We start from the raw sequence: 144179 nt of genomic DNA on the forward strand, positions 1-144179 counted from the left end.
GACCTTATTATTATTATTTTATGAAGAAGCTTAAAGGAGATCAAATATCTTGCCCAAATTTAGAAACATGTATGTGACAGAGCAAGAAGTTAAATATAAATCGTGAAAATATTCTGCCTTTGAAACAATAAGAATTACTTGTTCTCCTTTATATGATTTATATTGAAGTATAACCTAATATCCACATATTCTCATTTCCTTTCTGTAACAGCAAAACCAAGATGTGAGCCACATTAACCAGATTAGCATAGAACTAGGCTTCCTGTTTAATGTCCTGTGCTCTGGGTGGGAAAGAACCTTAACCCTTCTGTAAATTTACAGCTGCTATTTCCTTTTCATATGGCCTATTTCTTGAAGTTTCTCATAACCTGCTCCACTGCTTCTGTGTCCAGATATACACCTGTCAATGGCGCCACTCAGGAACCTTCCTGTCTTTTAAATGGTTGATTTAAAGAGTCAATTCTACCAATTTCTGATCCACTTAATTTCTCCTAAGCCCGTGTCTGTTGCTTAACTACTCCCACACTAGTCATTTCCCATGCCTGGTAAGAAAAAATATTTTGAAAAACTGTACTTTACTATTTAAAATACAAAGTCAGTGCTCAATAAACACTTGCAGCAGTTATGGATCTGGCAGAGAGTTGCATAATTTTTAATTGGTTACTGGCGTGATGACATAAAACAATTAAAACAAGAATGAGATGTAATAATAATAAGCAAAATAATGTATGTATTTCAGTTCGTTTTAGGCTTCTTTCATGTTAAAGTGCTTTCTTGAGAGTAGATTCTATTCCTTCCACCTCTTAAATTACACCTTTCAAGTCTATCTGCATACTCTTATCTCTTATTGCAAGCCCTGGTCCTGTCACACCACAATAAATGCAATAGACTTCTAATTAGTTGCCTGTCTCAACCTCTCCTCTCCAATATGATAGCAGATTGATTTTATAAAAAGAGAATATTAGCCCGAAACTCTCTTTCTTAAAGTCTTTGAATGACTTCTCATTGTCTGTATGATAAAATGCAATGGCTCACACCTAGCATGTGTGGCCTTTCATGGCTGGAGCTCTCACATCTCACCAGTCTCATCTCACTACTCACTGCTAGGCTAGTCCACTCAAGTCACATGACATTACTGCAAATGCACCATGAACTTTATGGGATTGGACTTGCTCACCTACACGTTCCTCTTCCTGCCTGTGCATCATGTCCTCCTTACTGACACAGGTCCCACTCAAGTCCTTTCATTCATTTGGCTAATTCTTCGCATTGTTGCAAGTTAAATCCACATGGGACCTCTTCACACTATCTTTTTCTGTCTTCCAGTTGTGGCCTGGATGTACACCTGTGTTCCCTCTCAGTCTTGCACTGATGACAACATCACTTTCATCCATCAATATTATATTGGAGAATCAACTATGCACAGGTGCTGTGCCAGTTCTAGAGCGTGCAGGGGATGCACTGGCAAACACACCAGAGTCTAGCTAGAAGGAGTCCTGCATTTGCCTACACTTTCCACTATGCAGGAAACTCCCAAAGAAATGGGGCCTGACTTTCATCCCCATGTTCCTAGTCTTGGCACCTAATTTCTAGCACTCACTGATGAATGAGCTTCCCTGACCCTGTGTGGTTAAGTCTTTTTCATTCTCAGGACTTCACCATCAGTTCAACATATTTGATTTTGAAAGATTACCTCGGGTAAACATTGCAAAACAGAATTATATGCATAGATTCTTGTCTCCTTTGCAATTGCATTGTTTTTGCTTATTTCTAAATTTGTTCCATGTGGTGAACAGAGGCAAAAAATGATAAGAAATTGCTTAAACTCAAATAATTTAATATTTTGGACTATTATTCTCCATGGAAAAAGGATCACTAGAGGATAAAGCTGATAACGATTAAAAGATTTCAGTGAACCTCAATGAAATCTACTAAAAATTCAATGACATTGTATGTCCAATGATAGAAATCGTTTCTTTTTCTATTTGGCCTGTTAACTACATAGCACAAATGTATTCATACAACGTTCAATTTACCTAATGTGCTTGCACAGCTGACTAACAAAACAAACCACTTTAAATAACTTTCCTTTGAGAAGTCGAAGCTACCAAACGAGTAAAATGTTAAGCAAGTTGCCTGGGTATATTTTGTCATTTTTATTCCTCATTTTATATAAATTGACTTAAATATTGACATAATTTTATGAATATTATATATCTAAGGTCAATATTTCAGGCACTGTAATGAGTTTCTCTTCTAACAGACTGCAAATACAAAATGTAAATAGTTGTCTGAAATAATCCTTTTAACTCTTGGTGAATTTCCAAATGATCTTGTGCCTATAGCAATAAAAATTTTACTGCCTACTTACTGACTAGTCCTAATCACCCCAGAGATAATGATTATGTGCCTTCTGACTTCAAGATTCACATAAGTTAATATTCAGGGCCCATTCCTTTTTCTTACCATTATTGCAATCCAAATGTGTATCCACATGGATACACACACACACACTCACATATGTGTAATATCTACACATTATTATCCATTTAGAATTAAATATATAATTTTTATAAATATGTTCACTTTTTTAGTGCAAGAAATTGGGGAAATATCTATGTTTAGATTATTTATTTATTTATATATCTATAGTATGCATTTACAATTACTTATGTTCATAAATAAATCCATGAGCCACACATAAAGACTACTGAGGGAGGAAGCATAGTAAAAATCTATTTAACGAATATTCAATGACATTATTTATAAATGTTGTCAATTGGTTATTTTATCTAGAATGTGCAATAAAATGGGAAAATATTAAGTTAATGGATTCAATAACAAGCCCATTATTACTGGAGCTGTAGCATGACTTCTGCAGCCCTAAAGATTATAGCCGAGCAACAGAAGGGGAAAAAAAGGAGATCATCCATTACATTGAGCAGTTAATGATATTTTATTGCATTATTTATCAAATACTGTGGATGTTATTTGTAGCTGCAAGTTTGACCTTAGCTAATCATAATTTGATGAATGTGTATATCGTAAAGGCACTATGACAAAATGCCCTATTGTTTTATGAAGCAGGAACATGAACTAGTATTATGAAATTCAGTAAGAGTGTAGTTTCAAGATATTAATGTTCAGACACTTATGTGCAAGACAGAATAGATGCTTATAATTCAGACACGGCTGCTGAAATTTCTTTCTCCTTCAGTAATATAAATATTCAAGTCATCTATCTTGAATGATTCCTGCAAAGCATTTTTATAAATGCACAAGGAAAATGGTAATGATAATATATTATTAAAATACCAGAGTTCTCATTCAATCAGGAAGAAAAAAAATCAGAAGCTTTTCACAAGGCTTTATGAGTTTGTATTTAATTAGATTTGAATATATATTTTCGAGAGAAAATAGAAATGTGACAAAAAACCAATACCTGCTGTATAATTTTTAATTTTATCATCCTCCTAGGAAACGAAATGCACTATGATTTCTAAGATGAGAGCAATTACTTCATTTTGTATATATTTTTGTAAAGATTTGGAATGAGAAGTTAGCTCATTAGGACTCTTTCATTTCATATGAAAAGTAATATAGGTGGCAATAAAACAATATTTTAAGGCAAAAATATAATTTTTAAAGCAGTTCTTAGGTATCAAATCATAAAAGTTACTTTACAACAGGCCACCTAGAAAGGGGTGATAGAAATTAAATAAGAAGTGCCTCCCAATTAAGAGATCTTTCCATTAAACCACACTGCCTATCAGTGCAACTTGATGATTAATAAATTCCTTGGCTTAATTCCTAAATACAGATTTATCTTTTCCCTGCAGTATATAGAAAGAAGTTATACTTTATAAGGTCAACCTCTGTGGAGCTACTGAGTCTAAGTATCAAATTATGTTTCAAAACTTGTTATGTCTAGTGCTGAGGAGTTATTTTCTCCTAAAATACAGCTGTCAAAACTTTAGTTTCCAAATGAATGTTTTGTGTAATACATTGAATTATCGCTTAGCAAATGTTTACTTTTTCTCTTCTGTCTCAGTGTATTTCCCCCATAAAGGTGACTTTGGGTATGGTCACGAGACTTGCCTTAGCCATAAGAAAAAACTTGAAAGTATAGAAGCCTTGAATGTGCTTGTGTGGTTTGATTTGGTTTATGTCTTCCTATGATCTTCTGTGAGAGCATTCTGTCCATGAACAGCTTTATTCAGCCTGGCTCAGATTGAGACTCCTGAAGCCGACTTGGACACAATTGAGATTTCAAAACCATGCTCAATTGAACTACAGCCAAAAATGGACTCACTAAACTAATTCCAGTAGAATCCAGCAGAACCACTCATAGATTTGTGAGTTTTATAATCGGCCAGAATTTGCAAGTTATTTTCTTTAATGCAGCATTACTCTATAGCTCACAAATACACATATGGCTTTATGGAATATTATCATTAACAAACTATTATGTTTTTGAAGTAGTATAGTTATGAAAAAAAATATTTTTAAGTTAGATTAAATTCATATGTCTAGGTCTGCTATTTTATATTTTATCATTGGGTAGTGAGTTAGCAATTGTAGTCTAATCTGGGCAAATATTTACAGGAAATAAAAACAATAGCAGAAATACTTCATATTATGATGTATTATGATATATTCATTTAACATTTATAAATAAAATAAGAATTTATGCTTACTTTATCAATTAGGTCTGCAAAGGATAATGCATTTTAGGGCATGCTTAGAATTACATGTATACAGAAACAGCAGACATTTCTGGAATGTCAGTTTCTAACCCAAAATTTGAATCATAGTCTAAAAACATGTCTAAAATGAATTTGGGACCAATATTAACAACCTTTTTTAATATGTGTTTTTTTTAAATTGATAAACAGGTATATGAACCAGTTCTGCACCTTTAAAATCTTAGTTATGAGTAACAAAAACTGGTTCTAGAACAAAGGATTAGAGCTTCCTATGAGAAACTGAGACACAGGAAGACTAACATCAGACCCAGAACACAGAACTTTCATGAGTTAGAACTAAGACTTGATCCCAATTCTTCAGGTTTTGTGACCCCCCCATACTCTCCATGTATTAACAACATGGAACTACTTTTTCCTTTTTTTTAAGTAAACATCCTATTTTCCAGAGAGGATCTAAAAAGCTACAGAATATGGTGTTAGTGAATCACTTACTTTTTTCTTCTTTCTCATTTTATAGGAGAGGATATTCAAAATTTGATTTTTGCTACAAAATCTTTTTCCATTGGGTGACTGTCAGCAAAGGTAGTCCTTCCTTAGTTTTTAGCAGGTTTATTTAAGAGCCTTTGCCTTTTTGGATACTATGAAAGACAGTTGAAGAGAGTGAAATATCTACAGTCTGAAAATGCCTCATTCTGGAGAAAGAAATTCAAATATATGAGAAACCACAAGTAAACTTTGCTTTTTAGACAAAAACATTGTTACTTATCTTATTAGTACTGAGCATGGAACTCAGGACAACAATTGTACCAAGGGTTTCTTGTTGCCATAATAGTAAGAGGATAATCAGATGTGAAAAAATAGTGAATGTACAGAGCAATAATGGGAAAATACATATATAAATATTCTAGTCTTTTTCTTTTCTTTTCTCTTTTTTTTTTTTTTTTTGAGAGAGAGAGAGAGAGAGAGGGCACAAGTGATTGAGGGTCAGAGAGAGACAGAGAAACCCAGGAAGGGCAGGGGAAGGAGAAAGAGAGAGAGAGAGAGAGAGAGAGAGAGAGAGAGAGATGTGGGGTTCACCCAAAGCAGGGCTCATGTTCACCGGACGAGGGGCTTGAACTCACTTGAAGCAGAGCTCAAGCTCACCAGATGTGGGATTAAAACTCACCAACCATGAAATCATGACCTGAACCAAAGTCAGATGTTTAGTGACTCAGCCACCCAGGAACCTGCTAGTCATTTTTAAGAGGAGAAAATATCCTTGGTTTCTCAATGAGGGGAAGTTGTGTGTGTGGCTGATAAGGTCCAGTGGTAATATTTATTGAGCAAGTTCATAGCTTATTTTATTCAATCAAAAAGTTGGTATCTATCCAAAGAGATTAAAGAACTATACTCTGCAAACTATAAAACACTGATGACAGAAATTGAAGACGACACAAACAAATAAAAAGATATTCCATGTTCATGGATTGGAAGAACAAATATTGCTAAAATGTCAATACTACTGAAAGCAATCTACAGATTTAATGTAACCCCTACAAAAATAGCAACACAATTTTTCACAGAACTAGAACAAATAATCCTAAAGTTTATATAGAATCACAAAAGATCCCAGGGGCACCTAGGTGGCTCAGTGAGTTATGCATCCGAATCTTGATTTTGGCTCAGGTGATGATCATAGGTTTGTGGGATGTCCTGAGCCAGGCTCTGCACTGAGCATACAGCCTGCTTGAGATATTCTCTCCCTCTCTCTCTCTCTCTTCCCTTCTCCCCTGCTAACACACTCTCTCTCTCTTTCTCTCTAAATTTACAAAAAAAAATCACAAAATACCCCAAATAGCCAAAGCAATCTTGAAAACAAAACAAAACAAAACAAAAACCTGGAGATATCACAATCACAGATTTCAAGATATACTACATAGCTATAGTTATCAAAACAGTAAGGTACTGGCACAAAAATAGACATAGATAAATAGAACAGAATAGAGAGCTCAGAAGCTCTCAATTATATGGTTAATTAATCTTCAACAAAGGAGGCAAGAATATGCAATGGGAAAAGACTGTCTTTAACAAATGCTGTTGGGAAAACTGGACAGTTCCATGCAAAAGAATGAAATGGAACCACTTTCTTATATTGTACACAAAAACAAACTTAAAATGGATTAAGGGCATAAATGTGAGACTTGAAACCATAAAAATTCTAGAAGAGAGGACAGGTGGTAATTTCTCTCACAATGGCTGTGGCAACATTTTTCTCGATATGTCTCTGAGGCAAGAAAAACAAAGGCAAAAATAAGCTTTTGGGACTACATCAAAAGAAAAATTTCTGCACAGCAAAGGAAATAATCAATAAAACTAAAAGACAACCTACTGAATGGAAGAAAGTATGTGCAAATGACTTATCCAATAAAGGTTTAGTATCCAAAATATATAAAGAACTTATACAACTCATCACCAAAAATACCCCACAAATAATACAACAAAAAGTGTGCAGAATTAAGGAACAGACATTTCTCCAAATACATACAGATGGGCAACAAATACATTAAAAGATGCTCAACATCACTTATCATCAGAAAAATGCAAATCAAAACCACAATGAGATATCACCTCATACCTGTCAAAATGGCTAAAATAAAAAACACAAGAAACAATAAGTGTTGGTGAGGATGCAAAGATAAAAGAACCTTCACCAATTGTTGGTGGGAATACAAACTGATGCAGTCACTGTGGAAGACAGTAGGGAAGTTCCTCAAAAAATTAAAAAATAGAATTTCCATATAATTCAGTAAAACCACTACTGGGTATTTACCCATAAAATACAAAAACGCTAATTCCAAAAGACATATGTACTCCTGTGTTTATTTACAATAGCCATAATTTGGCATATATATATATATATATATATATATATATATATCGTGGAGTACTACCCAGCATAAAAAAGACATGGATGAACCTAGAGAGTATAATGCCAAGGGAAATAAGTCAGTCAGAGAAAGACAAAAACATATGATTTCACTTATATGTGGAATTTAAGAGACAAACAAAGGGAACAAAAAAAAACAGACAAATCAAAAAAAAAAAAAAAAAGACTCTTAACAATTGAAAACCAACAGATGTTTACCAAAGGGCTAGCCAAGGGGGGTGTAATAGGTGAGGGGGATTAAAAGTACACTTTTCATGATGAGTACTGAGTAATATATAGAATTGTTGAATCACTATATTGAACACCTGAAACTGATATAATACTGTATGTTAAAAGTTAAAATTAAAATAAAAGTTAGCGTGTATAAATATCTGTGGATCAAAATTGATTTGGACTCTAACTTCTGATACATAATGGCCATATGTAATGAGTACATTGTTTGTCCTTTTTATATCCAGATTTTCTTCCAATAAAATTCAGATAATATTACCCTGCCTTATGGGATTGTGGTAACAATGCAATAATATCTACATAAATGATAAGCTTATTTTTACGACTACTGAGAAACTTTTACGATGTAACAGGCACAGTGCTGGTGCTGGCAATACCAAAAACAAAAGTTATGGTCTTGTGGATGAAGGCCAAATAATTAGCAGTAAGTGGTAAGTACCCTAAAAGTCTGACAAGGATAGAGTGAAATAGAAATCACAAAGAAAAATATTTGATCAATACAAAGTAGTGAGAAAAGGCTTTTAAAGCAAGTGATACTTCACCTGTGTTTTGAAGGATGTATAGGAGTTAGACATGCAAAACACTGGATGTTGGGAAATCAAATTGTTCACAGTCTTTGACATCAGCATTAATATTAAGTAAATGTTTGTCTCAAAAATAAACATTAAAAAATTTTAAAAAAGCCTCTTACTTAACCTTGTTTTTCTTATAATTACAATTATGTAGTAGGTGTGTTCTAAATTAGTTTGGTACAAATAGATAAATAAATGTTTACTCTTTAGATTGCATTACCAAGTGTCCTTTTGTGGAAAACTACAGAATCTCATAGGAAAACTGTAAAGTAATATATGCATCATCTCTCATTTATCTCATATATCCAATCTGCAATGCCTACAGTTAAACAAAAAACAAAATAAAACAACAGAAACCTTATACACCTTTGGTTTTTTAGGATAGAAAGCAATGCAAGAGACCACGTAGTCCAAAATGATCATTTCAGAGATGAGAAAATTTAAGTTTGGAGAGATGAAACAATTTTTCCAATAAAACACAATTAACAAACAGAAGTTAGGTTTATAGCACTTCTCCTATATTATCTGTAAAAGTGGGAATATATGAGTAAACACGATATAATCAAATCATTATCTTTTCCTTCCAGTAGTGGGGGCAGACACTGTTGGTCATCTACCCACGACCAATCGTCCCTTTTCCTATGCTAAACAAAAACCTGAATTTATTCTCTTGGCAACAGATGCAGCCTGTGAGGATGAATTGTAGATGTTCTAATTACTCGTTCTCAACAGATGGCAGTGCTATTCCTCCAGGAAATATGAAGAGTGATGTTGTCTGTCATGATGATTAGCCACAGGCATTTAGTGCTTAGGGATCATGGGACAGTCCTACACTATAAAGATCTGCCTCATCCAAACCACCAATGTTGCCAACTGGAAACACTGGTTTAACTAATCATGGTGATCTTGTCTCACTCTGCCAGGAATGAGTGTAAGGATGGGCATGTTACCCAGTTCAGGCCAAATAACACATAAAATGAAGTCTGTTGTAGTGATTTTCCTCTCTAAAATAAAGAGGTATTCCTGTGAAGAGAGTTCATCTTTCCTCCAGTACTCCTCCTCATCGTTTTAAACACTCTCCTTATAGAATATGTTAGTTAGAGCTGAGCAGCCACCATGTGATGATCAGGTCACCAACAGGATGAAGAAAGCAACAAGATGGCAGAGAAGAAGGGGAAGTCACTGAATAACTCTGGGAATGCATACCATTATATTTCTCAATTAACAAACAATACAGAGCTACAAAGGTTAAATACAACCTACCAAGATCTCTGTCATTTGTTCTTCAAGGCATGCTGATACAATATTTTGGGTAAATTTGGTGGTTGGAAATAAAATATGTGATTGTTGTTTAGCTATTGTTAAGCCATTCTAAAGTTAATGCTGATTTCAAAGAAGGTACATGCACTATTGGTATTAGGCCACTGAATATTTTCATTGACCTTGAATATTAGTGGGAATCTGATTATAGAATTTGTGTTTTGAGGAATACTGTATGTGAAGACAAAAATTACCATGTCACTAATTAAAGTATATTGTGGGAGTAAATACATGAGTCCTTTCGTCCTCACTTTTTTTTAAGTTTATTTATTTTGACAGAGAGCATGAGAGAGAGAGAGAGAGAGAGAGAGAGAGAGAGAGAGAGCTTGAGCAAGGAAGAGGCAAAGAGGAGGGAGAGGGATAGAGAATCTCAAGCAGGCTTCACACTGTCAGAACAGAGCCCAACGTGGAGCTCGAGCTCACAAACCCAGGAGATCATGACCTGAGCCAAAACCAAGAGTCTGACACTTTACCAACTGAGCCACTCATATGCCCTTCCTCCTCACTTTTGTTAAAGTTCTCTTTCCAGGAAAAAAAAAAAAAAAAAAAAAAAAATATATATATATATATATATATATATATATATATATAACAGGTTTTAAAAAAACAAAAAGGAAAAATATATTCTTTGAATGATAAATAGGTAAATAGGACATTAAATAATTTGGTAAAAGAATGTAAGATTTAAAAAAATGTAACATAATAAATGGCTTCCAGAAAACAAATAACCCAATTAAGTGAGATAACAAAGATTTGCAGGTTGAGTTCCAACCAGTTTCTTTTCCATATATTGAAAAAAATTGCTAAATTTTAGACCTAGGGAAAAGGAGATTTTCCTTTGTATTATACAGAAGTTTTGACTTATCTTTAACAATTTTTTATTACTATAATACTGTCTGTGGTTTATTTATCTTTCCAATTTATTTAAGCGTTCATAAATGTTGGGGGATGTCATTGAGAGTATGTGACACCCCTCAACACCTGACCTATGAGCTGTACCCCAGGCAATCAGAGGCTCTTTACTCTCTCCCTGTCCTTAGACTGTATACTCCGCTTGTCTTACCCACTTCCAGAAGCTGCCCCCAAAGAGTTAGTCTGACGATAATGATGTGGTGTTGAGAATATCTGGAGGTTACACATGACTGAACCCAGTTAAGGTCTCTAAATAAACTCCTAAAATTTGGCAGGTGGACACAGAGATATACTCACCTTGCAGCCACCAAATAAGCCTTATATATAAGTTCCCTTGCTCGTTAAATTTGCCATTTACTAACCTGGAGTAGTTGTCTCTTTTTTCAGTCTCTCCCTGCTCTGTGTGCACAGGCCAACCAACAATTGGCTAGCCAGCCAGGAGACCAAAGAAATGGGCTTTGGAAAAGGGACATCCTTGAAAGAAATCGCAAGTTGTCCATCTACTTCTGTCTAAGGAGGGATTGCCACTATAAGCCTTGGAAGTTCTCTAGCCTTGGGAAAGACGCACACTCAGAGGAAATCTCAAGTTTCCATCAATCTCTGTGTGGGGAGGGGTGGCTGATAAGTCTGATTCTTGTGGACCATCATGTGAGTTTTTGGGATGCCTTGAAAACACTAGCTGCTTTAATGTGCTTGTTTGAGGAACTGAGCATAACACGCTGCAACAGAGAAGGAAAACAAATAGTTCGTGTCGTGGGCTGGTGTCTACTGTGGACAGTTCAACTGGTCATTGATGCCCAACTAGAGGCTGGAGCTCAAGTGAAAACGTTGGAAAAAGAGCCGAAGTTAGCAAAGGGCATGCATTTGTCCACTCTTTTGCTAGATCCAGGGCTAGCAGACAAGGTGGGAGAGTTACAAAATAAATTGGAGACTTAGTGTGCCATTTTGCGAAGCTAGGAGAACACAGCCACCCCCCTCAGATTAAGATCTGAGCAGTTATGACAGAGCTTAATTAGGATGCTAGGAGATAAAATCCCTGAAAAAGTGAGGAGAATGAAGGGCGATGTTATGATCTATAATGAAATGGATGAAATGCCCCATGCTGTCTAACCCCCAGTACTAAAGGAAAAAAAAAAAAAAAGTTAAAGTTCATTTATTTTGAAAGAGATAGAGACAGAGCAGGTAGGGGAGGGTCAGAAAGAGGAGACAGAGAATTCCAAGCAGAGCTAGCAGCACAGAGCGCAACATGGAACTTGAACTCAGGCAACCATGAGGTCATTACCTGAGCTGAAACCATGAGTCAGATGCTTAACCAACTGAGCCACCCAAACACCCTGGAAAATTTTAAAAAGCAATTATCTTAGATTTCTGATAATAGAGAAATACACCCCAAAACTTCTAGGAGAAGACTTGCATTGTTTCCCTTGAAGTTGCAAATCTTATCATGTCTTTGAAATGTAAATCCCCCAGGAGATAATAAAGCACTGTCCACAGAGACTAGAAGCACAGAGGGAAAGGCAGGCTTTTCAAAATATAGATTGCTATGGAAGCTCCCTTGCACTAGAAAACTCCAGTCTTGTGAGTGGTATCTAATTCACGGCTAAAGTTTTGGAATATAAACTATGAGGTCTCTGTTTATGTCTGTCTGTATGTTTCTGTACGTTTATGGATGCATAAACATATATGGGAAGTATTGCCAAAATTATTTTGTAAACAGCTCTATTTAACTGGCCTAAACAAATAAGTGTTAATATCAAAATGTGCTTACATAAAATTGAAACATTTTTCTTTCATCTGCTAAAAGGGCAAAATTTTCCTCACTGTTGGTCTGTTCCTGATGGGGTTATGAAAGAAATGTCTTTATCTTTTATGTAATCTGCCTAGGAAACAAAGATTTTGTGTTTTATCAAAACAATTTCCTGTTCTTCATGTTGTCTTTAGCAGGACTTTTGTTGCATATGGAAACTTAGGCTTCTCTATTAACAGAGCTAAGTTTTTTACAACTATGTAACTTTCTTCATTTGCCTTTGAAGTCTTTAATTGTCACTTTGGTTGATTGGGTAACTAAATATTGTCTCATAGTGACCTATGACCCTATTTAATCAAGTGTTTTAAACTTTTTAATATGTTTGCAAACTGCCCAAATATCAAATTCTAACGAAGTCTTGTTGATTTTGAACTAACTTTAAGATTTTCCAGAGGGGTCCTGGAACACTTTAAAACATCTATTCTCTGTCCTTGTGAAAAAAAGATGTTGAACTAATCAGGCTTGTTTGGAATGGGAAGCATACAATGCTAAATGCTAAATTTTCTGTAGGGTATGTTTGTATGAAATTCCAAAAAATCTAATAAGCCCTTGTATAGTATTATCTGTCATAGTTTTAAAATGTATGCCATGGAAATAACCAAGTTTCCTTGTCAGTTATGTTATAATGAGCTCTCCTCAAATTTTTAACCATGGTCATTTTAAAATCTTTTGTCATTTATAGATAATCATTCTTTTACTCTGATACTTTTTCCAAAAGTTTCCTGTGAAAGTCCGTACTCTTTGTGGAGATTCATGTGAGAGACTCTGGCAAGCATAGTTTCTGATAACTAAGATCAATTTGCCCCTACGTGGGAGGCACAAAATGTCCTTAAATGCATCCCCAAGGTTACCTGCAAAGTCCCACCATATGTCATGGGATGGTAATCCAAGACTGTCCCTGTCCTTCCTTACATCTGTAAAATGGGCCCATAACATTGATGATAATAATGGTAACAAGTAAAGGCTTGCCTCTGATGCTGAACACTGCAGGCTTTGCAGGAACATTTGCAAGGGAGGGAAGAGAACTACGCCCACAGAAAATTCAAGGCTCATACACTACTGCAGAGTTTTGGGGAATCATTTGATCAGGTAAGACACACTTTGTCCCAGAAGTTATGATTATTAAGATATAAGCTTCATCAATCCCTAAAAGCATGAAAAACATCCAAGTCTTTGTAGAGATTTGGGGGTTTTCCCATCGAGCACAGGGTATTCGTCCTTCATACCGTCTGGTAAAGAGAAGGTACTATGAAACTGAGGATCAAAACAGTGAGCTGTCTTTGGGAAAACAAAAATACTGTTGAAGCAAATTAAAGCTCTGAGCATCTTCCAAACATCCGAGTTATATTTATCTGGAAGATAAGGGCCAGGCATTGTGGCAGAGACAATAAAAAGAGAGAGTACCCCTAATATGGTCCCAGCTGAAGAAGGGGACAGAAACCTGATATATCCCTTAGAGTAACAGCTGCTAGCAGTGTATGCAGCTCTTCTCCAGGGAGAGCTTCTCACACAGCAGCCAGTGCAGCAGCTAGTGGGTTAAACTCAGAACAGTTTGGCTGATGATCACTCATGAGCCCTGGCCATTAACCCTTCTCACTGACTGTTGGGTTGTGTTACAGGGATTAACCTATGGCTTGGATCATGGGAAGCCAAAGGGTGGAGGATTATGAATGGACCCTTGTGGGGTCAGGATATGTTGGGGGTGACATTTGGGTTCACCTACAAGAAGTCAAGGCTGTTCTCACTGTCTTCCATGTCCAGCTCATAGACACTGACAATCCCTGGCAATCACAAAACTGATGTCCTAACTCAAGACAAGCCCTAGAAACTGATCCTTCAGTAGATATAGCACACTGGGTACAGAGTGGCCTCCACTGTGCCCAGGGAGGATGGCATGTTGCCAAAGTTGCCAGATTACCCTTAAAATATGGTGACTTGGTTAATGCAGTAGTAGTGAATACTGTGTGTTCTAAACAATGCCCAATGCAACTGCCAAAGAAGTCTGGGGTCATCCACCAGAATTCCAAACTGGTGAGGGATTGGCAAACATTAGCCCTCTACCTCTGAGTGAAGATTCTAAGTTATCCTGGTTTGTGTGCACATTGTAGCTGGCCTAAATGCAGATTTTTCCTGTCACCATGCAAAGCAGGCTACTACCATTAGGAGATTAGAGAAGCTGAATACCATATATAGATAGCCATATTGACCAGATAGTAATCAGAAGTCACATTCCAAAGGTCACAATATTCAAGACTGGGGAGAATAACATGACATTGAGTAGAGGTTCCATCTTTCCTGTAACCTGCTAACAGCTGGGTTAATAGAAAGGGAAAAAAAAATATTAAAGCAGCAGATATTACTAACAGCTAAAACTACCCTGCCCATGTGAGCTAAAGTACTGATCCAGGCTTTAGTACATCTGAGTGATCAACCAGTAGGGCCCACTGCCCCATGAGTCAGACTGTAGACTCTTGTCAAGGCACCCAGTACTGTAAAGATATAGAAATCAGAGAAAAACAGCCATTGCCCTGACTCTCACCATAGATCAATGTGCTATGCAGCTGAGAATACCAAGTCCCATCTGCACCTGGGAAAGAAATTATCTACCAAAATTTTCAATGGAATGTCCTGCCAGGATGGATGAGTTACTTTGCACCACAATCCTCCCTGGGATCCCATTATCCTGCTGCAAGCTGGACTTGTTCAAATGCACTATACCTGGGTTTGAACATGCACCATTGAAAGAGGGGGAAAGGTGAAGTCCTGGTCTAGTGTATCCTGCCCCCAGTCCATCTCACACTTGACAGTGCGGCCTTCCCTAGCCAACATGTATGCTTTGTACAAACAGGTCAAGTTCCCAAAGCTGCCAACCTCCTTCTCCTCAAGCCTAGGTGAGAATGCTCTGTTTCTCATGGTCTGATCATTTGGCCACCATATTTGTTCTTTCCATTGGTCTAGAGGACAATAGCACACATAGAAGCCCTTATTAAATTCACCCAGCAAGCCTTAAACAAAACCTGTCCCTTACTGAACACTGAAATAGCTCTAATGAGAAAAACTATCCTCCAAAGTAGGATGGCCTAGGATATTATTACTGTTTTACAAGGAAACATGTATGCCATCATCTAAACAGAATGTTGTGAGTTTATACCTAATGAGTCCATTAATGTGTTGTTTTCATTAAATCACATAAAGATACAAATGGGTGTCCTAAATGATCTGGCACTCAGCCTAGGGGACTTAACCAATCAATTATAAGGATCATGAGAATCTTGCTGGAAAAATTTGTAGCCAATTTTGAATATCATTGTCTTATCTGTGTTTTCTCTTCCACTTACCTATATTGTTGCTGGCATCTGCCTCCAATGGAGCCAGATAGCCACCAAAGGAGTCACATCCATGCTAGCGAAACCCTTTACTGCCACTCAGGGCACATTGTGGAAGAGCAGGTGCAGCATGTGAGATTGTAAGAGCCAGTCACAAGGGGTGAGATGTTGGGGGAAGTTACTGAGAGCTATGAGCTGGACCCAGGCAACCAGAGGCTTTTCACCCCCTCCCCTTTCTAGGTTGTGTGTTCTGCTTGTCTCCCCTACTCTGAGAAGCTTTCTCAAGGACATAGTCTTGAAATAATGATGTGGTGTTCAGAATATCTGGACTGTACACATAAGTGAACCACGTTAAGATCTTGATATACACTTTTAAGATCTGGCAGGTCGATACAGACATCCACTCATCTTTTGGCCACCCAAGATGAGCCTCATATATAAGTTACCTTAGTTATTAAAACTGCAATGCACCAATCTGAAGTGGCCTGTCTCTTCAGTCTCTCTCTGCCCTACATATACAGAGGCCAGTTTATAAACCAACAGTGAGGAAAATGTTTTAATACATAAACCAGTGCACATTCAGCACATTTTAAAATCATGCTTTTAAATAAGCACAGCAAAATGGAAACTACTCTATGCACCTATGAATTGTATACTGTCCAATAAGTAAAAGAAAATTGAGCTGAATTATTAAGCTTAGGTTACATTTCCAAAACTACATTCAAGGGAAACTCCTCCAGTAAAATTTGTGCTTTGTTATGCATAGTCAACTAAAGTTGATTTTTGATGTGTAGCACTGAGCTCTTATATTTTAAAAGTGCAGTGGGCTTTCACATTTGCAATTCAGTGCACAGTAACTATAATACCACAATAAGTTCTTGATTTTCTTTCCCTTGAAATGCACAGCATAGTTTAAAATGAGTGCCTTCACAACACAGACCCATCTGTTTTGTGTGTGTGTGCTTGGTGGTAGCGATCTGTATTACATGCTTGTGGACATGTTAATATGTCTCAGAGTCACATCAAAATAATTAAATTAGTGTTATGAGTATATAGATAAAAATGCTATAGAAAAATATTATGCTGAAATATGGTCTAATCATAATTTTACATTTTCTAGGCTGGAATTTTTTTTTTACTTAGTATAATCTCTTCTCTACCAATTTTCTTAGCCCACATTTAAATATAAAGTGAATATTATTGGGTTGTGTGTATTTGTTTTGTTTGCTATTTTTTTTTCCTATAGAACATTTCCTCCAGATGATAACTAGTATTAAACACTAATACTGTGGATTCTATGAAGATCTTATAAAGTAAAATGGAGAGTAAAATGTAAAATGAATTCAAAAGTAATACTGAAATTTAAACTTATATTCAGCTCATGGACCTAAAATGTGGATGCATGTTACAATCATTTCAGACATAAGTTAATATTCTGATTCCTAGGTCACATTTTAAAAATTTAACTTATTGTTCTGGAGAGAAGTATGTCTATCATTACTTTTTAGAATCATTACAGAAGATTCTTATGCATTGGCAAACTGAGAAACTTGACATAAGAGACTCAAAGATGATCAAGTTCCACACATTCTTTTTTTGATGTTTATTTACTTTTGAGAGATGAGAGAGAGAGAGAGAGAGAGAGAGAGGAGGGGCAGAGAGAAAGAGGGAGACACAGAATATGAAGCAGGCTCCAGGCTCTGCACTGTCAGCACCGAGTCCTGATGCAGGGCTTGAGCTCATGAACGGTGAGTCAGACGCTCAACTGACTGAGCCACCCAGGTGCCCCAAATTCCACACATTCTTAAAAGACTTTTGTTCCCATCACATCTTTAGGTTAAAGGGAAATATTGCATTTGACCACCAGCAGGAAATTAACTCTATTGGCAATTATCTGGATGCCCACTGATCATTTGGCTACTCACATTTCCACTGGAATAATTTAAGTACTGTATATGTTTTATCTGCACCTTGTCTTTAGCAATAATAACAAAAAAGAAAAACAACAACAACAACAAAGGTGTGGGTTTCAGAGCAGTGAGGTAGAATGTAGAAAAGCAGGAGGTGACAGATGGGGCAGAGAGACCAAGTTTACTGTCTACAATATAGTGCTACATATTTTATATAATTCATTATCCTTTTAGAGTAAATGAAACTAGAATTAATTGGCTCCATTCATGAAAAAGATTAAAATACATCTGTAGTGATTTCTACCAGCCTAAACTGTTAAAATAAAAATAGCTCTGTGACACTTTATTCTGTACGTTTCCAGCAATATCTTTGCCTACTAATTTGGTGTTGTTTCTGGCTAGTTTTCCTTTTCCTCCTTTTTTCTTTAATGCAGATGTTCCTTAGCATATACTCATCAACCTGTTCTACAGAAGCATTTTTCAAAGTGCCATTTGAAAACTACTTGTATTAAAACCACCAAAATCTATGCATTTCAGAGCCTCATTCAAAAATAGTGAATGATCCTCAAGAATTGACAGCTATATTTTTATTATTACATTTATTATTGTATGCATTAATCTTTTAATACACTATTTGCCTCAATAGTGTCAAAACTTCCTCTACTTTTGTTTTACTCCTTATAGCATATGCCATATTCTATTGAAATATTTAAAAATACAGAGGAATTTCATGAAGAGCAAGGAATGAGTCCTTCTCTCTACAACCCCAGCTACTGGCACAGTACTTAACACATTTCATATATTGATATCTATGTGTGGAATAAAGAAATGGCTCAATAAAATGAAAAGATAACTCAATGACTTTACCCCCAAAGTTCTGTTTTAAACCATCTTGATCTTCACTGCTTTCTCCAATTGTTGTTGCCTCATAACCACATCCCACTAGGGTTTTTTTTCCCCTTAATGATGAGTCACCGATTAAAAGCTCATAAAACAGCACATGGACCAAGTTCAACCCATCCCTATATCTGATTTCTACCTTATTTTTATTAGCAAGAAAATAAAAGATGACATAAATCTATCCTTATTTGCAGATGATGTTATTATCTATATAGAAAATCCTAAGAATATATAAAATCTTAGAACTAAAGGTAAGTTCAAAATGGTCACATGATACATAACAAGCACACAGAAATCACTTGTATGTTTATGTACTAGCAATGAACATACAGAAACTAAAATTAAAGATACAATGCCATTGATCACAGAGGAGGCTATGCATGTGTGAAGGCAGTACATTTATAGAAAGTCTTCGTACCTGACACCTAATTCTGTTGTGAACTTTAAACTTCTCTAAAACAACAGCAAAGTAAGTCTTTAGTAAAAAGAGTAATATCCCTTATAATTGTTCAAAAAAGGGAAATATTTAGGCATAAATGTAGAAGAGTATGCACAGAACTTATACAATGAAAAATACACAACACTATTTAAATAAATAAAAGCATATGTAAAAAATGGAGAGACCTGTGGTTTCATTGGCTCAAAATAGTAAAGATGTTGCTTCTCCCACATAGATGAACAGATTTAACTGAATTTTTATTGAGATCTCAGAAATATTTACATATATATGTTGACAACATTATTCTAAAATTTATATGGAAAAGCAAGAGCCAGAATGCCTAAAACAGTTTTGAAAAAGAAAAATTAGGTGGGCAAAATCAGTTCACTGATTTCAAGATTTAACACATAGCTACAGTAATCAAAGCTGTGGTATTGGCAGAGGGATAGATACATAAATTGATGGAACAGAACACAGAGCCCAGAAATAATCCATATAAATGTATCCAACTGGGTTTTGACAAGGTTGCATAAACAATTCAATGGAGGAATAGTTTGTTTTCAACAAATGGTGCTGGAACAATTGTACTATGTGGGCCGAGAGAGAGAGAGAGAGAGAGAGAGAGAGAGAGATTATGGACTTAAATATGAAATAGAAAACTAAAACCTTTATTTTTTTTATTTTAATTTTTTAATGTTTTTATTTTTTATTTTTGAGAAAGAGACAGAGCATCAGAAGGAGAGGGCAGAGAGAGGAAGACACAGAATCTGAAGCTGGCTCCAGGCTCTGAGCTGTCAGCATAGAGCCCGACACCAGGCTCGAACCCACAAACCATGAGATCATGACCCGAGCTAAAGAGAGACACTCAAATGACTGACCCACCCAGGTGCCCCTGAAACTAAAACTTTTAGAAAAATAAAATATAGGTGACAATATTTGGGATCTAGGGCCAGGTAGAAAGTTTTGATATCAAAAGGATAATCCATAAAATAAATTATTGATAAATTGGACTTCACTCAAATTAAAATTTTTTCTCTATAATATTACCTATTAAGAGGAGAAGGCAAATCTGAAAGTGAGAGAAAACACTTGTAAACCACATATCTGACATAGAGATTGTATCTAAAATATATAAAGAACTTTGAAAACTCAGTAAAAAACAAACAAAACAATCACATTAGAACGTGAGTCAAAGACAGGAAGAGACATTTTACTGAGGATAATATACATACAAATGGTAAATAAACACATGAAAAGATGTTCAACATCATCAGTAATTAGAGAAATGCAAATTAAATTACTACACACCTATCCAAATGGCTAAAATAAAAATTAGTGACAGAATCAAATGTTAGTGAGAATACCAAAAAACTGGTCATTCATACGTTGTTGGTGGGAATATAAAAAGATACAGTTACTCTAGACATCAGTTGGGCAATTTCTTTAGAAACTAGAGATGCAACTACTATACAACAACCCAGCAAGAAAATTCTTAGACTCAGGGAAATACAGTCCTAGGTTTACAAAAAGCAAACAGAAAGAAAGAAAGAAAGAAAGAAAGAAAGAAAGAAAGAAAGACAACAAAAAACTGTACATGAATGTTTATATCAACTTTATTCGTAACATTTTAACCAGATATCTATAAATGAGCAAATAAACTGTGGAATATTACTCAGCAGTTAAAAGGAATGAATACTGACACATGAATAACCTTGCTGAATCTTGAGGGAGTTAAATACTAAGTGAAAAAAAGAATCCAAAGCCAAATGGATACATTCTGTATTATTCAATTTATATAACATTCTTGAGATGACAAAATTATAGGAAAGAGAAGAGATGAATGGCGGTCAGACATTAGAGGAAGAGTAAGGCTAGGAAGGATGTGGATTTGGCTCTAAGGGGCAACATGAAGGACTCTTGAGGTGATGGACATGGTCAGTATCTTCACTCCATCAATGTCAATATTCTGGTTGTGATATTGTACCATTATTTCACTAGATATTACCATTTGGTAAATAGTACATAGTATCTCAATTACTGTGTAACTCCATGTGAATCTACAATTTTCTCAAAATAAAATGTTTAATGTTAAAAAAGGTGCATCAGAGTCTTAGAAAATAGAACTTTAGAGTCTTTGAAAAAGTAGTTCACTGGAGAGTGTAATGCTAAGTGAAATAAGCCATACAGAGAAAGACAGATACCATATGGTTTCACTCTTATGTGGATCCTGAGAAACTTGACAGGAACCCATGGGGGAGGGGAAGGAAAAAAAAAAAAAAAGAGGTTAGAGTGGGAGAGAGCCAAAGCATAAGAGACTGTTAAAAACTGAGAACAAACTGAGGGTTGATGGGGGGTGGGAGGGAGGGGAGGGTGGGTGATGGGTATTGAGGAGGGCACCTTTTGGGATGAGCACTGGGTGTTGTATGGAAACCAATTTGTCAATAAATTTCATATATAAAAAAAAAAAAAAAAAAGAAAAAGTAGTTCACTATAAAGCCTGACACAGTTGAAGGGACCCCAGCTGAACTTAGACTTTGACAAAACTTTCAGCAGAGACTGGTCAGAATTTCTTAATATGAGGTAACTTTTAGAAAGAACAACCAACATCTTATCCAGAAGAGTAGAAACTGAAAAATAAAATCAGAGAGCTTTTAGCACAAGTTTGTTTTTTGGTTTTTGGGTTTTTGTGTGTGTGTGTGTTTTGTTTTGTTTAGTTTTGTTTTCTTTTGTTTTGTTCTCCACAAAAAGAGCAGTGTAGCCCAGGCCAATTTCACAGGCTTTTAAAAACCCACCATGCTGTGTTTACATATCTCTGTGACTCATTAATCAAATACTATTCCTCTATCTCTAAGATGAGTTAATGTTGTCAGCTACTTAGCATCAGCAAAATATTAAATGCTTCAGTGCATTTCAAGGGCCCAATATGGCATCATATTCACAATAGTCATTTAATAAATGCTGGTTCTCAATCATCTCCACTTTGCCAAACTCCAAACAGTAATATCAAGAATGTCACAGAACGAACCAAAGTAGTGAAACATTTCTTGCAGTTATAGTTTAGGTAAATAGAATTAAGGATTATGTCAGTTAAACCATTAACAAGACTCTACCTACTCTAATATCTCAGGAATTCATACACTCCCATGCAACTGCATGAAATCTCAAGGTTTCCTAGGCTTCACAAATTATCTCACTTTAATTATAATACAAAGGAAATATGTTTTCCACACATAAATGTCTAATTTTAGGCTGCATGTTTAAATCACACTGGAAAATGACTAAAAACTTTACTACTATATTTCTTGGTAAAAATATTGCCTTCCCTTACATAACAAAACAAGTTCCTTATGAAAAAGCAGTAACTGATATTTAATGGACAGCAAAATAAATATCTTATTTACTGTTATCTGAGAAGAGGCAAGAAAATGTATATGTCAGCATATGCTCTTATTTCTCCTTCTTAATTAAAAACTCAAACAAAAAATAGTCTACATCATATTTTTTGTGAGAAAAATATTCCTGGAAGCATTTTTGTAAAATTTAATGGGGCTTATTCCAAAGCAAAATAAGTTTCCCAATTTATTATCATTATTGTGAAAAGTCACTTATCATAACATACTTTTGACATTTTATAATTCAGTGTTGACCAGTGACATCAGTGTTTAAATCTCCAGATGAATGCTATGTATTTTCATTGAGTGTAAAACAAAAATTATATCCATTATTATGCAAAATTAGGAAAGTGTTTAAGTAAAAATAATTGCCTTTGTCTTTGTTTGATATATTCAACTTACAAACATTGTTAAAAATAAGATTTGCATGGGGGTTCCTGGGTGGCTCAGTCGTTTGAGTGTCCGACTTCAGCTCAGGTCATGATCTCCCAGTTGGTGAGTTCAAAGCCCGCATGGGGCTCTGCGCTGACAGCTCAGAGCCTGGAGCCTCCTTCAGATTCTGTGTGTCCCTCTCTCTGCCCCATCTCCACTCATGCTCTGTCTCTCTCTCTGTCTCTCAAAAATGAATAAATATTAAAAAAAATAAGATTTGCATTTTATTTGCCATTTTATTCATATATTTCATAATTATATTGTCTTTAAGAACATGTGATATATAAAAAACAAATTTAGTTCTCACTCAATATTCTTTTTTTTTTTTTTTAATTTTTTTTTTCAACGTTTATTTATTTTTGGGACAGAGAGAGACAGAGCATGAACGGGGGAGGGTCAGAGAGAGAGGGAGACACAGAATCGGAAACAGGCTCCAGGCTCTGAGCCATCAGCCCAGAGCCCGACGCGGGGCTCGAACTCCCAGACCGCGAGATCGTGACCTGGCTGAAGTCGGTCGCCCAACCGACTGCGCCACCCAGGCGCCCCTCAATATTCTTTTTAAAACTACTTGGCAAAAGTTGATATCTTCATTGAAAATATTCTCATAGGGTATATAATAAAATAGTTTTCCTCAGTATTATAATATTTGGTATTGTATATCAAATTATAATGGAAGATGCTATTTAATATTCTACATGCTCTCAGGATGTAACCATAGGGTACAAAGAGGAAATAATTATAGCAGATTTGACCATTCTCATCTATTCTGAAACCACTTTTATGAGAATATTGGACATGGAGAGTTCAGTATTTATGAGAAAGAAAAGAAAGTTTAGGTGAAGTTTGTATTTGCTTAAAAATGTATACTTCACTGTGGTTCAGTAGGATTAATGTCATTTTAAAGTGGAGGTTACTAGAGTTGGATATTGCTTTTTTTTTTTTTTAAGTTTAATCAGTTTGCTGTTTGGTTCAACAATCCCCTTAGGTGCAATTTGATTCAGTGTCATAAAACTGTTTATCCCGTATGAATCCGTGAATAAATCATATCCCTCACTACTCTGTAAGGTCCATTTAGTACACACTTGGTAGAAAGACAATGTTTTTCCAAGAAGATGAAGACATATTGTAGCCTTATGTCTGCCATAAGGTTTAAACCCATCACAGAAATTTATAGCTGCTTTTTTTCTTTTTGGAAGCTCAGTCTAGTCAAGCATTAAATGTATAGTTAACAGATATCCAATAGTCACAAGAGAGTTGACAACTTAAATTACTTGGTTATAATGAAGATAAATAGCAATCTAAACATGGGCATATATTGCACCCTGAAATACAATTGACTCTAATGCTGTTGCCAGGCAACTTCCCAGGACAGATTAAAAATATTTCTGGTTATTTGATGGCATCAGAACACACACACACACACACACACACACACACACACACACTCTTACTTGCAGGAATGACCGAAGCTCTTGCAGTTTAGAAAATAGTGTGACCATAAAATGTATTTGAATGCACACGTGGGAGATATCAAAATGAAATTTTGTTTTATAAAATGTATGCCTCCTGGTGTGAGCCTTTAATAACAATATGACCTATCATACACTTTCCATCACTCACAATATATTTAAGGAGTGGAGCCATTTATTTTCTGAGATAAATTGAGGGTTCCCAGGGTATTTTTACTACTGTTTGAGGAGATTTTTGTGAAACAAAATTAACTGGAACAGAATAAAACAACTTCTTTTTCCTTGTCATTCATATAACTGGGATAAAGATGGCATTACTCAGCAAATGGTGTACACGTGTCTTCTTGGATACAGAAGATTTTTAACTTTTTCTTGTTTTATTTTATATATTTTTATTTATTGTTTGCTTTCCTAATTGGTCTATCACAGCTAGATTCTCTCTCTGAAATTCACATACATAGTCTATTATCAAAGGAAGAATTATAGCAGTGTTTGTTAGTCAGGAATGTATTAAAAATAAATTCTGTAATATTTGTCACTCAGCTAATCAAGCATGCTAAACCTTTTTTTTCTTCCGTCCTCTTTGAAGAAGCAACCGGGTTGAACTCACTACTCAATTTCGTATTCAAATTGAAAGAACTCCAGTTCCCATCTTTCCAGAACAAAATATCCATATATTTCCTTGGTCCTGTTTACTGTCCTCTAAATAGTATCTAGCTAATTTTTTCCCCCAAAGTTTCAGAAATTTCTTCCAGAATGGTTTGTGGCTCTCTAGTTTCAGTCAATGATTTTTGGTTAAAATAAAGAAAAAAAAAGATTTCAGACATTTCCATTCTGACTTATTTCCTGTGATGCCCACAGGTTATATGCTGGTTGGGTTATAGCAGCTCAGCAGGGAAAGAACTAAGCCTATGAATAGATACACTAAACATCTAAGAAAGCAAGTGATTTTAGGGAGAGCAAAGGGTTCCACTTCATTACACTGCTCTGCAATAAACTCTAAATTCTGCAGTAGTCATTGCATTAAGTGACTCTATTTCTAGAAATTGGTGAATGGAAATATTAATAAAAGGTAAGTACAAGTTTATCCATTGGGCCAACTGAGTTTTATCCAAGAAACAGGATGTTCTCAGCATTGTGCTAATGATACAACAATAACAACAATAACAATAACAACAATAAGAAGAATATGCCATGACTGAAGTGCCTAAAGAATTACAAGTAAATAGAGTAATAATGATAATGCAAAGTGGCATTTATAAAATAGTGATGTGTTCTGAGCACTTAAGATCTTTATATGCATATCATTTTATCACTAAAATAAACCTTTAAAGGTTACCATTGTCATTCCTAATTTACAGACAAGGGAACTAGGGCATAAAAACTTACAGAATTAAGCAAAACCCCAGAATGGCAGAGCTGTCACTTAAATGCAAGTTATTTTACTTCAGAGTATTTCCTGTTAACCAATAAATTATTACAATGCACTGGTATAATGCATTTTAGCCATGAAATGTGCATATTTACATTTGTATTTAGGTTGATTACTGTTTGTAATAATGTGCAAGATATATTGAAGATTTAGATTCGAGGCAAAGAGATAAGCTATAAAGATATTCTAATAGCCCAGATACAAGTTTGAGAATATACACATACAAAATACTTGAACCAAGAATGGAGGGATTGTGGACCAGCTATACACATAAAACTGAAATTCATGTGGGTGGTGCTGTTGAGGAAGAGGAAAGAATGAAAGATCACTTCACTAGTCTAGGTTTTGGCTAAAACACCAAATGAGAAAGCACTAAGATGCAAAGAAAATTTTTCAGAAGAAAATTAATGAAATGAAATGTTGAGCCTGAAGGTAAGATGACGAATAAACTAAACACAGGACTTTGGAACTCCAGAGAGTATACACAGCCAAAACATGTTTGCATGTGACCTATTAATGGGATTATGATCTGAATTAGGTGCTAAGGTATAAGACCGATCTATTGACCTGGATGTGTGGATGGTAAATCACAAGGGTGTGGAAATTCTCTTCTGAGAGCTTTTGTCAGTAAAATTGAGAAGAGGCAGCTGAAAGGAGACAGAGGAGGTGTAAGACAGTTGAGCAGAGCTGAGATGTTATAAAATAGGATTCATGACAGTAATATTTCAAAGGAAATGCAGTAGGGCTGTGATGTCACCACAAGGGGTTCACCTAAATTAGTATTTATGACTTTCTATGAAACTGTTCAGCAAAGGTATATTGTCTTCTTCCAACATCTTCAGCTTCCTAGGAACAGACAGGAGGGTTGGATCTAATCTGCTTGTAGTTTGGCCAAGTTAATATAATGGAAGGGATTGGGAGAGGAAGGGAAAAATGGAAGAGGAAGAGCAGGAGGAAAAGAGGGAGAGAAAGTAGGATAAAGAGAGAATGAGAGGCATGAGAGGCATGAAGGGAGGGAGGGAAAGAGGTAGGTAGAGAAACAAACTGCTTTGTTTAGTAGCTATTTTGCTACTAACCACAACTGTCTGTGCACAATATATAATTAATAGCAAGCTTTGAATGTCTAGAACAAGGAAACATTTCAAAAAAGAAAATGATCAAGTAAACTCACAGAAGTTTTTCATTTGTTAATTTGTTTAATTTCCTTTACAAGTATTTAAGTAATGATGTGAATAAACTGTTGAGAGGAGAGATAGAAAAAGATAAAATGAATAATTTGATAGTTTCTATGCATCTAAATTAATTAAGAATCAAGACCTTGTACTAAATTGACTATTGTAAAAAAAAACTAACATGAAGATTCTAAGAATGGATTTTAATTAGTGTTGAACAAATTCTCAGACCAGGAAATCATATGCATTAATCGATATACTGTACAGAAAAATAGATTCTTGCTTTTTTATTATTCCCCTCACGAATATAGTGTTTACAATATCATACTTGTTCAGCAAAATGTAGCAAGTTAATCCTATTCTCATAAGAATAATTTCAAACCCAAGAGCCTCTTTTATAAAATGCTGAGCACATATTAGCTACTTTTATTGATTCAGACAATATAGGAGTTGTCAGAAAGGCCCCAATTTTTTAGAGCTATAACAAGATTTTTTTGACTACGGATACTTTAGAACAATCATTAGTTACTCCCCGCCCCCCCCCCCCGCAATGAAAATACATTTAGTTCATGTTGAGATCTATAATACTAATCATTGTGTCTTTTCTGTTTGTGTTTTTTTATTTTTTTTATTTCTTGGGTTTTGTTTTTAACTATGTAACTTAATGGCTGACTGCTCAATAGGAGATTGGATGTTCTGTTACAAGTGTAGTTGTTACAGGGCTCTTTCACTTTGAACCAGATGGAGAGAACTACTTAACTAATTCAAGCCACTTTTCCCAAACTGACATTTCCCTAATTTCATCAGAAGTAGTAGCTATTTGAAGCTGCTGGATCCATTTTTTAAATGATTGTTCATTTTATAGGCCAAATGCCCCTTCTCCCAAAAAGCAAATTTAACCCATAATGAGACTGAGCCCTATTTGGACTGCAACACATAAGAATTTATAACAATGATCAATGCAAGGTGCACCCTGAGTTTCAGTTGGTGATGCTCGACAAAGCTCTCCTTTCTTTACTTTCCACCCGTGTCCTAGCAGCACTAATGGACTGGTAATCTTTGGGAAAACTGTGGGGAGAGAAAGGAATGGATGAGAGGTAAGAAGACACCGGGGCCCCAATGACTTATTCTTTATAACTAGCAAAAGAGAATTATAGCACTACATCAGCAACCTGAAATACAGAAGAGAGTTTAGTTACTGTTAGGTTGTCTAATTGGGGCATCATTGGAATAGCTTCTTGAATGACATGGATATCAGACTCCCTTTCCTCACTATCATTCATTCCACATTCATCAACACCCATGGTATACTAGACATTATGCTAATAATTACACATACAAAGGTGACCACAGCACTGTGCCCTGTGAATGGAAGAGGTAAGAATGGAGAGAGGTGATGACTGGGTAGAGGGCATGTGAACACATAGGAATGTAGTGTTATTTCTCAAGAAGTAATGAAACATGAGTTGGGAGGCATAGACTATGCCCATAATATGAAGGACCTTGTGGCAATCTAAATTTGGATTTTTTCCCCCAATAGACTATGGAGACCATGAATGAATAAAGATTCTTAAGGTCAGGGAATAATACCCTAACATTTGAGTGTTATAAATATCATTCTGGCAAGACTGTGGATAGGATTTAGTGGTATATATATATATATATATATATATATATATATATATATATATATTTGAGTCAGGGGACCTTTTATAATAGTTAATGAAGAATTAAAGGAAAGAAGAGAGGGAGGGATGAAGATTGGATCCAATTTTGAGGATAGAGAAAAGAGTATGAATTTAAGAGATAGTTGGAAGAATAAAAATGTGTAAGAGGGACTGAAACAAAGAATATGGTGTTAGGAGGACTGTTTGGGGCTGGAGAAGACTCTTGAGATTGGATATGATTATTTAAGCAAACTATATAGAACAATGTAGAAGAGGAATAATGATTATAACTTCAATGTACCCTAACATTTAAACAGAATTCAGAGGAATTTCATAGGATTCTTGGAAAGAAAAACAAAAGGGAATCAAAGAATGGAGGTGTCAGCATGATGAATGACCAAAATCCTATTCAAATGTGTCTTGAAATGTAGCAAATAATAATCATTAGTGTTCTTTGTCATAATAATTTCAGTGAGGTACTGGAGATGAAACCACAATTGCACAAATAGAATTTGAGGAAATACAGTCAGGCGAGGATCCTCCTTAAAAAAATAAAATAATATTAATACAAGGCCTAGGAAGAGAATGAGATGGAACTCCATTTATAGGGTGAAAAATAGGCTCATGATTTTTACTTTTTCACTGGTTTTGTTGTTTGATTTATATTTATATTGAGGTATGCTAAGTGCAAAGACTCCAATGGAACAGATATTGAAAAAGAACTAAAAGGGGAAATATTAACCAAATCAAGATTTGTAGTCAAGTCAAGGATGTAAGACCAGCTGTAAGTATATCTTATTCAGGAGAAGGAAACTGAGGTGGAAAGGGAGGTGCTATAATTGTCAAGATAAATTACTTATGAGGTGGAAAATTTTTCTTCTAAGAGTCAAAAATTTTCCCCTTGTGAATCTGAAATTAATTTAATTATGCAATTAATTTAGTTAATTTAAATCTGCAATTTATGTTGAGGTGGTAGAGAACTTAGAAGGCTGAAGGTTTTTAAATAACTGGCATAGAGAGCAGAAGACGGGCTAGCTAAGATATCCAGTGGCACTGATTTCCCAGTGTATTTAGCAGCACTCTTATCAGTTTCAAAATTGCTTCAGAACTATACGGTCACCTTTTGTGCAGATGAAGAGAAAGTATTTTTCCCAGGTCTGGAGGTAGGAAGGTTTTCAGGCTGGACCTTGTAGAATAGCAAGAACAAAGTATATGGGTGTTATAAATACGGTGCTTGATGAATAGACAAAAAAGTGCAGACAGGAGGAGGCTATGAAAGACTGGGAAAATAAAAGAATAAAAGACATGTTAAATGTTATGGGGTGAATTGTGCCATCCAGAAATATGCATTGAAAGCCCAACCTCTAGTATGTATGAATGTGACCTTAGTTGGAATTAGGGTTTTGTAGATGGAATCACATTAAGATAAAGAATGCTAGGGTGGGCTCTAATTCAAGATGACCAGTGTCATTATAGGAAGGGGAAATTTGGCCACAGACACAAACATTTACACTGGGAAGACCATGTGTAGGTGGAGACACATGTGGAAAAGATGGCTATGTGACAAGGGAGGCAGAAATTGGACCAATATATCTACAAGCCAAGGACTGCCAAGAATGGCTGGCAAACATCAGAAACCAGAAGAGGCAAGGAAGGATTCTCCTGTATAGGTTTCAGAGAAGGTGTGGCCTTAGCCAACATCTTGATTTCAGACTTTCTAGCCCTCAGAACTGTGAGACAATAATTTCTCATTATTTTGAACTACCTGATTTGTGGTATTTTGTTATGGCAGCCTTACGAAACAAATACACCAAATAAGAGTTATCATCAATGATCTGCACAGATTAATCAGTTTTTAGAATGTGGAGAAAACTGGGGCACCTGGATGGTTCAGTTGGTTAAGCGTCTAACTCTTGATTTGGGCTCAGGTAATGATCTCACAGTCCTGGGCTCAAGCTTCACATAAGCTCTGTGCTACAGCATAGAGCCTGCTTGGGACTCTCTCTCTTTCTCTCTCTACCTGTCCCCTTTTCATGTGTGCTTGCTCTCTTTCTCTCTCTCAAAATAAATAAACTTAAGAGCTTTTAAAAAATAAGACTTTGGAGAAGACTAATTAGTTATATATCCATAAAATGCATTTCATTTTGTTTTTCAAAAGTGATTAGTTTATGAAATATATGTCAAAAATATGCATAAGTAAATTGGAAAACCATTTAAACAGCTCAATCTTGAAAAAAAAACACAAATCTTGGGGTGCCTGGGTGGCTCAACTGGTTAAGTACCCGACTCTTGATTTCAGCTCAGGTCCTGATCTCATGGTTTGTGAGATAGATCCCTGTGTCAGGCTCTGTGCTGATAGCATGGAGGCTGCTTGAGATTCTCTCTCTTCCTCTCTCTCTCTGCAACCCCCACTCTCTCTTTCTCAAAATAAACTTTAAAAAACAAACACCCACAAATCTTTTAACACGTTTTATTATTCAATGACCATAGTGTTTCTCAGTGTTGAAAGAACCTGATTTTTTCATGTTCTTTCAGGTTAAAATATGCTTTGTTAAATAAGATATAGGAGTGCTGGGTGCCTTAGTTGGTTAAACATCCAACTCGTGGTTTTGGCTCAGGTCATGATATCATGGTTCATGAGATCGAGCCCCATGTCAGGCTCTGTGCTGACACTGTGGAGCCTGCTTGGGATTCTCTCTCTCCCTCTCTTTCTGCCCCTCCCCTGCTTATACACCTACCCTCTCTCAAAGTAAATAGGATAAACTTAAAAAAATAAAGTAAAACATTAATGTAAACATGTTATATATTTAAATGTTGTAAAATCTATTGATGGAACTCCCTTACTTGCATTTTCTATCCCACACAAAGTACATATAAATAGTGATTCTGTTTACCTGCTTGTATATAACACTTATTTAGTTTAATTAAGTTGTAATTTATATAAATTAAACAAAAAAAATTCATTGTAATTAAGCATTGGCCCTAACTGTAAATGTGGGTGCCTGTATATATTTTTTAACTAATAAATGTTTGTGAAAAATATTTATTTGTACATATAAATTATTTGAATGGGAAAGTATAGGCAGTATTTACAATTGAGAATTCCATTGTCACTTTAGATATGTATATGCAGGGAAGAACAAAGATTTTGTTTTCTGTAACACTAACAATGGTGATGATGATGATAATAATGATAGTTAGGCTTTAAGGAATGCTTACTGTATCACAGACTTTACAGAGGCTATCCCATTTGTTTCTCAAGAACAAAAACAAACAAAGCAATGAAGTAGCTACAATTATGCCAAGAAAACTGATGCTTAATGAGCGTGAGTATCGTGTCCAAGATCACACAACTAAGAAATAGTTGGGGACAGGGCTGGAGCCCAGTCACATCCCAGAATCTTTATGGTTAATCGCTATCATTCTTGAGTACAATTCATAACTATGTATTTAAGGAACATCCAATCATTTCATTTTCTTTTCTTATTTTTTAACAGTACAAACAATATCAAAATACTACTGATAAAATATTCTGATATTAATATGCTCATTTCAACCCTACTTATGAAATAATTGGAGATACAGTGAATCTCCATTATAGAGCATATAATTTGTAAATAACACATATTTAAATATAAGTCTAGGTTATGCCAGAGTGGTTGATGGATTACTGAGTATTTCTCATAAAACAGGCAATGAATAATTACTCTTGTACAAAAAAATTCAGAGTTAATTATGAATTAGTGTTAGAGAATACTGAATAAAACTGAGCTCATCAGCAATAGATTATAGAAAGAAGAGCTAGTAAAAGGAAACAAAGTTTAAAAAAAAACAGTAAAGTTTCAGGTAAGATAAAGTAGAAAACAATATTAGAAACATTGTAAATACAACTGGGAAAAGGAAGAAAATTGAAGAAGTTGATTGGATTTTGCCAAGAAACCATTTATGACTCTGTAAAATAACGCTGGTAGAAGGTTGAGGTCAAATATTCTGCTGAAATAACTTCCTAGAAAAATCCTGTTCTTGTTTTTTTTTTTTCACCCAGAACAATTTTAAGAACTTTCTCTAGTTTGGGGAGTTATTATGGTTATTGAAAAAATGGTTTATATTAGAGAACTGTAAAACAAAGCATTTTCAAAATATTTCACCTACTATAGTATGTTTCAATCAAATAGATTCATAGGAATTACTAGGAAAACAAAATAACATTACTTTTCTCTCCATACCTCATGACTTCATGATTAGATAATTATTTTGTAAATATGGAGGAATAAATGTAAGATTTATTGTACCTAAATTAAGAGGATTTCTTAAACTTCACAGGTCTAGTAAAAAATTCCTGCTGAAAGTCCTACCTTTCAAATCTTAAACTCCAAGATTTTGAACCCAGTAATATTAAAAAGAAACAAAAGAAATCTGATTTTCTTCCAGCTTCTGCATAATATATAGAGAGATGCAAAATATATAAATATATTATATAAATATGTAACTGTAAAATTATAAATATAAATTCATATCAATACTTGCTCAGCTTAGCCAGTTTTCCTCAAGCCATCAGCACGGTTGTGATAATGTGAGGGGTGTTTGTGGTGGTATTGAGAGAAGGAGGGTGAATTTTGACTTACTGAGTTCTATGGTAGCACAGAAAAAAAGAGAGTGGAGACCATTTTGTGTGTACTTGTTGGGTAGAGAGGCAAATGTGAGGAGAAAAAGGATAGAAAAGAAGTTATCTACACTGAGGATAAATATGACTGTGTTCAATGTTCCCTTTAGTGAAGGACTTGCCAATAAACTTCCCTTCCCCACTTTTTAAAAAGTTAACTATTTTAAGTCTGGTTACAAAACTCTGTATTATTCAAGTAGATTTTGACAAACATATCTTTTACAAGGATTTACTGTTTAAGCTAATTCATAGGTAGCAAGCCTATTCATAAATCCTCTAAATCTGAGCAAAATTTATACTACTACAAAATAGGCTGAGCCACATTTTAGCAGGTTATAATATAAAGTCACTATCTAGGTAAATTCCATACATGACCAGTCTCTATGCTTAGAAATAAATCATGTAAAAATGGGCAATATTCTACAAACCACATTGTGCTTTAGGGTGTATAACAACTTGCATTTTAAATCCCTCTAGTTTAGGAATATGATCTAATCCCATATGGCCTACCACTTGAATAATTTGACTATAAAAAAGCCCATGTATAGATCTTCACTTGGTAATTTTTTTCTGGTAAAATCGGAATGACAGCCAACTCATATTTAGGTTGAAGCTCTGAATATCCTTTCAAATTGGAACACATTTCAAAAATTTTTTTCACAGTGAGAAAACCAAACAGAATGTAATTTGGGTCAGAACCTAAAGAGCTCTTTTGGATACAACATATCTTAAACTTGGGTCTTCTTTACCCTTCTTTTGAGAGTATCTACATGGTAGAAGTAAAAGAAAGCATATTTATGTGTTAGTATTAATGACAAGATGCTCAATTATATTAAAAAGAAATGAAAACATGTCTATGTTTAACATAATTACTCTAAACATGGCTGGTATAGTGACTTCAACATTTAGATTTCCAGAAATTAGGCCCTCAATACATTTATCATACCTATCATTAATCTTTAAGTACGGACTTCAACTGAGGCTCATTTATTTGGTTCTCAAAATCTATCCACTATAGATAGCAATTTATCCTGAATAACCTTCCAGAAAGATATTATTCCACAAATCCATATTTTATAATTCACCAAGAAAACTTGTATTTTTTCAAATCCTTTAGGATCAAGACCAAATCTAAAATGTAAGGAGAAAAATATAAATGCCATATAACATCTGTAAATATATCTGGCATAGATTCAAGAAAATATAAAATGTATAAATATGAAACATGAGTAGGAGTCACAAATCTTAATGTGTAAATGATTCATGAGTCACTATTAATAAGCGCAGAAAGAGAAACCAAGTTACTTACTAATGACTTAGTATAAAATATGATTTTGATTTTTCTTGAATCAAGGCTTAGAATCAGGATTTCTTTCAAAGAGGTAGTATGGTACAAAATGACAGAAAGCCAGGAGTCAAGGACCCACAAACAACACTTGGATAAATGGAGATAGAGTTTATATTAAACACTTTACCACCCAAACACACTTCTACACAAATGTGCATTTCCACCATCTCTATCCCTCTTTTATTCCACTCTCATGCTGGCTTAAACACAGTTAACCGAAGCACAACAATTCTATCAGCAGATATACAGCTAATGTTCAGCCCCTTGGAATTGTAAGGATCCCTAGCTAGCTGCCTTAACCATTAAAAATGGAACTTAAGAGAAACCAATTTCTTTTCAAAACTTACAGCTCAGTTAAAAGAATATCAACACACATTTGGAAAAATATTTTTCAACTCTCGACAATCTTAAAAATTGCTATAGCATATGAAAACACAAACATACCAATCCCAATAGCTCTGGTCATAAGGCTGCAATGAAGTTTAAATCTCCTGGCCAACAAGCAACTTACGTGTCAAAGAGGTAGTATTTTAAAATCAATATTTATGCCCATAGTAATTCTCAATTGAAATGTAACATAAAATCCGTACTTTCTCTTTATAAAGTGATATGGGTCAATGTTTTGGCTAATGTTACAAAACTAAATGAGGTATTGCAAAATAATTTAAAATTTAGATGTGCAGGCAATTAGGTTCCATTTTAATACACTATCATGAAAAGTGTTTATTTGTTTTTGGAAAAAAAATAAACAGCATCTTGGCTATAATGACAAACCAGATTTTCTGCAGTAGGTCCCTCCAGCAAAGGCTTAATATATCTGATTTGTCAAAGTCAACATTCCTGCTAATCTTTCCCACCAGTGTCAAATGCTGAGAGCTATCACCTATTCATTTTGTTGGGCAGTGTAGGGAGAAAAATGGACAACAGGCAGAAAGTAATCTGCAAAAACATCAGAATAAAGTGGTCTCTTTGCACACAGCTGTAAGAAAGATGCAGGAAGAATTAGAAAATCTTTGAGATTTCCTTTGCAATTCTTTGCCTATACAAAGTTTGTTTGAATGTAAATTATTCCTACCTTCACTACATTGGTTAATAAATGTTTTAAGGCCATAAAAATTTTCTATTAGTGCCAAAATATTATGTTTTACTGCATTGTATAGGCAGGGTGAAGCAAATAATATTAAATTTGAAATGCTTTAAAAGCTTTAAAGAAATATTACTGGAATTTAACCTAAAATAAAAAAAATATTTAAGTGAGAATTTTAATATTATATCTGCCTGTAAATATTGTTTAAATTAAAAAAAAAGTCTTGGAAGTTTCAGAAAACATATGGCTACCATATTTTTTCTTTCAGTTCTACCGACATGAATGGAATTTTCTGTAATGGAACAACTAAGAATTTGGCTATCAATTATATGATATCTTCCACTACTGAGTACATGTGTGCATATGTGTGTGCATGTATGTATACTTGCATGCATAGATTGGGAATGGCATGCTGTAATTGAATTGCATTATAATAGAAATACAAGTTTAATGAGTCTGAAAATGCCTCAAATTAGAAAGGATTGAGAGTAAAAAGTAGGGAAATGCAAGTCATTATGTATTAAAATATCCATCCCTAAATGTACTGAAACTTATCAGCATGATTCTTCGCCTTAGGATTAGCACTCTCTCCCTCCTCAATATTGGGAGAGTCAATATGAGGACCTTCATTGTAAGTATGTGTCCACGTAGAATCATTCATTAAGCAAGACAGATAGTTGCAAGACAGATACTTAGAAAAATGTCAAAGATTTAGGGCAAAAGGAAAATAAGTAGACCTATGCTTTCTGGAAATAAACCTTTTACTTCCACTCAAATTATATCAAAATCAAAATTCAAGGCATCTGGGTGACTCAGTTGGTGAAGTGTCCAATTTTGGCTCAGGTCATGATCTCATGGTTTGGGAGTTTGAGCCCGGCATTGGGCTCTGTGCTGACAACTCAGAGCCTGGAGCCTGCTTAGGATTCTGTGTCTCCCTCTCTCTCTGCCCCTCCCCCTCTCATGCTCTGTCTCTGTCTCAAAAAATAAACATTAAAAATTAAAAAAATAAAATTATTAGTATAGATTAGCAAATTATGAAAAATTGATCTGGATATTTGTGTTAGCATTAAGACATGACAAGTAAAGGTTTTCTTATCACAGCTCAGATATTTTGGTTAATTGACATATATAATAAAACACAGAAGTAATAAGTGTTAGGACACTGGATTTAAGTCAGAAAAATGTGGGTCCCAGACCATCTCTACTAAGTTAACATCCTTAAAATCTTTATTTTTTCATCTGTAAAAGGGGAATAAAAATAGTGCTTCTTATAGTAACCCTTATCATTAGCTTCTGCCCACATTTTCCTGAGGCAATCACAGGAGGTATACTATTCTTTCTCCGGTTGGTTAGAACTTCTCTTAGGTTGTGCATAGCATTCTGTCTTACTCTGGGGTAAAATTCAGTACATACTTTTCCTTTATATGTAAAGAGAGTTTGGGACTATAGTGTTGTATATAGTGTTGTTGCTGCTGCTGTTGTTGTTATATTAAATGGTTAGTTTTTCAGCATACCTCTTCTCTGATTGATTTACCAAAGTAATTTGACCACGCTGAGAAATGCATGAGTGTTCTAGGCAATATCTGCTCAGTCTCTGAAGCCTTGATGAGTGAGGATTGGCTGGGCATGAATGTTATCATCATCATCATTAAAAACACCTATAGAGAGCTTAATGTCTTTATGCCAGGCACTAAGAACACGTTTCTTAATCTTTTCATTATTATAACAACTCAGTGAAGTAGGTACTATTATAATATCTTTTTTATACATGAAAAGTCTGAGGCACAGAGAACTAAAGTAACTTGTTCAAAGATACATAAATCATTAGTGATAGAACCTGAATTTAAGCCAAGGCAGCAAAGTAGTGGCTCCAAATCTTTTGGTGTACACATTATGCATATTTTCATCATAATTTAAGATGAATGAGAAATACATATACTGGCTTGATATTTTCAAATCTAAGATTTACATATTACACTTGCGTTTGACAATGTGCATACTGACAGTGACAAGTGTTAGCACTGGGTCCATTCTCTCACCTTTCTGCTCCAAGGTGTAGAGTGTCTTGCAACAACAAACAAATTACATAATGATTCCTTTTCCAATGAAAATATTGAGGATCACATACATATAGTTTCACTAATAAATTGGGTTTTTTTCCAAATGGATTGGTATCAGACTTGCTTTTGTGTAACAAAGCTTCCTTCTGATTATAGGGAGACCTTACAAAATGCCTTTCTGTCTCTGCTTAAAGAGTGTTGATTAAGGGCAACCGGATGGCTCAGTCGGTTAAGCGTCCAACTTCGGCTCAGGTCATGATCTCACGGTTTGTGAGTTCAAGCCCCGTGTTGGGCTCTGTGCTGACAGCTCTGAGCCTGGAGCTTGCACAGATTCTGTGTCTCCTCCTTTCTCTGCCCCTCCCCACTCATGAGTTCTCTTTCTCAAAAGTAAATAAACATTAAAAATAATTTTTAAAAGTGTTGATTAAATTAATAATAGCAATAATAATAATCAACACTTATATCAATAACTATATACTTTGTTCCATGGTATACTCAGTACATATTTTATCTTAAAGAAATAAAAATGTAACATTTTTCCTCTTTCCATAATAGAATCTATGTAAATGCAATATAAATATTTAAATATCTTGAGGACATTTCATTTTAAAACTATTTCATCAGTATTAGAGAGACACCACCTATTATTAGATAGTCACCTAGATAAGCAATATCTTATGGCATCTGCCCCTGACAATTCTAAATATGTAGTCCATCACAGTCAATGACTTTCTGGGTATTTTCTATTTCAGCACTGTCCTCAGATCATTAGTGAATGTTTTTATTTAAAAAAAAGGAAAATCTTATGTTGCCATTCCTTCACCCACTGGCTCATAAGCCTGCTGCTTTATTGTTAGAACATTAGGAGAAGAAATACATCATCATAATAACATGCTAATAATTATCATGTATTGATCATTTGTAAGGTATAAGACACTATACTAAATAAATATGCCATCTCAGTTAAATTTCACATATAAAGTATAAAATCTTATGTAGAATTAATAAGTATTACTGACCTTGTACAGATAAGGAAACAAAGTCCTAGGAATGTTAGGCAACTTTCCAAGGGTTATATGGCTAACCTATGGCAGAAATGGTTCTGGAACCAAGCCCCTGCTCCTAATTAACCCCTGTGGTACTATATGGAGGCATGCCTACTTCTCAAAGCTATAATGAGAAACCACATGTAAGTATGTTTCTCTGACTTTCCTACATTGTACTTCTATTCAAGTGTCCACACTTTATTTTTAAAAATAGCTTTATTGAGGAATAATTGATATACAAAGAACTGTCCATATGTAATGAGTCTATGCCTTGCTAATTAATGTCGGCTAACAGGTGCAAGAGCACTGAAGAAAGGCATTCACAGGTTTAGGATACTATTCTTATAGCTTTATTCTATAAACTTTTGGAAAAAAGAGGGTTGTATTTTGTAAAGAGAGGCCACCCTCTTCCTTTAGAGTACAATTCTGATGTTCCCATTCTACATTTCTTTGTGGTAGGATATAGACCATTAATGGATATATTTAATACAGAAAGTCCTGACTTTGATTATCTAGTTACTGGAGAGGTATGGAGTACTCTCTACACTATCATTATAATGCTACATTAATACAGTTATAAATGTTTTAACATTTTAAAACATATATTGTCTGCTTTTCACTTTCTGTCCCCTCAAAAATAAAGTTTTTAGTATCACAGAACCTGTATTTGACTGACTCAAGCATTCTTTTCAATTATGGAAATATTTTTGTTGTTTTCCTAACCCCTTGCACACACACATACACGCATGCCCTTGTACATTTTCAGGCCCTCCTATACATTCAGGAAGGGAAGTTTTCATATTCTTACTAGTCATATTTGTAGTTGTCCAATAGTAGATAATTCTGTTCCATTTATATTAGTGGAAGTAAAATATCTGATCACCATATGTTTTCTGAAATGTCACAAAAGGTGAGCCTTTTCATTCACATAGAATATTTAAAAGCTAATATAGTATAAAATCTCTGTGACAAATTACTTTATATTAGGTTATAGAAATGTGAAATGCATGTATTATATATAATTCAAGACTGAATTATTTATCTAGATTATCTCATTTAATACTATAAAATAGATGTTATTATCTCCATGTTAGAGATAAGGAAATGAAGATGTATAGAGGTTAGATTAATTGCTCAAGTTTTTACAACTGGTGGGTGATGGAACTTGCTTTTGAACTATGGTTGTCTCATTCTAATGTCCTTGTTCTTAGACATGCATCTGCAGAGAGTAGGCCCAGGGTACATAACAGAAAAGAATCTCTGAAGGTTAGGGCTCACTTTCATTGCTGGGTTATTCACAAAAGTGCTGTGAAGTCGCATTAGCTTGGCGCAGTAAAGAACTAGGCATCAAGATCCTGATACTAAAAAATTCTGAATCTTTTCATTTATCAGCAAATCTAATCTGAGGAACAATAAAGGAGGTGATATTCTTCATATAGTCATTTACTTTTCAGGGTATAAAATCAGTGACATTTTATCAAAAGTATATCTAATGTAAAATATCTTTATCTATCTATCTATCATTTGTCTATCTAATATATCCATCCATCATCTACCTATCATCTATTTACCTACCAATCTGTTAATTTATTATATATGTATGTGTGCAAGTATTATTTCAAGTTGACAGCAATCTTAAATTCTGTTGTATACTAAGTACATCAAATTATTTATTTTTCTACCAAGTATAACCTGAAAAACCACTCATAAATATATGAATTAGAGTTTGAGGTAACCAAGATAAATTGGTCCAAATGCTTTACACTTAAAAGAGATATAAACATAGATCATTGCATTAGATTACCATTAGATTCAACAAAAAACGACCATCAACAAGGCATATCATAGTCAAATTCACAAAATACTCAGGCAAGGAGAGAATCATGAAAACAGGAAGAGAAAAAAAGTCCCTAACCTAAAAGGGAAGACAGATCAGGTTTGCAGCAGACCTATCCACAGAAATTTGGCAGGCCAGAAAGGAGTGGCAGGATATATTTAGTGTTCTGAATCAGAAAAATATGCAGTCAATAATTCTTTATCCAGCAAGGCTGTCATTTAAAATAGAAGGAGAGATAAAAAGTTTCCCAAACAAACAAAAATTAAAGGAGTTTGTGACCACTAAACCAGCCCTGTAAGAAATTTTAAGGGGGACTCTCTGAGAGGAGAAAAGATGGGGGAAATATATATCTATATCTATATCTATATCTATATCTATATCTATATCTATATCTATATCTATCTATATCTATATCTATCTATATCTATAGATAGATATAGATATATCTATATCTATATCTATCTATATCTATAGATATATATCTATATCTATATCTATCTATATCTATAGATAGATATAGATATATCTATAGATAGATAGATATAGATATAGATATAGATATCTCAAAATCAACAAAGATTAGGAAGGACCAGAGAATACCACCAGAAACTCCAGCTCTACAAGTATCATAATGGCAATAAATTCATATCTTTCAGTACTCACTCTAAATGTCAATGGACTCAATGCTCCAATCAAAAGACATAGGGTAGCAGAATGGATAAGAAAATAAGATCCATCTATATGATGTTTACAAGAGACGCACTTTAGACCGAAAGACACCTTCAGATTGAAAATAAGGGGATGGAGAACCATCTATCATGCTAATGGTCAACAAAAGAAAGCCAGAGTAGCCATACTTATATCAGACAATCTAGACTTTACAATAAAGACTGTACCAAGAAATGCAGAGGGCATTATATCATTTATTTTTCAATAATATGTTTTTCAAATTCTAAATCTAGCTTGGTCATGAATTGAATTATATATTCCATGAATTGGAGCAAAATACATGTTATGTTATATTTCAGTTTTTTAATTTTATTATTTGCTATTACTTTTTAAAATTTGAAATAAAATGTGCCAGTATTAAAACATATATGCTTAGAAAAACATAAATAAATTAATTACAAATCACAGTAAATATTACTTTGTCAGTAGGAAAAGTCATAGGTTAACTTTGTGATAAAGTTAAAAATTTTGTATACCCAGGTATGCAACTCCCTGCATACATGAATCATCTTACAAATTGTGCTGTGTTTTAATAATATTCTATCTTTTCTAAAGAATTGTTTCTCAATTAATTATATTCTGTGCTTAATATCTGGGAAGTGAAATATTCACAGAAGATATATGTTTAAAATATGAGGAAAAATTAAGTCTTTGGAAAATGAATTACTCTTCACTTCAAAAAGTTCAGCAAAGTAATTGAAAGTAACTTAAAGTGTTACAGGAAAATCACAAAATGATGCAAACACCCTGAAGGAGCTGACTGGAGTTAAGAAAGTCCTTTCCAATGAGGTCCGGTAGGAAAAAAAAAAAAAGAAAAAAAAAAAAAAAGAGGTTAGAGTGGGAGAGAGCCAAAGCATAAGAGACTTTTAAAAACTGAGAACAAACTGAGGGTTGATGGGGGGTGGGAGGGAGGGGAGGGTGGGTGATGGGTATTGAGGAGGGCACTTTTTGGGATGAGCACTGGGTGTTGTATGGAAACCAATTTGTCAATAAATTTCATATACCGAAAAAAATAATAAAAAAACAAATAAATAAAAAAACAAAAAAACTTAAAACAAAAAAATTGATTTTAAGATATAATTATATTACTATAATTGGAGAAAACATGTAATTTTCTATACTTCAAAACGAACTTCATGTGAATTAAAAGTATACTGAAAATATATGTGTAACATTTATTGACAACATATTTTCACTAAATAAGTGATTATTACTATAATATATAACTTGAAAATTTCAGTCTAGCTAATATAGTAATAGTGGCTCTTTTAATTTTTTCACATAAGATTTTCAGATTGTTATATACTTGCTATCATTGATACACAATCTCTTTTATAACAATAAAATAATAATAATAGAATCTCTGAGCATTTCTTTAGATAGCAGGCATAAATTAGATTATTATTTGAAAACACAGATCTTCTCCTTCTCTCATATCCACAGACGGAAGATACTTTCTCTCCTCTTGACTTTAGGCTTAGTCACGTGACTTGCTTTGGCCAATGCAAGGCTAGTGGCTATTGTTGCAGCTTGAGAAGGCTAGAGAAGCTTTTGGGCTTACTCAGTCACACTTCTACCATAAGAAGAAAAGGGTAGATTCTGGCTAGCTTGCTGGTACTGAAAGTAGGTTGAGATATGTGGAGCAGAGATGACAAATTCTAACATGACACTGACTGTAGGAATCAATTACAAATAATTTGATAGAAACCAGAGATATTAAAATTAAGATTTTCACCCACCTACTGCATTTAAATTACTGCAAAATGGAGGTTTAGTGAAATTCCTTTGAGGAAGTGCATGTGGTCGGATAGTGCTTAAGTTGAATGACTTGATGGGGGCAAACACGTAAAAATAGATTAGTGACTTTTCAACAATTTAGATGAGAAATATTTGCAAAATTACTTATCAGGGTAAATCAATGTACATGGAAAAGATGAATCAGGAGATACTTTGAGAACAAGAAATTCTAGAACTCAGTATTGATTATATAGCATGGCGTCAGTCATATGTGACAGAGAAAAGGAATATATCAATATTTAGGGACAGATTGAAGAGGGAATGATGCCTGTTAAAATCAGAGTGCAAACCTGTTAGTGCAATGGTGACCTAACAGAAGTACCAGAAGTGGAAGAAAGTGTGGCTGACTTCTGAGCATTTTCACATAAAGATAATTGTCAGGGGATACCTGAAGTCTAAAAATATCTCAAAATAATAATGACATGGGGTGCCTGGGTTGCTCAGTCAGTTAAACATCTGACTCTTAATTTTGGCTGAGGTCATGATCTCACGGTTTTTGAGATTGAACCCTACATGGGTTCTGCACTGACAGTGCAGATCCTGCTTGGAATTCTCTCTGCCCCTCCCTTGCTTATATGCACACGTGCATGTTCTCTCTCTCTCTCTCTCTCTCTCCCTGTCAGAATAAATAAACATTAAAAAAAAGTAACAACTAACCTGTTCATAGTAATGTGTGCTAGGCATTCTATAAGTGTCATATATATTTTTTCATATTTAATCTGAATCATTTTATAGTGATAGAAATGTTATTTTTATTGTCTTGATGGAAAGCTTATATTTTTTGTCTAAATTCACAAACAATAAGGAGGAGTGGTGGCAGAATTAAAACAACAATTGTCAAACATAAGACCTCATGGTCTTATTCACTAGCTTTGTTTGAGTAATAGAAAGGAACGAATGAGAACAGATCCCCTAAGGAAATTTCATAGGGATCAAGTTTAATCATTCTTGTCATGTACAGAGTATTTTCTCACAAAAAGGCATGTGAATTGGTGAAGAAAAAACAAATCTCAATTTTTGTATCTTTATAAGTAAATGTCATATTGTGCGTGTGTGTGTGTGTGTGTGTGTGTGCGCGTGCGCACGCGTGCTGGCCATACGGTGTTACATGCTCCTCACATTGCAATAATTACATAACAGACAATTCCAAAAATGAATAGCGAGGGTAATCAAGCTAGTATAATCATAATGGTTTTCTAGAAGATACCACGCACTTCCCACACAGTGTTAAACTTAGTCTCTCTTAGTCTAGGAGAGAAAAATAAAGCAAGTAAGTAAATAAAATATCAAGTAGTTGTATACTATATGAAGGAGAAGGGGAGTCTCAGTATACAGAGTGTCCACAGGAGGGGAAAGATGCACCAGGCTTTCTGAGGAGGTGATATTTGAACTGAATATATACAACGGGAGAGTAATCCATGAGGCTATCTGGAGGAATGATGTTCCTGGTAGAGGAAATAGCAAAGTAAATATCCTATGGCAAGCTCATTCTTGGTGTACTCTAGGATTAGCAAAGATACCCATGTGGCTGGAGCACAGCAAGCATGAAGAAATGCTGTAGATGGGATGGCAGAGATGACCATAGCAAGATCAAGCAGAATTGAGAATTTATAGTAAGAAATTTTGATTTCATTCCAAGAGTGATGAGAAATAATTTGTGTTTTTAAACAAGGAAATGACATGATCAGATATATTAATTATATGTAATCTTACTATCTTTTGAGTTAGGGTAAATATTCACATATGTACATTTTCAGAAGTTAATGCCATTAAATCATAGATTTAAGCCTATTTTCTGAAGTCTCAGTGATTGATACATGCTTATTTCCCAAAGTGTGTTACCTAGAGTACTGTTCTTATGATATACTCTGGAATAAAGCAGGGTGGGGTGAATGGACTAAGTAAGTTTAGAAAGAAATGGTGGGAAGCCAAGATGAGAACTGAAAAGTGTCCAGTGGATTTATTAACAAGAGAGTCAAGGGGATACCTGAGAAAGTTTGGAAGACACATGAAGATGGAGGAACATTGGAGAGAACTGAAGATAAAGTCATGAAAATGGTGCCTGGGGGGAGAAAAGTCTTTGGGCAGAAATAAGGACGACCTCTAGAGGGGAATGTGGTATCTCAGACATAAAGGGTAAATATGTGTAGTGAACACAGAGAATTCCAATGGGACAGAGTTTACAAAGAAAACAGAATGGAAGATCATAAATGAAAATTTTATGGACTGAAGTAGATACCTGAGAAGTCAGAAGTAAAGAAAAGACTGAAGGGGCGCCTGGGTGGCTCAGTGGGTTGAGTGTCCAACTTCGGCTCAGGTCATGATCTCATGTTCATGTGTTCGAGCCCCACGTTGGGCTCTGTGCTGACAGCTCAGAGCATGGAGCCTGCTTCAGATTCTGTATCCCCCTCTCTCTCCGCCCCACCCCTGCTTGTGCTCTGTCTCTGTCTTTCAAAAAGAATAAACATAAAAAAAAATTTTAATTTAAAAAAAATAAAAAATAAAAGTCTGAACATTGTAAAAGTTCAGGTGCTTCCTCCCACTACCAAAGGTGGAAAGAAGAGAGAAATGGATACAGATTGAGGTAAGCTTTTTAGATTTAGAAGCAAAAGAATGTGGGAGAACCTGCCAGACGATTCTATTTTCTCAATGAAATGAAGTACAAGATTATCAGCTGTAAAAAAAAAAAAAAAAAAAAAAAAAACAAACCCAGGAGAGCAAAGAAAGCAAAGACAATTTAAAAAGCAATAAAATATAGTCTTCTAAAAATATAACTTTCTAAAAAGCAGACTTCTCAAACAGTGTGGGGAAGGAGAGAATATGTAACAAAGGTGTCTCATAGTCTTTGAGATTATGAAGCACTGAATCTGCATGCTATTCATACACTTCGGTCTTTCCCGCAATGATAAAGATAAGAATGTTCCAGGATGGAATGATTTCACCTGGAGTGTGCACGAGGCTTGTGGGGCAGATATGGTGATGTAAAGTGGCCTTTACTCTGAGCCATGAAGGGCACATGGAACCTACATAGGAGACAATAGAAACAGCGGTGTTCTTGGGCATGAACACTAAAAGGAAAGGCTTCAAAGAAGAAAATTCTAGGAGATCCTACTGTGCCATACTCATCAGAGGGTGGAGGTGCTATCTATACTTCCCTCTCTTTCCTGTCTTCTGAATAGGGTGTGTGCACATGTGTGTGTGTGTGTGTGTGTGTGTGTGTGTGTGTGTAAGTGTGATAACAATTGCAGTGTCTAACAGCAAAGGTAGTAATGAAAATGGTTATATGTGCCATTAAATGTGGTTGTTGTCTTAGAAGGATTTTGTACATCTGCAATTTACTTCAAGATTGGGAAAGATACAAAGTAAGAGAATTGGGGAACTTTGCTGTTTTGCTGGCTGCATGCACCTACAGGCAAAAGACACTCTTTTTTTTTTAATTTTTTTAACGTTTATTTATTTTTGAGACAGAGAGAGACAGAGCATGAACGAGGGAGGGTCAGAGAGAGGGAGACACAGAATCTGAAACAGGCTCCAGGCTCTGAGCTGTCAGCACAGAGCCCGACGCGGGGCTCGAACTCACGGACCGCGAGATCATGACCTGAGCCGAAGTCGGCCGCTTAACCGACTGAGCCACCCAGGCGCCCCAAAAGACACTCTTTAAGAGGGCAAAAACCATGGAATACTGCCTGACCTTTTCTTTTCTTTTCTTTTCTTTTTTTTTATTTTACTCTATGGACTCTTGGTGATATAATTGTTCTTTATTTATTACTATTATTATTTTCTTGCCTCAGTTCCCCTTAAATAAGAATCTCTTTCAGGGGCAGGGCTGTCTATATTGCTTTCAGTATAATGTACATAGCTCAAGTACTTGAAATGAGTTGTATTAAATGCACACATAGTTTAAAAGAAGGGAAAAATGGCATTGCGACAGTTGTTTAGGAGCATACATTAAAAGTTGAACTATTTTTAAATCTGAAAAAAACTAATTCTCTTCGCATTTATTGTTGTCCCTGGTTTTTCCTGACTATATAAAGTACTCACCTATTTGTCCTTAGCCAAAACTATAATATAAATTAGTTATTTTCAAGCACATTTACTGAATCATCATTAAATCTTCACAGATATCCTATGTTCCATTTCTTTTATAAATTACAGTTTTCCTCTCACTGAAACATTTAACAAGATAGATTGTCAACAAATACTTATTAAAATGATCAAACGAGAATGAATATTTATTAGTGACCCATTTGACTGACATTGCCAGCTGCTTGTATCTTTGAATCTGGGAATACTACTCTGAGGTAAATCCCTAAAAATGTTTAGATTAAAATCTCATGGTTATATATTAAATTGCAAATGTAATTGAATTACTCAAAAAAAGAAGAAACTACAGACAAGTACACTTAAAAATCAGATATAGCTTTAAATGTGGCTGATTAGTTGTAGTCCTTTCAATATTTATATCATTGTTTTCTGAACAAATGCTTACCAAGAGGATGAGGAGTTATACAAATGCAACTTCCAGTTAGAAACTGCTATAATGTATAAATCTGCTATTATCTCAAATGAATTGTGTACATGTGAAATATTTGTGTATAGTTATGCGTGTGTATGTATCTATTAATATCTATATATCTACACAACTATTTCTTGCTATTTTAGACAGATACGAATTCAGATGGAGTTTGTAACATGTAGAGATTTTTGTGGAAATATTGAGGCACATTACAGGTCAAAGAAATTTATGTGACAAACAAAATCGTGTATTTTGTATATATGTGTACAGTTACATTGTTTAGAGCTAAAGTGACAAAAGCAGTGTGCAGACAAACTCACCCAGAATACTATCTCCAGATTTTCCAGTTTTTAAAATGAAAGATTAGGGTGATCAGAAATATCTGCAAGTAAACCCAAAAGCCAGATCTTGTTGGGCTCTTGAAGCTTTATGGTGGTGAGCTGCTGGACACTAACAATATCATTGGTCAGGGGAAACTTAAAAACATGGATTCACTCTCAGCCGTGGTATCAGAAAAATCCTGATACTTTTACCCCTTTGTCCTGACCAGCGGCATAAAACATGAAATAACACCACATTTCACTCAGCAGAAGAATACCTTAAGACTCTTCTACCTCAAATACAAACTTAACATGTACAATATGACTCAGTGTTTGTTTTATTTTGCTATAACATACAGACAAAAAGCATTCTGAAAAAGTAGTTCAAAAGAAAACATTTTATGACTTGTAACATAGAACAGCGTCTCTTCTCCGTGACCACATTATGATGTAAAAGGATTTCTTATCAAACTTTCACCATAGCAAAGAAAAAGAAAGCTTCTCTTACCAGAGTGGAATAAAGCGTCAACCTTGCTCTAACGTTTTCTGCAGCTCTTGTTTGAAAAGACAGATCCAAAGCGGCTTTGTGCATATAACTGATCTGGCTGATCTCCAGTCTCTGCACAAAAAAAAAAAAAAAAAAAAAAAAAAAAAAAACAGTATAATTGGCTCTCAAAAAAGTGTTGTAAACATTCATCATGATGGCACTTGCATGTTGAATCTAGTCACTGTTACCCTGGTGGACTTTTTCCAAACAGACCAATTATGTTTCTACTTTCAATATTTGCTACTTGGTTTTCTCTATTGAATGCTGAGATTAATATCCTTAAAGAAACTATGAATTTGTGAGTGTCAACTTGATGACTATGTCAAGACCCTTGGGTCTGAAGGTACAGCTCAGACTTAAAAATCTAAATCAATCAAGATGACATTGTCTGATAAATAAATTGACTTGGCATCTGTATGTCTTTATTTCTAAATTTGACAATATTCAGCTCATTATTTACATGTGAATGAGATATCAGTGTTTCTAAGTGTCTTTCATTCACTATTTGATAAAAGTCAAGTGAATATTCCACACCTCTACTTTGCACAAAAGCCACATCAATAATGCCTACAAAATACCCTAGAGTCTGAGACCAACTGTGCTGCATTTCTAAATCACGTTAAATATTCCACTGTTCCTTTGCCCAAACCTTCAAAGGGGTCCAGATTCAGTCACATCCTTTAATTTTTATGGGACCAATGAAGGCGTCACACAACCTGGGCTTTTTTTCTTATTTTTAATTTTTTTAATGTTTATTTATTTTTTGAGAGAGAGACTGACAGAGTATGAGCAGGGGAGGGACAGAGAGAGAGAGAGAGGAAGACACAGAATCTGAAGCAGGCTCCATCCAGGCTCTGAGCTGTCAGCACATAGCCTGACGCAGGGCTTGAACCCACAAACGGTGAGATCACGACCTGAGCTGAAGACAGGTGTTCAACCGACTGAGCCACCAAGGCGCCCCTTTCTTATTTTTAAACATTCAATTTAATGGGAGCATTGAATGATTATAACTATGAGTGGCATATTCCTATTACCAAGAAAAATGTGAACACTAGATCAAAATGATAAGCCTCAATGAAAAATGCAGCCTCAAATTGTACTACTTACAACAATCTCAGCAATATTTTGATCTTACAACTACATGAGAATGTAATCTTTGTCTTGCTTCCCATGTGCATAAAGCCTGGCTAACAGTTATCGGCAATGCCACCATTTAAAAAAAGATGACATGATTGCATCAGAGGGTTTTCTTTTTTATATTTGATAGTTTATTTTTCATCATACAAATTAAACAACTACCACAAAACAGTTTATGAATGTAGAAATTATGATTTTATCAATTTCTAAAAGTGACAAATTATGATAATTTTTAACTGTTTCCAGAAGCAAGTAAAAATTTAGATACACTACAAGGATAAAATTCTATGTATTCCTGAGTCTTATTAAGTAACATCTTTAAATTAAAAGAACCTAAAAGTTTGGATGCTGAACACTTCTTATTCATATTTGTAAATTTCAGAGCCATTTAAAGACTTTTATTATAATTCAGATTACTACAGATATGTGTATATATATACACGTGTATATATATGTATATATATATATGTGTATATATACACGTGTATATATATGTATATATATGTGTATATTTATGTATATATATATTATTCTTCTATGAACACAGATGACTAATCTCATCATGCTACTTATAGAGGTAGGGTGTGGAGGAAGAAGCCCCTAAATACTGTTTTCTTAAAGGTTTTTATCACTGAACTATTAGCTTGCTTATTATATAACATTTGCTTTCATAAAATTTTCCATTAACATTTCTTTATTCAATTCTTTCATCAGAATAGTGAAGAGGGCATTACTATTCTCCATTTTACACATGAGAAAAATAAGGCTCAGAAAGGAGTAATTTGAAAATTACAACAGTAAATTCTTAAGGTAGTACCCACTGATGCTGTTCAACTATGTCCTAAAACCATTGCTTCCAAAACAGTATATCTAAGATTTAAAAAAAAAAAAAAAAAGAAAAGAAAAAGAAAAACGTTTGTGTGATTTAGCTTGCTGATTGGAAATTGGAACAAACATTTAGAGAATTATTATCATATATTTGCAGCTGTGATACATTGAGGAACTTAAAATCATTATGGGCATGATGACTTTAGAAGTGATTTGCAAATGAACTTCAAAAAGATAATTTTTTATGATTTTCTTTTAAACATTTTTTTGTTAATTTAGGAATTACCTATTAAGTATCTTTAGATGATACACCCTTTGTTAAGGTCTTAGGATACAGTAGTGAACCAGATAAATATCTTCTCTTTCTTCATGTTATATTCAGTCTTCCTAATTACAATAGATAGAATAGCCTTACATTTTCTTCACTGAGAAAACAGTAATTACCATAGGGGTCTCCAACTCACCCAATCTGCCCCAACTATCTACCAAACTCCTTTGAACTTTACGGCTGAACCTTTTCAGATAGTCAAGGAACTTTCTTATGCTGATTCCTCTCATTTACATCAGATGACTCTGCACTGAATCATTCTCAACAGTTTAAAATCCTGCTTTAATATTTCCCTGCATTTAAGACCTTCCCACCACCCCCACTTCTCCCTCTTGCTGCTGTGTTTCTGTATTGAAAACTATTTCAAAAGTTCTACTTTTGAATTCCTTTCCAATTCCTTCCCAACTGAGTCTCACAGAGGGTCCATCAAGCCATTAAAATAGATCCCATCTTACCTGATCTCATGTGAACTCATTTAACTAATTCCTTCTTGAAACATTTTCTTCTCTTGGCTCTAGTGATGCCACCTTATGTTTCTCCTAACCTGCAGATCTTTCAGTCCCAGGTTCATTTGATAGCTTCTCCTCCTCTGCCCAAATGATGATTGGACAACTCCTTGATTGTTCCTGGACTCCTTTCTATTCTCAAATTCACACTTTCCCCATAGATGTTCTCATTCAGGTCTTTGGCTTTAAATAATATCTATCCTTTTCACTACCAAATATACATCTGCAGCCTGACCTCTCCTCTGTTCTCCAAGTGGGATACTCCATCTGCTTACTGATCTCAATTCTTGGCTCTATAACAGGCATTTTAAAATTCAAACATGACAAAAGCAGAGCAATTGATTCTGCCATGTCTTTGTAAATTTCATCTTTTTTCCATTCTTCCTTATTTTAGTAAAAATTCACCAATCGTTTAAGCTAAAAAACAAAGATTTTTTAATATTTTTTTGTGTTAAAAATGTATAACATAAAATTTACCATCTTAACTATTTATAAATGTACAGTTCTGCAGTGTTAAGTTTATTCACACTATTCTGTACCCGTCTTCAAAACGTTTTCATCTTGCAAACCTTAAACTATATACCCACAAAACAACTCCCCAATACCAATGATCTATTGATACATACAATGATACAGATGAATCTCTAAGTAATTATGCTTAGTGAAAGAAACTAAACAACATGAGTATATACTGTATGATCTCATTCATATCTAAAATTCCAAAAATGCAAACTAATTTATAGTGACAGAAAGCAGATCACTTGTTGCCTGGAGACTAGAAAAGAGGGTGGTGGAACTGGTGTGAGGGACAGCCAAGGATAATGAGGCAACTTTTGTGGGTAACAGATGAATTCATTATCCTGATTGTCTTGATCATTTCATGAATGTATGTATATGTCAAAAGTAATCAAACTGCATACTTTAAATATGTACAGTTCAATTCATGTCAATTATCCTGAGATAATAACATTTTTAATAAACACAAATAAAACTCTTTAATAAGCACATGAAAATCTATCTAATATTTAAAGGAAAAATATTTGTAAACACTTCACAAAAGAGGATATCCAAATTGTCAATACCATATGAGAGAGTCCTCAACATTATTTCTTACCAGAGAAATGCATGCTCATCATATAGAGTAGAATATCTAAAACGTTATTTCAATATTTGGGGAGAATGGAAAGCAAGTGGAACTCTTACACACTGCTTAAAGTTTAGCAAATTGGCACCCACCAGCACTTTGAAAAACTGGTAGTATATACTGAAGCCGAAAATATTCTTACCCTGTGATCCAACAACTACATTTCTGGTGCTAGTTTACTGATTAATTATTACTATTGGAGTAAACTGAGGAGAGTGACTAGGAAGAGGTACAAAATAAAATCCTGAGATTTGGGTAATATTTTACTTCCTGTTAAGATTATACTTACATATGGAGGTATGTTCACTGTGAAAATTCACTAAGTTCTTCACATAAGAACTCTTCACATAAGAGTTTGCACTATTTTGGATATGTTTCAATAGAACTTGTTATGTATATATGTATGTATGTATTTATAGTCATATACATGCATATGTATATATATATATATGTATATATATATAAAGACATAATAATTACAGTATGTGTTCTAAAGAACAGATTTGAAATGTTTGTGGAAACACATTGCTAGGGCAATATTACATTTTGTCCTGATAATGAAAATAAATCACACAGAAGATAAGGTTAAAATGTTCCAGTAGGAAAATAGCCATTTGTATAATTACTTATCCCAGGAAGGCTGCTTCAGATGACATTGTCAAGAAAAATATTTAGTATTTTATTAGTATACTAAATACTAATAAATAAATACTAAAATACTAGTATTTTAGTATTTATTTCCTAAAAATAATATATCATTATAGTACAGATATTACTCAGTATTTATTCTTCATCTTTTTTTTTTTAAGTTTATTTTTGAGAGAGACCAGAGAGAGACAGAGAGAGTGAGCAGGGGAGGGGCAGAGAGAGAGGGAGAGAATGTCCGCACTATCCAAATGGAGCCCAACATGGGGCTTGAACTCACAAACTATGAGATCATGACCTGAGCCAAAACCAATAGTTGGTCGCTTAACCTACTGAGCCACCCAGGCGCCCCTTATTTTACATTTTTATTTATGAAATTTCTTGAGGTTCTGATTTAGAAATATAAACTTGTTTTTTTCTAATAGATTTACAAAATCAGTGTCTTAACAGAGAAAAGGTGAAACAAAAAATAGTATCTTATTTATATTATCTCATTGCTTGGGGCACCTGGGAGTCTGACTTCAGCTCAGGAGTCATGATCTCACAGTTTGTGCGTTCGAGCCCCACCTTGGACTCTGTGCTCCCAGCTCAGAACCCGAAACCTGCTTCAGATTCTGTGTCTCCCTCTCTCTGCCCCTCCCCTGTTCATGCTCTGTCACTCTCTCTCTCAAAAATAAATAATAAACATTAAAAAAGAGTGTATGTTTTCTCATTTTTTTTTCTCATACTAATATGAGTCTTATGCATTGCTATATTATCTACAGTTCACATAATAAGATGAAAATTGCAATCAGGGCTTAGAGCTAATCATATAACCCATTCTTCTGATATTTATGGATATGATTAGTCATGGCTGGGTAAAGTGTGGGTATCACAGTGATAGAGAAACAGGCTTCAATATATGTCAATTTTTTCAGGTTGTGTTTTAGAGTCATGCCTTCTTTTCCTCATCTATGAAAGGGGATGGTAATACTCAACTTCCTAACTGTGAGGAGGCAATAAGATACTGAAGGTGAAGTGCCTAGAATGGACCTTTACACATTGTAAACGGAAGCATTATATGTGAACACATAAAATATGGTATAATCTATATACTTATTATCACATGAAGCACTAATAATAACAAGATGACTTCTTTGTCCATACATCACTAGTGTTTTACACAATAGATAATTTGGGAACATGATATAAAATGAATAACAGGTGAATAATACCAAGGAGAGAAGGTATTGTACAATACTGGTCCTATAGCAAAAACGGTATTCCAAAGGGTGCCCTTTTCCTGAATGAACAGAATTCTGTTTATATAACTGTGATGAACACCTTGGTCTCAGTGAAAAAGAATGATTGGAAACACCTTGGCTAAGTAAAGTAAACAGAAGTATGTCAATAAACTTATAAAAGTTTAAAGATTATTATTTACTACTAAATAAAATTATTACATTGCATACACACCATTTATATTGAAAAAAAAAGAAACATGTTTAACAGAATTGCTTTCAATAAGAAGCATGTGGATTGACCAGAGTCTGAGCTCATTGTAACTTTTACTGCTTTTAAGTAGACTTTGTTTATAGTATCCCTCAATGTTTCCTTAGGGAAAAAAAAAGAGAGAGAGAGAGAGAGACCTCTAAATAATCAGGACAGCAAACATAAACCCAAGAGAGGGAGGACATAAGAAAAATAAAAGCAATGAAGAGCAAGTAAGAAAATACAAAAATAAACAAAATTCCATTGAGAATCCTATCTTTACTCATGTTTTTTGCCATTACAAGCATATGCCATGACATTTTGTCAACTAACCTAGTATTTCAGAGTATGATTCCATGTGTATGATTAATTTTTTTCAAATGTAAGAGCCATTAACATTTTTGCCTCTTCCTAAGAGCAAAATGACTTCTGTGATTTTTCTTTGAGTATTTTTAAATGGTTGGATTCTGTCAGAAAGTAGGTCAATGACTTGCTGGAGGTGGAGGCAGGGAGTGAGTTGAGAGATGCTGACTAAAAAGAACACTGTTTAAGAGGAGGAAACTCTCCCATATGATGATGTGGTAGTACTTACATGGTTGCATACATTTCTCAAAATGTATGGCATGTATTGAAATACGTTTTTGAAATGGATGTATTTTATTGTTTGTTAAGTATATCTCAATAAAACATATTAATACTAAGAAAAAATGAAAAGGGCCCGTCTCCCCAAACAGTAAGAGAAGTTGAACTTTAGATAGGCTACAGCAGCGCACAACTCCAAGAGATTACTATTCACAAACGTAATGGTTGGGCAGTGGAGAGGGTCTTTCGCGCCACGTCTTAGTCTTCCATATATCATCTAGAGCTTCACCTTCTCTGTGAGATGTTTATCAAATGCACACTCTCTCCTCTTTTTCTCATCTGCACAGATTTTACAACTTAATAAAATTAAACATGCACAAAACTGTACTTATATAAAAAGCTTATGATAATGATCTTTTAATAGAGTATAATAAACTTCTCCATAGTAAATAAGCTGGTCTTCATATTCGTTTTTAAACATTTTAAACAAATGCATAAAAATAGGATATAACAACATTGACTATCGCTATAAAACATTCAACATAAAACATTAAAAAGTGGCATGCAACATAATAAATGATGGTTAGATGAAAATTGAATTTAAATGGCAAGACTCACAGTTAATACAATTTTTTGCTTTTTCTTGTTCTTTTTTATCTTCTTATGTTTTCCCTTCTCAATCCTGCCCCTCCTCACCTCATTCTCTTCTTTCTTATGTTTAATTTTCTCATTATTACAGCAGCTAGTATTTATTGAATACTTTCTATATGCCAGGTGCTAGTTTGAATGGTTCATATACTGCATAAGTTACTTTCTTTCTTTTATCTGCCACATCTTTCTCTTTATTAGGTCCTTCAGCTTCCACTTTCAAAGTAATTTGTCTCCTTTATTTTTAGTCCCAGCTTGAGGTACCAACTACTATTCACAATATTCACCTTTTTTCATTTACAAATAAACTCTTTAGAGGATTATCAGGCATTGTTGTTTTCTTCTTTCCTATGAACTAATCGACATATCTTAGCACATGGATTCTGTCCTCAGCATTTCTATTAAAAATTTCTATTTTATATTCTATAAAAATAAATCTCCTGTTTAGGCTGTATTGCAGTATTATTTATTCTCAAACTCTGAGTCATTTGACATTTAAAAAAATAATTTCCATTTAAACTTATGACAGTTCTCCAAATTAAGCACTTATTGAAGTATTTCTTCCTTGTTGAATCCTAGCTTCCTTACTCAAATCTCAAACTGTTGATATAACCACTCTGTGACTCAGACTCTGATTTAGAATCTTCCCTTCCGGTGTTAACAGTTTTCAAATTGATCACCCACCATCTTAAGCCACTCTGTTTAATGCTGTGGTATTCTTAACTAATATTTTGGAGATATTGTGCTATATGAAGAAAGGTAAACCCAGAAAAGCTAACCCAATATTGAGAAGAACAAAGTTGAAAGGCAGATACTATCTGAAATCAAGACTACTATAAATCTATGGTAATTAAGACAGTGCGGTATTGGTGAAAGAGTAGACAAATAGACCAATGGAACAGAACAGCAATCTCAGAAATAAATGAACTTAATGTAGTCAAGTGATCTTTGATGAAGGATAAAAGGCAATCCAATGAATCAAGGATAATCTCTTAAGCAAATGGTCCTAGAACAACTGGACACCCACATTCAAAAAATGAATCTAGATACAGACTTTACACTCTTCTCAAATTTTAACTGAAAATGGATGACAGACAATGTAAAACACAAAATTATGAAAGTCCCAAAAAATAATTTAGGAGAAAACCTGGATGATATTGGGTATAGTGATGACTTTTTATATACAGCACCAAGGAAGGATCCATGAAAGAAATAATGGACAAGATGGATTTCATTAAAGTTAAAATTTCTGCTCTGTAAAAGAAAATGGCAGGACAATGAGAAGACAAGCCACAGATTAAGATTTTTAAATTAAATATTTGCAAAAGACACATCTGATACAGGACCGTTATCCAAAATATGTGTAGAACTCTTACAATGCAACAATAAGAAAGGACCAATCCAACTAAAAAATGGGCTTATTGTTGTTTCTTCTAGGTTTTTATTTAAATTCCAGTTAGTAGAATTTAGTGATTCATCAATTATACACAATACCCCGTGCTCATCACAACATGGGGAAAATGGGCCAAAGACCTTAATAGACACTTCGTCAGAGAAGATAGACAGATGGCAAATCAACAAAGGAAAAGATACTCCATATCATATGTCATCAAGAAAATGCCAACTAAAACAATGAGACCCCATACACACTTGTTAGAGGGGCCGAAATCCAGAATACTGACACCACCAAATGCTGGCAAGGATGTGGAGCAACAGGAACTCACACATTGCTGAGGGGAATACAAAATGACACAGCCACTTTGGAAGAAGGTGTTTTGTTTTGTTTTTTTTTTTTTTTTGTACAAAACTACATATACACTGACAATATGATCCAGCCATTATGTTTTCTGGTATTTATGTAGAGGAGTTGAAAACTTATGTCCGCACAAAAACCTGCACACAAATATTTATATCAGCTTTATTTACAGTGCTAAACCTTAGAAACAAACAAGATATCCTTCAGTAGATAAATGGGAAAATAAAGTGTGGCACATCTAAACAATGGAATAGAATTCAATTAGGAAGAAATTAACTATCAAGCCATGAAAAGATACAGAGAAATTTTGTATGTTACTAAGTGAAAAAAGTCATTCTGAAAGGACTATGTACTGTGGGACTCCAACTATACGACATTCTGGAAAATTCATGAAGATAGCCGACTTATAGATAGTAAAAAGAAAAGTGGATGGGGGAAGGGAGGAAGGATGAATAGGCAACACACAGAATTTTTAGGGCAGTGAAAATACTCTGTGCAATACTATAATGATGGCTACATACCATTATATGTTTGTCCAAACCCATCAAATGAACAACATCAAGAGTGCACCATAATATGAACTATAGACTTTGGGTGATAATATGTTGATGTAGTTTTAGCAATTGTAACAAATGTCTGACTCTCCTGGGGGAGTTGATAATAGAAGAGGCTATGCATGTGTGGGGACACAGAGTATATGGGAAATCTCAGTATCTTCATCCCAATTTTGCTGTGAACATAAAACTTCTGTTAAAAAATCTTAATTTATAAACCTAATAAAACAACAGCAGAATATATCCACATAATATACTATGCACAACTCTAAAGAGCTTGATGAATTTTTACCAAGTTAACACATTAATTGAGCCAGTCTTTTAATAAATTGAATTACAGAATATTTCTAGGAGCATGGAAGCCTTCCTAATGGTCCCTACAGGCATCACTCTGCCCCACCATCCTGTAGTAACCACTCTTTTCACTTCTGTCACCATGAGACTAATTTGGGTGGCTATTTAAATTTTTAATAATGGAACAACACTGCATATTATTTTAGACCTGACCTCTTTTGCAGAACATTTTAAATAGAATATTTAGTACTATTGTTCTACACAGCATCTGTAGCAGTGCTTAACCATTCCATTTTTGTATATTATTATACTGAATGATTAAGAAATATCGAATTTATCCATTCCAAATTTGATGGAAATTTGAGACATTTTGGCTATTAATAATTATTTTTCTTTGATTGCTTAAAGGGTATGTGGGTAATGAAAATGATCTGGAGCTATATGAAAATGGTGTTTGTACAACTTTTTGAATGTGCAAAGTGACACTGAATTGTACATTTTAAAATAGTTAATTGATGTTATGTGAATTTTGCCTCAATAAAAAGCATTGTGCTGCTTTGGCCTTCTATCACATTTTTAACCGACATGTATTATAGGATATTCATATGTTCAGCTTTAATAGGCATTGCCAAGTTTTCAAGGTGGCAATGCTAATTTACTACATTCACTGTAAGTGAGTTGCTAGTTCTACATCCTTGCCAACATTGTTTTTTTCTTCCCCCTGAATTTACTGTGGTTTTAATCTACTCTCCTTGAACCTGAATAATGCTGGGCACCTGTACATAAGCAGATAGGCTATTTGGATATTTAAGTAAGGCACCTAATTTTTCATTAGACAGCCTTATTTTATTAAGTTGCCTTTTCTTGCTGATTTGTAGGAATTCTTTATTCATTTTGGACAAAAATTCTTCATCATATAAAAATGTTTCTTGCCATTTATTCAAATTTTCAAAATATCCTCTCATTCTATGACTTGATTTGTTTTTTACTCTCCTAATAGTGAACAGTTCTGTTAATGTAGTTTAATTTCTCATTTTTTCCTAACTATAAGTTAGTGCTTTTGAGTCTTGCTAAAATTTATTTGCCTACCAGGAAGTCATGAATATCTTTTATCTTATCTTCTAGAAGTTTCATTGTATTACCTTTTACATTTGGGTATAAGATCCCTTTCATTAATTATTCTGCACTATGTGAGGTATTTATCATGCTTGTTTTTCTATCTTTTTCTTTCCAGTTTTGGTGTGTATGTATATACACACATTTACTAATGTATAAATATATATGTATACACATGTATATACATGCATTTATATCCATATTCACACACATACATATATATTGGCAAATATTGAAAATACTGTCCTTTTTTTTTACTACACTTAGTGTTATATTTGATATGTACATATAATGTATACCTGATGATCATCTAATGAAGAAGGGTCATCTATCAGTCTCATTTAGTTCCTTTCAAGGCAGTAAGCCTTTCCATTGGGCTCCTTTTAAAGATCCTTTCTTATGTTTGGTTTTCAGGAATTTTACTATCAAGTACCCAGATTTTTATTGCATTTGATATTCTTACAGTCTCTTCAATCTTTGGTATCATATCTTTTGTCAGATTAGAAAATTTATTGGTCAGTATCTCTTTGGATCTTGCTTCTGCCTATCCTTTTCTCTTGTTCTAGGGCTTTAATTAAATGTACCTCTCATTTTTTTTTCTGTTCAAGATATTACTTGCTTAATTCAATAGATTTGTTTTAAAAGAAGATTAGACAGTAATCTTCTCTTCTTCAATGTCAATCTTCTTTTATACCTACCTATTGAATTACTTATTCAGTTATCAAAAATTTTCAGCTCTAGGAATTTTTTCACATTACACACACACACACACACACACACACACACACACACACACTTAGCTCCAGTTCTTTGTTGAGTTTCTATATTCTATTAATTTCTGGATATAGTATATGATCATTTTAAAGTCTGTGTCTGGGGGTACCTGGATGGCTCAGTCAGTTAAGCGTCTGACTCTGGATTTCAGCTCAGGTCATGATCTCACAGTTCATGAGTTTGAGGGCTGAATTGGGCTCCACGCTGATGGTGCAGAGCCTGCTTGGGTTTCTCTCTCTCTCTCTCTCTCTCTCTTTTTCTCTCTCACTCTCACTCTTTCTTTGCCCTCCCCTTGCAGTCTCTCTCAAAATAAATAAATAAACAAAGATTATAAAGTCTGTGTCTGAAAATTCTTTTTTTTTTTTTAATTTTTTTTTCAACGTTTTTTATTTATTTTTGGGACAGAGAGACAAAGCATGAACGGGGGAGGGGCAGAGAGAGAGGGAGACACAGAATCGGAAACAGGCTCCAGGCTCTGAGCCATCAGCCCAGAGCCTGACGCGGGGCTCGAACTCACGGACCACGGACCGCAAGATCGTGACCTGGCTGAAGTCGGACGCTTAACCGACTGCGCCACCCAGGCGCCCCTGAAAATTCTAATATCTACATAACATGTGGGTCGAGTCTGCTTAATTTTCTCTTGGTTTTCAATAATTCAGGTCCTATTTTCTAATGGGATCAATTATTTTTCATTGATAGCAGACAGAAATTCATGGATAAATTCTCTAATTCACTTGAGGCTGATTTATTTCTTGTTTGCTTTTATGCTAGGTGGAGCTTTCTCTGTGGGTCTCCACTGAAGGTGTAGGGGCACTAACCAGTCACTCTTCTTACTGGTTCCTGAATGCCAGTTGTTGCTTCCTAATGCTTGTGTCACTGCCAGGTTCTTGGTTTTGTTTGTAAGCCCTGAGCAGCTGTTTTCTACTTGTTTTCTCTTAAGTCAGCTCAAGTTCTTATTGTGATTATATGAGAAATTAAGAAGACTGATATCTGTATATTTTTCTGGCCTGAAATGAAAGTTTGGACAAGTTATTTCAACTCTTTAAATGTTGGCTTCCTAGGGTGCCTGGGAGGCTCAGTTGGTTAAGCGTCCAACTCTTGGTTTCAGCTCAGGTCATGATCTCACAGTTTGAGTTTGAGTTTGAGCCCTATTGAGCTCTGTGCTGACAGTGCAGAGACTGCTTGAGATTCTCTCTCCCTCTCTCTCTCTGCCCCTCCCTCGCTCACTCTCTCTCTCAAAAATAAATAAATAAACTTAAAAAGTTTTATTTTGTTTTTAATGTTGGCTTCCTATTCTTTACATGGGAATAAAAACAAAAGAGGGTAGTAAATGTGCTTGAATGAAAAGTGATTAATTTCCTCCATATTCCAGTATCAAAGAAACCAGCCATATAAAGAGGACTTCCTTCAAAGTCATGCCCCAACTATTCAACACAATTCCCTGTCTGTCCAAAAGCCCAGTGGTATATATACTAATATAGTAATTGAATCACTCTTTGTGTGAGGAATGTCTATTTGAGGAAAGTTTTTGTTCCTCTGGATTGAGGTTGACCTTCGTTCAATTCCTATTACCAAATATGACTCCTTGTTAAATAACTGAAAGTTTTATTTCTTTCATGTTATTTTACTGGGAAAATGGGATTTTTTAAACCTCTTACTCTTTCTGAAAATACAAAATGAAAAATAATACACAAAAGAAGGATCTTCCTTCATAGGGACAATGAAGTATTTCTAAACATAATTCTCTGAAAATCATATTTTAGGAAAAGAACTTAATGACAAGCATCACACAGAGGTTCTCACTCATACCTCTGAAACGACTCTGAATGTGCTTCCAAATAAAATTGCAGAAACAATATAATTTTAAAATTGGAAAATATGCAACTAAAGTCACATATCCATGCTTACAGGCAAAAATAGAGGGCAACTTTACAAATTCCAATTAGTTTGTTAGTGGTGTTTTAATTCCTAAAATTAAATATATCTAATTTTCAAATATCCAGGTATGCTCCTATTCTTATGGGTTAGGTCTGATATTGTTCATTTATTCCGCATTCTACCAGAAAGGACATTTTTTTAGACATGAATAAATTATAACAATTTGATTTCTAGATGTTAGGAAAGGCTTTGATTATTGAATATATCCTGATAAATTAGGAGATTCACAAAACAGGGGTAAAGTTTAATCTGTTGTAAAAATTTCAGGATATGTCCATTTTAGTCAACTTCTCTTCAATCCTTTTAATAAGGAAAGTCTGAGGATGAGGAAAATGTCATATACTGGTATGACACAAGGAAAGTTAGGGGGACCGAGCTAAACATGCACATTTTTAAAAATTCATAATATAAAATCTTATAGGGATTTGTATTGTCTTAGCTCTTCTGTCCATCAGGAACGTCCATTAGAAACTTCACCACCGTCTGGTAGAATAGTGGTTTCTGAATCAGCTATGTGTACAATAGATATATATCTAGAATATGTCTGTCTAGTGATATATACTGAACCATCTTCATGGAAACACCTGGGGAGAAGTTTCAAAATCTACATTCCTGGATACCATTGCAGAGTAATTGAGCTGGACTCTCGGGTAGGCAAAATGTCCAGGAAGTGCCTATTTCAATCAACTGAGGTGATAATGATTCACAACTGAAGTTAAGTCAACAATTTTAGACTCTGCTGCTCTGGGATACATATAATGGATAAACTATGACAAGATTATTATTTTAAAAGATATTCAATTCTTTCATTTTTTTCCTTGAATTATTGAGTTTAATACATCATCATTTCATTTGAATAGAATTAAACAATTTCATAACTGGTATGGAGTTATAAGGCGGTGGTACTTTTTGCCCAATTCAGACATGTCAATTTTCATTACTTAACTTTCATCGCTTTCTTTTGCAAAGCACATAACACAGAGAATTAATGGAAGGCAACATGCAAATTAATACTTAATCCTATTGACCTGTCAGAAAAAAATGCATAAAAGCCAGGATTAAAATAATTTAAAATAATAGATTTTTCTCATTGTCTCAATAAGAGTGCTTGATTTTACTTATGAATAGATACATTTCAGCTAAGCCATGCCATAACCTGGTGGAAAAATAATGTTGTTTCTGGTTTATTGCTATTTGCTCTTAGCTCCTAATGGAAAGAATATATATGCTGGAGATTTTTGATTTGGGAAATTATATTCAATATAGTTTAGCTGAAATACCATCTTTTTCAAGGAAAAGAAAATAGCATGTTAATTTATTCAGCAAAAGAGACTTCTGGTCACAGATTTTAGACTCTAGAGGCTATGGCTGATGATGAAGCTGTCAGCAATTGCTGCTATTTTCATCCACTAAAAGAATAATGGTATCTCTAGGAAAATCAAAATATAGTGCTTTGGCAGCACCTTGCTAAAAACCAAAAATGCAATAATTATAAATAAAATCACAGACTTTTCTCTTTCCTCCTCATATCATGTAGGTAGTGTGCAATAACCCATGCAAATATCTTTTGTCATGGAATACAAATAATGTTTTAAAGTGAAATATTTTTAAATATCAGTATTTAAAGTCAGAAAATCGTAGACTAGAATTTTAATTGTCAACGTAAAACAAAAAAAAAAATTAAAAGAAAAACCTACTACCAACAGCTAAAAAGAAAGTAACTCATAAACTGAACATTATCTTTAGAGGTGAATAATGTGTGATTAGCTACCTGAAATATTTTAGCAGCCTCCTTAAGTTCATTTTAGAAGAACAGGTATGAATACCTTTACAAATACAGATTGTAAAACTAATATATCCGTAATTGTAAGTGTTTATTTTACTCCATATCCTCTCCAGAGTTTTACAGCCTTCAATAACTCCACTGCCAAGTGGTCCTTGTAATCCTGTCTATCCCTTCTCTGAAAACTGTCGGAAGTGCAACTGACCATCAGGAATGTCCTTGGTAGTTTCTGACTCCCAGTCCCCCATTTCACAATAAAGTATCATACTGAGACTCTCTTAACCATTCTATGAGGCTGTATTTGTATTTAATGTTTATATACACAGGAACAGTCATAAATCTCCATTTGGAAGTAAGAAACAGGAAGAAAGAAAACAGTTATCCATTGGGTATACAATGTGTGTTCATTACTACATCATATGATGACACACACATTTACTCTACTCCTCACAATTATAGAAAGCCATAGTTAAGAGTGTGGAAAAGCCATAAATAGGCATGATCTACACAAGGAATGAATATCACAAAGTCCTTTCTGATAGGGTAAAACGCAAACAGTGGTAAATTTATGATAATGTCACAATATCGTTAATTCCAACAGGCAATTTTTCTTCTCTTTTTTTGTAACAAGTCATTTACAAAAACATTTAACATAATGTGTAGAATACTTTTGGAATGTATGCACACCCAAGTCAGGCTATTTGACTTTGACTCCAGTTTTAGAGATAGTAATGCAGGGAGTGAGCTAAGTTGTCAGATGTTATTTCCAATTACTTTATTTTTGTTTTTTTTAAAAAATAATATTTTCATATGCCACTACAACCACTGCACTACATTCACTTCTTAGAAAAGAGGCCTAATATGAAGACATGTTGAAAACCTATCCCAAAATATTCATATATTTATGAATCATAAAAATATTACTAAGTTTTTGTAAGTGCAAGGTGATGGATGTTATTTAGTTATGTTATGTTATGTTAAAACTAAATTAGTTATGAAGATCATTTTGCAACATATACATATATTAAGTCATTATGTGCACACTTTAAATTAATAACAATGTTATATGTCAATTATATCTCAATTGTACTGGAAAAAATAAAGTAGAATCCAACCCTGATTACCTTAAAAAAAGTGTTACTAAGTTAATAGAATATGTATATTATAATATATACCTAGAATAGAACTTTTCAAAGGAGAGATAAAGATTTAAGAAAAAACACTGAGTGATGTCTTTATCCTATCATTAGTATGATAGGCAAGTTTTTAAAATAGCTCCTAAGACTCCTGTACCTGATGTGACATACTATATAATTGCCTTCCCTTGAGTGTGGGCAGAATCTATGACTATGTTGGGAATATCACTCCTGTTTTAGGTTACAAATCAGTTGATCTTTGACTGAGTCAAAAGGGAGGCTATACTAGGTGAGCCTGGCTTAATCAGATGATCTTTTAAAGAAGTAAAGTGTCAGAGAGACTCCCTCTTGGTTTTCTGGAGAAAGCAAATAACCATGTTGTAAACTTCCCTAGAGAGGAACCAAAAGCAACCTCTAGAAGCTGAAAGAATCTCTGGGAAACAGCTGGCAAGAAAATGAGGACCTCACTCACATAGTCACAGAAAGTGAAATCTGCCAACAACCAGTTATGTTTAAAGAAAACACCAAGCCTCCACATGAAAATTGTACCTGTACACTTCAATGTCAACCTGAGCAAATGAGCCAGTGTGTGTGTGTGTGTGTGTGTGTGTGCGTGTTTCCACATGGATCCTGGGTCTGAGTAAATCTAACCAGAGTTAAGAAGTATCCACAAGCTCACCCACAGAAATAAATCTCCTTTCTTTCTCTTCCTTCCTCTACACTCACCCCAGGAAAAAAAGGAAACCGAGACTTAGATTAACAATTTATCTGAATAAAGAATACATTATACCCATTACTGTATTACTTGAAGAACCTATTCTTCAGGAGCTTTCTATTTTAAAATGTATATTCCCTGTATTTATTGGTATTCAGACATCTTTCTTCAGTGAGATATTGAGTCTATGCTGCCTAATCCAATATATCATCATTTTTAGGGTCATGATAATGGAGCCTGGAAAGAGCAAAAACACACTGACACTGTAGTAGGTAAGGAAATTGTCCTACTTAAAACCTAAATAGAGGATAATACCTTGTGAATACACATTTAGACTTAATATTCTGCAGTTCTTCAGTAGAATCTCTATGGCTTTTTTCTGAACTACTTCTGTGGTCTTATATTTTTATCACATTGCAACATTGTGTGTGTGTGTGTGTGTGTGTGTGTGTGTGTGTGTGTGAACACATGGTTGTATGAACAGGCTTTATTTTTAATAATAGATAAAAGCATGTTAAAGATAGTCTAGAAATCTGACACTAACTCAGGAGTAAGTAAAAATATAGCCTGTAGGTTTTACTTTCCTGAGAAATGTATTTTGTAGAAAGAGAGTTCAAGAGTCACTTGTCTAATTCACAGCAGTTAAACTGTTAAAATTTTCAAAAAAATTACTAAATATCAATATGAAAACAGGCCAGGGCAGCAACAACATACATTCTTAATTATACCCCAATGAAAATTATGTCTTATTGAGTTTTAAAGACTTGGCACATTTTTCCTGTTAATTCTCACTTTTTACAGACCTTAAAATGTAAAATATAAATATTTATTATGCTTCAAATTCTTTCCAGGAATAAAGCTCTCTGGAAAATAGTAGGTCTGAAAGCCATTCACATGTTTATCTTGATGAATGGATGTAGATATGACAAACAGTACTAAAATACACATTTTATTTTTCTTTTTGATTACTTTTGTAGTAAGTTCCACAATGTAGGTAGGCCAAATTAATCATGTTTGTTAAATTTTAAAATGTCCTCTTGCCAGTGATTATATGGATGACTATACTTTAATTGGTCTTAGTAAACCATTATTTTGGTGGACCTTTGTGTCTCAATGCAAAGAATCCACAGCAAAATCAATAAAGCCTCATGAGGCACACTCAAAATTACAATAGGGACACCCATGTTCATTATTTCAGGACTTCACAGAATTTTGTAAATTTCTTAGAGAAATTAAAATGCACTCATGAGCAGATGGTTTAACAAAATAGGGATGGGAGGAATTATAATTTATAAATGAAATCCATTATTGAGAAAATCAATTTTGTGCTATGGTAAAGACTTGACCTTACAGTGCCATTATAAAAAAGTCATACAGCATGAAACTCCATATCAGGGATAAGCAAGCATTCTCCTTTAGTGTTTCTATTGTAACATAAGGGAGCCCCATACCAGCTGCATGAAGCATTACTTCATGAGTATATAACTGTATTTAAATCATTTATATATTACATTTTACAAATGTAATAAGGAAATGTGTTCTTTTGCATTCACAGTTAAGAGTTGGAACAGATGGGGAAAGGCTCAGTTTAAACTAATATGGGCATTAAAATAACTGATATTGCATGCATTCCTTGATATAACAGAAGTTTAGTTCACTATAAAATGGGCTTGTGACTTTCTGGAATATATTAAACATAATGTGTCTTTAGCAATAGTTTTTCTACATGAGGAAATTTGCTGGTAGAATTTACTCATAAGAATTTTTCAAACTTAAAAAAATGAAGTCGTTCATTCAACAAATATTTACTGAGCACCTGTTATTTCAGACAATGTGCTTAGTATAGAGTTGCTTATGAAGATGAATGAGACATGGTCCCTGCCTTCAAGATAAGATCATGATTTGGTAGAGAAAATGGAGATGATAGAAAATAGTAACATATGGAACATTTGGAGCACCTCTATTTGCAGTGACTGGGTCTGTGGTATTTTCATACATTCTAGGATCTAAGTCTGCAATGCTGGTATTTCCAAAAAGTTAGCAACAGAGCTCAGGTCTAGAGTCCAGCTGAGACACTCTGCCCTTTTTGTAGGCATGAACAACTAAGAAGGAATTAACTTGTTATTCATACATTCAGTATATATTTTCCATCAAAATAGCTAAAAAAAGAAGTCAATTAATTAAAAAATTACAATAGTGAGCAATCATTTGTAAAAATAAGAAGACCTTCTCACATAATGAAATTCTACATCAGTCTTAGTATTTTGCTTGGGATCTTATCTTGTACGTTATCTTGCCAGGTGTTGATAATTTCCACAATATTTTTGAATAATTTTGCATGAAGTCCAAGTTCTATTCAATTTTCTATGGTTCCTGGCATGCATCTGAAATTTCCTTTGCCTCAAGGCTTTTATATATACTATTTCTCTTACTATGAACACTCCATCTTTTTTGGCCTTTCTCTTTGCAAGTTCCTGTTCATCCATCAGCACCTGACTTAAAGATCAATTTTTAAGAATATCTTCCCTGAAATATAAATTATGTTGGATTCACCTGAAATATCTTCATTAGAAATTCTGATCTTTTAAGAACATTCATCTTACTTTATTTTAATTTCTTGCTTAATATTCACCATGTGCTGCAAGAATACAAACAATAATTAGGTGCTTAATGAATATAGTAAAAAAGAAAACTATCCTATACTTTCTCTGTGTGTGAAGTAAAATCCTCCTTAATTGGCTAAATTTTTTCTGTACCGATATCTACTGGGAATAAGGTCTGTAGACAGGGATAGGTAGAAAAGAATGCGAACTTCAAGTTTTAAAATGCATACTAAAAATGTTTTATTTAAATCAATACATTATAATCTTTCTTGTGATTTACTAGTTATATCCAGTTCTTTATGCTATTTCCGAAATGTTGTTGTTACTTAAGAAAGCAGCACCACAGAGTTAATGAGTTTTTAATTTAGCCAGCCTTCTCTCTGGGCAGTTTTTAAGTATGTTCATCATCTCATTTCTTCACAGGTGTTGCCATACTGTTAGGCAGCACGACTTGGGAAGTAGCTTTACATATATTTTTCCTTGACACCTCATTGATGATTTCAGGCAAAGTTTACTAGGTGATTTGGAGAATATGGGGCACTTTAACCACATAGAATATTATATAGGTCTGCCATTCAGTCTTCTGCTAATCTAATGAAACTCTCTAAAGTTACAGGAAAATTGTTTACTTAAAACATTAAAGGATCATTTTGCAGTATTTAAGTGAGAAAGAATAAGCAATGGGAATAGAGAAAACTGCATCTGTACTTCTTAAAATGATTTTATATCAAAATTACTGAATATGGAAGTCATGATCATTCAGACATGTGCACCTGCTTATATTTGATTGTAACATCAGTCTTTCAAGTAACCATCTATACTCTCAATATATACCTAATTCATCTGCACTAAAATTTTACTTTGATGATTGTACATTCAAATTTCTGCAGATGTTCTTGGAGAAAATGTTTATGAAAATAAGCTCCTCAAGATCTGATCTTTCAAAATTTATAAGAGCAAAATAACCCTATCCATCTAAATATATTCAGCTTTTTTCCAAATAAGTACTTACTTGTTTATTCAATTCAATTCTCTACAAAAAAAGTGTATCTATAAAAATATTAAAACTAAACTAACATTCGCATAAATATCATTCCTCTGTTATCTAAAGTATATATTATTAATCAATTATTTATTGAATACTAATATTTCACTTACTTTTGGCAAACAAATTTATGACTGATGTAAGACTCAGCTTACTAGTCAGATATGAATGATACATTTTATTTATATGATTCATTGCACTATACAGAATGCTTTCATATTCACAATATTTTGTTGGATCACCTAGCAGTTTGTTGAGAGCCTCAGTAGAATTACCATCAGCTCTATATGGCAGGTGAGAAATTGGGCTAACAACAGTTAAGTAATCTACCATAAATCAAATAGATAGTAAATGATGAAGATGAGAACTATTAACTCTGGGTTTTCTGCTCCTTCTACTGAAAAATAATTTTATTTCTGCATGATGCTAAATATTTTGAAACTCACATAATTTCTGTTTATTTCTATATATTTCCAAGTTGTGCAATTTTCACTAACCTGCAGATATTTATATTAATTTGCTACATGACATATATCAATATATTTAATATATTTTATTTACATTAAAAAATACCCAACAAGGCTTTGCTATGGCTAGTGCTTTTCAAGCTGATATGGAAGCATAGTAATTCTCTCTAAATTTGTTCATGAAATTACATATGATATTTCCCATCATTCTTTGAAGTCCCATGTGACCTAGCTATGCTAACTTCTATATTCTAGCTATATCAAATGCATATGCACAGTTAAAAATTATTTCCTCAACCTAAAATTCATAGACCCTACTGTCTACCTGGCATTTCCACTATATACGTACATGAAACTAAATCCTGAATCCCTCCACCCCAAAATAAAACCTACTAGAAACACAACTTTCTTCATGACAACTGATGATTAATTCATCTGGGTAATTTTTCTGTCCAAGAATCTTCCAGGCCAAAAACTTTGAAATCATCTTTGATCCTCTCTTTTCCTCATACTTCACATTTTACCTATCATAAAATCCTCTTGACTACATTTAAAAAGTTTTTCCAGAATACAGCCAGACTTAGCCTTTTCATTGCTATCATTGTGCCCAATAAACAATCATACCTGCCTAGAATTCTACAGACTCTTAATTTATCTCCTTGCTCCAACCATTTCCACCCTAATAATATATATAAATTCAGGTGTCTTAGGGGTCTTTTAAAAATATTAGTTGTATCATATTAATCCTCTGTTCAAAACCCTATGATAGCTTCCCCTTTCATTTAAAACAAAAGTGCAAGTCCTTTGAATTGCCTACAATGTCTTATACAAACATACCTTTGTTATTTCTCCAGTTTCCTCAAACTTTCCCCCTTCTTCAGTTCTGCAACACTGGTTTTCTTGATGTTTCATAGACAGACCAGATACATTCCTATCTTAGTGCCTTTACCCCAGCTTTCTCTCTGTCTGGTGTACTTTCCTCCCAGACATTCATTTTATTAGCTTCTTCCTCTCCCTCAAGTCTTTGCTTGAATCTTACACTCTCAATAAATAACATTTTTAATATCATGACTTATCTCTAGCTCCCCATCTGCCCTTCAGACTCCTCAAACTTCTTTAGTTTCTTCTAGTGTTCTTGTTTCCATAACATATGCCATCTTCTTATATATTACCTGATTTAATTATTTATTTTGTCATTCATTATCTCTCTCCTTTCTCTTCCTTGTGGGTGGGGAATTTGTTTAGTTTTTTCCCTGATGCATCCCAAGTGCCTAGAACATATGGTATTTGCCAAAAATATACTTACTGAAATACTACATACCTGATGTTTTCATAGTACTATACATTTTAAGTATATATAAGTAAGTATATAGTATCAGCTAATCCTGTGGTAAGCACCTTCTGAGACGGGGTCCAATGATACTTGTTTTCTGACATTCAGACACCTGTGTAATCCTTCTTCTTGGGTGTATGCTGGACCTAGAGATTCGTTTCTAACGAATAGAATATAGTCAAAGTGATGGGCTGTCACATCTATGATTAAGTTACATAAGATGGTGCCTCATGGTCCTGCAACCATTCTCTACCTTGTTGGCACTCTCTCCTGTTCTCTAGCTTGCTTTCTCTGATATATTAAGCTGCCATGTTATGTAATGCTCCATGGAGAGGCACACATGGCAGGCAACTGAAAGGGCCCCCTAGATGACAATCAGCACCTGAAGCCTCAGGACAGCTGGAAAGGAACTGAACCCTGCTAATAGCCATGTGAATGATCTAAGAAGCTAATTTCACCAGTTGAGACTTGAAATGACTGCAATGTTATGAGAGCTTGAAGACTAGTTAAGAAGCATTGTGACTCACAGAAACTGGAAAATAATAAATGTGACTGTTTTGAATCACTAATCTTTGAGGTTGTTACACAGGAGATTGCTAAAATATATCTCAACATGAAACCATCTGTATACCTGATAACCAAATTCCATAGGAAGGGTGGAACCAAGAATATTTAGTTTTTTCTAGTGTAAAGTTTATATTTCATAAAGACATAACTGGGCTTTTATCCCACAAGGTATAATGCCAGCTTACATCCACCATCTTATGTTATAGTTTTTTACTAATCAGTCCTAAGCAGAAATCTTAAGTTAAACATAGGATTTTAGTTTTTAGTGTTCTATTAATTTGTTTATACATGACCACATGTATAAAATACAAAAAAAAAATAAAATATTACTTAAAACATAAGTGCAAAGTTATCTTATTTCCCCCATTTTCATAGCCCTTTAAAAATTCTAATGATGCCTTCCATTAGTGACAAAATATCTAAGATATATAACCATATGATATACAAGCATGCCCCACAGTCCCGCCTTTGAAATTAAATTATCTGTTTATATATGCCATTCAGACCAATTAATCAACTTTTAGTGTTCCTTTATTATATAACAAAAAGAAATAAAGTAAGACTTCAGAAAAAACTGGACAATGTGATAAGAACAACACTATCTAAATTACCCCTTACCTCAAAAAGCATATTTATATTCTAAGACAGGAAAGGCACTGATTGTTCAATTAAAGTATGATCTCGGGAAATACCACTAGACTTGGATAAGGAGATGATATTCTTTTCCCACCTCTGACTCTGAGAGGTTGGCTGATCCAAAGTCTTTGTGGGCCTCCATTCCTACATCTAATCAATGAGCATTTGGTTTTCATATCTCTGAAGTCCTTTCCAATACCAGTCTTAGGATTTATGAAAACATGAAACTAGGTTTAGAAGTAACATTTCTACAAGTTGTGAAAATCTGGAGCACGTCGATTATTTCTCAATACTTAACATATCTCAATTATTTTTAAAAAAAGGCTAGTTGAAAATGAATACCAGTTACTTTCCCCATATCCATTTTGCCCTTTCTTACTAACCAAACTCTAATTGTATTTCTCCAAAAATTTTATATTTATGTTTACTTTTACAATCATAATTGTATTATTCTTAACTTCCCAGGAAAGATAAAATTATTTCATTGACCATAGATTTCTTACCAGACACTAAGACAGTGGGAAGACAATGGAACAGTATCTTTAAAACACTGAAGGCAAATAACCATCAGGCCAGAATTCTATATCCAAAAAATATTTTTCAGAAACAAAGGAAAAATAAAAACATTGTTAGATGAAGGAAAACCAAACGTATTTATTTTAAGTTGACCTAATTTAGAAAAGACGCCAAGGAAATTTCCCAGGCTAAAGGGAAATAATACCAGAGGGAAATTTTAATATTTAAGGATGAAGGAAGAGCAACAAAAATGATAAATCATCTGGAGAGACATAAAAAATATTTTTCTATTTTTAAGTGCTTTAAAATATATATAACTGTTGAAAGAAAAAACTCTTATCTGGCATATTCACTGTACATACACAAAATATACATGACTACTATAACATGGAAGTCAATAAAGGAGGTTAAGTGGCCAATATTTGTGCAGGTCTTCTACGCTTTACTTGAAAGAGTAAATTATTAACTCTAAGTAACCTGTGATAATTTAAGCAAGTGTATTGTAACCCCTAGAGGAAACACTGAAAAAAAAACAAAGATCCACACCTAGAAAGGCAATAAATTAATTAAAATAGTAGAGGGAGGAGTCAAAATGGCAGAACAGCATGGAAGTTTTTTGTGTGTCTCCCATCCATGAAATAACTGCCAGACCAACACTAAACCATCCTACACACCTAGAAAACTGATTGGAGGATTAATAGAACAATCTGTACAACCTGAATCACAGAATTCAGCAGGTATGCGGCGCAGAGAGGTAAATTTGGGGAGCGAGAAAGCCGTGGAGAGTAGGGAACCACTTTTACAGATGCAGAGAGGAAGGAGATTGGAGAGGGGGGAAGAATATGGGAAAAGCACCCCTCCCCAAAAGCAGCTGGAGAGAAAGTGAAAAATTGGAAACAGCCGCAGGGACTAAACTAAAAAGGGAGAAAGGAGATGGTTTAAATTCCATTAAAACTGTAAACAAGGGGAGCACAAAGGCTGCAACTGCAGCTCGATACCTGTCGGTGCTCTGGTGGGAAGGGTGAATCCCCAGGAACAGAGTGGGGTCCGGAACATTCTCAGGCCACATGGAGAAAAGCGGTTTCACTGCTGGAAGGACATTTGATAGACTGTTGAAGCCACCTGGTCCCAGCAGACCCTAGAAAACAGCCACATTCTCTGGTGATGGACCAAGGTCGTTAAGGATGAAGCCTGGTGCCAGATGTGTGTTATGATTTTCCATAATCCCTGAAATGCTGCTGCTACACTATCTTGCAAATTTTTTCTGGGGTGGGCTGGCTCCTGGCCGCAGTCTCATGGCACCGGCAGCAGCAGGGTCCAGCAAGCGTTCCTGGGTGCAGCCGACATTTGGCCATTGCTCATTCGGCCATTGCTCGGTGAGACCCTCCCGCAGACGGGCGGAATGGGTCAAAGCTGCAGTCCTTCAGAAGTAAGGGGCCGGGGAAAACAGGCGTATCTGAGACAAAATTCAGGGCAGAGGTACTGCCTGGGGCCTGGTCACGGAGAGTGAAAAAACGGGGAGTGGACGAGAGCTGAAGACAGAGGACAGGTGCAAGATTGCTGATCCTGGAGAACAGACTGGGTAACTCTGTGACTCCATTTTCACCCCTCCCGCGCATGCGCATACACATCTACCAGTGCCGCAACACTCCACCTCAGTAGGCTAGCAGCGTCATCCAGTGGAGAGCGGAGCTGTTACACCCAGCCCTGCCCAACTGGGCCAACTTCACTCTTCAAGAACACAAGTTTCACCGCCGACTTAGTTTATGGACTATAAAACGCTACATAGACTGACTTCTAGGGGAAAACAAAGTAATTTCAGTCCTACTTCAATCTGTTATCAGGTTCATCTATTTAATTTTCTTTCTTTTTTTTTCTCTTTCTCTTTTACACTTTTTTTATTTTTCTTGAATACAAAAAAAGAAAAAAATATTTTTATTTTCAATTTTTAATAAAAATATTTTTCTTTAATTTTTATTACTATATTTTTTACTTTTGTGTAAATTTTTTCAAATTCTATTTTACTTCCATCATTTTATTAGTCTACTTCAGTGTATTCACCTTTTCAAATCATTTCCTTTTTTCTCCTTTCTTTTTCTTTTTTCCCTTTTTCGTTTCTTTTCTTCTCTTGAATGCAGAAGGAGAAAAATCTCATTTTTACTTTCAATTTCTATTAAAAAATCTTTATTTAAGTTTTTACTATATTTTTTACTTTTATGTAATTTTTTTCAAATTCTAATTTACTTCCATCATTTTATTTTAGTCTACTACAGTGTATTCACTTTTTCAAATTTTCAAACGATTTTTTTCTTAAAAAATTTTTTTCTCTTTTTCGATTCTTTTCTTTTTTCTTGAATACAGAAAAAGAAAAAAATCATATTTATTTTTAATTTTCATTAAAAATGTTTTCCTTTAATGTTTTCACTATATTCTTTACTTTTGTGTATATTTTTTGAATTCTATTTTACCCCCATCATCTCATTTTAGTCTACTTCAGTGTATTTATTTTTTCAAATTCTCAAACGATTTCTTTTTTTTTCTCCCCCCCCTACTTATTTTTCTCTAATTTGTCAAACTACTTTCAACACCCAGACCAAAACACACCTAGGATTTAGCATCATCTATTCAATTTTTATGTGTATGTGTTTTTAATTTTTAATTTTAATTTTTAATTTTAATTTTTTATTTCAATTTTTCTACCTCATTAATTCTTTTTCTCCCTTTAAAATGACAAAACGAAGGAATTAACCCCAAAACAAAGAGCACGAAGAAATGACAGCCTGGGATTTAACCAACATAGATACAAGCAAGATGTTTGAAACAGAATTTAGAATCACAATAATAAGAATATGAGCTGGAGTCAAAAATAGATTTGAATCCCTTTCTGCAGAGATAAAAGAAATAAAAACTAGTCATAATGAAATTAAAAATGGTATAACTGAGTTGCAATCATGGACGGATGCCACAGTGGCAAGGATGGATGAGGCAGAACAGAGATTTCGTGATATAGAGGACAAACTTATAGAGAATAATGAAACAGAAAAAATGAGGGAGATTAAGACAAAAGAGTATGATTTAAGAATTAGAGAAATCAGTGGCTCATTAAAAAGGAACAACATCAGAATCATAGGGGTCCCAGAAGAGGAAGAGAGAGAAATAGGGGTAGAAGAGGTATGTGAACAAATCATAGCAGAAAACTTTCCTAACTCGGGGAAAGACAGACATCAAAATCCAGGAAAAACAGAGAACCCCCATTAGATTCAACAAAAACTGACCATCAACAAGGCATATCATAGTCAAATTCACAAAATATTCAGGCAAGGCGAGAATCATGAAAGCAGCAAGGGAAAAAAAAAAAGTCCCTAACCCACAAGGGAAGACAGATTAGGCTTGCAGCAGACCTATCCACAGAAACTTGGCAGACCAGAAAGGAGTGGCAGAATATATTCAGTGTGCTGAATCAGAAAAATATACAGCCAAGAATTCTTTATCGAGCACGGCTGTCATTCAAAATAGAAGGAGAGATAAAAAAATTCCCAGACAAACAAAAATTAAAGAAGTTTGTAATCACTAAACCAGCCCTGCAAGAAATTTTAAGAGAGACTCTCTGAGGGGAGAAAAGATGAATATATATATATATATATATATATATATATATATATATATATATCAAAAAAACAAAGATTAGAAAGGTCCAGAGAACATCACCAGAAACTCCAATTATACAAGCATCATAATGGCAATAAATTCACATCTTTCAGTACTCACTCTAAATGTCAATGGACTCAATGCTCCAATCAAAGGACATAGGGTAACAGAATGGATAAGAAAACAAGATCCATCTTCATAGTGTTTACAAGAGACCCACTTTAGATCTAAAGACACCTTCAGATTGAAAATAGGGGATGGAGAACCATCTATCATGCTAATAGTCAAGAAAAGAAAGCCGGAGTAGCCATACTTATATCAGACAATCTAGACTTTAAAATAAAGACTGTATCAAGCGATGCAGAAGGACATTATATCATAATCAAGGGGTCAATCCACCAAGAAGATCTAACAATTGTAACATGTATGCGCCAAATGTGGCAACACTCAAATATATAAATTAATACAAACATAAGGAAACTCATTGATAGTAATACCACAATAGTAGGAGACTTCAACACCCCACTCACAACAATGAACAGATTATCTAATCAAAAAATCAACAAGGAAACAATGGCTTTGAATGACACACTGGACCAGATGGACTTAACAGATACATTCAGAACATTTCATCCTAAAGCAGCAGAATATATATTCTTCTCCAGTGCACATGGAATGTTCTCCAGAATAGACCATACACTGGGACACAAATTAGCCCTAAGTAAGTATAAAAAGATCGAGATCATACCGTGCATAATTTCAGAACACAATTCTATGAAACTCGAAATCAACGACAAGAAAAAATTTGGAAAGGTAACAAATACTTGGAGACTGAAGAACATCCTACTAAAGAATGAATGGGCTAATCAAGAAGTTAAAGAGAAACATAAAAAGTACATGGAAGTCAATGAAAATGATAACACCATAACCCAAAACCTCTGGGATGCAGCAAAGGCAGTCATAAGAGGAAAGTACATAGCAATCCAGGCCTTCCTAAAGAAGGAAGAAAGATCTCAGATACACACCTAACCTTACGCGTTAAGAAGCTGGAAAAAGAATAGCAAATAAAACCCCAAACCAGCAGAAGACAGAAAATAATAAAGATTAGAGCAGAAATTAATGCTATTGAAACCAAAAAAACAGTAGAACAGATCAATGAAATCAGAAGCTGGTTCTTTGAAGGAATTAACAAAAATTTTGATAAACCACTAGCCAGTTTGATCAAAAAGAAAAAGGAAAGGACCCAAATAAATAAAATCAAGAATGAAAGAGGAGAGATCACAACAAACACACCAGAAATAAAAACAATAATAAGAGAATATTATGAGCAATTATATGCCAATAAAATGAGTAATCTGGAAGAAATGGACAAATCCCTAGAAACATATACGCTACCAAAACTGAAACAGGAAGAAACAGAAAATTTGAACAGACCCGTAACCAGTAAGGAAATCGAATTAGTAATCAAAAATCTTCCAGAAAACAAGAATCCAGGGCCAGATGGCTTTCCAGGGGGATTCTACCAAACATTTAAGGAAGAGTTAACACCTAGTCTCTTGAAAATATTCCAAAAAACAGAAATGGAAGGAAAACTTCCAAACTCTTTCTATGAAGCCAGCATTGCCTTGATTCCAAAACCTGACAGAGACCCCACTAAAAAGGAGAACTACAGACCAATTTCCCTGATGAACATGGATACAAAAATTCTCAACAAGATATTAACCAACCAGATCCAACAATACATTAAAAAAAATTATCCACCACAACCAAGCGGGATTTATACCCGGGATGCAGGGATGGTTCAATATCCACAAAACAATTAACGTGATAAATCACATCAATAAAAGAAAGGACAAGAACCATATGATCCTCTCAATAGATGCAGACAAAGAATTTGACAAAACACAGCATCCTTTCTTGATAAAAACCCTCAAGAAAGTAGGAATAGAAGGAGCATACCTCGAGATCATAAAAAGTCATATATTAATGACCCAACGTTAATATCATCCTCAATGGGGAAAAACTGACAGCTTTCCCCCTAAGGTCAGGAACACAACAAGGATGTCTATTCTCACCACTGTTGTTCAACATAGTACTGGAAGTGCTAGCCTCAACAATCAGAAAACAGAAAGAAATAAAAGGCATCCAAATTGGCAAGGAAGAAATCAAACTTTCACTCTCCACAGATGACATGATACTCTATGTGGAAAACTCGAAATACTCTACCAAAAAACTGCTAAAACTGATACATGATTTCAGAAAAGTAGCAGGATACAAAATCAATGTACAGAAATCAGTTGCATTTCTATACACCAATGATAAAGCAGCAGAAAGGGAAATCAAGAAATAGATCCCATTTACAAATGCACCAAAACCATAAGACCTAGGAAAAAAACCTAATCATAGAGGTAAAAGATCACCCTGAAACTATAGAAAGCCTATGAAAGAAATTGAAGAAGACACAAAGAAATGAGAAAAACATTCCATGATCATGGATCTGAAGAACAAATATTGTTAAAATGTCTACACTACCCAAAGCAATCTACACATTCAATGAAATCCCTATCCAAATAACATCAGCATTCTTCACAGAGCTAGAACAAACAATTCTAAAATTTGTAGGGAACCAGAAAAGAACCCAATTATACAAAGTAATGTTGAAAAAGAAAACCAAAGCTGGGGGCATCAGAAATCTGGACTTCAAGCTGTATTATGAAGCTGTAATCCTCAACACAGTATGGTACTGGCACAAACAGACACATACATCAATAGAACAGAATAGAGAACCCACAAAGGGACCCACAAATGTATGGCCACCTAATCTTAGACATTGGAAGGAATATCTGATGGAAAAGGCACTCTCTTCAGCAAATGGTGCTGGGAAAACTGGACAGCAGCATACAGAAGAATGAACCTGGACCACTTTCATACACCATACACAAAAATAAATTCAAAGTGGATGAAAGATCTAAATGTAAGACAGGAAATCATCAGAATCCTAGAGGAGAAAACAGGCAACAGCCTCTTTGACCTCGGCTGCAGCAAGTTCTTACTAGACATAGGAGGACATGGACCTTGAAATAAATAATGTTAATATAAATATTAAGATTTTTTTAATAATTTTAAGTTCTTTATTAGAAGTAATTTGGAGTACAGCCTTGTAAAATAATTATTGCCCAAAGGACCAATATATCTAAACTTTCAGTCACAAAATACTTACTTTAAGTCCTAATTTAAAAAAAAAAAGTGGGGAGAGAAAGAAAGAAACAACTGGAGAGATATTTTTCAAATGAAACAAATCCTATTGTTGGGTATAAATACGTAGATGTAACAAGGAGAAAAGGAGAAAGGAGGAAGATAATGATAAAATTTTCATTTAAGTGAGAATGGAAGACATCAAAAAAATCTGATATGACACTTAGGTAAGAGGCAGAGACAAAGTAAGAGTAAACCAATGTTGTGATCTCAATCCTGACTGCTCTTTAACATATTGTCAGGAAAGAGGCAAAGGGTTAGGACTAAAAGAGAGCTGGACCCTTTCATTTGACAACAGTGTCCTAGAAAATGTTTCTTTCCCAGATAGAGCTTAAAAGGCTGCAGCTGTAATGAACTTGGGTCAGAAAATCAAACTCTCTAAGACTTAAAGTTCCACCTGCAAATGATCTTCCCTCAGTAGGGGACTGGTCACATACACTAAGAAATATCCATAAAATAAAATGCTGTCTATTTCTTACAAAAGAAGGATTGCTTCTGATGTATTTTTACAGAAAGATTTCTGGTAGTGTAAAATGACTGATGTAGGTTTCTGAGAAGTGCTTTACTTTATATCCACCTTAAAAAAAAAAAAGTATTTGCACACATCTAAAAAAATTCTGGAAAAAGACAAAACAAACAAACAAACAAACAAACAAAAAACCTCTTAAGATTTCATATATAGATCCTTTGCTTCATAAGTGCTGAAAATGATGTAAGCAGTGCCAGGAAGATTAATTAAAATAACACAATAATGCTTAATAATATTACTTTTAAAAGATTATAAATTCTGCTCACTATATCACTTATTACTAAACTATATTAAAACTTTCTAAATTTGTTTCCCTAAGATAGAGCAATACTCAACCCTTTCTGGTTTAATGGATAAAGCCTACTTTTACAAGTAATTACAAGTGGAAACGAATGCTAGATATTTCAGATGTGACAATAGGCCCTTTCACACCAATATACTTGAAGTATAATAGTTAACAAAATCTATTTCAGACTATGGAGAATTTGTATAATAGGATCTACCCTGCAACAGAAACCAGAGATTTCTATCAATGGATAAATTGAAAAATAAGACTGTGTCATAGATTTTCCCCCCTTTGCTGCTATGCAATCCCATACTCCCTTCTGATTCTCTCCTCAGGTCTCTCTAGGATAGATTACAATAATGAGATCTCTTTCTTTAGCAAACAAAGTCAGGGACAGAAATGTTTAAGCCTCCCTCTTGACTAGAAGTAATTAAGTATCTAAATTATAAATACACACTCACGTCTGGGGAGGTTAACTGATTTTATGAACTGCATAAATGACGAAGGCTCACCATTTTACTGAAGACGATTCATACCCTGGCTATTCATACTTTTTTTTTCCTCATAAGAAGGCCCATTGTTTAAAAGTAATTAGAGCTTTTCCACTGAGGCATATAGGTCACATTAACGTTGAATTCAAAATCACATACATTTTTTTAGTCTGTATCTTTGCACTTTTCTAAGATATAGACAACTTCATAAATATATTTATTCCTATACAACACACAGTAAATAAAAAGTAGATTCTTTTATTTCTAACCAATAATTGAAATATATGCATAAAAATTTCTACACACGTAAACTAATCAATTGTCCTAAAAGAACAAAAATATACATTCCAAATCATAAATTTAGTTTTTATGGCATAAAGGTTACTGTGCATTTTGAAAACAATAAGCCATATGACAGGAACAGTATAACTTGAAAATTAAGGCCTCACTTAAAGTCAGAGTGCTTGTTTTCAACTCCCTAATACTCCTAATTACTTGGTATATAACTTTGATAAACTTCTTGACATTGTTAAAATTTAGCTTCCTTAACTAAAAAATGAGAATAAAATATTCACTAACTGAGGAGTGCCTGAGCACTCAGTCAGGTAAGCGTCGGACTCTTGATTTTGGCTCAGGCCCTGATCTCATGGTTTTGAGACTGAGCCCCATGTCAGGCTCTGTGCTGGTGTGGAGTCTACTTAAGATTTTCTTTCTTCCACCCCCTCTGCACCTCCCCAAACGTCTCTCAGGAAAAAAAAAAATCACTAACTTAAAAGTTTGCTTCAATGATTAAATAGGATAAAAGCTTTAAGAAAAAGTGCTTAGCATAATCCCCAGGACATGGTATGAATTCCATAAATCATTAAGTGGAATTTGGATATAGGATGATCTATTATACACAGCTGTACAGAATATTAGAAACATTATAATTGCAAGACATCTATTTATTCCTTGAAAGCAGATTCAGGTATAAAAAATACCAAGGATGGTGGCGCCTGGGTAGCTCAGTCGGTTGTGTGTCCGACTTTGGCTCAGGTCATGATCTCGAGGTTTGTGAGTTCGAGCCCCACGTCAGGATCTGTGCTAACAGCTCAGAGCCTGGAGCCTGCTTCGCATTCTGTGTCTCCTCCTCTCTCTGCCCCTTCCATGCTTGTGTTCTGTCTCTGTCTCTCAATAATAAATTAATGTTAAAAAATTTGTTTTAAATACCAAGGATAATTGAACATTATAAAATTGATGTCTAATATCATTACTCCTAGAATATTTGGAATAACTATAATTTCAAATATATAATATGTGTATAATAAAAGTATTCAATGTATTTATTAATATATACTATTTCATAATATATGCCATATGATAACATATAGTGTATAATAATAAATTGTTAGTCATTAATTTGAAAAGATTTTAGAGAAAAGGGACAAGATGGTGTGAGACAGAGCCTTTATATTATATATAAAAGTATGCATTTACTTCAATTTGTTTCTGGTCACACATCTCCTGAGATACTTATCATTATAAAATATGTTTTCTATGGTATATAACTCAATGAATGACCTAGAAATATTGTATTTCAATAAGAAAGCAGCTAATAAGAAATAGGAAACTGATATTTTGGAAAATAACTATCATGAAATCTCTCTTGAATAGGTATTTTGTAAATATAAATTGGTATAAATAACTATGGTAAAGTGAAGAGGCATGAGTTTTTTTTCATTACTGAATCATCATCCTCATTATTATCATCATCCTTCATAATCATTGGAGAGTGACTATGTACCAGACATTTTAAATTATTTTTAATGCATCAACTAATTAAATCCTGACAAAAATATTATGTAATTATTACATTCATTTGAAAGAAATTGAGGGACAGAGATTAAGGTAGCTTCCTAAAGCTATTCAGGTAAAAAAACAGGAAAAAGAATTAAAGGCAGGGGACTTAACTAGTTTAATTAACTTTAATTTTCAAATAAAATGCTGAATTATTGCACAATAAATTATTAATAATATTGCCCTAAAATTAAAATTGTAAAGGTTTGAAATCTCATATATATGAAGGGCATATTTTTATTATACACAATACCTCCATAGTTACCTAACTTGAAAAGTAGAGTTTTGTCTCAGCAAATGGGCAAAGGTATTACAAACAAATAAATAGTGTAATGAATTATTCAATATTTTTTATACCTCAAAAAATCTAATTGTGCAAGCCCACTAAACTCTCAAAACTTTAACATTCATCATTCAACAAACTTACTCTGTCACTACCTATTCCAAGCACTTAGATACATCAGTAGATGAAAAAACAAATAAACAAAACCTCGATTTTTAAGAACTTACACAGAGATAGTCAGCCAACAAAACATAAATATCTGCAAATAAGTGAATTTGGTGATATTTCAGAAATGAATAAATGCCATAAAGAAAGCAAGAAAGCATTTTTAATACTACCTAATATTTTTAAGTCTTTTTATGATTTAAAATACATTAATGATACTCTAATGAAGGAATAGAGTAGGGCTGTTTTATTTATGTGCGTGTACATGTGGAGTTATGTGTTTGTGCATAACTATGCAGTTCTATTTAGAAGAGTTACAGTGGCCAAATTCTAAGCAGATCTACAATGATATGGTTATATTCTAAAAGGTCACAACTAGATTCTCTTAAGTATTTTTTTCTATACTTGAAATGCCTCAGCAAGAACAACTTTTCCCAAATCTGATTTTTTTTGAGTTTTTATTTAAGTTCCACTTTTTAAATACATTATTACATTAGCTTCAGGAATAGAATTTAGTGATTCATCACTTACCTACAACACCCAGTGCTCATCGTTACTAGTACCCTCCTTAATTCTCATCACACATTTAATCCATCCCCCTGCTCACTTCGATCCAGCAACCCTCAGTTTGTTATCTATAGTTAAAAGTCTGTTTTCTGGTTTTTATCATTCTCTTTTTCCCCCACTATGTTCATCAGTTTAATTTCTTAAATTCCACATATGAGCAAAATTATAGTATTTGTCTTTCTCTGAGTGACTTTTGCTTAGCACAATACACTCTAGCTCCATCCATGTCACTGCAAATGACAAGATTTCATTAATATTCCACTGTGTATATATATATACACCACTTCTTCTTTATCCATTCATCAGTAATGGACTCTTTAGTACGCATGCATCAGTAATGCACTCTATCAGTAATGAATAATTTGGACTCTTTCTATACCTTGGTTCTTGTTGATAATATGCTATAAACATCAGGGTGCATGTTTCTCTTTGAATAAGTATTTTTGTATCTCTTGGGTAAATACCTAGTAGTGCAGATGCTGGATTGTAAGGTAGTTCTTTTTTTTACCTTTTTGACAAAACTCCATACTGTTTTCCAGAGTGGCTTCACGTTTGCATTTCCACCAAAAGTGTAGGAGGATTCCCCTTTCTCTTCATCCTCACCAATACATGCTGTTTCCTATGTTGTTAATTTTAGACATTCTGACAGGTATAAGGTGGTATCTCATAGTTTTTATTTGTATTTGCCTTATGATGAGTTATGTTGAGCATCTTTTCACGTGTCTGTTAGCCATCTGGATGTCTTTTTTGGAAAAATGTCTATTCATGTTTTTTTTTTCCCATTTCTTACCTGGATTATTTGTGTTTTGGGTGTTGAGTTTGATGTTTTTTATAGACTTTTGATACAAACCTTTTATCAGATATATCATTTGAAAATATCTTCTCCAATTCCAAAGCCTTCCTTTTAGTATTGTTGACTGTTCCCTTCACTGTACAGAAGCTCAGTGTCCCAGATGTTCATTCTTGCTTCTGTTTCCCATGCCTCTGGAGCCATGTATAATAAGAAGTTGCTAAGACTGATGTCAAAGAGGTTACTGCCTGTATTCTCCTCTAGGATTTTGACTGTTTCATGTTTCACATTTATGTCTTTTATCCATTTTGAATTTATTTTTTGTGTATGGTGTAAAAAAGAGGTCCAGTTTCATTCTTCTGCATATTGCTGTCCAGTTTTCCAAACACCATTTGTGGAAGAAACTGTCTCCCCTCCCCCATTGGGTATTCTTTCCTGCTCTGTTGAATCTTAGTTTATTATTTAGTTGTGGGCCCATTTCTGGGATTTCTATTCTGTTCCATTGATCTATGTGTCTGTTTTTGCGCCAGTATCATATCGTGTTGATCACTACAGCTTTGAAATGTAGAGTCCAAAATTGTGATGCCTTCAGTTTTTCTTTTTCAAGATTGCTTTGACTCTTTGGGACATTTTATGGTTCCATAGAAATTGTAGCATTGCTTGTTCTAGCCCTGTGAAAATGCTCGTGGTATTTTGGTAGGGATTGCATGAAATGTGTAGTTTACTTTGGGTAGTAGAGTATATTTTACCAATATTTTTTTTCTTCCAGTCCACAAGCATCGATGTTTTTCCATTTCCTTATGTCCTCTTCAATTTCTTTCACAAGTATTCTATAGTTTTCAGAGTACATATCTTTTGTCTCTTTGGTTAAATTTATCTTAGGTATTTTATGGATTTTGGTGCATTGCAAATGGGATTGATTACTTGATTTCTATTTGTACTGCTTCAGGATTGGTGTATAGATTTCTGTACATTGATCTCGCATCCTTCAAATTTAATGAATTTATATATTAGTTCTATCACTCTTTGGTGGAGTCTTTTGAGTTTTCTACATAGAGTATCATATTTTCTGCAAATAGTGAATTTGATTCTTCCTTGCCAATTTAGAAGAATTTTATTTCTTTTTGTTATCTGGTTGCTGAGGTTAGGAATTCCAGTACCATGTTGAATAAAAGTAGTGAGACTGGACATCTCTCTCTTGTTCCTAACCTAGAAGAAAAGCTCTTTGTTTTTCGCCATTGAGGATTATATTAGGTGTATGTCTTTTTTTTTAATATTTTTATTTTATTAATATTTAATATTTTTGAGAGAAAGAGAGAGAGATAGAGCATGAGTGGGGGGAGGGGAATAGAGAGAGGGAGATACAGGATCCAAAGCAGGCTCCAGGCTCTGAGCTGTCAACACAGAGCCCAATGCGGGGCTTGAACTCGGGAACCTCAAGATCATGACCTGAACCAATGTAGGATTCCCAACCAACTAAGCCACCCAGGTGCCCCCGCTGTATGTCTTTTGTAGATAGTCTTTATGATGTTGAGATATGTTCTATTTCAACTTTGTTGAGGGTTTCTATCAAGAATGGATGCTGCACTTTGTCAAATGTTTTCTGCATCTACTGAGTAGATCAAATGGTTTGTATTCTTTCTTTCATTAATGTAGTGTATCACATTGATTTGCAAATATTGAAACACGCTTGCATCCCAGGAATAAATCCCACTGGATTGTGGTGAATGATTCTTTTGATGTATTGTTGGATTTGATTTGCTGAGATTTTTGGTTTTTGTTTTTGTTTTAGCGTTTTTGAGAATTTTTGCATCCATATACACCAGGGACTTTGGCCTATAGTTCTCTTTTTTAGTGGAGTCTTTATCAGGTTCTGGAGTCAAGGTAATACTGGACTCATAGAGTAAGTTTTAAAGTTTTCCTTCCACTTTTTATTTTTTGGAATGGTTTGAGAAGAATAGGTATTAACTCTTCTTTAAATGTTTGGTAGAATTCCCCTGTGAAGCCACTTGGCCCTGGACTTTAATTTTTTGGGAAATTTTTGATTACTGATTCAATATCTTTTCTGGTTATCAGTCTGTTCAAGTTTTCTATTTCTTCTTATTTCAGTTTTGGTAGATTATATGACCTCAGAGACTCCATAAGCATAATAAGATCTTTCACTTGTCATCCATTTGCTTGGTAAATGTTTCTCACCCCCTCACTTTCAATCTGCAGGTGTCTTTAGGACTAAGATGAGTCTGTTGTAGGCAGCATTTAGATGGGTCTTGTTTTGTTTCTAAGAATTTAACCAGATTGCCCAATTTGTTGGCATATAATTTTTCATAATATTATCTGATAATGGTTTGTAATTTTGTGGTGTTGATTTTTATTCCTCCTCTCTAATTTGTGGTTTTATTTATCTGGATCCTTTCTCTCTTCTTTTTAATGTCTGAGTAGGGGTTTATCAATCTTATTATTTTTTTTTTCAAAGAACCCGCTCCTGATTTCATTGAATTGTTCTAGCTTTTTTTTTTTTTTTTTTTTTTTTTTGTAATCCATTCTGACACCCTATGTCTTTTGATTGGACTATTTAGTCCATTTACATCAGAGTGATTGTTGATAAATATGAATTCAGTGACATTTTATTGCTTATTAAGTCATTGTTTTTAGAGATTTTCTCAGTTCCTTTCTAGTCTTTGTTGCTTTTGGGCTTTTTCTCTCACTCAAAGTGTCCCCTTTAATTTTTTCTTGCAAGGCTGGTTTAGTGGTCACAAACTCCCTTAGGTTTTGTTCATTTGGGAAACTCTTTACCCCTCCTATTCTGAATGACAGCCTTACTGGATAGAATATTCTTGGCTGCACATCTTTCCCAATGAGCACAATGAATATATCATGCCACTCCCTTCTGGCTTGTCAAGTTTCTGTGAAGAGATCTGCTGCTAACCTTATTTGTCTTCCTTTATAAGTTATGGACTTTTTTCATCTTTGTGCTTTTAGGATTTTTCTTCATATTTTTCAGATTTAACTATAATATGTCTTAGTGTTCAGCTTTTTTTGTTGATTTGAAGGGAGTTTTTCTGGGCCTCCTGGATCTGGATGTCTGTTTCCTTCCCCATATTAGGAAAGTTTTCAGCTATAATTTCCTGAAATAAAACTTTTTTCCCCTTTCCCTCTGTTATTCATCTGGGACTCCTATAGTATGGATCTTATTATGCTTTAGGAGTCTCTGAACTCCCTAAGTCCACATTCATAATCCAATATTTTTCTTTCCCTCTTCCTTTTAGTTTCATTATTTTCCATAATTTTATCTTCTATATCACTTATGCATTTCTCTGTGTCTTTCATGCTTGTGGTCATTACATCTAGTCAGTTTTACATCTCAGTTATAGCATTTTCTATTTTGGCATGACTTATTTTTAGGTCTTTTACCTCTGAGGTAAGAGACCTCTTGATGTTTTCTATGCTTTTCCCAAGCCCAGCTAGCATCCTTATAAATGTTGTTTTAAATTCTGGATCAATCATATCACTTATATCTGTTTCAATTAGATACCTGGCCCTGAACTTCTCTTGTTCTATCTTTTGGGATGAATTTCTCTGTCTTGGCATTTTGTGTAGGTCTCTGTATTCTTCTTTTTGTTAGGATAGACTGTTATGTTTCCTGGTTTTGAGAGCAATGGCTGTATGAAGAGGAATTCATATACCATCCAGGGTTAGGGCTTCAGAGTCTGTATCTGATGTGTGCTATATGCACTCCACTGCCATATTTTGGTGGCTGGTTCCTCAGGGCAGTTCTCTGTGGAGTTTCTCCTTGCCTGTCATGGGAGGTGTTTGGACTTTGGCCAGACCTCAGTTACTTTTTTTTTTTTTAATGTTTATTTATTGTTGAGAAAGAGACAGAACATGAGTGGGGGAGGGGCAGAGAGAGGGAGAGGGAGACACAGAATCTGAAGCAGCCTCCAGGCTCTGAGCTGTCAGCACAAAGCCCAACATAGAGCTCAAACCCACAAACTACAAGATCATGACCTGAGCTGAAGTTGGATACTTAGCCAACTGAGCAACCCAGGTGTCCTAAGAGTGTAATGAGTTTTAACTATGTGTGCTCTGATTTACTTGTTAAAAGACATATGATGCTATTTCCACTGGAGTTGAAGCTTTGCAGAACTGTTTGACCAGCAAATATGATGCTTGCAGGGGGTTTGTGTTGGTCTTCTGGGTGTGGGTCCAGCTGCTCTGGTTCTCAGTCACACTTGCCAGAGAAGAGCAGCACCAGAAGAGTGCAGGGCGGGAGGGCTTGGTGTAAGCAGTTTAGGCCACCACTGTTGCACTGCTTTGGGAAGTTAGTCTATGCTGAAGGACTGAGGGAAAAAAATGGTGCTTCTGGTGATTTTGTCCCTGCAGAGGCAATTATGCCTCTCCCGGATGTGCTCCAAGAAGGGGGAATAGTCCCTCTCAGTGTGTCTCAGGGTGTCCTCAGATCATACCTTCTACCTCCGGGCTATCTTCCCTCCTTTGCTACAGGAGCACTACACTCCACTAGTTATAAAATCTCATCCAAATCAGCCCTTATCATTTTCCCAGTCAGTGGTTTTGGGGAAGAGTTTTCCTTGTGCAATCCCCTGTTTTCTCCTCTCTCTTTCTCCTCTGTCTCTTACCAAACCTCCCTCCCCTTCACAGCACTCACTATTCATCCCCCTCCCCCCAAGTCAGGTCTCTGCACCTCCTACATTCCATGATGTGGCCTCTTCTCTCTTCCTATTTGGCAGTTTGTTCTGTTAGTCCTTGGATCAATTTCTTGGGTATTCTGTATGATTTGATATTTATCTAGCTGAGTTCGAGGGGCCAGGTAAGCCTAGGGTTCTCCTACTACCTCCCTGACAATGATTTAAATCGTCAAAGAAAAGATTAGTGAATAAGCACAGTGATACAGACCATCTATAGCACCTGTCATCATTAATCTCTGAGCAATTCGTATACCTTAGTAAGTGAGATGACTTTATGATAGAGTAACAGTAGTTTCTTTTTACTTTCAAAGTTATCTGGAAGTGATGTCACCAAGATAATGACATAAATTGTTCTTAACTTCACTCCCCTCACAAGAAGAACAAATAATAACTGTTTGAGAACAATACACCACTGAGGGAATCCTAGCACATGGGGATGAGGTTGAAGCACCTTCTGCACCACAGAGAACAATACAGACAAATTGAAAGGTGAAAGTTATTCATGGACTACATTGCTCTTCTCCCAGGGCAGACCAGCATGACATGAAGAAGTCTCCCTTGAACCTCCAATTCCTCCAGTGGGAAAAGAAACCAAGGAGGGAAAATGCCCCCCATCATCATCATTACATGTTACTTTGTAGGAGCCCCAACTCTAATTTCACACAATGGGAACTATAGGGTAATCTGCAGGGCCTAACCACTGGACATATTACTGTGATGAAATGGGAGGAGGGGCTTACAACAACCAGCAGAGAAATCTTGGCAGACTGAGTTCATAACTGCAGTGCCCAAGTAGTGATTGCAACCAGTGGCTTTGCTCATCTGCAGAACCAAGTTGGGGATTCACTCTGGCCAGAAAATTTTTTGGGGTACAGATATGCCTGATTCATTTCCTTAAATGAGGAGTTTGTTGGCTCTAGAGCCCAGTTTTCCCACACCCAGGCAAGGAGCTGAATCACATTCCTACCAACTGTGGAGAATGTCATTTAGCCCTATCTGATCAGAAGTGCTGGTATCAACTCTTGGAGCTTGTGCAGCCTAGCAGCACTTGAGCTGAGAGGTGGAGGGAAGAGTCAATAGTTTGCAGAGCAAAGCCAGTGGACTTGTTCACTCAAGTAACTTGGGGTTTAGGTCAGCTTGAGTAAAGACAACTAAGAGTTTTACAAGCTTTAGAGGTACTTCCCCATTGAGCCCAGGAAAGAAATCTAATTCATAACCCCGATCATTGATGAATATGTCCTTTAGCCTGACAAAACAAGGGACTTAACCAGAGCATGTGGGAAGCTGGATCACCCAATTAACAACACTATATACAGTGACAATTGAACACAGTGCACCTGACTAGAGAATTCAGTGCACAATCTGGCCTCATTCAGATTCCCAAATAATGAGTGGTACAGGCCCTAGGTCCGGCCCTATTGGAAAGTCTAATTCATAGACCCATCTACTACTGAATATAATGACTGTTCCTAACCATCTAGTAAACCTGACTAGAGAATCTAGGCAAATGAACAGCCTACCATGAATCCTCACTTGGGTAGAAAAACAACCCAGCAGTTCTCTGACTGTTCTCAGTATCCAGTTGTTCTAAGATGGTGGCACCACCCCATCCCCATCCTTAGACCTCAAAGAGTTACCTCACCCCAAAATAGACCATAATAGCAGGCCCTACTTAGTGATGGGTATTACTAGCAAACATACCCAGAAACCTAAACTGAACTGATTGGTGAAGAATGGTCTGCCAAACAAGCCTGTAAAATCTGAAAGAGGAACCCCATTACATAAATGCACACTAATGTTAAGAAATCAAGGATTTCTTGTGGCTCAGTCAGTTAAGCATCTGACTCTTGATTTGGGCTCAGATAAAAAGAGACAAAATCTTTATATTATGATATAGTGGTCAATATATCAAGAAGAAATCACAACTGTAATTATTTGTGACCAATATTAAAGCACCTAAATATATAAAGCAAAAAACTAACAGAGCTACAAGGAAGAATAAACATTACGACAATAATAGTTAGAGACAATAATACCCCACTCTTTACAATGGACAGATCATCCAAATAGAGAATAAGAAAACAGTGGATTTGAACAACACTACAAAACAAATGAAATTAACTGACATATAGAGAACACTGTATCTAACAACAGCAGAATACACATTCTTCTCAAGTGTATGTGAAACATTTTCTAGGATAGACCACGTGTTAGGGCACAAGACAAGTTTTAGCAAATTCAGGAAAACTGAAATCATACCAAGTTCTCTGACAACAGTGGCATAAAACTAAAAATCAAATAACAAGAGGAAAACTGGAAAATTCACAAACACATGGAAATTAAATAACAGTCTATTGAACAATGGATCATAGAAGGAATTAATGGGGAAATAAAAAACTTTCTTGGAACAAACAAAAATGGAAATACAACATATCAGAACTTGTGGAATGCAGCAAAAGCATGTCTAAGAGGGAAATTAACAATAATAAACATCTACATTAAAAGCAAGAAAGATCCCAAATAAATAACTTTAAGTAACTAGGAACAGAACAAACTATGCCAATGTTAGCAGAAGAAAGGAAATAACAAAGGTTAGAGCAGAAATCAATGAAATAGAGAACAGAAATCAATAAAAAAGATCAACCAAACTAAGAGTTGGTTTCTTTGAAATCATAAACAAAATTTGGCTATAGTAGACAAAGGAGAAACAAACAAACATATTAATATAATTCATTATGTCCATTCACCTCCATACAACAATAAACACTACAGGTGTTTTTTTGCTGTTTTTGTTGTTAGTTTTTGTTTTTTTGTTTTTGTTTTTGTTGTTGTTGTTGCTATTGATGCTCTCTTCTTTGCCATACTAGAAATTAAGAACTGGGGTGCCTGGATGGCTGAGTCAGTTGAGTGTCTGACTCTTGATTTTGGCTCAGGTCATGATCTCATCATTCATGAGATCAAGCCCTGTATTGGGCTCTGTGCTGACAGTGAAGAACCTGCTTGGGATTCTCTCTCTGTCTCTCTCTCTCTCTCTCTCTCTCTGCCCCTCCCCTGCTCACACTCTGTCTCTCTCTGTCTCTCAAAAATAAATGAAAAAAAATTTTTAATTAAAAATAGAACAAAGTAAAAAGAACTTGTTTTGTTTTGCTTTTTTTACTCTTTCTAAATTGAAAAGATGCTCTTTGTTCTTCCTTAATTCCATTCAGACTCTTTCACACACCCCAACATACCCAGCCACCTGAAGTAAAACCTGCCAAATATTATTATGAGAATGGTAGATTGTGAGAAACAAAATCCCTCATTGGAAAACATTAAAAAATAAAACATAATCACAGATAATATAATAGATCACAAAGAGACCATATTTAAGATATCTGGGTCTCAAAATAAATGTTAAACCTAATAATCATCTGTTGTTTAAAAAAAATATAAATTTAACGTTTTATATGGGAAGTATTTACATTTAGTTTCCTTTTTAAAAATATCTTGGTGAAAAGCTCACAACCTTTTCTTTTTATAGCTTGGATAATCAAGTCATAGGGGAGTCAGGAATAATTGTGTTTTGGACTTATTAATACCCAATACCAACTAAATAGGCAAAGATTGTTTAAAACCTACAAACTTAGTGGTGATGTGAAGGAAATTAATGCTCTCATCCTCTGTTGGTGAGATTATACACTGGTACAACCTTTCTAGAGTTCAGTTAAACAAAATATATTGATAGAAATATATGTGTGCACATTTGCTTTGAAGAAGTATTTCTATTTCTAGAATTCATATTAAAAATGCCAAAAAGATGCACAATCTGTAGAGTCAAAATCTGCAAAGCAGTAGCACCTACATAAACAAAGATACACACAAAGAATTGGAAGCAACCTACATGTCCAGAAATGGATAATATCAAGTGTGTTATGGTACACATATGGAATAGTAAACTAGTTAGCCATTTCAAATGAATTTGAAGAAGAATATTTAACCATTTTAAAAGCATTAGTTTAATTTCAACTGAAAATGTTTACAACATGTTATGTATATAATTCATCTTTAAAATACATTAAAATATGATATATTAACAGAGCATATATTAAAATATCCTTAACAATGATAGTTTCTAGATTATGGAGAAAATTCCTCCTTGTTATTATTTATATTTTTTAACTGTTTTCACTATATGCACACACACAAGCATGTGTGCATGCTCACTCACAAGCATGTGTGCATGCTCACTCACACACACACACACACACACACACATCTTTCATTTTAGAAAGAAGGATAAATCAATGTAAGTTGTACTTTCCCTTTGAAAGTTTTTCTAGAGCATTACCAGATTTAACAAGGATATTTCTACTTTATATAAGCATTAGAGCAACACTATTCTGATTTTATATAAAAATTTAATTGGCTATATGAAAATAACCATCAATAAATATACTTGAGTGATATAATTTATAGATGTTATCACATTCTAGTAAAGTTACCCTTCAAAAGAGAATCCAAATGCTGCTATCATTTTAATCTTAAATTCTCCGCACATAGTCATAGTTACAATGTTTTCTATAATAATCAAGTTGTCAAATTGGATGCATCTTTATTTATTATTTTTATTTATTTTTTTACATTTTATTTCATTTTGAGAGAGAGAGAGACAGAGCACAAGTGAGGGATGAGCAGAGAGAGAGGGAGAAACAGAATCTGAAGCAGGCTCCAGGCTCTGAGCTGTCGGCACAGAGCCCAACATGGGGCTCTAACTCACAAACCATAAGATCATGACCAAAGCCGAAGTTGGATGCTTAACCAACTGAGCCACCCAGTCACCTCTTCTTTTTTTATTTCTTTTTACATTTTATTTACTTCTGAGAGAGAGGGAGAGAGAGAGAGAGAGAGAGAGAGAGAGAGAGAGAAAGAGAGAGAGAGATCCATCTTAATTTTACCACAAATAAATTCTTGGGATAAGCATAAGTTCATAAAAACTGATAAAATAGTCAAAGGATTGGAATTTACATGGCTATGATAGCAATTTCCATTTTCCACTTTCATGATTTTCTTTGTTCAAAAGAATTCCAAACTTATTTATTTTCAAGAAACTATTAAGAAAGAAATACATTATTTGCAACTATAGAATTTTCAGTGTTTTCTTATTTAGAAGGGGTCAGATTTTCAGAAGTATTTTTCCCCATTCTTAAAGTCAATTTCTTTCTACTGATGAAGTTGCTGAGATGGGAGAGATTCATGAAGACATCTGGTGAAATCATAATCACATATAATAAAATTCATTATTTTGATTATCCCACAGAATTTATAAATTTAGTCTATGTTTATTAAACACAGAATGTACATTTTTGATGGTTCCTTCAATTTTTCAAATTACGCTTGTTTAGAAGAAAAAAATTAGGCCAAATACTAATTTTTCATTTATGCATTTATTCACACATATGGTGATACAGAAAATTTTAGACATTCTGTTTACTATGAGCGAGTAGAAACAAAAATATAGGATTTTATTTCTCCTTAATAGAGGCTATCATTTAATAAAGAAGATTTTATTCAAAAAACCAATTACTGGTAAAAGTGACATTTGATGGATGTGTGGTGTCCATATTCTAAAGAGAAAAAAATCAAGATTCCTGAGGGGAAACATCAAGCGGTTTTACGGAGTCCAAGTGTCATTAGAAGTATAGTTTAGTTAGAAAGATACATTGAAAGAAAAAAAAATGAAAGATTTTGTGTTTAAAGGTAAGGACAAATATACTTTATTCGTTAGATAACAGGGACTCATTTGCAGTTTCCAGAGTGATTCTATCTGTTAGTTTCTGAATCAATCCACTCCTCCAATTTTAGGGACCTCAATCTTTGGCAGAGACTCTGAGTCTTTTATTTGGTTTCATCCTTGCTCACACATGCCTCTCCAGCCATTCCCCATGGAATCAGAAGAGTGATCTTTATAGGATGTAAATTAAACCAATTTATTTTTCTACTTAAGATTCTGAATAACATTTTCCTGCATACAGAATAAAATTCACTATCTGCATGTGGTCCTGTCTGTTCTCAATCACTCTCACTGCCATGCACTCTGTGCTTATAAACACACCAACTACCACAGCCTCATAAACACACCACATCAGTATTCGTTAAACAGGCTGTTTACAGCACTTGAAGAGCCTTTTCACTCCACTTCCTCATTTGCCTCTTGTACCCATTCTTCTTTCAAGATTTGGCTAGAAAACTATTACTTCTGAAAAACCCTTCCTAAATTTTCTCCTCATTTAAGAATAGTTAGCAACTCATTTGCACCTATCCCCAAAGCACTTTCTTTTTCTTTTCATTTTTTAAAATTTTTTTTCCATGTTTATTTTTGAGAGAGAGAGAGACAGAGAGGGTGCAGGGGAGGAGCAGCGGGGAGGGTGGGAAACACAGAATCTGAAGCTGGCTCCAGACTCTGAGCTGTCACCACAGAGCCTGACATGGGGCTTGAACTCACAAACCGTGAGATCATGACCTGAGCCGAAGTCAAGCACTCAACTGATTGAGCCACCCAGGAGTCCTGACACAGCATTTTTTTTTTTTTTATGCATTAAAGGTAATTGCTTTCATTTTAATTCGCTATTTACTTTTCCTTTCCTTTAAGACTGAGGATTGTTGTCAACTGTCATTGTACTCCTCAGTAATTTATATAGTGTGTAGATAGAAGATGCTCGCTATATTTTGAATGAATGAATGAACAGATTAATGATGGAATAAAACATAACTATTAGAAGCTTTTTGTGGTAGCACTTAATATGGAATTGATGTGACAGTGAGATTACTTATGAAATGGTAGCCACAATGACTTAACTTTCAATTTCCTACCTTGATTTTTTTTTCCAAGGGACCTTTGCTCACACTGCTCTCTTGCTTACAACATTGTCCTCATTTCTCTTGTTCAATTAACTGCAGACATTACTTCTTAAAACCATCCTATCTAATCTTATATTTTCATTTTGTCCTCCAGCATTACATTTAAACACATTAAGTGGCATTGCCATTGTTGCCCCACCATAAAGCCCTGCGTTTTTGGGAATTTCATTCTTCCCCAAAGGCTCCTTCCTCTTGTGCTTTGCATCTGAGGAAATTTCTCTTTACCTTTTTTTTTTTTTTAGAAAAAGCAAGGATAGGACCAAGATTGAATAAAATTTATTAAAGAACAAATGACATAATTTAAATCTGTGTCATGGCACTCTGAAATCTATGCATAAGCCATAAGCACAAAATATTCCATCCATTCTTCAGCAAATGCTTACAGTAAGGGTCTTGGATGTGGCAGCCAGTGTGCTATCTCCCAGAAATTTACCATTTAATAAGATACCCTACATGTTTATAAATGTATATGTCAACTAGTTTACAGTACATTTGAAGAAAAAAATGTAAATGATTAACATAATCACTGAAGACCCATTGCTTGGAATTTTCTTCATACATAATACATACATAATTTCTTCAACCATTAAATATAAGGTTAAATATTGAATGCTGCTAAGATAGTATGTGAAACTAAGAAGATTCTTCCTATTCTCATTTGGTAAATAGATTTCTCTTAAATAGCTTCATATGTTAACAATGAAAGCTCTGTTATCACACACTCATACCAGAATTTTGAAAACTTTTTAATAAATTGAAGAAATTGAAATGTTTTCATTTTGAAAAATTAAAAGAAAAATACATAGTCAACTATTGCTTTACATTTCAAATGAAATAATGTTTATGGATTTCAGATACTGCATTTATTTGCTAATGCAGATGATTAGTTCTAATAGTCATCATATTATTTGATCTTTTTTTTTCATTTGGCTTTTTAAAGAGGTCAAAATTAAAAGAACATAGATCTAAAGTACTACTAAATTAGGGAGAAGTTAGGATGGCAGAGGAGTAAGAGGATCCTAAGATTGCCTTGTTCCTCAAACACAGCTAGAGAAACATCAAATCATTCTGAAAAGCCGAGAAATCTGAGGACTGACAGAACAAACTGCACAACTAGACTGAGAGAAGAGGCCAGCCACATCATGGAAGGTAGGAGGTGCAGAGATGTAGTTTGGAGGAGAAATGGATCACAGGTGCTGTGGAGAGGAGGGAGAGAGAGGAGTGCACAGGGAATTGTACAAGGAGGACACTTCCCCAATGTCAATGACTGGGAAAATGAGAGGGGCTGATTTTCATGAGTTTTTGCAAGCAGCAGGACTCAAAGATAAGTTTTAGAGGTTCATGTTGTGGCTGGTTTAGAGCCGTGAGGGCTCTGCAGTGCTCCTGTGGAGAAGACAGGCAGGTAACCCAGGGGTAAATGGCACTATCTGAGGATCACCTAAGACACAATGGAAGAGACTGTTTGCTCTTCTTGGAGCACATCTGAGGGAGGTGGTATTGGCTCTCTGGGGACAAAGGAGCTGGGGGGCATGGTTTGCCCCCTCCACATAGGTGTAGCGACACCTGTGAGGGAAGCTAACCCTGACACTGGCTGTTTAATGTGCTTCACTCCAAATTCCACACACCTGTGCTCTGGTGCAACTGCCCTTCTTGGTCAAACCTGCATCAATTCTACTGTGGTGAGAAGACCAGCAAAGGAAGCTGATACAACAGGTCCCTAAAGTTTGTGGTTTTAAAACTCACCAGGGCTGTTTGGGATAGACCCTAAAGTACACTGTGCTGCTGCAGGAATGCAAGCAACCTGAACAAAGTGTGAAATCAGTGATCTAAAAAATGCCTAGGAAACACAAGGGGAGATTATGTGCACTTCTGTGAGGACTTCTCTGACAGTAGCAAATGTGAGCTCCTTTCTCCACAGACAAAGGAGTTGACTGGTGCCATTTCCTTTGACTGCCCCTCAGCATGAACCCACTTCAGTAAATAGCACAGCATCAACACTGGCTACCTAAGCTGTTTACACTAAATCCCAACCCGTACATTCTAATTGTGTTGGTTTCCTCAGGCAAGTGTTCATAAGACCCAGAATAGTAGGCCCCTCCTCCAGAAGATCAGTGCAAATTCCTTCATGTATCACATCTCGACCCTAGAGTTCTACAAAGCTCCAGTTCAAGTGGATCAGGTCTCTTTTAACAAGCAGAAAGAGCACACCTAATTAAAACTCATCACACCATGGCCAAGGTCCAAACACTCCCCTCCCACCCCAACACTGTAGGCAAGGAAAAACTCCACAGAGGATTTCCCTGAGGAAGAGCAGCCAAAACAAGGCATCAGAGTGCACATAATACACATCAGATACACATCCTGAATCACTAGACCCTGGAGTGACTTCTTCTTCATAAAACCATTATAACTTTTTCTTCATAAAACCATTACTTTCAGAAACAGGAAACACAACAGGTTATCCTAACATGAAAGAGACAGAGACCTACATAAAATGCCAAGACAGAGGAATTCATCTCAATAGAAAGAACAGGAAAAGATCATGGCCAGGGAACTAACTGAAACAGATATAAGTAATACGTCTGACCCAGAATTTAAAGCAACAATGATATGGACACTCATTAGGCTTGAGAAAAGTGTAGAAGACATCAGGGATACCTTTACCACAGAGAAAAGAGAGCTTAAAACCAATCAGGCCAAAATTTAAAAAAATACAATAAAACTGAGACTCAAAACTGGTTGGTTGTAATGACCACAAGCATGCAAGAAGTGGAGGAAGGAATAAGTGATATAGAAGCTAGAACTATAGAAAATAATGAAGCTGAATGAAAGAAGTAAAGAAAGATATTAGAACATTAGAATCTACATTGCAGTAGATTTAGGAAACTCAGTGAATCCATAAAACATAATAACATTGGTATCATAAGACTCCCAGAAGAGCAAGAGAGAGAAAAGGGGTCAGACAGGGTGCAGTTTATTTGAGGAAATAATAGCTGGAAACTTCCCTAATCTGGAGAAGGAAACAGATATCCAGATCCAGGAGACACAGAGAACTTGCTTCAAAATTAACAAAAACAGCCCAACACTAAGATGTATTGTAGATAAATTTGCAAAATATAGAGATAAAGAAAAAAACTCCTAAAAGCAGCAACACAAAAGAAGTCCTTAACTTACAAGGGAAGATCTGTAAGGCTAGCCTCGGATCTCTCCACAGAAATTTGGCAGGCCAGAAGGGAATGGCATGATGCCTTTAATGTGCTGAATGGGAAAAATCTGAAGCCAAAAATACTCTATCCAAGAAGGCTCTAATTTGGAATAGGAGGGATAAAGAGTTTCCCAGACAAACAGAAACTAAAGGAGTTTGTGACCTCTTAACCAGCCCTGCAAGAAATATTAAAGGAAATTTAAAGAAATATTAAATAATATTAATATTAAATATTAAATTTTAAAGTGACAAAGACAAGAACAAAACATAAAGTCTCCAGAAGCACCAAATTTACAGGTAACACAATGACACTCAATTTGTATCTATCAATAATCACTCTGAATGTAAGTGGACTAAATGCTCCAATCAAAAGACATAAGGTGTCTGAATGGATTAAAAAAAAAAAAAAACAACACAAGACCCATCTGTATGCTGCCTATAAGAGACTCATTTTAGCCTAAAACCACCTGTAGATTGAAAGTGAGGGGGTGGAGAAACATTTACCAAGCAAATGAATTTCCAATGAAAGCCAGGGGAGCATACACTTATATCAGACAAACTAGGTTTTAAATCAAAGACTAACAAGATGAAGAAGGGCATTATATCATAATAAAGGTGACTATCCAACAAGATGATCTAACAATTGTAAATATTTATGCTCCCAATGTGGAAGAACCCAGATATATAAACCAATTCATAGCAAACATAAAGGAACTGATTGATTATAATACGATCATACTAGGGCACTTTCACACCCCACTTACAACAATGGACAACAGAAAATCAACAAGGAAACAATGATTTTAATGACATACTGGACCAGATGGACTTAACAGATGTGTTCAGAACTTTTCATTCTAAAGCAGCAGAATACACATTCTTTTTGAGTGCACATGAAAGATTCTTTAGAATAGACCACATGCTGGGTCACAAATCAGGACTCAACAAGTAAAAAAAGATTGATTGAGATCATACTGTGCATATTTTCTGACCACAACACTAGTAAGTTTGAAGTCAACCACAAGACAAATTTGGAAAGACCACAAATACATGGAGGTTAAAGAATATCATACTAAAGAATGAATAGATCAACCAGGAAATTAAAGAAGAAATTTAAAAATGCATGAGAACAAATGAACATGATAACATGATATTCCAATACCTTGGGATGCAGCAAATGTGGTCATAGTGGGGAAGTATTTACCAAAACAGGCCTATGTCATGAAGCAAGAATAAACTCATATACACAATTTGACCTTAGACCTAAAGGAGCTAGTGAAAAAACAACAAATGAAACAAAGTCAGCAGAAGAAGGGAAATAATAAAGATTGGAGCAGAAATAAATGATATAGGGAAAAAACCCACAACAGATCAATAAAATTAGTAGCGGGTTATTTGAAAAAATTAATAAAATTGATAAACCATGCTAAGCTCATAAAAAGAAGAGAAAGGACCCAAATAAATGAAATCACAAATAAGAGAGGAGAAATAACAACAAACATCAGATAAATTAAACATTTATAAGAGAATATTATGAAATATTATATACCAACAAATTGTGCAATCGGAAGAAATTTAAAAATTCCTAAAAACATATAAACAATTAAAACTGAAACAGAAAGAAATAGAAAGCTTGAACAGACATATAACCAGTAATGAGATGGAATTTCAAGAAGAGTTAATACCTATTCTTCTAAGACTAGTCCAGAAAATAGAAATGGAAGGAAAATTTCCAAGCTTGTTCTGTGAGGTCAGCATTTCCTGATTCCAAAACCAGACAAAAATTCCACTAGAAAAGAGAACTATAGGCCACTATCCCTTATGAACATGGATGTAAAATTTTCAAATAAATACTAGTACAATGAATCCAACAGTACATTAATAGAATTGTTCGTGAGTAAGTGTGATTTTACTCCTAGGCTGCAAGGTTGTTTCAATATTTGCAAATCAATCAATGTGATACACCACATTAATAAAAGAATGGATAAGAACCATAAGATCCTCTCAACAGATGCAGAAAAAGCATTTGACAAAGTACAGCATCCATTCTCAATAGAAACCCTCAACAAAGTGGGGGTAGAGGGAACATACCTCAACATCATAAAGGCATTTATGAAAGACCCACAACTCAGATCATCTTCAATAGGGAAAAACTGAGACCTTTTCCTCTACAGTCAGGAACAAGACAGGAATGTTCACTCTCACCACTGTTATTTAACATAATACTGGAAGTCTTATGCCTCAGAAATAAGAGGCATCCAGATCAGCAAGGAAGAAGTCAAACTTTCACTATTTACAGTTAACATGATACTCTAAATAAAAAAAAACAAAGGACAATACCAAAAAATTGCTAGAACTGATACATGAATTCAGTAAAGTCACAAGATGGCAACTCAATGTACATAAATCTTTTGGATTTCTATACAATAATGAAGCAGCAGAAAAAGAAATTAAGGAGTCAATCCCATTTGCAATTGCACCATAAACCATAAGATAGCTAAGAATAAACCTAACCCAGAGGTAAAAGATCTGTACTCTGAAAACTATAGAACGTTTATGAAAGAAATGGAAAATAACACCAAGAAATGGAAAAACACCCCATGATCATGGATTGGAAGAACAAATATTGTTAAAATGTCTGTGCTACCCAAAGAAATCTACACATTTATTGCAATCTCCACCAAAATACCACCAGCATTTTTTCACAGAGCTGGAACAAACAATCCTAAAATTTGTGTGGAGCCACAAAAGATCCCAAATAGTCAAAGCAATCTTGAAAAGGAAAAGCAAAGCTGGAGGCATCACAATCCTGGACTTCAAATTATATTATAAAGCTGTAGTGATCAAGGCAGTATGATACTGGCACAAAAACAAACACGTAGATCAATGGAACAGAATAGAAAGCCCAGATAGGGACCTACAACTAAATGGTCAATTGATTTCAACAAAGCAGGAAAGATTATCCAATGAAAAAAACACATTCTCTTCAATAAATGGCATTAGGAAAACTGCAACATTATTTGCAAAATGCAAATAATGAACCTTATTTCTAACACCATACAAAAATAAATTCTAAATGGATAAAAACTTCATCAAAATCCTAGAGGAGAACATAGGCAGCCACCTCTCTGCACTTGGCTGTAGCAATTTCTTACTAGATATTTCGCCAGAGGCAAGGGAATCAAAACCAAAGATAAACAATTGGGACTTAATCAAGATAAAAAGTTTCTACACAGCTAAGGAAACAATCAACAAAACTAAAGGGCAACCTTCATAATGCAAGAAGATATTTGCAAATGACATATCTGGTAAAGGATTACTATCCAAAATTTATAAAGACCTTTCAAACTGAATACCTAAAAAAATAATAATAATTCAGTTAAGAAATGGGCAAAAGATATGAAGAGACATTTTTTTAAAGAAGACATGAAGATGGCTAACAATTACATGTAAAGATGCCCAATATCACTCATCATCAGAGAAATAAAAGCCAAAACTACAATGAGATATCACCTCACACCAGAATGGATAAAATGAATAACACATGAAGCAACAAGTGTTGGCAAGGATGCGGATAAAGACGAACCCTCTTACACTGTGGGTGGGAATATAAGCTGGTGCAGCCATTCTGGAAAACAGTATGGAGGTTCTTCAAAAACTTAAAAATAGAATGACCCTACTATGCAGCATCTTCACTACTAGGTATTTACCCAAAGGATAAAAAAAGATATTGTTTTGAAGGTATACATGCACTCCGATGTTTATAGCAGCATTGTCAACAAATTATGGAAAGAGTTCAAATGTCCACCAACTAATGAATGGTTAAAGAAGATGTGGTATATATATATATACAATTGAATATTACTCAGTCATAAAAAGAAATGTAATTTTGCCATGTGCAATGATGTGGATGGAGTTAGAGAGTATTAAGGTAAGCAAAAGAAGTCAGAGAAAGACAAATGCCATATCATTTTATTCATAAGAGGAATTTAAGAAAACAAAATAGATGAACACATGAAAGCAAAAAATAGAGGCAAACCAGGAAGCAGACTTAACTATAGAAAACAAACTGAGGGTTACAGGAGGCAAGGTGGTAGGGGGATGGGTTAAGTGGGTGATGGGGATTAAGAAGGACATTAATAGTGATTAACACTGGATGCTGTATGTAAGTGATGAATTACTAAATGTTATCCAATTCACTGTATGTTAACCATCTAGAATGTAAATAAAAACTACAACAAATAAATGAATATGTATTATGTATTTGAATGTATTTACCTAGGATGGCAAAGCTTACTAACTCTTCACCAACATAGATCACTTCTTTGTTCTAAGCATACAAATAAATAGGCTGTTTCCTAACCTTGCATGCTTGTAGATGTGGCTACACAACAGGGTTTTGGAAAATGAGTAAAAATTATGTGAGCCACTTCCAAACTGAGTCTTTGAAAACTTCCTAATTTTTCTCTCCTCTGGCTTGGTGCATCTGATAAACAGATCCTATAAAGTGGTGAAAGTAAAAGTGGGTACCTGGATCCTGAATGGCTTTTCTGCTAAGTACCACATGAACAGGAAGAAAATTTTGATTGGCTTGATCCCTCAGATATTCAGGCGCCATTGTTATGCTACTTTTCTTACCTAACGCATAGATCTAGCCTAGTAATTATCTTGTAGAAGCCGTTCAATAAATGATACATACAATAAAAAATTAGACTGATTACTGGTATTATATCTAAAAGAAATACATGAACTCTGGGGAAAATATTGAGATTCATTTTCTCAAGTTTTGTTAGAGAAAGTTACATGATACAGATACATGAGTGTCAATACCAAAAATTATATGGTAATGAATTTAATAAGATCGTTTTAAGATTTTAAAAATACCTGTGAAAATGTGATCCATTTGTTTTTGTTTTTCAAGTTCTATTTTTAGGTTTGAAAAATTATTAAAACCTGATTGTACAGAAAAACAGACAATAAATATTTGTATATACATGAAATCCTATTTAAAGATAAACATTGATTATGGAAAAAACACGTCTTTAGCTAAATGGTTCAGTGTAATTGAGGTCACCATTTAGTCATTTAGAAACTTTCATCACTAAATGCTTTTAAATATTTTATGAATCATGTAATTGCTTTGAGTATTTGTGAAAGCACTGTAGTTCATGGAAGAAAATGTACCTGGTACCATATGGGTCTCTTATAAAGTCATATTGATGAAGCTTTTAAAACAACCCCGAAGCTAGATCCAATCTGAGACTAGATGTCAGTAGGTTTGTCCTCAAAAGGAAAAAAAATAATCAAACTTTATCTCTTCCATTTACAGCCTCAAATCAAAGGTGAAGAGGCATTAACAGTTTAAACACATATTACATAGTTTTTTAAATATCAAGCATACCAAAATTCAAGTATTTCTGATAAATCCAGATGGCTATAATTGCTGAGGATTTAGTTAATTAGAATTATGTTTAATTCAAAATGTGTGCTTCCTTATAATTGATTTTAAATTACCTGATTTATTTCTGCATTATTGATGTCATTAGCAAAACCAAGATGCTACTAAGAAAATAATCTGAAGAATTAAGCATTAATAAATTAGCCTCTTAGGAGTATACACCTTTGGACCATATCATTTAAAACTTAATGCAGCATTTTTGATGCTTTGACCAGGAGAGGAGAGAATATAAAAATTGTCTGTATCAATGTTTTACACAAAAGTAATTGAATAATCATCTTTAAAAGAAGAAAATGGTTAACTATTTTAATTGATAAATTGATTTACAACATTTAGTGCTGGTGCACAGAAACCTAATCAAATATTTCATATAAGAAATGAGATTGTGATCTCCTACTTTCAACCATATTGAATACTTACATTTCTAAGCAGTAACTCTTGAAGTCATAAGACATATCAAAGTTTTAGGATACTCTCAGAGTATGGGGTCTCTCATCATTGCCAGGTTTTTTTTTAAGTTTTCTCATTAAATCCTCTATGATGTAAGATCAAATCTTTTTCTGTTTTTGAATAATCTGTACTCCAGACTCTGCTTATGAACATTTTATTCATGATTACAATAGAATTTCCCTCTGCATTTTATTTGTAAGTATTTGTTCCTTTTTCTCAGTACGATACCACCATAACTTTCTTTGGGACTTATCTTTCCATTTGCTCTTATTGTGTGCATACTGGTTGAGACTAAAAACCATCCTGATTATGGTGACTGCCTTGGGATAGGCAGTCAATCTAATTGTGTGTGTGTGTGTGTGTGTGTGTGTGTGTGTGTGCATGTGTGTATTTCAATATGGGAAATATAGAAATTTAAATTGCGACAGCCATATCACCTCTATGATGGGAGAACCTAACTCAGTTTAAGCCTAAGTGAGAGTGAAATAATTTCTCTTGTTCTTAAGGCAAAAGTACCTGGATCCATCATTCTCAATTCTCTCTACCCTCTCCTCTCCTGTCCCTTCTCTTCTAATACCATGGAAAATACTCTCAGGTTTATTTTAAAAGATACAACAAAACTAATCATTTGTCACTATTCTACCCAAAGGACCTGTGAATGCTACCTTCATGATTTTGTCTAGACTAGTATAACAATCTTCTATTAATTATCATTTTTCTATTCCTAACATTTTCACAAAATATCCAGAAACAGTATTTATGTTTTAACTATAATATAATAGCTTAGATTAAAATAATCTTCACCCAGATATTTGCAAATGATATCACCAATAAAGGGTTAATACCCAAAATCTACAAAAATCTTACAAAATTCAACACCTAAGAAACAAACAATCCAAGTAATAAATGAGCAGAAAATATGAATAGACATTTTTCCAAAGAAGACATACAGAGAGCCAACAGATACATGAAAAGGTGCTCAACATCCACTTATCACCAGGAAAATGTAAATCAAAACTACGTTGATTATCACCTCACACATGTCAGAATGGCTAAAATGAACAACATAAGAAACAACAGGTGTTGGTGAGGATGTGGAGAAATGGGAACCTTTGTACTGTTGATGGGAATGCCAACTGGCACAGAAACTCTGAAAAAACAGTATGGAGTTTCCTCAAAAACTTAAATATAGAACTACCCTACAATCCAGCAATTGCACTACTAGATATTTACCCAAATAATATAAAAATACTAATTCAGAGTGATACATGCATCCTGATGTTTATAGCAGCATTATCTGTAGTAGCCAAATTATTGAAACAGCCCAAGTGTCCATCAACTGATAAATGGTTAAAGAAGATGTGGTACACACACACACACACACACACACACACACAATGGACTATTACTCAGCTGTAAAAAAGAATGAAATTTTTCCAATTGCAACAACATGGATGGAGCTAGAGAGTATTATGCTAAACAAAGTAAGTTAGTCAGAAAAAGACAAATACCATATGTTTACACTCATATGTGGAATTTAAGAAATAAATGAACACAGAAAAAAGAGAGAATAAGAGAGAGGCAAACCAAGAAACAGACTCTTAAGTATAGAGAATGAACAAATGGTTACCAGAAGGGAAGTGGTTGCAGTGATTGGGTTAAATACATTTTGGAGATTAAGGAGAGAACTTGTTGTGAAGAGCAGCTGGTATTTTATGAAAGTGTTGAATCACTATATATACACCTGTATTACACTGTAATATGCTGTATGTTAACTAACTGGAATTTAAATAAAAACTTAAACAAAAAACCCACTTTCATGAGCAACTAGAGAAGTGAAATAAAAATACTTTTAATTTGGTTTGAATTCACCAAAGCAAATCTTCAGCCAGGAAAAAAGATCCCAGGATCACAAGAAGAGAAATACACAGAAGTGAGTTGAGCACTTTCTTTTTCTTTTTCCCTTAAAGACTTGCCAATTTCTGTAAGGTGGGACTAGAGATCAAGTAGAAAGCACTATGCTTTTTATCAACATATCAAAACTTGCAGAGTGTATCTAAAGGCAAATTATAGCCTTAAATGTCTTTGTTAGTGTGTGTGTGTGTGTGTGTGTGTGTGTGCGTGCATGTGTGAGTGCATTCTAAGAAGAATAAACAGAGCAAATGAAATTTAAAGAATGTAGAAGCAAGGAACTAATGAAGATCTTATCAAATTTATTTATATAATTAATAAGCTCCTAGCAAGATGGATCAAGGAGAAAAATAAAGAGAGCAGATTGTCAAAACTAGTAATGAAGAGAACACATAAATAACACATAAATTACTAATGAAAAATTAGTAATGAAGAGAACACATAAACAAATATTCCTCACCATGAATGGATAAGAGATTATCCACAAAGTAAACTCCAAATCTAGATTACTTTACAGTTAATCTTCTCAAATATTTGAAGAAGAAATAACCCATGAGTTTCATATAAATACTTCAGTATATGAGGAAGAAAGGATGAGCTGTTTATTTTTTTCAATGATGCTAATATAAACTATTTATCAAAACTGGATTCAGTCATTACAAAAAATGAAAATATTAGGCTAACATCTCTCATGTATATAAACATAAAAACCTCAAACAAATATTTACAAAGTTCATCATCAAAATATAAACTTAATAATAGGTCACACTCAAATTCAAATTTATTCCTGGAATGCAAATTTAGTTTATCCTTTGAAAAGATAGCCATAGTAATACATCAAATTGAAAGAAAAAAGAGAAACATAATAGAATAATATGATAGATGAAGAAAAGTCTTTTGATAAAGTTCAAATCTCTGTTATGACAAACTACTTAAAAACGAGATTAGAAACAGAAGGTATTTTCTTAATATGAAAAATCTATTTAGTGGGGCATCTGCATGGTTTAGTCGGTTAAGATCAGACTCTTGTGTTGGCTCAGGTCATGATCTCGTGATTCGTGGGTTCAAGTCCCATGTCAGGCATAGCACTCTCAGCACAGAGCCTGCTTGAGATTTTCTCTCTCCCTTTCTCTCTTCCCCTCCCTCTGTCTCTCTTTCTCTGTCTCTATGTCAAAATAAATAAATAAACTTAAAAAAAAAGAAAAAGTCTATTTAGAAACAAAAAAAAAAAAACCTTTTGGCAAACACCATATTTTATGTGAGCTATTCACTATTTTCCCTATAACATTAGGAATAAGTCAATGGTGTCTAAGTTGAGAGATAATTCTCAATAGAGGTTTTCAGGACTATTTTGTGATGGATATTTGTATTACACACTACCTTGAAAAAATTCTGAAACAGGCACATACGTTCAGGAGATTTATGAAAAAGCTTCAAAACAGTGGGAAAGTACAGTGGGAAGAGTGGTCTCTTTAATTATTGGAGCTTATTTAACTGTGTATTCACATGGAAAAAATAAATCTTGATTTCTACATCATTCAATATACAAAAATAAATTTCAGGTATATTATGTATGAAATATTTAAAAAGAGAGAGAGAAAACTTCTAGAACATAATGCAGGAAAATATCTTCATGACATGGGGATGAGGGGGAAAATCATAATTAGAAATCAAAACATGATAATTATATAGGAAAAGACTGGCAAATTGGAGATCTTTAAAGTTAAGATTGGGGGGATCCTGGGAAGATGGTGGCATAGGAGGACGCTGGGCTCACCACACGTCCTGCTGATCACTTAGATTCCACCTACACCTGCCTAAATAACCCAGAAAACCACCAGAAGACTAGCAGAACGGAGTTTCTGGAGCCAAGTGCAGATGAGAGGCCCAAGGAAGAGGGTAGGAAGGGCGGAGAGGCGGTGCGCGCTCCACGGACTGGCGGGAGGGAGCCAGGGTGGAGGGGCGGCCCGCCGGCCAAGCAGAGCCCCGAGTCTGGCTTGCAAAAGCAGAGGGGCGGACGGAGAGTGTTCCGACAGCAAGCGGGACTTGACATCTGGAAGGTTGTAAGCTAACAACTCTGCTTGGAGAACGGGAGGGCTGGAGGATGGCAGACAATGGGAGGGAGAGTTGTTGAGCCCCCCGGAGACAGAGCTCAGCTTGGCAGGAACAAAGGCGCTCGCCAGCGCCATCTCCCTCGCCCATCCCCCAGCCAAAATCCCAAAGGGAACCAGTTCCTGCCAGGGAACTTGCTTGCACAGAGCAAACACCCAACGGTGTGCTTCTGCGGATGCATCCCTCCCCTCCGAGGGGTCTGACTCCCTCCCGGTGCCACAGGGCCCCTCCCGAAGCAGATCTCAGAAGGAAAAGCGAGCTGAGCCTGACCCTCCCGCCCCTGTGCACCTTGCCAATCCACCCCAGCTAATACGCCAGATCCCCAGCACCACAAGTCTGGCAGTGTGCAAGTAGCCGAGAAGGGCCACGCCACCCCACAGTGAATCCCGCCCCTAGGAGAGGGGAATAGAAGGCACACACCAGTCTGACTGTGGCCCCAGCAGTGGGCTGGGGGCAGACATCAGGTCTGACTGTGGCCCCGGCCACCAATGCAAGTTATTCAAGACAGCACATGGGAAGTGCTCCACAGACCCGCACCACACCAGGGACTATCCAAAATGACGAAACGGAAGAATTCCCCTCAGAAAAACGTCCAGGAAATAACAACAGCTAGCAAACTGATCAAAAAGGATTTAAACAATATAACAGAAAGTGAATTTAGAATAATAGTCATAAAATTAATTGCTGGGCTTGAAAACAGTATAAAGGACAGCAGAGAATCTATTGCTACAGAGATCAAGGGGCTAAGGAACAGCCAGGAGGAGCTAAAAAATGCTATTAATGAGCTGCAAAATAAAATGGAGATAACCACGCCTCAGATTGAAGAGGCAGAGGAGAGAATAGGTGAACTAGAAGACAAAATTATGGAAAAAGAAGAGGCTGAGAAAAAGAGAGATAAAAAAATCCAAGAGTATGAGGGGAAAATTAGAGAACTAAGTGATGCACTAAAGAGAAATAATCTATGCATTATTGGTATTCCAGAGGAGGAAGAGAGAGGGAAAGGTGCTGAAGGTGTACTTGAAGAAATAATAGCTGAGAACTTCCCTGATCTGGGGAAGGAAACAGGCATTGGAATCCAAGAGGCACAGAGAACTCCCTTCAGACGTGACTTGAATCGATCTTCTGCACAACACATCATAGTGAAACTGGCAAAATACAAGGATAAAGAGAAAATTCTGAAAGCAGCTAGGGATAAACGTGCTCTAACATCTAACATCTAAATCATGAATTAAAATGGAATTATTACAACCAATCCCTCAGAGATACAAGCAATTATCAGGGAATACTATGAAAAATTATATGCCAACAAACTGAACAACCTGGAAGAAATGGACAAATTTCTAAACACCCACACACTTCCAAAACTCAATCAGGAGGAAATAGAAAGCTTGAACAGACCCATAACCAGCGAAGAAATTGAATCAGTCATCAAAAATCTCCCAACAAATAAGAGTCCAGGACCAGATGGCTTCCCAGGGGAGTTCTACCAGACGTTTAAAGCAGAGATAATACCTATCCTTCTCAAGCTATTCCAAAAAATAGAAAGGGAAGGAAAACTTCCAGACTCATTCTATGAAGCCAGTATTACTTTGATTCCTAAACCAGACAGAGACCCAGTAAAAACAGAGAACTACAGGCCAATATCCCTGATGAATATGGATACAAAAATTCTCAGTAAGATACTAGCAAATCGAATTCAACAGCATATAAAAAGAATTTTTCACCATGATCAAGTGGGATTCATTCCTGGGATGCAGGGCTGGTTCAACATTCACAAATCAATCAACGTGATACATTACATTAATAAAAGAAAAGATAAGAACCATATGATCCTGTCAATCGATGCAGAAAAGGCCTTTGACAAAATTCAGCAACCTTTCTTAATAAAAACTCTCGAGAAAGTCGGGATAGAAGAAACATACTTAATCATCATAAAAGCCATTTATGAAAAGCCCACAGCTAACATCATCCTCAATGGGGAAAAACTGAGAGCTTTCCCCCTGAGATCAGGAACACGACAGGGTGCCCACTCTCACCGCTGCTGTTTAACATAGTGTTGGAAGTTCTAGCATCAGCAATCAGACAACAAAAGGAAATCAAAGGCATCAAAATTGGGAAAGATGAAGTTAAGCTTTCACTTGTTGCAGTTGGCATGATATTATACATGGAAAATCCGATAGACTCCACCAAAAGTCTGCTAGAACTGATACATGAATTTAGCAACATTGCAGGATACAAAATCAATGTACAGAAATCAGTTGCATTCTTATACACTAATAATGAAGCAACAGAGACAAATAAAGAAACTGATCCCATTCACAATTGCACCAAGAAGCATAAAATACCTAGGAATCAATCTAACCAAAGATGTAAAAGATCTGTATGCTGAAAACCATGGAAAGCTTATGAAGGAAATTGAAGAAGATATAAAGAAATGGAAAAACATTACGTGCTCATGGATTGGAGAATAAATATTGTCAAAATGTCAATACTACCCAAAGCTATCTACACATTCAATGCAATCCCAATCAAAATTGCACCAGCATTCTTCTGGAAACTAGAACAAGCAATCCTAAAATTCATATGGAACCACAAAAGGCCCCAAATAGCCAAAGGAATTTTGAAGAAGAAGACCAAAGCAGGAGGCATCACAATCCGACTTTAGCCTCTACTACAAAGCTGTAATCATCAAGACAGCATGGTATTGGCACAAAAACAGACACATAGACCAATGGAATAGAATAGAAACCCCAGAACTGGACCCACAAACGTATGGCCAACTCATCTTTGACAAAGCAGGAAAGAATATCCAATGGAAAAAAGTCTCTTTAACAAATGGTGCTGGGAGAACTGGAAAGCAACATGCAGAAGATTGAAACTAGAACACTTTCTCACACCATTTACAAAAACAAACAAACAAACAAAAAAAAAAACTCAAAATGGATAAAGGACCTGAATGTGAGATAGGAAACCATCAAAACCATAGAGGAGAAAGCAGGAAAAGACCTCTCTGACCTCAGCCGTAGCAATTTCTTACTTGACATGTCCCTAAAGGCAAGGGAATTAAAAGCAAAAATGAACTACTGGGACCTTATGAAGATAAAAAGCTGCACAGCAAAGGAAACAACCAACAAAACTAAAAGGCAACAACGGAATGGGAAAAGATATTTGCAAATGACATATTGGACAAAGGGCTAGTATCCAAAATCTATAAAGAGCTCACCAATTGGGGCGCCTGGGTGGCTTGGTCGGTTAAGCGTCCGACTTCGGTTCATGTCATGATCTCACGGTCCGTGGGTTCGAGCCCCGCATCTGGCTCTGTGCCGACAGCTCAGAGCTTGGAGCCTGTTTCAGATTCTCTGTCTCCCTCTCTCTGTGACCCTCCCCCATTCATGCTCTGTCTCTCTCTGTCTCAAAAATAAATAAACGTTAAAAAAAAAAAAATTAAAGAGCTCACCAAACTCCACACCCGAAAAACAAATAATCCAGTGAAGAAATGGGCTGAAAACATGAATAGACCCTTCTCTAAAGAAGACATCCAGAAGGCCAACAGGCACATGAAAAGATGCTCAATGTTGCTCCTCATCAGGGAAATACAAATCAATACCACACTCAGATATCACCTCACGCCAGTCAGAGTGGCCAAAATGAACAAATCAGGAGACTATAGATGCTGGCGAGGATGTGGAGAAATGCGAACCCTCTTGTACTGTTGGTGGGAATTCAAATTGGTACAGCCACTCTGGAAAACAGTGTGGAGGTTCCTCAAAAAATTAAAAATAGACCTACTCTATGACCCAGCAATAGCACTGCTAGGAATTTACCCAAGGGATACAGGAGTACTGATGCATAGGGGCACTTGTACCACAATGTTTATAGCAGCACTGTCAACAATAGCCAAATTATGGAAAGAGCCTAAATGTCCATCAACTGATGAATGGATAAAAAAATTGTGGTTTACATACACAATGGAGTACTACGTGGCACTGAGAAAGAATGAAATCTGGCCCTTTGTAGCAACATGGATGTAACTGGAGAGTGTTATGCTAAGTGAAATAAGCCATACAGAGAAAGACAGATACCATATGGTTTCACTCTTCTGTGGATCCTAAGAAACTTCACAGAAACCCATGGGGGAGGGGAAGAAAAAAAAAAAAGAGGTTAGAGTGGAAGAGAGCCAAAGCATAAGAGACACTTAAAAACTGAGAACAAACTGAGGGTTGATGGGGGGTGGGAGGGAGGGGAGAGTGGGTGATGGGTATTGAGGAGGGCACCTTTTGGGATGAGCACTGGGTGTTGTATGGGAACCAATTTGACAATAAACTTCATATATTGAAAAAAAAATAAAGTTAAGATTGATCAAAGACACCATTAAAAGGTTGAAAATAATCTACAGAGGGTATCCTTCTATAAATGAATGGATACACAAACTATTTATCATTTGATGAATACAGAATATGATTGGGATGGAATATTATTCCGCAATAAAAGAAAATGAGCTACTAAGCCAGAAACAGATGAAGAGGAATCTTAAGTGCTTATTAATTACTAAGTGAAAAAAGGCAGTACTTAAAGGCTACATACCGTATGTATAATTCCAACTCTATGACCTCCGAGGAAAGACCAAACTATGGAGACAATAAAATACCAAGGGTTGCCAAGAGCTTGGGAGACAAAAGAAAAGATCAATAGGTGGAACACAGGGGATTTTCGGGGCAGTGAAATTACCGTATGAAATTATAATGATGGAGACATGACATTATGCATTTGGCAAAATCCATAGAATGTACTATATAAAGAGTGAACCCTGATGTAAGCTAGGGACTTTAGTTAATAGTGTATCAATATTAGTTAATCAATTGTGACACATATATAACACAAATACAAGATTAGGCAATAGGGACAAGTTTGTGTTTAGTACAGGAGAAGGTATAATGGGAATTCTACTCAATTTTCCAGTAAACATAAAACTGCTTTAAAAAATGAAATTTATTATTTAAAAAATCCATAGAGAAGGAAAAGGTATTTGCAATGTATATATTCAACAAAGAACTCATATCTAAAAAACTCTCAAATATTAAAAAAGCATAAAAATCCAATTCAAAATCGGGAAGAAATGTGAAAAGGTACTTTAAATCTAGACTATCCAAGTGGTCAATAAATATGAAAAAGGTGCTCAAATCCATAAGCTATAGGGTCAGTCAAATTTAAGTCACAAAGAAATGCCACTAACATATCTTCAGAGTGGCTAAAATTAAAAATAATACCTAGTGAGGATATAGAATAATTGTCACTCTTACAAAAGGAGTGGGAATATTCTTTCTACAAATACCTCCATACCTTGTTCTCTTGTTTCTTTGAAATTCCCGCTTCCATATTAGCAACTCATAGTGGGCTTTCTTAACCATCCTATTTAAAATAGTCTCCCATTCTCAGGATAGCTGGGTGGCTCAGGTAAGTGTCTGACTTCAACCCAGGTCTTGATCTTAGTGTTCATGAGTTCGAGCCCTGCATTGGGCTCTCTCTGTCAGCATAGAGTCAGATCCTCTGTCCCCCTCTCTCTCTACCCCTCGACCACTCATACTCATACTCTTTGTCAAAAATAGACATTTACTAAAAAAATAAAATAGTCTTCCATTCTCCATTTATATCTCCATATTTGTTTCATTTTTCATAGTTGTTACTGCTTCTTGTCATATTTTATGATTTTGTTCACTGTTCTACTCCCAGCTTCTGAATAGTACACAGCATGTGTTTGGCTTTCAATAAATAAAAATTGAATGAATGAATGAATGAATCAATCAATCAATCAATTCATCAATGAAGGTGAATTGAATTTTCTGTCACTTTCAAACTATATGTTGATAAAATGATAATAAAAAATAAAATAATGATGATAATAATTGTGATAATAGCTGATATATTTGTAGTATGTACTGTAACAAATATATACACAACACTAATTTAATCCTCACAACAATCCTAAGAGGGATACAAATATTTTCTTGTTTTATCAGTAAAAGAAAAACTGAGGACTAAGGAGAGTGGACACTTTTCACAAGGCTAATAAGTGGGGAAGCCTGTATAAAAATATAATCTAGGGGTGCCTGGATGGCTCTGTCAGTTAATTGTCCAATTCTTGATTTCAGCTCAGATCATGATCCCAGGGTCATGGGACTGAATCCCATATTGGGTTTTGCACTGAATGTGGAACCTACTTAAGATTCTCTCTTTCTCTCTCTCTCTCTTCATCTGCCCCTCACTTTCTTGTGCTCATGCTCTCTCTCTCTCTCTCTCTAAAACAAAAAAGTACAATGTAAGTTCAGAATAAACCTCTTAATTTTTAGGATAGATCAATTTTCCCTTCACTAGGGGTTTTAACTAATAGAAAGACAATGCATACACAGGGGAATAATCTAATTTTATTAATTAAAGAACATCATGTCTTATCTGTATATAGACACACAGAAGAGTAGACAAATCCTTAGAAAAACTAATTCTGAGTCCTTCTCAAAGAATATTGATTGCCCTATAGCTACCCTCAGTTGTTTACAGGAACAAAATTCTGGCTGGATATTTGCCTTATGGCTTGATGCAAGCAAATACAAGTCATAATAAATTATGTAAAATAATTTGAAGGTATTAGAGCTTTCACATCATTACCTTTGTCAATGTAGAAGATGGTAAATAAAGCCCCAACACATTACCAAGAAAACTCCAGAGACCAGGTTGAACTTAACATCCAATTTCCAAAGGTGATTAGGAAATGCTAAGTTAAGTAAGTTAAGACCTCAGTTCTACCCAAAATTCTGTTCTTATGTAAACCAGAGCTAACACCAATGCCATCTTTCCAGAGGCACCACTGTTCTTTCCCTGAATAATTCATTTTATTTTATTTCCCATGGAATATCTATAACAGCAATCACAGAGTACAGAATAGAGGATGTTAAATGATTAAACAGACCTCATAAGTTTTGTAGCTATGAAAGTTATTTAGTGTATTGAATAATGTTAAAGAAGATCAGTAAAGGTCTTTGCCTTTTAGCATAGCATAGGTTCATTTGAATGTGCTAGAGATAACCTTTGATTCTGCAAGAAAGAAATGTATTTCTCTATCATGTAAATTTCACATATATGTAATTCAGGGCTAGTAAGGCAGCCCGATGTCTTCTCAGACTCAGTCCTCTTCCAGCTTTCTCTTTCATTATCCTTAGGATGAAAGTCTTATATAAATGATCCAAGGTGGGGCTGTGCTCATAAAAATACAGATTTCAAGCAAAAATAAGAAAGAAAGAAAAATCAAAGTGCCGTGTCACTTCTTGTCAATGAAATATCCGGAACGTTTCTTGTTTTGGTGTTTTGTTTTATTTTGTTTTGTTTTGTTTTGTTTTACATAGGCTTCACACTCAACGTGGGGCTTGAACTCATAACCCTGACGTCAAGGTCATGTGTTCTACCAACTGAGTCAACCAAGTGCCCTAATACATCCAGGATGTTTGAAATAACACTTGCCCCTAAAAGCTGACCAGAAATAAGTCACATAGTGACATCTAATTTCAAGAAAATTTGGTAAATATAATCTTCATCGTGGATGACTATGTAGCTAACAAAGGGTCAGGACTTTTACTATTTTAGAGAGAAATTTCTGTGGGATGACTAGCAGCCTCTATTACAATTGTCATGATGCAAGTCAATGGGAATTCACTTTCAAGTCACACCTCAACAGGAGTCACTTTTCCTGTCAAGAGAAATGTACTATCACAAGCTAGAGGAAAATAGAAAGATACTCTTACAGGAAATTATAGGTAAATTGCAGTTTTGCTATGTTTTGTTCTGGTGAGCATACCATAATGTATAAAGAAGTTGAATCACTATGTTGTCCACCTGAAACAAACATAACATCATGTGTCAACTGTAGTCAAAGTAGAAAACAATTTTTTTAAAGATTTACTGTAAGCCAGGCACTGCTGAAGAGCCTCTAAAGCTCTTCTTTAAGTTCTATACAATGTCTGTGTTCCATGTACTTCTAGAGAACTCATTAGGATATCATATGTTGATGCCATTTGGAGTTAGGAAAAATGTGTATACAAATATTAGTTTTAAAGACTTGGAAATGAAAAAAAGATAAACAGTTATTGCCAAGGATTGAGAATATCTTAAAGGAGACCTGATTGAAGTACAGAATGTACTGTGACTCTTAGATCAGAATCAGCTGAAACTGAAGAATTCAAATGTTAGAGCATTTTACGACAATCTCTTAGGAAAGAGAAGTAAATATTAGTACGAACACCCTCACACCAATTATTTATTGAAAATAATTTGACATTTATAATAAAAACACTATTTTACTTGTAGTTTAATACATACAAATAAATATATCAGGCTTCAAGTAATAGAAAGCCCAAATTGCAATAGTTTAACCCACTTAGAAATATACATTTCTCATGTAACAGGAAGTCCAGAATTATAGTCCAGTAGCTCCAATACCAATGAGTCATTTTATTTTAGCTCAGTTATCTTTTTAATTCAGTTTTCAACTTGCTGGTTGAAAAATGGTTATTTATTTCTCAAGTATGATATTTGAATTAGATGAAGGGAGATGGAAGAGGTAGCGCTAAGGAAAAGGGGTAAAGCTCTCCTTCTTAAGGGTTTAACAGCTATTATTCCAGAATGGGTCAGTATTGTATAATATAAACATGCTTAACAAAAGGAAGCTTGAGAGATATGAAATTAGAGGAATACACAGAAAGTGAATCTGTCTTGGTTGTTGGGTGGCCAATGCACAACGACTGCTATGTTACAAATTCTCTTTTTAAAGTTACTATTATAGCAAACTACATGTTTACACTTATTTTCAAAAAAACCTTTTTGGTTTTTATGAAATACCAAGATTAAAGAATGTCTCTGAGATTTGGCAGGAATACTACCTGATCCAGTAAACTTATACAGATACAAATACAGTAAAGATTTTGCTACTGAGATTGGGTGTGGCCTATTATTGTTCATTTAATATCCACTTCTTAGCTCCATGCCACACACACACACACACACACACACACACACAAACTTCCATGGCAAGAACATATTTCCAGACCATAAACATTGAGCTGTGTTATGCGACCTTTCTTCGACTTCATATTAGCTAACGTGTATTTTTAAGTGCTTTGATGAGGCTTGGACATTTGACTTGCTTTACCTAATGGGATTTTAGTGGATGAGAGACAACCCAGGGCTTAAGGGAGATGAGTGGTTGTTCTAGTTCTATAGTTTCCTGTAATTTACCATTTGAAGGATATTCTTTGGCTTGTTACTTGTTTAAAGAAGATAAGTGATATAGGAAGCAAACCTGTACCCACTGTTTGGTAACAAGCCCATCTAAACCCTTAGGTGAGCCAGATCCCAGCACACTTACAAATGAGTAAGCAATAAATAAATGTTTATTTTTGAAAGTCATAGAAAGTTTTAGGTTGTTTCTTATGCAGCATTATTATGGCAATCGATACTAATTCTTTGGGCAAAACAACTAAAACAATCTTCCTTAAAATTGAGTTAGCTGTTGGGATGTTAACCTTGAGTCATTTGTAATATAATGCTCTTGATGTTAGTTAGTCATGTTTATTCTTATTTCTCTTAACAGAATACCAACTTACATAGGTCAACTAAAGTGATATTATACATATCTGTATCTTCATAGTCCTGAATAACTCATTAAAATTATAATACTTATGAAATAAGATTAATTATAAAAACAAGAAATAAAATAGCAAAAATTTTATATAAAAATAATGAGATTTGGAAATATTTGGATTTCAAATATGGCAAGTAGCAAGAAGTACTTACTACTTATTCATACCATATGATTCAAAATCATTTCAAATAGAAGAGTAAAAGTAAATTTTATACAAAGGAGACACCCTGGTGATGTGCTCATAATGACTTTTTTATGCCATGAACTGTAAATGATCTGAAATTTTTCCCTACTTGCAAGTTCATAGTTATGGGAGGCTGGCAGAAAACATGAGACTTCTGGGTCAGTGTGGTATTGGCATTAGGATACAGATTTATGGAACAGAATAGAGAGCCCAGACATAAAATCACACATATATGAACTCAGATTTTAAACCAATGTGCTCGGTAGTGGAAAAAGAATAGTTTTTGAACAAATTATGCCAGAACAACTGAATATCTTTATGGATAAAGAAAAACAATGAACCTAGAGTGGTGTTAGTGACACTGGTAGAGCAAGGAACTCCAAATATTTGCTCCTTTATAGCAGTAATGATAATCCTGGGAAAAATAGGTAAGAATCAACTTTTTCAGAACCCTGAAAATGAATCATATTCTTGGAGTGTTTACTCAAGAAAAATAACAGAATATTGGTAAGACAGGTGAGTTCTAAGGCATTTTAATTTGTCCTATTTCCATTTCCCTCTCTCCAGCTTCATAGTAGTTTTGCAAACCAACAGTCTCATAATTAATGGTAGCTGTGAAATGCAACAGCCTAGCAGTCAGTGGAGAGAGCATAAAGGGTTTGAAGTCTCCTAAAACCAAATCCCTCAAGAGCTGTTATTACCTGACAACTAGGAAATGCAAGCAAAAGTGAAGACCTAAGCAGAGTAGTCAATTGCCTAAGGTGTGTGTCAACACATAGACACAGAGCACTGTAGTAAAGATTAGGAGAATTGCTAATTCAAGGCATTTAAGGGAATCCTGTCTAGTTATTAGCTGACCACTATGATAACTGAGCAGAGACTACTGTGGGCACATAGGACAAAAGAATACAGACTTAACAAAATTAGTTCAATAAAGTAAGTAAGTAAATAAACAGCAACAACCACCACATAACAACAACAACATCAACAAAAACAAACAATAACAACAATAAAACCTGGGGAGGAGGAAGTCTACTTGAGACTTGCTACATTATATTATTTTAAAATTCCAGCTCTGAGGCACCTGGGTGGCTCAGGCAGTTAAGCATACAACTTTTGATTTTGACTTAAGTCATGATGATCTCACAGTGGTGGGATTGAGTCCTGCATCGGGCTCCACACTGGGCGTGGAACCTGCTTAAAGTTCTCTCTCTCCTTCTCCATCTGCTCCTTCCCTGCCACTCTCTCAAGAAAAATAAAATAAAATAAAATAAAAGTCCAGCTTTAAATTAAATATATATATATGAAAATATGCACAGAAATAAGACAATATATCACATATACATAAAACAGCAGTCAATAGAAACTATTCCTGAGAAAACCAGACTTTAGACTTACTAGAAAAGATTTGACATAAGCTATTTAAACTATCTTCAAATAACAAAAGGAAACTAAGTTTAACTACTAAAAGAAAATATGATAATAATATATCACTAAATTGAAGAATATCAATGAGATAAAATAATTTTTTATAAATAAAAATTTTCATTTTTCAAATAAAAAAGAACCAAATAGAAGTTATTATATAAAAGGACAATAACAACAGAGATGGGAAAATAAATCATTCAATGAGCTCAAGATCATATTTGAAGTGGTGTAAAAAAATCCTTGAGATTATCCAACTGAGTAATTGAAAGCTCAAGAAAAAAAAAAAAAGAATGAAAGAAAAGAAAAAGAAAAAAAAATGAACAGTCTTGGCAACCTATAGGACACTATCAAATGTAAGATATAGTGGGAGTCCCAGAAGAAGACAGAAAGGGGAAGAAATAATAATTGAAGATATAATGGCTGAAATCTTCCCAAATTGTATTTAAGTCATTAATCTACACATTAAAGAAGAAAAGAAGCTCAAAAAACTCTAAGTGAATAAACTCAAAGAAATCCAGAACTAGACTAATTGCATTTAAACTGTCTCAAGACAAGGGCTTCTGGGTGGCTCAGTAGGTTAAGCATCCAACTTTGGCTCAGGTCATGAGCTCACAGTTTGTTGAGTTCAAGCTCCGAGTCAGGCTCTGTGCTGACAGCTCAGAGTCTGGAGCCTGCTTCAGATTCTGTGCCTCCCTCTCTCTCTGCCCCTGCCCTGCTCATGGTCTATCTCTCTCCTTCAAAAATAAATAAACATTAATTTTTTTTAACTTTCTCAAGAAAAAGACTGAGAGACATGACCCTGCATAAAGGTATCTACACTATATCATTTTCCTATTGTTACTACTAAAAAATGGGCATACACTTAATGGTTTAAAATAACACAAATCTATTATCTTATATTTTTAGAAGTCAGAAATCTTGGATTAATCTCACTTGCTAAAATCAAGGTGTCAACAGGCCTGAATATCTTCTAAGGATTCACTCTAAGGGAGAAGGTGTTTTCTTGCCTTTTTCAATTTTTAAAGGCTACCTGCATTCTTTGGGTCATGGCACCATACCTCCATCTTCAAAGCCAGCAAAGTAACCCAAAACCTTCTCATGTTCTTACATCTCTCTGAATCTCTGTTTTCTGCCTCCCTCTTCTACTTATAAGGACCTTTATGAGCATATTAGGCCCACCCTGATAATTCTGGATAATCTCCCAAACTCAATGTTAGCTGATAAACAATCTTGATTTCATCTGCATTTTTAGTTACCCTTTCCTATAAAATCTAACTTATTCATGAATTCCAGATATGAGGATATGAACATCTTTGGAGGTCTATTATTCCATCTATCCATTTTATAAGATTAAAAGTCGATAGCTCATCATAAGGCATAAGCAGCCAGAAAGCAGTTAGATAATATATTCAGAGCACTGAAAGATTCAGCTATCAAATAAGAATTCCACAAAACTATCTTTGAAACATGACAGTATAATTAAGACAGTCATTGTTATTCAAGAACATAGAATATATTGCCAGCAGACCTGCAATACAAGACATATAAAGGACCTCCTTCTGGCAGATATGAAAGGAAATAAAGCATATTCACATATTCAAAAATGTGGCCATCTTTGGGCACAATTCCTCTGCCTTCCACAGAAAGAAACTTCTTCAACCTCATGAATGCTGTACACAAAGGCCACAGATAGCATCATATTTAATTTTAAAAGACTGAAAGCTTTGCCTCTACTATCAGGGTCAAGACAAGGATATCATCTCTCACCCTATTTACTAAACATTGTACTGGAAATTCTAGCTAGGTCCATTAAGCTAAAAAAGTAAATAGAAGACATCAAGAATGAACAAGGAGAAGTTAAACTATCTCTATTTCCAGAAGACATGATCATGTATATATATAAAATTCTATGAAATGCACAAAAAACTATAAGAACCCCAAATAAGTTAACAAGACACAAGATCAATTTATAGGAATAAAATATATTTTATATCCTAGCAAAGAAGAATTCAAAAAATGAAATTAAGAAAGCAATTCCATCTAAATAGCATCAAAAAGGATAAAATACTTAAAAATAAAATTTGAATTATTGCAAGATTACTACACTAAAAACTACAAGATATCATGGGAGGAAGATAAAGAAGATCCAAGTAGAGTGGAAAGGCATCTCACAATCATGGATCAGAAGACTTAATATTGTGAAGATGGTAATACCCTCCAAATTGATTTGAAGATTTAAAGAAATCCCTGTCTACGGCTATACCACCCTGAACATGTCTGATCACGTCTGAAGATTTAAAGAAATTCCTATCAAAATCCTAGCCACCTTATTTTTTTACCCCTGTAAACTGACAAGCAGATCCTAAAATTCACATAGAAATGCAAAAAGGGATTGAAAACAATATTGTAAAAGAACAATGTTGGAAGACTTACACAACATAATTTCAAAACTTACTGGAGAAATACAATAATCAGAATGTTATGATATTTGCATTGAAATAGACATATGGGTCAATGGAATATAATTGAGATTCCAAATATAAACCCTTAAACTTACAATGAATTGACTCTATGATGGTGCCATGATAATTCAATAGGGAAAAGAATAATCTTTTCAACAAATAGCACTGGGACAATTAGATATCCACATGCAGAAAAATATAGCTGGACCTACTGAAGGATTCCAACTTATATCAAATTTCAGAAAGGACAAATCTAATCTAGTATGACAGTAAAGAGATGGTTCCCTGGTCTAAATGTAGAAGAGAAGACAGCGATTGTAAGAGGATACAGGAAGCATTTTGGAGAGATGAAAAGTTTTATAACTAGAACATGGTGGTTGCTCCAGTTCATAAGCTGTTTAAACTTCATTAAATATTTACATAAATGTGTATATTTGATCATATATATATTAGACCTCATTAAAGTTAATAAAGGTAACATGTAGCTGTATAATATAGTTTTGTATTCTACAAAATATTAACTTTATTTATGGAAGAATAATACTATAGAAAAACATTTGAAAATATTTTAAAATAAAATAGTTTATATGAGGCACCTGGGTGGCTCAGTCAGTTAAGTGTCTGACTTCATCTCAGGTCACGATCTCATGGACTATGAGTTCGAGCCCCGTGTCAGGTTCTGTGCCTACAGCTCAGAGCCTAGAGCCTGCTTCAGATTCTGTGTCTCTCTGTCTCTCCCTGCCCCTCTCCCACTTGCATTCTGTCTCTCTCTCTCAAAAATAAAATAAAAACATTAAAAATTAAAAAAAATAAAATAAAAGTTTATATATTTTTATAAGATCAAAAGTAAAGCAAGGTCACTATTGTGAATGAGGCAGAGTGTCAGCCTAAAAAATCCAGGCCAAAAAATGATCATTAATTTAAAATAGAGGTGGCTTCATTGTATTTATAGTTTCATGCAGTTTCTCAAAAATAGGATATTTTATATCTTTAAGTATTTAATAATCCTTTTATATGTAATATTTGCCTTTCTGGAAAATATAAGTGTTCATAGATAGATTTAAACATATCTTCTGTTTCTTTCTAGGTATTTATGCCAAATAAGAATATACAATATTAAAATATAATTTCTCAGAGCACCACGTGGCTCAGTCAGTTGAGCATCTGACTCTTGATTTCAGTTCAGTCCATGATCCCAGGGTCATGGGATTGATCCTCACATTCACTGGGCTCTGCACTGAGCATGAAGCCTGCTTAAGATTCTCTCTCTCTCTCTCTCTCTCTCTCTCTCACTCTCTCTCTCTCCCTCTGCCTCTTTCCTCCAGTCTCTCTCTAAAATTTAATTTTAAATTAAAAAAAAAGTAATCTTGGGGCACCTGGGTGGCTCAGTTGGCTAAGTGTTTAGTTTTGGCTCGGGTCATGATTGCATGGCTTGTAAGTTCGAACACAGCTTTGGACTCTGTGCTGACAGCTTATAACCTGTAACCTGTTTCAGATTCTGTTTCCCTCTCTCTCTCCCCCTCCCCCTCTCGTACTCTGTCTCTGTCTCTTTCTCTCAAAAATAAAATAAAATAAATTAATAAAGTAATTTCTTATTAATATAGGAAGTTTGCTGGAAATAAAATGATTTTGTAGTGCATTCTGTTCGCATTAAATATTTTTTCATTTGCTAATGACTGTTAGATAATTAATTTCACCAACAATTTAGACTTATACAAAGACTAAACAAAACACAAGTATTGTGTAAATTAAAAGTTTGTCATTCTTAGACAAATATAATCATAAATAATTCACCCCTGGACTCTGAAATACTCCCAGTGATTTAAGACCTTGGCACATGCCTTTTGTTTTGTTTTTGTTTTTTTTTAATGTTTATTTATTTTTGAGAGAGAGAGAGAGAGACAGAGCACGAGCAGGGGAAGCATAGATGGAGAGGGAGACACAGAATCTGAAGCAGGCTCCAAGCTCTGAGCTGTCAGCACAGAGCCCTACTCAGGTCTCAAATTCATGAGTTGTGAGATCACGACCTGAGTCAGAAGCTGACTGAGCCACCCAGGCTCTCCCATGCTTCAGTCTTTTTATCCATATGTTTATTTTCCTTATCACACTCATTTAACTAATTACTGACTTATGACTCTGTTTTTCAGCTTTTGACAGTTGATAACGGAAGCTATCACATCAAAGCAGTGTGAGCAACATTAATTAATACTAAAAGCAAGTTCAAAATAAAAGACATAAAACTCTCTTCCAGGTTGATAGAGACAAAGAGATAGGTGTTAGGGTAGCATACAAATGTTTTCCTTCTTCTTTGGTTATCTAGCCTCAATTGTGATCCAAAGGGACAAGTGTAGTAAACATATCAACTTGCACTTGGCTCCATAGAATACCTTTTTCAATTTTAGATTATGTGTTTGGTGAGAAATGTCTCCCCTCGTGAAGTTTCTGTGCAGTTGAAGAAAGTCTACCTTGGGGATAAATGCCATATTTTATTTTTGGATACAAAGAAATTTTCTGTATCTGAAGACCATACCAATATTAAAGAATGAGTGAGCACCAGTGTAGACAGTCAACCTTCTCCTTTCCTTCCAGGACGCTGCAGGTAATGTAATACGCCGTTTGGAAACTGGTCTCTTGCCTATTTCATCCATAATTCCATACACTCAGACTTGTTCTAGTATCTAGTAAAAATCATTTTTCCTTAAGAAAAGACTTTAAGCCCATGATTTACCATATCAGCATCAAGTCAACGGCACTGCCAATTTTCTCTTTCAATGACACCTCAGCCCTAATTCCCATCATTTATTTCACTGTCCACAATCATTCTACCACCTTGCCTCCTAAATCCATTAACTTGGTTCTTTTCGTGTGCTTCTATGGCATATTCTTCTAAACTAAAGGTCATATATATTTGTTTTAATCTTTCTTTTTATACACAATGCCTACATTGTTTTTGGAATACATGTTGAGACACAGCTGCTATTGAAATAGTCCTTCCCTTTAGAATTTGTCATTGCTGGAGCACCAGGGTGGTTCAGTTGGTTAAACATCTGACTCTTGATTTCAGCTCAGGTCATGATCTCACGGTTTGTGAGACTGTGCCCCATGTTGCCTCCACGCTGAGCACAGAGCCTGCTTGGGATGCTCTTCCTCTCTCTCTGCCCCTCCCCCACTCACACAGTGTTCTTTCTCTCTAAGTAAACAAATAAATTAAAAAAAAAAAAGAATTAGTCATTGTGGTGCTAGATCCATTATTTTTATGACTAAAGACCTTCCCCAAAAACTTAATTCTTTTATTCCCTAGTATTACTAACCAACACTCACTTCTACTTAATCATTTAGATTTCCCCATATTGTCCTATTTTGATAGCCCCTCACAAACCTCAATATCTACACAGTCTCCTGTTTCAAGCCCACCTCTGTTCCAGTAAATGCGCATTACCCCAGTTCTTACATCACAATGATGAGCTAATATTTTTTTAGTAATAAATATTTATATGCCCTAGGCATAAATAGTATGCTTTTTGAAAGAATATGGACTCAGGAAGCTGAATGAACTAAATGATACCTTATTTGTTGTCCTTTAATTTCCTAAATTCTACTTATCTAGAAGGTTAAATATTTAAATTTATGTGGTAGTGTTCATTCCAAAGTGTTTTTGGGGGCATATATTTGTTCAACAAAGTGCTCATCGTTCAATAGGCAGTTTAGTAACCTGAGTAGGTTTACACGACATAAACATTTTGCTTACTTTTCTCTTTTCAAGGTATTCTCTGAAAGAAGAAACATTGCTCTATTAAAGATTTCAACATTGCTTTCTTTCAATCTTTTTGAAGAAGATAATATACACTCTATTAAGGATAAGACCTTAATAGGTCTTTAGGGAAGAGTGGCACCTAATATGTGTTCCTTAAATGTTTCTTACACAAATAGAAACAGCCAACTCCTATACATAATTAATACATGAAAATTTATAAGTTCAGTCTTTTAATTTCTGAAATCAGTTTAATCATGATTAAGGATAACATTAGCAGCCTCCTCCATTATTTCAAAAGAAAAGATGACCTTTAAAATATTCAGGACAGAAGTAAACTCATCTTCAGGAAAAAGAGCAGAGCATTGAAAATGAATATTGTATTTGTGCTATAACAAATCCTTATTCAACACTGGTTTTATTTTAAAAATGCATTATAAATGCATTTCAGATGTAGGAGTCCTTCTATTGTGACTTAAGGAATGGTGCCAGTTAGTATGTGATCTGTCCATCATTTTCCTCACTTTTAAATCTCCAAATTAGATTATTCAAATGTGTTCTCAAAGAGGTTACCCCTGGAAACCACTCTGAAGCTTCACAGGGTATAGAATAGCCTGGCTGCTGATTGGTTTTAGCCTCAGGGAATATCACACCAAAGCACAGCAGTCTCCAATGACTACCAATTTGCTTCCCAGTGTGATGCTAGGTATTGCCTGTGGTCATTAATGCCATATTTGGTAAAGGGCTTCACTGTTTACTGATTGCCCTTTCCTTCATTCACAGTCAAGGCAATAAAGACAACCAACTGCAGGTTTAAAATTCAACTCTCAAACTTCTCAAGTTCAAGGTTTTGCAGTATAGACTCTTTTGTTTCAGACTTTTTACTCATTTAGTTATGGATTTGTAGAACTTAGAACAGAAGTTTTTTTTGTTTGTTTGTTTTTTGTTTGTTTTTTTTTTTAAGATTTCTCCCTTTAGGTAGCACAATAGGGAAAATGCTATTTTATATACATCATTTCATTTGTTTAATTTTAATTATTTCTGAAATTGAATGTTTAAGTTAATATTTTATTATGAGTTTTATTCTTATGTTTTTTTTTGTCTAGCTCAAACTTTAAAATTAAGAAAAATAACAAATTTTCTGATAAAATCGAAAATTCATTGTACCTGGGCATTCTTGAACATCTGGCTTTACAGATTGATTAATGGATTATCTGCTCCTATGGAATTATCTAATTGGTGAATGGCAAATTCAAATTAATTTTCTTATTACTTGATCGTCTATTCAAAAATAATGTCAGTCGGGGCGCCTGGGTGGCGCAGTCGGTTAAGCGTCCGACTTCAGCCAGGTCACGATCTCACGGTCCGTGAGTTCGAGCCCCGCGTCAGGCTCTGGGCTGATGGCTCAGAGCCTGGAGCCTGTTTCCGATTCTGTGTCTCCCTCTCTCTCTGCCCCTCCCCCGTTCATGCTCTGTCTCTCTCTGTCCCAAAAATAAATAAACGTTGAAAAAAAAAAATTAAAAAAAAAAAAAATAATGTCAGTCAATATACCACCATTATTTTTATGGGTTCCTTAACTTAGAAATAAGATCATTTTTAGCCATTAGAATAAGTGATAAATTCCTATATTTTATTTTGTTGTTTATTTTTTATTTTATTTTAGAAAGAGAGAGCACAAGAGGGGGATGGGGCAGAAGGAGAAAGAGAGAGAAAGAATCCCAAGTAGGCTCCAAGTGTGGATCCCGACGTGGGGCTCATTCCCACATCTCTGGGATCACGACCCAAGCTGAAATCAAGATTTGGATGCTCAACTAACTGAGATACCTGGTACCCCACAAATTCCTATATTTTAGATAAGGCTAAGAGAGAAAAGAAGCCACCAACTATAGGAAATTGGAGCTGCAAAAACTAGCATTAACAATTACAGATTTATTAGACAACCTTAATAAATTATAGATCATCTGTCCACAAAATGCTTAAATATTTGGAATATTTAAGTGTTTGTGAATTCAGGCAATGGTCTGGATTTGGTAACTAGACATTGAACATGTTCCTAATAAGCTTGTATCATAAAGGTTATCTATCTCTGGACAACTATCTGGCATTTAATATGAATGGCATTTTACATATTAAATTTTTATAAACAATTTATTGCTTGATCTTATCTCATTGTTAAATAGTCATATATTTGTATGCATTGCTTTTTCATATTTCCTCACATAGAGATTTAGATAGAATTAGTTTTGGCCTATCAGTTCTTCCAAGTTGATAGATTATTAATGATAAAACACTTATAATTATAGAGATCATTTACTATAGTCTGGGTATTCTGTTAGGCCTTTAATATGGACTATTTCATTTTAGTTTCATATCAACCATTTGAAATAGTAATTATTATCACCATGTATGGAATAAGAAAGAAACACCTTGGCTTGTCATGGAAGTTTCATACAATTGATTACAAATTCATTTATATTCATTACAATAAATATAAATTTATACAATCATGAAGAGACTGTGTCAGAATATGAACACAGTCAGTATGGATTCCAGAGCCTCAAAATTTACACATTGAGCTCCATTGCTCCTTTCTGATAGGGTGAAATGTTTATCTGACTGAAAATTAGAATAACATTTTCATAAACTATTGAATCTCAGGATTGGAGCAGACCTTGATGATTCTCCAGTCTAATGTCTATAAATTCTACAAGGTTGTCACCCAACTCTGCTTCAAATAACTTTCCAGTGATGGCCTCACTAATTCAAAATGTAGCCCATTCTATGAAGGAATAGTCACTTGGACTATTCTGAAGTTATTTCTCGTAATGTATTTTTTTGGCTTACTTGTTCCTCTGTCCAGGGAATTCTAGTTTCCCTCCTTCAACTCTAAAGTTGTTTTTTTTTTTTTTTTTTAATTCTCAGAGTCTTAATATTCATTGAATATCTATAATAAACTAGATGGATATTTTATTAAGTATATGTTATCTCATTTAACCCTTACCATATTTGCATGAAGTAGATTTTATTATTTCCTTTAAAATGGCTGCAAAGTTGAATGATTTGCCAATGGTTATAGAAAAAATAAATAGCAGAACTCAGAAAGTACCTATGTCTTCTGATGCTAAATCCCTTTTGCCCTAATGAATCCTTCTTTTTTAAAATTTTTTTTAATGTTTATTTATTTCTGAGACAGAGAGAGACAGAGCATGAGTGGGGGAGGGGCAGAGAGAGAGGGGGACACAGAATCTGAAGCAGGCTCCAGGCCCTGAGCTGTCAGCACAGAGCCCATCATGGGGCTCGAACTCACAGACTGCAAGATCATGACCTGAGCTGAAGCCGGACGCTCGAGCCACCCAGGCGCCCCCCTAATGAATCCTTCTTACAAATTTACAGCTCAATGAATTTTTGTTTATAATAGATGTCATTATAATTTCCATTTATTTTCCGTTTCTACTTACTCTGCTCATGTTTTACTATTAGTTTTAAAAACTCAAATATTTTTCTTGTTCTACCCACATGGCTTTCTATTCTGCTTTGTGTTTAGAAATAATGTAAGTTAGACCTCTCTGACTCCTACCCTGAAATATGACCATTCATAATTTCTCAAGCCCAATTGATTTCCTTCCTTCTTATCTTCAGAAGTAAAAGCCATACTAAGTAAATAACTCAAAAAAAGACTTATGGTAAATCTAATATGATATTTTCCAACTGAATTAGAAGGACATTTATGAAGACAAAGCAAACATCCAGTGAGGAAATATTTTGAACACACAATTTAGAGGGAAATATATTCAGTCTAATCATTACATTATAGTAATTATATTGTCTTGGAAACATCTTTAACATATTTATTTAAACTAATATCACTGGCCAATGACCCATGTATTTTATGCATAAAATGGAATGACCTATTTTAACTCAATAAAAGCAATATGCAACATTGTGAAAGTTTAACCAATATTAATTTCTATACAACATAATTATTATTTATAATTCTTAATTATGAATTAATTTAGATAAAAGGACTCTATTTGTTCATAATTCATCAAAATCTTCCTTCAGAAAAGGGTAGTACAATTTCATGTTTGATTTTTAGCATAAACATCAACACATTATATGCTGAAATTTTTGAAATCCTTTGTTCACTGTTTGTGGGCATATGTCTCATGCAATAAGATGAAACAGCTGATTCTCTCAGCTTTGCCATCCTCATATCTTGTGACCAACAAATTAGAAATAATTGTTAAATTGAAGACATGTAATTAGACGGCATAACATCTAAGATACTTTTTTGTCAGCTTGCCAAAATGAGAATTTTAGTAAGTGATACATTATATCATAAAAATCATCCTTCAACAGGACTTTTAATGATGACAAATAAAGAACTCGTGCAAACCAAAGCAATTAATCCTTTTGAAGCATTGCTCTAAAATCACTAATAAGGCACCCAGAAATGCAAATATATACATAAATTATTCCTTTGTGAATTCAGGTTTGGAATTATCACATTTTTCTCTCTATGCTTGAGAACAGTTTCATTAGTAATTACATTCCTTTAAACCTTTATTTAAATGAAAGTTTGGATTAAAAAGAAATGTATAAAATATAATCATATTACATATGTTAACAAAATAGATATGAAGTTATTTTAAATATTTTTATTGAGTGGTTATTTTTAGTGTTTCCTTAATCTTCTTCTTGGGACTTTTATTTGGTGAAGCACCTATGAAATCGTATTTTTAATAAGATTATACTTTTTAAATATATGACTACAAATAAATATTTGCACCCTAAAAAACAATGATTACAACACACATGAAATGCAAGAGTTCTATCACTACGTTAAAAGGACCATTCAGTGATGCCTGGGTGGCTCAGTCGGTTAAGCATCCGACTTCGGCTCAGGTCACACAGTTCGTGGGTTTGAATAAAAGCCGGGAGCCTGCTTGAGATTCTGTGTCTCCCTCTCTCTCTGCCCCTCCCCAACTTGTACTCTGTCTCTCAAAAATAAATAAACATTAAAAAAAATTAAAAAAAGAATATGTTTATTTTTCCAAGAAATAAGCAATAATCATTATGCAAACATCTAAATTGAATTTGGAATTTAGACTTTATTCTGTATTCAGTTGGAAATGTTATATCATCAATATCTAAAACAACAAAAAGAATGGAGAAAGATATGAAGTACTGCTTTCCTCATATTATCAAACACATGTAAATAAAAATAGTAATAAACAAGTGGATTAACCTATTTAGCAGCAAATAGCATACAAAATAACAAAAGTAAGGATTAAGACTACAAAGTTATCAGAGAACCAAACTTTTATAACTGATGTATTTACAAAAATCCACATATCACTTGATGGCACCTGTAAATTATGATTAATGTTGTTTTATAGTATACTTATGGTTTCAACTTAATTGTGGATATTATGTTGAAAATATAGACTTGTATTAAATAATATTGATTTTCCAATCCAAAATATTACAGATACTTTTGTTCAATGAACATTTGTTGATTGCCTTCCATGTAGAAGATTCTGTGCTAGATGCTTATGTACATTAAGGTTTCCTAAATTGGGCACTATACATTGGAGCCAGATAATAATTCTTTGTTGTGTCTATTAGTCAGGATTCTCCAGAGAAACAGAACCAAGAGGATTTGTGTATCTATCTATCTATCTATCTATGTGTATATATATATACACACATACATATATATATCATACATATATATCATCATATATATCATACACATATATATATCATCTATACATATACGTATACATATAGACAGAGAGTAAGGGAAATTTATTGTAAGTAATTGGATCATCAGGGTGCCTGAGTGGCTCAGTTGGTTGAGCATTTGACTGTTGATCTCGGCTCAGGTCCATGATCTCACAGTTCATAAGTTTGAACCCCATATTGGGCTCTGTGATGATGGTGAGGAGCCTGCTTGGGATTCTGTCTCTCCTTCTCTCTGCTCCTCCCCCACTTGTGTTCTCTTTCTCTCTCTCTATCCCTCTAAATAAATAAATAGATAGATAGATAGATAAGTAAATAAATAAATAAATGGAACTTTAAAAAAAAAGTATGTGAATATGGAGAATGACTCATCCTCAAATCTGCAGGGTACATCAGCATGCTGGAGATTCTCCAGAGAGCTGATCATGTAGTTTCAGCTCAAAGGTAGACACGATGAGACCCAGGAAGAGCCAATGTTTTAGCTTGAGTCCAAGGGCAGGGAAAAGCTGGTGTTCTAGTTTGAAGGCAGTCCGACAGGCAAAATTCTCTCTTATTCAAGGAGGTCACCCTTTTCGTCCTATTCAAGCCTTCAACTGAATAGAAGCTCACCCACTATAAGAAGGGTGATCTGCTTTACTCAGTTTATTAATTTAAATGTTGCTCTCATCCCAAACACCTTCACAGAAATACCAGAATAAAGTTTTACCAAATATCCAGGCTCCCCATGGCTCAAAGTTGACACATAATATTAGCCATCACACTGTAAAAAGTGATCTTGTGTGTTAGAGGATATTAACAATACCCCTTATCTCCAAACACCAGACACTAATAGTACCCTTCAACTGGAACAACAAAAAAATGATAAAAAAAAATGTTTCCAGACATTGCAAATGTCCTCTAGGTGAAAATTCATCCCTCTTTGATAACTATTGTCACACATCTTTAATCCTCACAGAAGATTTGTTAGGAGAATAATATTATTATCTTTATACGAATAGGAAAGTGAGATTCAGAATTATTAGGTAATGTGCCTAATGCCACAAATACTGTTTTGGAGCCAGTATTTAAGTCCATGTCTGTCTGACTCCAAACTGCCTTCTATTTTCAGTACATCATGCTATCCAATTGGCAGGTGAAAATTGGGTTGGAAACTCAAGAGATAGTTATGGCCAAAAAAATATAGATTTGAATCGATATAGCATACAGAAGGTAGTTGAATCCAGAATGTGGATAAAATTTACTTAGAAGAAGCAATATAATTATTAGCCTCAGGAGAAAGGGACACTCTCCGATGGGAAATACGGAAACTTGGAGTTCCCCAGGAATTTGATGGCTCATATAAACCCAACCAGTTGAACTGAATCGAACATCATTGTGGTAATATTTATGGGTCATTGAATCTCTAGATCCCCACAAGTCTCCCTTCTCCTTCCTTCATAAATCTGAAAGAGCTACAATAAAATTATTTCCTCCAAATGGCTTGTGTATTTGTGTGCATTAGAATCTACTAACATGTGACCACACTTAATGTATCGGCCTAATAAAATATTGCCTGACCAATGACAAAAAAGCCTGAAGAGGAAAAGGATAGGAAATAAGTAAATTTTAGATGTGTATAATAGCCATTAAATAAGTTGTTGTGGTGAAAGAAGGTAAGCATAAAAAAACTTATTCCCATTCTAAACAGAAACAATTAAAATCAACGGGATTATATGATTTTGTAATATCCTAGCCTTTGCCCATAAAATTAAAATAAGTAATAGAATTGTCTAGAGTTTTGCTTTTAATCTATGGTAACTACCTTCCCAAATGGTCTTCTGTTATTTTTCCCTCCTGGTATTATTTCCTTGTGTAGTCTTCTACACAATATCCATTTTGGATATCCTAGAAATAACAGAATATGATTCTTTAAAGTAATTGTGTCTTCTTCTGTGGCTTCTGTAGGATGAGTCACTCAGGAAAGCCAGCTGCCCTAAGGAAATATCAACTTGGTGAGAAACTGAGGTTTCCCGCCAACCACTAGCACTAACTTGACAGACAAGGAAGTGAACCATGTTGGAAACAGAAACACTAGTCCAAGTTAAGACTTCATATGAATCCGATCACAACCAACATTTTGACTCAACTCTCATGAGAAATACTGGGCTAGAACTACCTAGCTAAACTATGCTTGAATGCATGACCCTGAGAAACTGTGAAATGATAAATGTTTGTTGTTGTTGTTTTTTAACCCATTAAATTTTAAGGTAATTTGTTAGGTAGCAATAGATAAATAATAAAACATCCATTTAGAATTTGACTATGGTAGGGAGAGGCATCTAAAATATGTAAGTAGTCATATTTTTAATTGGTCTATCTTCATCGTAAGTACTCAAGCTAAGATTTCCAGATTGATACACAAAGGCTTCCATGAAGCTGATTTCTAAGGCATTTTTCCTTGAAGTTATCCATGATTCCTCTAAAGGTATGAATTAAAGGAGCCCAAATATAAGAAAAGGTTGATATAAGATTTTTGAAAACAAAACATACCAACTTTCCCAATCCTTTATGTTGGTCTCATTAGAGACACAAACCAACATAGTATGGGAAAAATATTTCCAAAAAGTCTCTAACTTGAACATTCTAAAATGAATTTTAGCTAGTGTAAATATTCGTTGAACATCAGAATTAGTTCATATAAAACTAGACTACATCTTATGAAAGTCAGCCAGAATTTAGAGCATCATATAATTTGTGTACTGCAATCAATTGAATAAATTGATTACTGGTAAATACTAGACAGTGGATTATGCAAGAGTTCAAAACTGATTAAAAAGTTCAAAACAACACCCCGCCCCCCAAAAAAGGCATTGATGTATTGCTGTTGATTTAACGTGAAACAGTCCATATGTAAACACTACTGTATCCGAAATTTATAAAATAAGCAGCTAAAAATGAAAAATTAAAGTTCACTGATTAATTGCTCAAGTCTAAGTTTTACAAACTGGAGAGTTATAATACACCCAGTGAAACATACAGCCAGTGTATAATACACCCAGTGAAACATTACATTTATGTAATCTTAGTAGTTAAATTATATATTTAAGCTCTACGTCACTTTGTAGCTATTATAAGTGATACCAACTTAATGATATCTTTTGAAAGGCACTTATTTGCAATGATTAAAACAATATATGTTTCAACAGTGGATGCCAATGTTAATTCACTCCCCATCCAGATTTTCAATCCCACCTTAAGCTACGTGCCATCGTTAGGTCTATATGGACAAATCAATATGGTCTTTCAGGCAAATATTATTTCTATACTCACTTCTAATTTAAGTTTGTGCCAGCTGACATTACCTTGTAGTTCATCCTAATTTTTATTTAAATGTTCCCAATGATGTTACGAGGAAAAACAAAATCAACAGTCTTGAATCAAAGCATGACATTTAAACCTTTGCAAGCATCTGAGAGGAATTTTCACTAACTAGGAGAGTGTTCCCGAACTGTGATCTTTGGCCCAGCATCACCAAGGCACCCGTTATGGACATAAACTGTTGGACCACATCTTAGACACACAAAATCCAAATCTCTGGGTGGGTCTCTTTTTTTTTTTTTTTAATAAGCCTTGCGTGTGATTCAAATGCACACTAAAGACTGAGGAGCAATGAGAATGTAGAAGAAACTGAACTGATAAACAATCGGAACTGCATGTTTATTGGCAAAACAACAGGAAGAGGTTTTGGCTCAGCTCCACTAATCACCCCTAATTCAGAAATCCACAATCTACTACCCCAACCAAAATCAAAACAAAAATGAAGAAGGTATCCATTCTTCTATTATGTAGATACTGCCTTCTGAGGCAGCCAAAATGCTGTCCTTGTATCTCTCCTAAAATTACCTTTCTTTCTGTAAGCATTGAGAGAATAAATTATCAAGGCACAGCACTGCTGCAATGCTTTATTGGCTGGGAAGTGATGCCAATAACTGTGAGTAATAGATCCTGATGACAGTAGTTTTTGTTTGTGTTGACTTAGGAGCAAGAATAATTACTACTGAATTAATGCTATGACTTTCTCACAGTCCGAGAATATGGTAGTTAAGAGTAGAGGCGGATCTAATTTCCATTCCAGGGATTCACACAAGCTGAAGCAATTTTTCTTAGAATAATGACAAACTCTCTGTGTACAATGAAACAATCTAACAATATTAACCAACTTTGAGTTTTTCAACATTAATTTGAGTTTTCCTGTAGGCATTGGTTTTATATACCTGCTAAATTAGTGGCATAGTAAATTTTACAATATTTATGTTAATAGTACAATAAATATATAGTTTTAGTTTTATGTTGGTGGGGGGGGCACAGGATAAGTTGCACATTTCTGCCCTTTTGTAAGTTTTAAGCATCCCTAATTAACTGCCAGAGCAGTCTCTGACTGCATAGATAAAAGTGAAATTACCAAAAAAATTAAAAAGTTTCCTTATTTGTTTCTCTTTCTTATTTTCAAAGACATGTTATTCAATTTATAGGATTTTCAAAATAAAAGTAATGGAATTATATAACGTACATATATTTTCTGGCATAGTACTAAGTACTTTATCCACATTATGGAAATTAATTTATATACGAAACTTTAAAGATAATTTTTAGCCTCTTTATTTCATAGATTAGTAAACTACCAGAAAATGTCAGTAATGTGTCTAAGGTGACATTGCCACTATCTATTACATCTAAGAATTATACTATAGATTCCAATAACATATCACTTACCTCTTGTGTATCTCCAAATCTAGTGGCTTAAAACAACAAATCTTCATTATTTTCCACAGTACTATATGTTGCTGATGATTCTTTGGGTCTTATCTGATTTCTATCATTCATGGTGGCTTGACTGAATGTAGGTTGTCTAAGACAGCCTCACTCACTGATCAGCAGTTGGCCAATTCTCACACACAGTGTCTTATTTCCTCTTTACCTGGACTTTTCCATCAGGCTGGCTCAGGTCTGTTCATATGATATCGGAATTCCAAATTCAGCAAGAGAGCAAGCCCCATCACATAATCACTTTTTGAACTCTACTGGCATCATTACTTGCTATTATCTCATTGGCCAAACCAATCAAATGGCCAACCCTAGACTCAAAGCAGAAACTTTCTACTATCCAGTTTTAGAACAAGTTCTGAATTGTGTTTTTTATCCAAATAATCTCGATTTCACATACCCTAGATACAATAATATCCCTCGTTGTGTAGTTGACAAGACACCCAATATCCCCACAGCAAGTGACCAAAAGTTTGGTCATTAGTTTGGAGACATATACAATTACTCAAGAATATGTTTAATCTATTTATTTACATGTTAATAAAAATTTATGAAACTTATTTATCTGATATACGTTCTTGGTGGAATTACTTGGACCCTTAATTTACTTTCCTTTAACACTGGGTAGTTTATTTTTATAAAAACTATTTTATGTTTCTGAAAGTTTATTTTAGTTGGATAGTGATTGAGAAGTAGAAACCATTCTATAGCCAAAGGAGTTTGTTAATTACAATATATCCCCTACGCAAACATTTTGGTTTGTGGTCAGTTAGTATGTTTGAGCACAGGATATAGGTAAAATCTGCTTTGTCTGTGATGTGCACAATGTGTTTTAGCTACAACTAGGTACAGTATACACATAGTTAGAACATTGTCTATTAAATAGAGTATTACTTTGTTAGTCCAATCAATGTACCTTGAACAGGGCACAGCTTGCTTTGAATAAGAAATAAAAGGCATAGCACAGCATCAAAAAGAGACAAAGACAAATGCTTATTTCTGTAAACTTATAAATGTTTTGCCTTATTAATGAATGATAGCTGTGGTCAGGTAACCAACTATTATATTCACATAGATCTATTATCAGTTTCTGCTTGTATGTTCACCATGCAATCTTTTTTTTTTTTAAATTTCATAGTGGTTGTTTTATAATCACTGTTAACTTGTTTAATCTCATTTTTGGTCTTTTAATTCTTTCAAGTGAGCTTCCCTGCCCTCCCCCCAAAAAAATTTTAGATGTAGAGTGTGCTTTCAACTCAGAAACATTCACAGACACTTCTCTATCTGGATCCAAAAGGATAAATTAGGTAATGATCGTTTAATTTACAAATTGATTTGTCACAGTATTCCTTTCAATCACTACGCTCTGGCATATTAAAATATAAATTGATTTATAAATGATGATTTATACACTTGCCCAGAGAGTGATACAGCTTATTGACATGAATACTGCATTGGGAAACTCATTAAATATAAATCTATTTTTCTAAAATAGATGCTGTAGCAATAGGATAATACATTATAATTTTTAATGGTTAATAGGAAATGGTAATTTGCATAACCTCAAGTAGAAGCTCTATCACAAAATATTTATTTCCACTAGAACTTACTCTATAGTTCTATGTAGGATTGAGTAATTTTACATAACCACAGGCTGTGTCTCCTCTAAATAAAGCACATATTTGATATTGTATCTTCTTGCCAGATTAGATGACAAGCAATATTCAAATCACAAAATCCTCTTGTATAAACAGGCTGTTACTATAGTGCCAGATTATGACTTTTTCAATTACCATATGTTTCTAAATGTTTATTCAGGATTTTATAAACAGTGTGGCTTTTTTCCTGCAAGCAATCAAATAAAATAAACCTTTATTTTGATAATATTTGAAAGCATAAAAGCTAGAAAGTAGAATAAAAATGATCTTTAAATCTCAGCTTGATAGAATAGAATTATAGTATTTTGACCTAGAAAAAATGAAATTAACTGAAAACATCACTCAGGCTCACAATTAACACCAAAAAAATAAAGGTAGTAAGGACATTGTCACAGAAGCAAATTTCTGCTTCTTTTATGAAAGTGTCAGTGAATAGCAACAATACTTGAAGCTTTAAACTGCTTTTATAAAAAAGGAATAATTTTTAGAAGGCTCTCTTTTTTTCTCAAAGCATAATATAAAATTGTCAGAAACACCTTTTTTAAGTTACATGCCATGTTATCTACAATGAAATTAAAGAAATAGATCCCAATGCTCATGGCATTGACCTCTTTGAATCAGGGTTATATTCTTATTTTGCTCACATTTGAAGTACACAGTTCTGGAACAGTATAAATCTGTAAAACTGAATTTCAGTTTGGACCTTGTCTATGTACTTTGTTCTCTTCTTTGACACTGCTGTATCTAACATTCAACAAAAAAATTCCATCATTCATTTTAAAGAACTCTATATATTTTCTTCTCTATGTTTGTACAATACCTGTATCATTGTTTATAAATGCATACCAAAATGGAAAAGAACAAATGGTAAAATATTTTTACATAATTTCATGTACCTAATAGTCACAGATACAGGATCTGGGGGGCAGGGAAGCTCAGTGTTCTTATTGATTTCTACATGAGCACTTCTGAAACTTGGTGGAGTAATTTTTTAGTGGTTGCTGAAGAAAAGAAATGAGACCACATTTCTCAAAACATTTGTGAATATACAAAAGGCTTCTTTTATGAAACTAATGCAAAAGTATGTCAACTATACTTCAATAAACAAAAAAAACTAAGAAAAAGGTAATAAGGTATAAGGCTGCTAAAAAATTTAAAGGCTTTTTAAAAATAAGCTTTGAGTTAAACTAGCTTTTGACTTAAAGGCCAGAAAATTGAGCAGAGACAAATTTTAAAAATACCTTTTTAAAAACAATGTATATGATTAGATTCTACATGCTGTGAAAACAATATTTGCCTGAAAACTTTAAAGTTGTTTTTTTCTAAGCTTTAAGTACATGGATACATATACAAGTATGTTTATCTGAAAAAATACACTGGATTTGAAGGTGAAATGTCATGGAAAACTTTCAAAATAATGCATGGAGATAGTCACAAAAATGTATCCCCCAAAGCCAGTATCTAGATGCCAAAGTGATATGGTAAGGGCAGAAATGCTGGGGAAAAGGTATGAGGAAACAGGGTAGATTGAGCCCAGTAGATTGAGCCCGTGACATTATTTCTCCAATTTTAATTTCAAGGACAATGTGAGTATATTTTAATAAACACAAGGTATTTAGTTACTGTTAAGTCAGAACTTGATTTCTTTTCTGAAAAATTAATTTTCCCAGGGAATAGCAAATAAGAGAATGTAATTTCTTGACTTGTTTTCCATAAACCACAGTTTTCTATTATTTCCCATTTTTTAAATTTTTTTTTTCAACGTTTATTTATTTTTGGGACAGAGAGAGACAGAGCATGAACGGGGGAGGGGCAGAGAGAGAGGGAGACACAGAATCGGAAACAGGCTCCAGGCTCCGAGCCATCAGCCCAGAGCCTGACGTTATTTCCCAATTTTAATTTTAGTTTACCATAATTATTTTCATCAGGGTTGACTTTTTTCTCTGGCAATACTAGAATAAAGTTTGACATATCATGTTTTTTTTTTTTTTTGCTTATGTCAAATTTTAGTAATTGTAGCCTTTGCCAAAGTGCAGTTGTTTTCTCTTCTTTCTCTTCCTCCTCTCCTGATTTTTCTCTCCTCTTGTTCTTTTATTCTCATAAAGTCCAATATGCATTAGTCATTTCTAAAAACGTAAGTGTCCCAAGAAAGTATAATCTCCACGATGGCAGGGATTTCTTATTATTTAGGTCACTAATATATTGCCCATACTTCTAACAATGTCTGAGTCTTAGAAACCATTAAAGATTATAAGGAAAATATTAGTTAAATGACACATATTGACAATGTGCAGTTAAATTGTTGTCAGTTGCATGCTATTTTCTCACAAATTAAATATTTGATAACTTTTGTTTATTCCTGTATTACAGCAGAGCTAAAGGGTATGAGTATGTGACACAGTCAAAACACCATAATCAAAGCAGTAGAATCAAATCACTGTGGTCAAAACATCCTGATTTTTGCCAAGTCTTGCCTGGTTAGACCAATCTAACCAGCAAAAAAGATGGCTGCATGATGTTCCTTGCTTGCTAGCGGGGGGCATGTACTTTTCAAATATTTCAGAATACAATAACATATTTCACAGGCTGAATTCTCTACTGGAAATGGTCTCTATTCAACACTTTGATTAGCTTCTTGCATTTCATCTCAGTTCAAATGTCAGTTTTGAGAGAATGCTATTCCCATTACCTCATCTAAAGAAGTTTCCTCACCTCCCTGTCATCCTCTGTCTCTTAATATCTCATACTGTTATATATACAGGTGGACATCTTATACATGCATGAATATGTATGTTGAGTTCATGGTTGTCTATCTCCTATATTAAGAATTAAACTTACAGAGGGCTAGGTTACAGGATCATTTTCTATTTCAACTGTATCCTCAGATTCTGAAGCCATATTGAGTTTAATTCAAAGTCTGACTTTCACATCAGTAGGTGTGTGATTTGGAGTAAATTAACTTAATCACTGGCTTGCAATAGTCTCCTTCTCTGTAAAATATTATAGAAGCTACTCATCCATTTTTTGTGAAGATGGAAAACTCAATACATGTAAAGTATTTATAACTGTGTATAGCATATTATAAACAATATATGTATTATCCAATATTTTTTAAAATATATACTACAAGAAGTAAATGTCTAGAAAAAAAACTGGGGGAGACTAAATCCAAAGGAGGAGTCTCACCATGTTATAGCATGGCTTTACCATGTGTAATATTTTCATTACTTAACTTCTCTGTGTCTTAATTAGGCCATCTATGAAATTTACATTATAATACTTATAGGAATTTTATGAATTGCAGTATAAAAAGTGCTTACAACAGAGCCTGGTACATAGTAACACTCTTTAAAAAGTGAGCTATTTTGGTAATAGTGATGTTGATGGTGAGGATCCTTTAAAGGTATCCAGGATATATAGCAAAATTTTAAGGGTAATATGGTGAGATTACTAGTGACTTATTTTCTATTTTATATGCACTTAACATGCATTGTTTATAAAGCGTTTTCTTGGTAAATAAGGAAATAGTAGTATTTTTGGAACAGCTATTTGTCAATGTTTCATCAGAAAAGATCATACAAAGTTACTCATAAGCTCATGTTATTAGAGTCCTGTTAAATGCATTTAATTGTTAAGTCATCTGACAAGTTTAATTACCAGTTACACCCATTGGCATATGTCTAGAAATATTATGTAATTTTCATTTTAATTCAAAGATGTTAATTTACAGTGCATTAGATACAGTTTTAGATTTAACAATGCTTTATTTTTTTATTAGAAAAACTCATGTGTTTATCACCCCCTCCAAATTTTAGTATTGCTTCCAGTTAGAGCCTGGAATGATGAATGATAATTTCGAGCTAAAATAGAGTAGGTAGAAGAATGAAAAAAAAATAGAGAGGGAGTTACAAAGTCTTTGTAAAATAAGCTATTGATTTCCTAAAGGTTGCTAGGTAACTATTGTAAAGTAAATTGCATAAACAATTCTCTTGATTTTAATGAGTTGCATCAAATATATGTACACATATGATGCATATTTTAGTTTGACATTAGCTTGATTATTGATCAGCTTGATTAGATTGATTATTTGAAAACAATCTTTGTTTTCTTAGTGGTAAAGAATACTTAAATAATAAACACTTGTTTTTTTAAGACATCAGCATGTTATCTAGGTAAGTATTTCTGTAAAGTAATTTAAAAGCTTGTGTACCAGCACATAATTATCAGGAAAATTACTTAAGGTCATTTTTATATCTAATCCATGGCAATAAAGTTGCAGCTCAGTCAGCAAAACCTTGGCATAACCTTTATTTCGTTCCGAAAATTCTATTAATTCTAATTGTTGCAGGCTTAATGAAAGTGTGATTCAATATTCTCTAACTGACCTTGGGCCATTTCCTTTAAGGGGTGGCCATGTGACCAATAAAGGTGAATAAGTCATTTTGACTTTATTAAACTCATACATACCCTAAACTCCAAGCAAAAGAAAACGTAAAACGATCCTGTATGAATAAAGTTTTATGCCAACTTTAACATAGACTTCAAAAGCATAGAACTAAATACCTAAATCTGATCCTGTTAGTAAGTAGTGTGTGCCCACCCTCCTCACTTATTTTGTTTATTTCCACTGAACCACCTTCACACTCACATAGAAAGTTATTCTTATTATCCTTATCTATTTTTTAAATGTTTATTTTTGGGAGAGAAAGAGAGCAGGAGAGGGGTAGAGAGAGGAGAAGGCAGAAAATCCAAAGCAGGCTCTTTGCTGAAAACACAGAGCCCAATGGGGG

The sequence above is a fragment of the Lynx rufus genome, unplaced genomic scaffold, assembly GCF_022079265.1.
Source record: "Lynx rufus isolate CCGP_SWC_20201006 ecotype Redwood Valley unplaced genomic scaffold, mLynRuf1.p SCAF_7, whole genome shotgun sequence".
Lineage (NCBI taxonomy): Eukaryota > Metazoa > Chordata > Mammalia > Carnivora > Felidae > Lynx > Lynx rufus.